The 144,179-nt window shown below is 33.9% G+C and overlaps 9 protein-coding genes, 1 long non-coding RNA gene and 1 other non-coding gene across 12 annotated transcripts in view; 2 read left to right on the top strand and 9 right to left on the bottom strand.

Moving 5' to 3' along the window:
* The first annotated feature begins 1,310 nt into the window (after positions 1-1,310).
* Positions 1,311-3,856, top strand: LOC132752042 (caspase-1-like). The gene is made up of 3 exons (XM_060742314.1): positions 1,311-2,316; positions 2,811-2,891; positions 3,111-3,856. Exons 1-3 carry the CDS (start codon positions 1,485-1,487, stop codon positions 3,500-3,502), a joined length of 1,305 nt encoding a protein of 434 aa, XP_060598297.1. The 5' UTR covers positions 1,311-1,484; the 3' UTR covers positions 3,503-3,856.
* Positions 3,857-5,820: 1,964 nt separating this feature from the next.
* LOC132752043 (caspase-3-like) lies at positions 5,821-9,508 on the bottom strand. The gene is made up of 3 exons (XM_060742315.1): positions 8,852-9,508; positions 8,257-8,331; positions 5,821-6,684 (listed from the first exon to the last, which is right to left on the bottom strand). Exons 1-3 carry the CDS (start codon positions 9,387-9,389, stop codon positions 6,356-6,358), a joined length of 942 nt encoding a protein of 313 aa, XP_060598298.1. The 5' UTR covers positions 9,390-9,508; the 3' UTR covers positions 5,821-6,355.
* A 3,547-nt stretch (positions 9,509-13,055) lies between these two features.
* Positions 13,056-13,274, bottom strand: LOC132752054 (small nucleolar RNA U3). The gene has a single exon (XR_009628761.1). It is a non-coding gene; the product is annotated as a small nucleolar RNA U3 (small nucleolar RNA).
* Positions 13,275-19,435: 6,161 nt separating this feature from the next.
* LOC132752044 (protein sidekick-2-like) lies at positions 19,436-36,406 on the bottom strand. Its single transcript, XM_060742316.1, has 17 exons — positions 36,393-36,406; positions 35,879-36,029; positions 35,362-35,477; positions 33,664-33,853; positions 33,214-33,312; positions 32,331-32,528; positions 31,531-31,732; positions 26,096-26,199; positions 25,622-25,692; positions 25,063-25,288; positions 24,138-24,253; positions 23,789-23,969; positions 22,910-23,044; positions 21,986-22,147; positions 21,223-21,353; positions 20,407-20,586; positions 19,436-19,567 (listed from the first exon to the last, which is right to left on the bottom strand). The coding sequence occupies exons 2-15, from the start codon at positions 35,946-35,948 to the stop codon at positions 21,253-21,255; spliced, it is 1,971 nt and encodes a 656-aa protein (XP_060598299.1). The 5' UTR covers positions 35,949-36,029; positions 36,393-36,406; the 3' UTR covers positions 19,436-19,567; positions 20,407-20,586; positions 21,223-21,252.
* A 647-nt stretch (positions 36,407-37,053) lies between these two features.
* Positions 37,054-50,759, bottom strand: LOC132752053 (protein sidekick-like). The gene is made up of 15 exons (XM_060742324.1): positions 50,482-50,759; positions 48,998-49,234; positions 46,172-46,364; positions 45,569-45,773; positions 44,121-44,436; positions 43,070-43,363; positions 41,657-41,812; positions 41,096-41,263; positions 40,534-40,826; positions 39,900-40,135; positions 39,560-39,660; positions 38,880-38,978; positions 38,305-38,496; positions 37,688-37,854; positions 37,054-37,275 (listed from the first exon to the last, which is right to left on the bottom strand). Exons 1-15 carry the CDS (start codon positions 50,546-50,548, stop codon positions 37,054-37,056), a joined length of 2,946 nt encoding a protein of 981 aa, XP_060598307.1. The 5' UTR covers positions 50,549-50,759.
* A 2,369-nt stretch (positions 50,760-53,128) lies between these two features.
* LOC132752045 (alcohol dehydrogenase class-3 chain H-like) lies at positions 53,129-64,381 on the bottom strand. The gene is made up of 11 exons (XM_060742317.1): positions 64,163-64,381; positions 63,437-63,538; positions 63,053-63,200; positions 62,244-62,331; positions 59,196-59,328; positions 58,705-58,791; positions 57,688-57,817; positions 56,107-56,237; positions 55,535-55,670; positions 54,745-54,883; positions 53,129-53,548 (listed from the first exon to the last, which is right to left on the bottom strand). Exons 1-11 carry the CDS (start codon positions 64,178-64,180, stop codon positions 53,521-53,523), a joined length of 1,140 nt encoding a protein of 379 aa, XP_060598300.1. The 5' UTR covers positions 64,181-64,381; the 3' UTR covers positions 53,129-53,520.
* Positions 64,382-71,573: 7,192 nt separating this feature from the next.
* LOC132752046 (alcohol dehydrogenase class-3-like) lies at positions 71,574-78,809 on the bottom strand. The gene is made up of 11 exons (XM_060742318.1): positions 78,655-78,809; positions 77,928-78,029; positions 76,596-76,743; positions 76,192-76,279; positions 75,890-76,022; positions 75,012-75,098; positions 74,425-74,554; positions 73,802-73,932; positions 73,166-73,301; positions 72,653-72,791; positions 71,574-71,900 (listed from the first exon to the last, which is right to left on the bottom strand). The coding sequence occupies exons 1-11, from the start codon at positions 78,670-78,672 to the stop codon at positions 71,876-71,878; spliced, it is 1,137 nt and encodes a 378-aa protein (XP_060598301.1). The 5' UTR covers positions 78,673-78,809; the 3' UTR covers positions 71,574-71,875.
* A 2,906-nt stretch (positions 78,810-81,715) lies between these two features.
* LOC132752048 (alcohol dehydrogenase class-3-like) lies at positions 81,716-92,352 on the bottom strand. Its single transcript, XM_060742319.1, has 11 exons — positions 92,303-92,352; positions 87,136-87,237; positions 86,797-86,944; positions 86,501-86,588; positions 86,007-86,139; positions 85,447-85,533; positions 84,736-84,865; positions 84,167-84,297; positions 83,641-83,779; positions 82,688-82,826; positions 81,716-81,982 (listed from the first exon to the last, which is right to left on the bottom strand). Exons 1-11 carry the CDS (start codon positions 92,318-92,320, stop codon positions 81,955-81,957), a joined length of 1,143 nt encoding a protein of 380 aa, XP_060598302.1. The 5' UTR covers positions 92,321-92,352; the 3' UTR covers positions 81,716-81,954.
* A 13,092-nt stretch (positions 92,353-105,444) lies between these two features.
* Positions 105,445-111,325, bottom strand: LOC132752049 (uncharacterized). Of its 2 annotated transcripts, XR_009628759.1 has the most exons (4): positions 111,170-111,325; positions 110,644-110,815; positions 109,990-110,161; positions 105,445-108,240 (listed from the first exon to the last, which is right to left on the bottom strand). It is a non-coding gene; the product is annotated as an uncharacterized LOC132752049 (long non-coding RNA). The 2 variants fall into 2 exon arrangements; XR_009628760.1 differs by lacking the exons at positions 105,445-108,240; positions 111,170-111,325 and having other exon boundaries at positions 110,001-110,161; positions 110,644-111,132.
* Positions 111,326-124,250: 12,925 nt separating this feature from the next.
* LOC132752050 (alcohol dehydrogenase class-3-like) lies at positions 124,251-142,038 on the bottom strand. The gene is made up of 11 exons (XM_060742320.1): positions 141,930-142,038; positions 138,674-138,775; positions 133,153-133,294; positions 132,257-132,344; positions 131,403-131,535; positions 130,416-130,502; positions 129,866-129,995; positions 129,318-129,448; positions 128,218-128,353; positions 127,451-127,589; positions 124,251-125,904 (listed from the first exon to the last, which is right to left on the bottom strand). Exons 1-11 carry the CDS (start codon positions 141,945-141,947, stop codon positions 125,877-125,879), a joined length of 1,134 nt encoding a protein of 377 aa, XP_060598303.1. The 5' UTR covers positions 141,948-142,038; the 3' UTR covers positions 124,251-125,876.
* A 1,810-nt stretch (positions 142,039-143,848) lies between these two features.
* The window catches only part of LOC132752051 (elongator complex protein 6-like), a 2,373-nt gene continuing 2,042 nt past the window's right edge, over positions 143,849-144,179 (top strand). Inside the window, exon 1 of the mRNA XM_060742322.1 lies at positions 143,849-144,179. This exon is cut by the window's right edge and continues 462 nt beyond it. Within this exon, the coding sequence (XP_060598305.1) occupies positions 143,970-144,179 (210 nt within the window). The 5' untranslated portion in view covers positions 143,849-143,969.

Raw genomic sequence — 144,179 nt, forward strand, 5'->3', positions numbered from 1 at the left:
TATACATGTATATATATTTGATATTTGATGCCATTCATTTAGATAAAGCTATATAAACAAAACCTGAAGAAAAATACGAAAAAGAAAAATTCATGTTAATCCGTTTTGTAGACTACTTAACGAAGATATAAAAAAGAAAATTTGGAAATTGGAAATCAATTTATCATAATTAAAACCATCTCTTATCTTTAACATACTTCCTAAAATGATCTAAACTTTGGCATATCTTTATCTAAAACTCAATACTTTTTTTAAAAAAAATGGGTCAAACAAGATAAAAATCCTTCATGATGATAGCAACGTCTTTAAGGGGTCTCTCGTGCAAATATTTGGCATATTCTCTAAGCATACAGGGGTTTAAAGCCTCACTGTGAACTGTTTGGGGTATGTTATATTAAGACAATTGGTAGCTTAGAAGCGCCGATTTGATACATGCTATACATGTTTGTGAACTTGGTACACAATTATACATGTATAATAAAGAAGAGCTTTATATGTGTACTGACAGTACATACTTTTAATATTGATAGTAAAACGATTGTCAGTTTGAATACAGTAGAAATACAGTTATTGATGCACGCAATTCAAATATTTCCCTAAACCAATAATAAATGCAAGAGTTTTGGACCATTTAGTATCTATTATGACTTTAATGGAAAAATAAGGCTAAATTTGATTAAAGTATATGTCATAAATGTAAACTAGTTGTATATTTGTATCAAGTTATGACTGTTTAACAACGAAATAAAAAATTGTTATTAAAATAGTTTCACCCTTTATACCAATCTCAAATGCTTTCTTTAGGTTTTGGCAGCAACACAAACCACTGTTTTAAAAAGTAGATATTCATGCATGTAGGCACAAATTGAGTAAAGGTTTATTATAGAAAGGTGGACAAGTCTTCATGATTCTATAATTTTGTTTTTATTTCATCTATTATCTAAGTTATCTTTGATGATAACAAAATCAGATATGATTGTTTATGTACACGCTACTTTAAAGTCACGCCGCAACGTACTTTGGCAAAATAATTTAAACGTACTGTGTTTGTATATTGATATGGTTTTCTGGGATACCTAACTGCTTATTTATCTGAAACTTAAAACCAAGTGCAAAAAAACCCCCAAAAGAAACCGATGAATTATTTTATATTATTTCAATATAACTTGAGATCACCAAGTCCTTCAGATTGACAATACGAAGACAAAACGGTTGGTCTTGGTGTGTCTTTAATGATACATTGTTCAATACAAAATTGCGAGATATTGCATGTTGGTATATGCGTTAATAGTATATAACGACTCGAATACTAGTAATTGAAACATGATTTAAAGTTTGGTTAGCTAACAATCCATTCTAAAAATACATCTGATTGATATGTTTATTTAATTATGATATTGATACTTGTTTTTTCCTTAAAATAATACTTTGGAATAGTTTGTACTAGACAGTTTTGTAACGTGGTTGACGGGTATTACACTGAAATGTCGCAAGTTAAAGATGGTTGTGAAAATTCGAATGTTGAAGATGACGGATCGGATAAAGAAAGTCACGAAAATATATCAAGTTTAGAAAAAGCAGAGAAAACTTTCGACGAATTAACTTTGACGGAAAACACTGAATTAGGCAGGAAAGAAAACCAGGAAGTTGAAAAAGAAGAGTTATGTGATGAAGGCGACGGTTTACTAAAGCCATTGAGGAAACTAGGTTCTGCAATTATAAAGAAAATAGGCTCAAAAACAATAGAAATAGAACCGTACACTACGACTCAAGAGAATTGGACATACAGTGCTATTTCTGATGAAAGAAGAAAAGATGACGGTGAGACGGCAAAATCAGAAGAAGATATCCCAAAAAATGATGAAAAGACTGTTGATATAACAGAGAGCGATCATTACAATTTCACACACCAAAAACGAGGATATTTGCTGCTTATCATCAATGAAAAGTTCTATAATCAGGCTACCAGAACAGGAGCTCATTTAGATTTAATTAAAATGAAAGAAATTGCCAAAAAGTTTGGCTTTGAAATTCTAAATAATGGTGCCGAAACAAATATGACGCAGTCTGAGACTTTGAACTGGCTAAACAAGGCTCAAACCATGGACCATTCTGAATGTGATTGCTTCATGTTTATGATAAGTACGCATGGATTGGAGCAACGAAACCCGAGAATGGGCGGAGGTTTTGACCACGCCCTTGTTTGCGCAGACGATAAACTCATATTTACCAGCTCAATAGTTGAAATGTTTAATGAAACCAACTGCCCAAGTTTGAAAGGAAAACCAAAGATATTCATAGTTCAAGCATGCAGAGGTAAGAATATGACTAATGATACAATCAATATGTATGTTATCTTTCTCAGGGATTATCAATTCCAATGATTTTACTACTGAATGGAGATTGAATACTAATTAAGCCGGTGCTAGGAGGCGTGAGTGACGGAGCACCTTACATTTACTTTCAAACAGGCTCAACCAGTCTAGAATTTGGCCTTTTTTTCCATAGATATTTTATCACTTGAATGACATTTGTCTATATATTTGACATTGAAACAACTTTTCCGATACTATGAATAAATAACAGTATGACTGAATCAAAAGCCCCTTGGCCTTTAAGTTTGTCAAAAGGTCATTTTGATGTTTCACTTATACTGAACTAATTATTAAGCACATCTCTTTTGAAATCAATATGGTTATATATGTAAGTATAAGAAAATACTCAAATTATTGATAAGACTTCAGTGATGATAATATCAGACAAACACCGAACTTAAGATTTGTTAATATGATAAAATAAATATAATGCAGGAAATATGGTGGACCATGGAAGTGACTTGAAAATATCCATTGACGGTGGGAAATTTAGCAGCAATGTGAAAGATAGGAAAGGTAAAATACAGAATATTTAATCTTAAGTTATCATGTTGAATTAAGTTATCATATTGAATCTTAAATATCAATTTATTATTTTTCAGACTATTTATCGATAAACTTGATTTTTTTTGGTAATGTGACGTAATGATATTCCCATACTGATAAGGGAATGCCAGAAATCCACTTCCTTTTCCAAAATATAACATGCTTATAATTCGTACATTCTATTTATAGCCAAGTCTGACCAAGTAAGTCACGAGCCATCTGACGTAACTGACACAAAAGGTGCGCCGGATTCATGGCACAAAGAAAACTTACGCGGCATAGAAACGCCATATTTGAAATGTCACATTGACATGCTGATTATGTACGCCATTCCCCCGGGGATGCTGGCATGGAGAAACACGTCTGCTGGGTCGTGGATGATTAATTATATGCATGAAATTCTCATGGATTATGATATGGAAGCCCCTAAATGTTTTCTTAAAGATTTGACAAAAATTTCAAGAAAAATGGCTCGTCGGTCAACAGATACGCCATCAATGCCGGAATTTCACGAAAAGAAAGCTGTTCCGGTAATTGAGCACATGCTTACACGTGATATTCTATTCTCTTTAAAACATTAGTTACTATTAGATAATCAAAAATCATTTAGATGGTAAACTAACGCTTTGAGCCACAAAAAAAATCAATGTTGCCAAGATCTTCAGGGAGGTAACTAGAGTAAAATTTAGAAATCTCTAAAGAATGCTGGCAAGTATTATTTCCCTTGGTAATTTTTCAAACTTTTTAAAGTTATAGTTTTAATATTTTTAGTCAGCATTAATGAAATATTTTATGAAATGCTAAGTATGTTCTGGAGAACTTAAGAGTCAACGCCTTTGCCAAATATTTTATTACTATGTATGGTAGGTGTCACTTCATGTAAACATGCATACATGTATTTGTATATATTTTGGTAATAAATATGATAAATTGTTCCCATTAGTAACATGTTTATTAAAGCAACACATATTAGCACAGAGTAAGAAGAATTTGAACAATAACAAAAACTTTCTTTTTCAGGTTTAAGCAAGTCAAATATCATTCAAACTTGAAAAATAACGAAAACTTTCTTAATGTATAAACATGAAATGTACAGTGATGCAATTTAATTGTTAAGAAATCAAAAATGTATCCAGTTTTTTCCTGTTTTATACACCCATTAGAACTTCGGCGATAAATATTACGCACCTATCCGTTCATCTGTCTGTCCGGCCAATACAAATGCCTCTTTTGAACCAGTGGAAGGAATTTGAAACTATTTGGCAGAAATGTACGGACACATAATGAGACCTTTGGGCTAGCTCTGCATGTACCTCATTGGATAATGGTTTCATTAAGAGAAATAGTTAGAAAAAGCCGACACACTTTCTGCACCCTGGCTGTTCTATATTTAAGCAATCATTCTCAAAATTATCATAAGTTAAAACACATTTAACTTGATTTAAAGGTATACAATGTATATTCTTTAAAACACTTCTTAACATCCATAATTGTTTAATTGTTTTTACTTAAAATTGTGGAAACTTATGTCTAAACAACAACAACAGCAGCAGCAGTAGCAGAAGCATTGAGTCGAGTAACGGTACTGTGCTATAAATAACAACCTTTGGATATGTTTCATGACAAAATATCAATTAAATAGTGGCGAGATAGAAGAATATATATCCGTTAAGTATACAATAAACGCACGGACGCACACGCGCGCACACTTGTCACATGTTTTGAATTAAGTCATTACGTATTAAGAAGTCGGTATGCATATGATAAGAAAGATTATTTACTATTTCTATATACAAAATGTAGAATTGTGATAAAAAATGTTATAAATATGTAAATATGTTTAAAAACGGAAGATTGATTCCTACTGTATCACCTAAACGCCTTTAGCAAGCAGTTTGAAAAATAAAAAATGAAAAGGATATTGTACATATTATATTACGGTTTAAAACTATCGTGTAACAAATGTAGTTTTTCCCCATTTATATTGTATAAATATAAATACAATAAAAAGAGCATTCATATCTTCCTGATGTATATACTTTTTGGTCCTTTTGTCATAATTATGACGACAAATTACGACCTTGACCGCATTACGATCACTGGGTTAAAGGGCAGACAACTTAACCAAGAAGCGACCGCCGTTCCCCCATGGTAAATGTTGTTGATACCATATGCAAGATACAATGTATAAGGGATTTCAAGTCCGGCTGATACAAATAACAAATGAGCCACGTCATGACAAAACCAACATAATGGGTTTGCGACCAGCATGGATTCAGACCAGCCTGTGCATCCGCGCAGTCAGATCAGGGTCCATGCTGTTCGCTTACAAACTCTATAACAAGTAGAGAAACTGATAGCGAACAACATGGATCCTGATCAGACTGCGCGGATGCTGGTCGCAAACCCATTATGTTGGTTTGTCGTGACGCGGCTCATATAATAATAGCTCTGAGAATAAACAACAACCATGTAGTAATTTCATATAGCATAATAAGCGTAGATTAGACGGTTACAATTCAGTTGAATTTATGAAAAGAAACAAAGAAAGAAAATAAGCAAATTACAAAGCGTTCCAAACAAAATACGGTCAGTAATGAAAAGAATATCCATGCACAAATGAGACTGCCCCGCAATTAAGATCAGTTTGGTCCAGTTTTGATAAAAGGTTTTTACTGTATTGTGCTGTCATATTGACGATATAGACAATGATTTTTTTTCTAAATATCGAATCATATGTTATTGAGGTATTTTAACGTCTGCTTCAAAGCAGAAATGCCAAACGAGTTTTTGTTCAGTTATATGATTAAAAACACCTCCTAATGAACGCAACGCAAGAAATAGCAGAATTTTATATATTATATCATATTATATTATATTATATTATATTATAGTTAAAGTAAAATAAAATCTTTAAAAAATCGCCAAACACTAAACTGACGATAATATCCAAACATATCCCGTATATGGTATAAAAACATAAACATGTGTATTTTATCATAAAATATTTTGTTAAAGTGACATTATACCTATATTTTAAGTGCAAATTTTGAGTATACAAACAAATGTATAAATAAAACCTTCCACTTTGCCATAGCTGTTGTTTTAATTATATCTTAACTTTTATTTATTTAACAGAAACAATAAGCCACGTGACTCGTAAAATTTTATCAAGAATGTATTTTTAGTATTCAATTGACAAAAAGAGTGCAGCAGTATTTATACTTAAGACGTTTTTTTTTTATTCAAACTATTTTTTACGGTTAACACTTTTGGTCAATGGCTATTTTAATAGTCTATATTTTGAAATATATAACTCATTACTTAGCTCAACTTGACAAGATTAGTAAAATGTCACTTTAATGATATCCCTTATAGTTCTAATGGGCTGTTCCAAATTCAGAGCTAGTCAAGTCCATTAAACAGGTTACGGGTTAAATCGGAATCGGGCTTCTCAGCATGTGACAAATCACCGGAACGCATTTCAACTGATTATCGGTCAATTCCCTTTCAGACATTCTACCAGCAACTTCAGTCAGAACCTGCAAAAAATTTGATGGTGTGCGATTGGTCATAAGCGCCCCGTGCAGGTAATGTATCAACCAAGAACCTTTTAACTTGTTTCTCCAAGCATAAAAGCCGGGGGATGTAGCAAATACCACCAGCATATCGTTGTAACTTTTGAAATAAGGAATTTCTTCATTCCATGAATCCAAACCAGGCTTTGTATCAGGGATATCATCTCGCGCATGCGTAGTGGTATCTAGTTTGAGTGACAAAATAAAATGTGATAAATTTACAGAATGAATTTCTGAACAAAATTAAATACAAACAAGAGCTGTCACGCGAGTGACGAATGTCCCCGAAAAGGTTTCCTAAGCATGCAGGTATTATGAAAATAAAAGAGAATGAAAGTAACTAATTGCTTAACATTGTTTTTTTTTGTGTGAAATGAAGTGCTATTTCTAGCAAACTTTACACCTTGTGACAAGGGTTTTGGATGCGACACATCATCTTGATGTGGTAGACAATGCATGTCAATGTTACAGTTTGGAAACTAATGTGTACCTTCAAACTCTTCTTATGAGCATAAGTACCTTCAAACTATTGGAGTGGCCTTGACCTTGGAAGTAGGAACATGGGTCTTACACACAACACATCATCTTGGTGTGGTAGACATTTGTGCCAAACTATTTTAACTCTTAAATGCATGACAAAGTTATAATCCAGACTTGAATGTGAGTACCTATCATCTCTAATTGTGATAGCGTGACCCTTCAAAACATAAGTGTGACCTTGACCTTTGAAGAAAGGGCAGGGTTCTTGGATGCGATACAACGCTGTCATGTGATAGACATTTGTGCCAAGTAATTTCAAAATCCCTAAATGCATGACAAAGTTACAGTCTGGACATGATTGTTTTGTAAGTTGGGAGCCACGGACGGACGGACATGAGCCTTAGCCGCGCCAAATTGTCTAGATGTGGTAGACATTTATGCCAAGTTATTTTAAAATCCTTTGATGCATGACAAAGTTACAGTCCGGACATCAATGTGTATCTTCAAACTCTTCTCAAAAGAATAAGTACCTTCAAACTATAAGTGTGACCTTGAAGGTAGAGACATGGATATTGGTTGCGACACATCGTCTTGATGTGGTTGACATTTGTGCCAAGTTATTCTAAAATCCTTCCATGCATGACAAAGTTACAGCCTTGTCACGACTGTGAAACTTCAAAATGTTTGTATGACCTTGACCTTTGAGGTACGGACGTAATTCTTGGACGCGACACATCGTCTTGATGTGGTAGACATTTATGCCTAGTTATTTTAAAATCCTTTGATGCATGACAAAGTTACAGTCCGGACATCAATGTTTATCTTCAAACTCTTCTCGAAAGAATTATAACCTTCAAACTATAAGTGTGACCTTGAAGGTAGAGACATGGATATTAGTTGTGATACATCGTCTTGATGTGGTTGACTTACATTTAAAGACCAAGGCAAAAATCACTACATAGCATATCGATATAACATGATAGTGGAGGCGCGAGTAGTACAAATGACATGGTTACGATTTTATCGCTGGCGCCTGGCATAAGTGTAGAAAATTAGAAGGTAATTGTATGCAAACAAAAGGTGTCTCATATCAAATGGCTGGACCTCAGTAGGGTGACAACTAAATAAAAAGACTTTACGTTTACTTGTAGTAAGGACATGAACTTTATGCTTACTGTCAATTAGAACAATTTAGAATGCATACAATAACACTTACCGATGGGGCTAAAACAACACCAACAACAAAACAACAACAACAACAACAACAAAACAATTACCACTCTCATCTTTCTTTGTGCCGCTTGACATGACGCTTGTAGTTGGAACCTCGACTCCCGCATCGGGGTTTTGTCCTATAAAGCAGAATGTATTTTTTTCAATTTAATTATGATTATTATTAACCTGAAAGGAACTCCACTGAGGTCCAAAAGCTAAAAAAATCGGGAATGTGCGCCATATAAGCTTTAAAAATAAACACATTGCAAAGAGCAAAGAAATATAATACGAGTATATGATACACAGTTATCTAATAAATACGTATAAACTTATCTAACCATTAATACATATCTTAAACCAGAAGATGCCCCTGAATTCATTTGAATGTCATTTTTCACGAATATTAAAAAATGTTTTGCTTTCATTAATAATTTTTCAAACCGGTAGGGGACTAATAATAATAATAATTTAAATAATAATAACAAAAACAACAACAATAACAACAATAATAATATTAATAACAACAACAACAACCACAATAATAATAAACAACAATAATTATAATAATAATAATAATAATAATAATAATAATAATAATAATAATAAATAATAATAATAATAATAAAAAACAATAATTATAGTAATGATAGCACTTGCCTCTGCAAGCTTGCATTATGAAAATTTTTGGTTTCCCTTCCAATGTGTCACATTTGTTGAACATTTCGATCATTGTATTTGTGAAATATGGTTTGCTGTCTGCACAGTAGAAAGCATGCTCTTTGACTTTTCCTCTTTCCTCGTTCGTTTCCTCGTTTCCATGAGAACTTACTACAATCATAAATCGCTCGCATGCGGTATGGTCAGCTTCACTTGCTATCTTTAGCCATTCACTAGTCTCGTCTTTAGTGAGATTCATGTAGCTATCTTTGTTTAAAATTTGAAATCCTAAATGTTCGCCGATTTCTTTGATATTTTGGAAATCTTTTTGAGCACCTTCTCGTTCTCCGTGTATTCCACAAGTTTCGTTGACGATTACAAGCATATATCCTTTTTCCTTTCCTTGTAGAGAAGGGATTGATCTGGACTGGATTGTTCTGGTATTTGTCAAAACTTTTCCAGGCCTTTTATCCTGGACTTCGTCAGGGAAAGCGTCTGTCACATCATTTTTGCACACTACACTTTCATGACTTTCCATCCTTACGCTTTAACGTATGTCCGACTTGTGATAAAGGTTTCAAAAACCGTGTACAGATACATACAGTCACTTCATACATGCATATATATATTTTGTAAAAATGATAGAGCAACACCTAGATCTAATTTCATGACGTTTTCATGGAAGCCTGTCTGGGAAGCAGTACGACGAAAACAATGTACAATAAATAATAATATACTTCCTTGCATTTGTATTGTAGTTTCACGATGTTGTATCAACTTTGTTATCTTGTGTCATTTTACTAACTTTTGCATACCTTTACTTCACACATAAGCCTGTCTATGTGCATATTATTAACTGAAAAATCGACAATGAATAATGTAGAAAAAATAGCCTTTTTTTCAGAAATATTTCAATCAATTAATGTGATTTAGTAATAACAGTTACCCGTGAAATTTATAGAAACACATTTAAATCGATTAGTACTATAGATAAACTAAATATAGCACAAGTAAATCAATCAATTAATTAGTTTTGCATCTTTGTCTATGTTAAAAATCTTCCGAAATGTATTAGCAAAATCTAAAACACTCTCGAATCTGTTCCTGGCACCACCCAGTTCTAAACAATGAGTGTAAAGATTCTTGCTCACGGAAACAACGGCTTGCCCCTGGCGAGGTTTGAACCCACGCGGGTAACTACTCCGACGCGTTAACCATGCACTCGGCCACGACACCAAAGTGTTCTTTTTATTATTACTTATTTAATTAAAAATACAATCTTCAACCGAATAAGCAAGATAATGTTTATGTCGAGACGTTTTGTCGTTGTGACGTATTGGCAAGGTGCTGCGGGGTGGTGGGTTGCTATTTTAAAACGACACTACAGAGCTCAGCCATTATAACTTTCGACTTATATAAAAGTATTTATTTCATTTACAAATATCATATTACAGACAAGATTTTTAATAAATTGTTTATATATCTGCATTTCAATACATTCACTGTTCCAGAACCTCAATCAATAACTACATTGGTATGTTGGTGGTGTTTTTTTCCAGTAGTATTTTCGCGATCGGTGTCTTTTTAATTGCAGACATTAATTTTTATAGATATATAACAGTCATATAAACAATGGCGCTTTAAATAAGTTATTCTTAATTAACAAAACACATAACTGGATATGGATTATGGTACTTTTTGTTGTTGTTGGTTTGCAAAATCAAACGTATGTATCTGAAATATTAACGACGCATAACTCTGTTTGAGAAATGTTAACAGGTAATGAACTCCATCAAACGCCACACAGCTGAACTAAGAAAGGAAAGATTGTCGAAAAAGCGTGCGGGAATTCCTGAAAGAAATCATTTCCATCTAAACGCCCGCTTGAATACAACAGCGTCAAATCTGACGTCGGTATTTTCAGATATGGATAGTGTTATAAATATGGCAAAAATGCGAGGTGCGGGCAGCAGTATGGGCCTTCAAAAAGGTGGGTGGAGAGTGACATCAAAAGCTCCACAAAAACCGTATCAACCAATTTTGAGGGATGTGTACCCCAGAAATGAATACACAATGATGCCGGAATATAATGCTCCGAAGTATTACACGGGTCATTTCATGAAATATGATTACAAAGATGCTCCGAAACAGCCTAGTGGAGAGTATAACGACGGCAGGCCAGTAGTTTTTAAAAAGCAAGATATCGAAAATGTTCAGACTAAGAAAAAATATGGCGGTAATCCTAAAGGACAGAGTTCCGTCCCTTTACATTTATGTAATGACACTAGCTCACTATTATATAGGCGGAGTTTACAACCATCAACACTTGACAAGATTTATCTACCGTCGACAGGTTCCCCAACCCGTGCATCATCTACACTGACTTACCCATACGCTCTTCATAAGCACGTGAAAAACGAGCAAAGCGCTTTACATCCGCTTGTACAAAGAGATCCAATACAAACATGGCTTGATACGAAATACCCATCAGGGGAGAGAAATAATCGATATCTGAGTACAGCCGGAAGTTCGAGCACCGAGCATGGACACAAGAATCGTCTTGATGTTGGCCTTAGGTCAGGGAGGGCGCGAAGTGAACCTGAATGGTTTTCAGAATTCTTTCCACGTCAAAAGGTAGCTGATACTATGAAATTTATGGGATCAGCTAAACAGTCCACCCAGTCTAAAAACAGTAAGGAGTATGACGTTAATTTTAAAGGATAAAATTATTCTTGTGATTTAATGTGTTTTGAATTATAAAAAAAAAGAAAAAAAAAAGAAAAAGACATCAAACTCATGTATCGTAAACGCATATTTATTATTGTCATTGAATCTTATAACTGCTAATGTTTTAATGTTTGTGGTAAAGAGAACATACTAGTACTATATATTTTAAAGGATTATTTCTTCGCGATTGTACTGAATAATTGCAATTTCTTTTCCAATAATTATTTTGAGTTTTAGATATGAAAAAAATGACAAAAAGGTAAGTTTTGTCTATTTTTCTGTTGAAAAAAAAAATGTTGAAAATAATGAAATTTATTACATCACTTCTCAAACCGTTATTCAAAATACCAAAAGTGTTTAGAGGTAATCCGTTTAAATTTGAATATAGTTTCCGAAAATCTATTCCACATTATTTGAACATAATGACATTCCTATTTGTTATGAAACTGAAGAAAATGTTGCAAAACTTATAATTAAGTTTATCCTATATCGAAGACCCTGAAAATTTGACTCTTAAGGCTTTTCTGTATTAAAAAAATGTAACGTAAGGGAAGTAACAATGACCGAAAATTGTCAATATGTATAACCGAGTTATCCTGATGTTACGGTTAATCAATAAAGAAAATACGACCGCTACGTATTAATTAAAATACTTACACATATCTTAAAAATGTTCTGCACATTAGAATTCATTCATATGTACTTTTTTTGCGAAACACTTCAAAAGGCATAATTATGCTATAGTTCTTGTAGGATTTGTGGTGAATATAGACACGACATGAATCGGCTGGATATATTAACATAAGATATCTGTAAACAATGGTCTAGTCTTAATTGTTCTACTGTTAAGTCTATTTTACCCAGTCAAATACAATTAAGAAAAAAATAAATTGATTAACATAAATAACATATCGTAAGTAAACACGCGAGAAACAAAGGCTTAATATATGAAAATGTAATGATAGAATGTTAATTACTCCTTGTAAGCAGGTAATAATTTTAAAAGTATATAATAATGGCTCAGAAATCCATATTTTTTATTCTGTAGAAATGTCAAACTTGTGTTTATAGATGATGTTTTACAACGGAAAAAGTAGCGCTGAACATGCATTTATTTGTCGTAAAAGCTGCAAAGGTTACTCTTTGACGTCCATACAAAATACTTATTCACTATAATTATACAAATTGTCAACAGAACTAAAGATGCAAACGATAATTCATGTTTATAGCAAATTTTGTGTTTTTTTTTTTTGTAAACTGTAACAAGATTCCAAAAATAAACAGTTCAGACACAAAAAATGATAAGGCATAATGGGCCTTTAAATGAAAGACAATAATCTATAAATTTACATTAGATTTTTGTTAAATTACATGTAAAGTCTTTTTAATTGTTTATAAACTACATCACTTAAGAAAACGAGACTTCGCTCTTAAATGGTTGGAATATTATTGATTAGAAAGTGTAAAAATCCCCAAAGCCACTCAGAATGCACTCTCTTCCTCCAACTCCCCACTTAGGGAGGAGAGGAACGTTCATCAATGACACTCGCCAAGTTACCATGAAGGTAACAGCTCGTGCCCGCTTCGCGCTCAGAAGAGAGTGCTATTTCTCGTCCTCGTGGTTTTGGGTCTCGTCAGTTTAACCTGACGTCCTGGCGACACTTACTATAGAAATGATCCCTAAGAGTAAGGTCTTAATCTTAATTACTAACCTATACGATTATATAGCAAAGGGATTACTGATTAACACTGGTTCAATAATTTGTAAATTGAGAAATGAAGATTTGAACGTGTTTTTTAATTGTACAATTCCTATAAAATTATTTTAAATGATATTTTCTTTTTAACGCATTAGACTTCAACTATTTTCTGTAATAGAAAAAGGTTTAAAAATCGTTAAACGCTTTTTATCTTCGATTTTTTGTCAAATAGTAAACTTTTAAATTTATGTGGTAAACTGAGAAAGGAAAGTAACTACCAAAATTCAAGTTTTACAGTGTTTGCAAGTTTTATCTCCCATCTTTGTATTAGTGTACTATGTGACTAGCGTGTTCGTGAATGTTAGATGTAATATTTAATGTTTATATACAGAAACACACCTACTGTTAGATATTTTAAGTCTGTATTTAGTATTATATTAAAATCAAATAACACACAAGTTCTTTAAAAAAAATGTAACATATATTATATATTATATTATATTTTAACGCACTTATATTATACATGTATATAACTTTCTAAACAAAACCAAACTATACCATCAAAGCTGTACTTTTACATTACTAAGAAACATATATGATTACTCAAAGTTTGACGGTCAAATATCAAATTTATAAAAATCCGAAATAATAATACAATTGTTTCATTGAGTCAAGTTCTTACTGGATACCGGAGATGGACAATAGCGGAGATTGATGGAAACAAGAAATGGTCACACGTTTTTATAAGCAACGCGGGAACATAGCTTTCAAAGGGTCGGCACATTTAAATTTCAAGAATGTTTTTAATGTATGTAAAGAATTTTAAATGGTTTTTTACAAATCTACACGGATTGATACAGCTAAATCTCCTATTAATAGGTGTTAAATTACAGAAAACCGCTGTGTGTGTACAGGTAAACTACGTATAATCCTTCGGAACTGCCTCGGCTATTATCTATAATAACCTCGGAAACAATACGGATTGAAAGTAGTTCTACCACGTGGTTTCAGATGTAAACAGAAACAGAGATAATGTAAAACGAATGTATATATTTGACATCTAATGTCTGTTCCGGTACTCTTATGCTTGAAAATATGTCTGACAACAATTTGTAATTTAAATATGCCCACTGATGTTCAATTTTAAACAAATCCGACTAAATGTCAACAGGTTGGTTTTTTGTACTTTCGGTTTCTACAACCATAATAATAAATATATAAATAATGTATTGTTTGCTTTTGTACCTATGAATTCACTTATTTTAGGTGGACTTTTACTACATATATTGGAAATAAACTTGTCAACAACTCCCAGCATTAAATTACTATTTGTTTACATGTTTAGTTTCTTAGCGTAGGTTAGACCGAAATACCGCATCCGTTCTGTGTATTCATACTATTGTGTTCGAGGTCCTTATCCGAAGACTGACGGAAAGGGCCGAGTAGTTGCGACTGTACGTTTAATTTCCGTTGCAGTCTCGTCAATTGTACATCATGATAAAAAAATCCGAATAATCATATAGATTCATTTGCAAACATATTCTCCAGTTTCTATCTATTTCTCTCTTCCATTTTTGTTGTCAGTGTTATTTCAAGCTTAAAATGTTTAAACTGTCACATTTACTCAGATTTTCAAAGTTGCGGTCAGTGGACTGTCAAATAATTTATCTGATCTATTGAGGCAGCACCAGATTCAGTTGAATTTATTTCTTGTTATTATGTCTAAAATTAAGTTTGACGGACAACTTTTTAAATTATAATATAATGGACATATACCTTATTTTTTCACCACAGATTTAATAATTATATCTGCTACATTAATGTCAAGATTACAATTTTGTTGACAGTAGAACTGCATTTGTACTTTCAATCCCTCTCGTTTCCCAGATGATCACTGGTTACTGGCAAGGTGTTTCGAATGCTGGTAGGTTTGAACACAAAATCGGTTAAGTCAGTAACGAATTGAAATGGCAGTTGTTTTGGATGGTGTTTTAAGATACATAGATCAATAAGAAGGTTTGAATGTTTATTCCCAGAAAAGCACATAGAAAAAGAGGGCTCGGGTATTTAAAAACTGTAAAAAAAACTTACATTGTTAATTGTGGAAATACATTGTACCAAAAATTAACATGATATAAAAAGTATGGTTAAAACAGTTTGTCCAAAATATATACCAATACAAAATTTCTGTAATTTCCAACGATATTTAACACACATTACTGTACTGTAGAGTATTTGTAAATATTGTTGTCGTATTGTTGCTTTCCGTAATATTTACCGATTTGTCTGAAAGGTATCAATATTTACAGTCATCCTATTAGAGGTTGTATTCTGAAATTATAAATACAATAATGGATAAGGTAGACACATACAGAAAATGAATATATAAGTCATTTAAAACTGAATGAAGTAGCTCTAAAGAAAAACTTTACAATAAATAGGAATATTGTAAACATCTTTATTATGTTTCTCGGTTTGGGCGTTGCAAAGATCATTCTTATCATTTAATTGGGATTCTGGTAAACTTTTTCTAATAGGATTGTTGGGTCAATCCTTTTGCCAAATATGTTATACCATTGTATTGTAACTATTGTTTCTTTCTTTTTTTTTTGGCAATAAAGTATTTTTAAATCAATTGGATTGTTACATATTAGCAGTCACTGGTCAACCCTTGTGTCATTTAGTTTTAGTTTGTTGTCCTTTAAGATGCTTAGCCGGTGGTCATTAATCACCTATTATAAGACCTACACGAAACCAATTTCACATGTATCCTTTACTATATCTGATACTTTACTTTTGTTTTCTTTTCTTATGTTGAAAAAAGCCTTGGCAATATAAAATGTAAAATTTCACAAAGAAAATGAACAAAGAATGTGAAACCTTACTTGTCTTTTTTCTTTACGGCTAATTATAATTTCGATTACGCGGTAATGTTTGGATCAGTGAACTTTGTCTTTTCTTTCATATGTTAAACAAGGGCAAAACATTATATCGTTTAATTAATTCAGTAAAATTCTAACGTCGCACGGACTCGCAGTGGAAGAGAAACTGAATGATCAATATAAAAATACTTACTTGAACATGTCTTCGCATCATTATTTAACATTCCATTTGAACATTTACAAAACGGTTCTCCATTTATGTCTGTGTAACAGATATCCTGGCAACCATTATTATGCCCAAAGCATTTGTTCATCCTGCAATTCTCACTGTCGTCTGCAACCGCAATGATCCCCATTGGCGAATATCTAACATTGTGACGAATGACTGTTATATCGCTGCCGTCATACTTATTTGCTCGCATGACCGCTCTTTTCTGCCAGTCTGTCCAGAACAGATATGTGTCGTACACAGCCAAGCTAAAGGGATGTGACGATTCTAACCGCAAGATTACCTGGAATATTTTATTCTGACCGGCATGACTTTGTTAATGTATCATAAAAGAATAATATAATGAATATTACAGTCGTATTTTACATTCGACAATGTCCAAAGAATCGCTTGCAATTTATATACGTTGTTCAAAGATAAAAGGCAAAAGGCAGAATTGAACATACAACATACCCCGTTTCTTCAATACAGGCATATAACGTTTCAGAAATATTTGATTTTGTTTTTAAACACGATACCATTGTAATGATGGCCATAAGTTTTTTGTTTGGTTTTACGTTGCACCAACACAATAGCGGTCATATGACAAGTCTTCGAGCATTATTTGAAGAGGAATACCTCAGGTACCCCTTCTTGTATTACTAGTATTTTAGACACATAATTATGGACAACTGAGTTGAACCACCGATGTTCCGAATAGCTCCCTCACATGCAAGAATCAAAAGTCACTGTCGGGATTCGAACCTTCAACGGTACGGGGCAAATGGTTTGAGGTATCTAAATATAAACTAAAGAGTACACTATAATAACGATTCCACTACCAGAGATATGTTTATATACGAATGAAAACTATTTAAGGTATTAGCTCTATTCCAAAGGTATTTTCAAAGTGCAAATTCGTGCTTGAAAAATTGCACGGAGCAGCGCATGAAGTCTGTAAAGTCGCCATATGAATCGCACAAGTGACTAGAAATACAGAATAAGAACACTGTTTCATTCACATATAAATGTACAAATGTTTGTTAAGTAAATTAAAAAACGCACAACTCTGTTTAAACCATCCATGTCACATCTCTCAATAGTGTCCGTCCCTGCGTCCGTCCAGTATAGATTCTTCGATAAATGATCAATAACAATGCCATTCGGGTACTTAATGTCCGTGGTGACAATATCTTGAACATCTCTTCCCGTGATATCTGAACGCTGAATGCTGGCGTTGTCCTCTCTCCAGTTTGTCCAGTAAATCATCCTCGAATCAAAAGTCAAGACAGTATGTTTAATATGTCTTGGATAATTAAATCAAATAAAGAAATTATACTCCTCATTCATCAGGATATTCATCTGATTATACGGTGTTGAAGCTTTGGAGATTCACCAAAATGTCTGAATGTAAGTAGGGTGAACCAATGGACGGAAAATACCGGAGAACCACGAAATATTCCCTATTTTGCACCAGAAGCTTTTAGAAAATTATAATGAAATATGTATTTTTAAATCTTTGAAATTATAATTAATATTTATGTATTTAGAACGAAAAGGATGAAAAGATTGCTTAAATTTCTTGGTACATGTGTGTATATACAACTCCATTTTTAAATTCTTTATGGAATGTGACCTTAATACAAAATTATGACTACATCTACAAAATTTTAATTTCGCACTGAATTTTCTTTATTCAGCTTTATATCATATTTGACTATTTAAAGAATAGCTCTTACTTCAAGCAAGTATCCACTACTATTCCTCTGGGTCTATCTTCTTTTTCAAGTTGCACGATAATCTCGGGCTCATATGATTTCTTTCTCAACGCGTCATTAACGTTGACCTTGCCGATACACGTGTTTGTATAGCTCGTGAAGTAGATGTCACCATTTGTTCTCTCAAATGATAAGTCTTCAATTAACGCTAAACCTATAAAAATCATAACTGTTTATCAGAAATTTGACAAAAAGCAATATAAAATAAGTACTGAAATAAACTTGATAATCATTAAAGCAGCACGCTAACTTTCAGGAAAATTTTGAAATTTGAATGTATAATATTGTAAAATAACCAAAAGGAAGCAATTTACACATTATCAATGGCACTTAAAACACACGTAAATTACCAAAAATATGGTCATAATATGCATAAGTGCCCTTATTGCGTTAGTAACGCTGTAAATACTGAGAATCCAGTCATTACCCGCACATAACATGTAAAATATAATTTGAATCTTGAATCATTACACTTTTCTTAAAATCGTAGTACATATTTCTCAAGACTGCTTTTATTGAAATATTTTGACTTTTCTGGAGGCATGCAGCTTTAGATAACTAACGACAGCTAACGAAACTTTAGAAAATGCTGATATATAATATATGTAAAAATATAGATAAATAGAACCCTAAAGAACGACAAAACGGCAAAATTGAAAATGCCGCAGGCTCTGTTTGATTTAGCTTGTTCATGGACAGTACTGAAAAGTGCAAGCTACTGTCCATGTCCCCTAGTACCGCCTTGAACAGTATTCAACATTTAAACATGTAATGATGAAATTTTAAATTTAGAAACATCGGCAGATGTATACATACGGCGGTGATCATGGAAGATTACTATTTTTATTATTTATCTAAATGGTACCAAAGTTATTCAAAATAACACATAAGGCGAATGTATTTCTGCTGTTTCAGGACTTCGGTCACAGTCATTGCAAAGCAAACAAAGCCATAATTAGACTTAAACATAGGTTATTACACTACTAATACATCAAGTAATAATAAATCAAGTACCACAGTATAAGTTCGTTCTAAATGTAGCTTGCAGCTAATTTATGCCGTGCACTTATTATTTCGTATGGTGGAACGACAGGCAAAAGGTTGGGAAAAGAAAACATTGGCCATTGTCCATCAGTCATTGACCTCAGATCGCGAAAAGATTTCCAGATATTAGTTATTCTAAGCTTTTTACGAAAAAAAAAATACCTTCGGCAATTTTGAAGATTTTTGTACCATCAAAAGACACTGCCATAACTGTGTTCGAGTCTGGTTCTATATTCGAATAGAATATGCGTTGATTCCTGTAGTCGAACGTAAGTCCAACGATCCTTCGCATGTAGGTGTCATTTTTTATTGTAAACAGAACAGGGTCTTCATCACTCGCAGCAAACATATCTATACCTTCCAGATGAGAGGAGGTGCTGAACAAGAGGAATTCTGTAATATATCTTGACTGTGTGATTTATCAGACATTTTATAAAAATCCTTATACATTTTAAAGCTATGCTGGACGATTTGCGTAAATTTTGAAAGTGCTTTCCTGGAGGATCTGTTTAATTAGGTTCCAATTAGAATTATTTAGTAAGAGAAAGAGCATCGAAACACGAACGAGGCTATCTGATTTGTACAAGGGGGGCGTAGCCCCCGATTATTAATCAGATTGCCAAGTGTTTTGACGTTCTTTCTCTTTTGTATCATAGTAACATAAAACACTTCCTTTTCAGAATTAACCGGAGAATACAATAACGAGATTAAATATATATTTCTGTCGCTTTCCTTCTGCCGTCACATAGTACCAAAGAGCATATGGCATGCTCTGTGGTAATAACTGCATCGTTAAGCACGTGCATGTTATTACTAACCGCTATTTTCACAAGCCAAATCTGAACAAGAAAGAACAAACTGCATCGATAAACGGTTCGCCTTCTAACAATCAGATTAGCTTCATGTTTCAGATCTCTTTCTATTACTTATTCATAAATCATATGATATAATATCTAGTCTGTATCCTGGCCCAAAGCATGTTAAAGCATTTAGCATTTCGCCAAATCTGGAATTAATTATTGCAAAGGATCAAACCCCAACCTTTTAAGATTTATATATAACATAACTAATTGATGACCTGGCATTACTTGTTCTTCAATCGTTCGAACTAGATTTTTTTTTTGCAAAATGCACAATAAGCAGTGATTTGGCAAAGGAAACTTCTTTTGGTATTTGTAATTTTCTGTTAAGTGGCAGTAATAATAGTAATTCGTACTAGGTGCTGATTGTGCCGGTGTCTTGAACTCATCTGACGGGACGCTTTGAGGGCTCGCTCCGTATGTATTAAACGCAATAACGCGCAGCCTATATTTGGTTTCCGGTTTCAAATTCCTCAAGTTCAGATCTACCCAGGTGTCTGTACCAATTTTCTTGACAGTTGTCCATTGACAGGAATCTGTTGAATACAAAAATATACATGCTATAAGTACGAATATGAATATGAATAGTGCTACAAATGTATTAATTTCAGTAATAAATTACTTTACTATAGATACTAACAAAATTGTCAAATTATGCTTCAAGCGTAGAGTCAGGCCTTCATGCATATCTTTGCAAGGTGATCAGATATTTAAAGCTGTATCTAAGCCAAAACATTTCAAGAAAACCAAACTGGAGACAAATATGCTAATACTTAAAGATTCGAATAATAAGTAACATGTTATTTGCGAATAATGACTGATTTTGCTGTATTTATCACCATATTTCTACTGCACCACTAACCCATTTTGGGCTATCTTTTCATTTTTTTTCGTAATTTACATGGATTGTAAGTGCCGATGGCAATGTGTAAATTACTTTCTTTGTTCACTTCTCAATATTTTAGTTTTAAATGACTTTTCAAAATGTTCATGAAAGTTAGTATGAACCTGGAGGCATGTTGCTTTGACTGTTTTGAAATATTTAGTTTATTTTTTTATTGCTCATTATAGACTTATCCAACTTCCAAGTACACCATGTCCCTTTTGGACGCGAATTCCTATTTAAGATATTCGGTCAGATACAAGTACATGTATTAAAACATCGCACTAACACGCTTCCTGTGCTTGAATTTCATGTCTAGTTATTGACAGTTGACCTTTAGAACCAGATCTCCATTCCAGAATAGTCTACGTCTTTTTTCATCCATGTTGAACGTCAAATGATGCGGGGCTTCAGGCGACCCTTGAACAAATGATAATTAAATGATTCCAAAAAAATGGTCAGTTAGTCAGAACAAGACAATCAACTTAAAGGAACTCCAAAGAGGTTTAAAAGTCTAAAATATAAAATATGAATTTCTTACATAGATCAGCTGGGACACTTAAAACAGAACGATATGCTAAAATTAATTTAAAAACATACTCAGAAATAAACTGATAATCGTATTTTTGCGCTATTCTAAGCCCAGATTAAGTAAAAAGCGTTGCAACGCTTTTCATTTTTTTTTTATCTATTTCACACTTAGAATGATTATTTTGAAAGAACGGAGAGAGAGAATGATCTGAAATTTTGCACACAAGTTATTGCTCGAAACCTTTATCAAATGGAACATAAATCTCAAAACATTATTTTCATTCCCGTCATGTAAAAACCTCAGTTGAGTCCCTTTAACGATAAAAAGTCAACAATAGCCTTTTTATATTTAAATTTTGAGAACTTTATATTAGAACATATATGTAATATATAAACCAAATAACTACATATGAATAGCAGTTTTTATAGTCACAAAAAGTATGGCATCAAGTAAGGTCAATAAAAAAGAGTAACTGGAAATGCGCAAGGAAAATATTGCTCCGGCATTGTATAAAATTTACCTGGTTGTGGCCCTAGGATTAAAGTCTTCACTATCCCCTGTCCCTGGCCAATGGAATTTGTTGCTGATACACTAAATACGAAGGTGGCATTCTCACGTAAATTTTTGATATTTTTCATATATGAGTCACCTGGTACTTCTAGGTTTGTCACGTGACTTTCACCTTTCAAGTACGAATATTCGTTATTATAATATAATCATATCATTTTATACCATTTATTTTATTGTTATAATAAGAAATACAATTCATTGTGTTTCGCGAATCTAACCAAAACATTGTACTTTTTATTCGCTTATTTAGAAATGCTGAACAGGAAAACATTTTATTTGTCTACATTTTGTTTGTTTGCCCGCATGAACAACTGGTTCAAAATACTTCAGCAAAGGTCAAGAAGATTGGTAGTTTTGTGAAACATTAAAAACTATTTGGAAATAATCATCATCATCATTTTAATCATTCATCATCATCATCATCATCATCATCATCATCATCATCATCATCATCATCATCATCATCATCATCATCATCATCATCATCATCATCATCATCATCATCACAATCATCATCATCATCATCATCATCATCATCATCATCATCATCATCATCATCATCATCATCACAATCATCATCATCATCATCATCATCATCATCATCATCATCATCATCATCATCATCATCATCATCATCATCATCATCATCATCATCATCATCATCATCATCATCATCATCATCATCATCATCATCATCATCATCACAATCATCATCATCATCATCATCATCATCATCATCATCACAATCATCATCCTCATCATCATCATCATTATCATCATCATCACCACCACAATCATCACACTCCTCCTCATCATCATTATCATCAGCAGCAGCAGCAGCAGCACTACTCCTGACTTTATCATCAGTACGTACGTGCAGAATTTTGTTCTTGATAGGTCAGTTTGTATTTGATGATTATGCCGTTAGGTTGTAAAGTAGGCTCCCACTGCATGTCCAGTGATGTATATGTCACATTCCGAAATGTTAGTGAAACAGGTTTTCCTGGTACTGAAATTTTAATCATAAAGGTTATATGTCCATGATATTGTTTTAAATGACTTGGGTTGAATAAGTTTAGAGAGAGCTGTAGAGGAATATTAAGCCTATGAAGGCTCTGTAGTATAAAGATATTTGATAGGTTATATGGCCTGATCGATAATCTGTATATAGTAAATGACCGTGCTTATTTCAGCACACAACGCGTATAAGTTATGAATAAATGTAGAGGAATGGGCAATAACTTAAGCAATTATAAGATAACACTACAAAATTGTATCATCCCTTACGTGCCTTGCATTGTTTAGTATATACAATTTTATTTTAGTTCGATTGTGTCTGAAGGTATAAGCTTATTGAAACTCTCTCGAATCCGTTCCTGAAATTAACCAGTACTAAGCACTAAGCAATGAGTATAAAGATTCTTGATCATGGAAAACAACGGTTAGCAATCTGACGATTTTGACGTCAGCCGACGCGCCCATTAGAACGAATCCAATGGGGGACGAATTCTGACCTTAAGTCGTCATGATAACGACTCGATCGGTATATCTTTTTAATTATATCTAATGGAACTGAAAAACGTCTCTGTTAGCTTACGGAATTAATAAAGCAAAATCAATGCTACAGTGGAGTGCGTGTATATAGAGCAATAATGGTATAAATCTGTAGTCAAACCATGTGTTTAAATGTAACGTATATACCTTCTTCTTCAAGAGACAATTCTTGTTCTAATAACAAAACTATTTCACTTACCGTCCTCTAAAGTTGTCTCAAATATGACATCGCTATTTGGTCCCTCGCCTGCACGGTTTATTGCTTGAATCCTTATAGAATACTCAGTGTAAATGTCAAGGTTAACAATGTCTACAGTAAGGTCCTCTGTGGTAACCTGATTGGCCGAACTTTCAGGGTCATATCTTCTCCAATACGAAATCTGCAATGAAGAATAGATATAAAAATGAATTCATGATATTTTCTCTGCCCTTTTGTTGTCAAAATGATAATTTAATATGATAGCCACAGAGATAAAAAAAACTGTAATAAAAACGTGCAGAAATTCATACAGACATATGATGTTTTGAAAAAAATTACAGATTTATACCCGATACTCCGAGAGATCTCCGTTCTGTGATTCCTGTGATGGCGGCAGCCATGTCACATGTATGTCTGTTGGCGACACAGCTGTGGTTTCAATATTCACCGGAGCAGCCGATGGTGCTATAATTGTATGGGAATAAATGTGTTAAGTAATCTAAATTACTATTGAAAGTTTAAGATAAATACTTACGTTAAATAAAAACTTGATTATATGTCATTGCATTGTGTCAAAGGCAGTTTCCGATAGCACTTTTATAACATTATGAGAGTTTTAAATTGTAATATTTTCATAATTAATTATCTTTGGTTTCCTTTCGTTAAAGCAATTTTCCATTGCATAAGCATGGAGATTATTTGAAACTCTTTTGAAGAAAATTGTGTTAATACAATATGATGAAAAAAGGTCTGATGTTATAAAGAAATTCTTCAAGCTCAACTAAGAACTCAGGTATTTGATTAGTCAAAACTGCAACTGAATGTTCATTTACAAATAAAAATCCTGAAATCTTAGGATTTGAAATAGAAGTCAGAAAAAAATCTTATAATCTGAGGGCAAGCTTGTGATGCGAGTGGGTAATTGAAAACACAACCTATATGAGCCGCGTCACGACAAAACCAACATAGTGCGTTTGCGACCAGCATGGATCCAGACCAGCCTGCGCATCTGCGCAGTCTGATCAGGATCCATGCTGTTCGCTTACCAACTCTATAACAAGTAGAGAAACCGATAGCGAACAGTATGGATACTGATCAGACTGCGCGGATGCGCAGGCTGGTCTGGATCCATGCTGGTCGCAAACGCACTATGTTGGTTTTGTCGTGACATAGCCCATATGCTTTTAAAGAATAATAAACATTTAAAGATTTTACAGTCAAATATAATCTTTATATATATAATCTGACATAAAATCAACACAAGTTACACATACCTGCTTCTCCAACAAAAACAGTAATTATTTCACTAGCAGGTCCAGATTCGATTGCGTTAAATGCCTTTACTTTGAACACATAGTAAACAAATTTTGTAAGATTGTGTATATTTTCCTCATGGTTGTCTTTAGAAACTCTTAGTTCGACATAATCGTTGTCTTCTAGTGCTTTATACATCAACACATACCCAAGCAATTCTCCATTCAAGGTTCTAGACCTGGGTTGCTAAATTAAAGTACTAGTTTTAGATTACAAAAATTGATATACTTTTCTTAATCTTGAAATTGAAAACTTGTGTGAAGAAAAAAGTGCTAAAATGACACTTGTTCGTTTTGAAAGAGAAAAGCTATCGAATACTGAAGAGAAAATGTTTTCAGTGGCTTAATCTTAAAATGAGTTTTACGAAAAGAAGAAAAAGATAAATACAAGTTATAATTTTAAAATAATTAAATACTTTAAGGGAAATATCACAAAGCATTTATTAAATGTGTCAGTCGGCTAGTTTTATAATAAAAAGGACAACTTGCTAGAAGTTCACTTGTAGAAAACAGAATTTACCTCCCAACTGACTTTCACCGATGTGCTCGTGAGCCGTTCCACAGAAACATATTGTGGAGCTCCCTCTGGATCTATAAATAGTAACAACAAATTTTCATAAAGATAAGTTCTTTCTTTTATTTTTCGTTTCTGTTTTTTTTGCCTGTTTGGTGAGAATTTAAGATTTACTGTTAAAATAACTTTTGTCTTTATATAAAATCAGAAATTTAACCAAATTTATTGTGAATACATATTCAATAAAAATAATAATAATAATAAAGAAATAACAATAAATGAAATGTATTACGACGACGACGACAACAATAACAACAACAACAACAAATGAGGAGAAGAGAAGAAAAAAAAAAATAACATCAAATTTATAATACATCTTCGTTAAAAATAACAAAGAAGCCAACCAACGACACATGACAGATAATGGTGATAAAAGCTGAACTTTTCTAATTAAAAAACATGAAAACCAACACAACTTACAATCTTCTTGTGTAAACACAAACATAGATTCTTCACTAAATGGACTGGTTCCAATGTCATTAGATGCAGCAATTCTGAACGCATACATTGTATCGGGACGCAGTCTGAAAGTCATAATAAATCATTCACATTTTTGACACAAAATCGCTATAAATAATTCCATAAAATAGTAAATTAAAGATTTTTAAAAAAAAAACGGAGTGATGATATATAGAGAATATTACGCTTGTGTCTGATATTACAAAATTTATCAAACAAGGCTAAGAAAAAAAGAACGGTGAGGCTAAACCGAACCCTTCATTTTTTTCGTGCCGAGCCTGAAAATTTTTATAATATCAGACACTTGCTTGGTTATTTTATTTATCAGGTGTAGCGCCGGTATATGTCCAAACGTCGAAAAATGTCCAAACGACGATAAATGTCCAAAAATTGACGATAAATGTCTCAATCGCCGATAAATGTCCAAAACTCCTTTAACGATAAATATCCAAAAATTAACGAAAAATGTCGCAACAAATTAGGTGCTCATAAATGTCCAAATCGGTTAACGATAAATGTCTCAACTTTTCATGTAAATTGCACTTATTTCTATGATCAACAGTAATGCATCAGCCAATTATAAAGGTTTCCATAGATATTAAAAGTACCGATTTAAGTAGCGTTCTCACCAGCATCCCGGCAAAGCCCAGGACCACCCCAGACGATCCGGGATGAAAATATTGTTGCAGTCTTAATAACCCCGGTAGCACTACGGCGATACCCAATTTCCATACTTATAACAACCAGGATAAACTCCGGGCCATCCATGTAGAGTCCAGTTGAAACTACGGATAATGCAGATAGTAAGTGGACGACGGATGACCTAACACGATATTCAAACGCTGTAAAGTCTTCGATCAAAGAGATCATAAAAGCTTAGATCCATGCTAGCACAGCCCCGGATGATGTCGGCAGAGTCCCGTATGATCCCGGCAGAGCCCGGTACGGTCAGATAGAGTGCCGACAATCACCGGTAGAGCCCCGGCAGAGCCCTTGATCATCCCGGACGTTGCCGACAGAGTTACGGACGTACCCCGGTCGTTCCTGGATCACCCGACCGACCACCGGGACTCTAGCGGGATGCTTGTGAGATTGTTAAAAAAGTTTAAAAAATGTATTTGAAAATAAGTTGATTGTTGGATACAGTCTATCTCCCTTACTATTAAAAGGGGGAAAAATAAGTTAAACCGAGGTGCATTGTACTGGTACTTTACACCGGGCACTTAAAAGAACCAGGGTCGCCTCTGGAACGGGGCGTCTTCTGTACCATGCACTATCCCCCGAAAAATAATATACTAACAATCTTCAGGACGTTGGTCATATGGGCAACCGGTACCAACGATAAAAAAAGTCAAATAAAATAAGTTATTATGCCCCCCTTCGAAGAAGTGGGGGTATATTGCTTTGCCCATGTCGGTCGGTCGGTCGGTCGGTCCGTAGACCATGCCATTTCCGCTCAATAACTAGACAATGCTTTGGCTGATTGTCCTCATATTTGGTATGACTAGTATAGATGACTCTATTGATTTTGGGGTCAGTAGGTCAAAGGTAAAGGTCACAGTGACCTCACCATGAAAAGCTTGTTTTTAGAAGATATTTTGTGTGTAACATTGTCTCATTGACAACTACAGGGTTTACTCATTTCATGGACCCATGGGTCATATTGGTTCTGCCCCATGGCAATGATATACATGTATTCCATAACAAATTTACTATGCATTTTTATACACATTTAAAAATCTAATGTTATAATATTAAATTGGCTGTGTTTAGAGGGGCATACATGTTTTACAAACATATCTTGTTAACATCTGCATTGCGCTACTCTACACTTATAGCTATATTCAGTGTCGTCACTCGAACTCAACCTCCACTCAAACTCGAGGAAGGCTTCTTTAAGGACGAATTGAGGACGCCTTGGTCAAGGTGAACTCAAGTGTAGAATTGGTATTCATATTTGAAAGTCTTCCTCGACTTACCCGAGGAAGGTTTGAGTAGCAAATCACCCGTAAAATCACTGTTATAGGTGGTCTGTTCAATAAAATATACAATAATTACATAATTCATTATGTATATCAATTGAATTTCAAGATAAGTATTGATTTGAAAGTATCATAAATATGAATTTGGTACAGACATCATTTGTACATGTACTTTTGAAAATGATTTGCAGAATAAAACGTTTGAGCAAGTGGTCTGTGTACAATAATAATTCATCTATATTTAAATTATATTCTTGCTTCTACCATCAAATTGCTGAAGTCTATCGACAGAATTAATTTATTTTACGTTTTTTTGAAAATGTATTAATGTATTGAGTTATTTTCACGACTAAAGCGCAGTGAACACTAATATAACTTGAAAATGTGAAACATTTTGGACAGAAAAAGAGGTATGCTTATTTCTACCATATTCATTTATTCAGTTGATGCACATAAACTAATAATTTTCTAAACAGTTGATGAATTTGTCTTTACGTACAAAAATGGTTGTTACTATAAGATTGGTACTTTTGAATATTCATAGAATTGTGTCTTGAAATCTCTTCTGATGATGCTTCAACGTCAACGACACTGGGATGCACAGGGATACATTTCACCTGATATAATGCAGGATGTGCCGAATGTTGTAAGCGTGAGACGACTTTTGCTGAATTTTGGTCGGTTCAGTGGCCTAATATTAGAAATCCGCAAAATTATAAGAGAATCTAGATGGGCCAATGCTTGATTGCACCTTCGGTTATGTACTGATGCCCTTTGTTGGTACGAGATTGCAGATATATGGTACAAAAGACCGTAAGAAATAGCATCAGTACATTACCGAAGTTGCAACCAAGACATAACCAAGTGTAAACCAGTTAATATATGTGTAAAAACAGTTTGAAGATGAAAATATTCATTGACAAATTGTGATAATTTCAAAATAACGTTTGTCGAATGGAGAAGAAATGTTAAAAGTTTTTGTCAACAGATTAAAATAAATATTACACAGTATTCGAATAGTAACATTATAATTGCTATATGATGGTGTCATTTAAACATTTATATTATTATACCTATATATAATATATCCTTCAATGTAAAACTCCCATGTGGGCTACAATGTGTTCTGATCGAATATCACCCTCCTAGAATATATTCCCCGGGGAATATGTCTTATATCACCTTTGAGCACAAAACTCTTACATAACTCATTCATAAAGCGATAATGCCTTAGTACCCAGTTAGCATAATATTATTTATTTCCTAGTCTGTCTGTCTGTCTGTCTGTCTGTTTCTTGTTTTTATCTATATACAATGTACATTATACTATTTTTGTGTATATCGAACATTTACAGATCAAAATCGCTATAACTGTGAAGTGATGATCTGTATTTTCTTTCAGGCAAAGACTGCTGACCTAAGAGTTTTTTTCCGGTATAATAAAATAAATTACACATGGCTGTCGGGGTGATAGAGGATATTGCCAACCCTTGAACTGGCATATTACCCTCGGCTGCGCCTCGATGTAATATACCAGTTCTCGTGTTGACAATATCCTCTATCACCCCGACAGTCATGTGTTATTTATATATTATTATACCTCAATATATCCTTCAATGTAAAACTCCCATAGGCCTACAATGTGTTCTGATCGAATATCACCCTCCTAGAATATATTCCCCGGGGAATATTTCTTATATCACCCTGGGGTACATAACTCTTACATAACTCTGTATTGATAAAAACGATAATGCTTTAGTAACCAGTTAGCATAATGCAAAATGACAGCCATGTGTTATTTATATAATATTGTTAAGTTAATATTTGACATATAAGTAATTTATAAATGCACATGTTTGTATCCAACCAGCACAGCAAGAAAACATACTATTACGTCAAGTGTCTATTACGGTGGCACAGATGTGACACATGGGTGTCTTTATTTATCTTGTTCACACGAGATATTATCTTGTTCCCACGAGATATTATCTTGTTCCCACGAAATAATTATTTTGTTCCCACAAGATAATATCTTGTTCCCACGAAATAATTATCATGTTCCCACGACATAATTATAGCCAATCAGAAGCTGTAAAATGGTAATATAGCAGTTACTTCCCCTTATTTAGTTGAACATTTACTTGATTATATATACATTATATTCATGTATAACCATGTAGGTTGATCTTGAAAGTGCCACACTGTAGGGACATACAAAACATTAACTACCAATTACTGGTGTTTAATAGTGCATACCCTCATCTGGTGACGCATTTGCGTGCAAACTGATCTGGGTCGACACTGGAGGGATACGTGTAAGTAGCCTTTCAAAACTCTGTATTTATAAGGCCATGGCCCGGCAGTGGCGTTCAGTCCACCACGCGCGAATGAGTAATAATCAAATACAAATGTCTTAAATCAATGTAGCATGAGAAGGACCGTCTTCGCAGCACTTTTAAAAGAGAAAAGTCACAAAACCCATTTAACACGTGTTGCGTATATGCTTATAACGACCATTGTCGAACCATATCCCCCGACAAGCAAATGCGTCATCCTGTCAAGGTCTGCACTGTTCGCTGTTGAATCAGTAGGTCAGATTTTAACTGTCAAAGCAGTTAACCCCTTGATTAGCTCTCATGGTTTAACAGGTTTTTACTGCTTTGTTTGCCAGATAGAGTTGCATATTTTTCTTAACTTTTGACCACTTGACAGTAAAGGAATATGCAACTCTGTCCACGCCCCTATACCGTTCACAAACTTTCGGGACGGACACTTAGACACTCGGACGGACAATGGCAACGTTATATGGGGCACAAAAATATTGAAGAACACAAACAATGCTAAAACGTATTGCTTCGGTGAGTTAAGAAGGCACATGTCCCCCGCGCCCCATCCGGATCTGCAACTGGCCATGCACAATAATGTATGATACATTTTACGTCGGGGGTAAACCAGAGGGTAAAATCACGGGTTAGTTGGATAGACTGTTACAGTATCCAATACAATAAATTTCAAATAACATATGAAAAGTTGAGACATTTATCGTTAACCGATTTGGACATTTATGAGCACCTAATTTGTTGCGACATTTTTCGTTAATTTTTGGACATTTATCGTTAAAGGAGTTTTGGACATTTATCGGCGATTGAGACATTTATCGTCAATTTTTGGACATTTATCGTCGTTTGGACATTTTTCGACGTTTGGACATATATCGGCGCTACATCATGTTTGCAATTTTAATATGTTTAAATTTCAAATGAAACAAAATTCTTCTAAATGTTATTTTTATTATTGCAAAATATTTACTGGTATGTAATAAACCTTAAAATACAATATTGTGAAATCCATTTTGTTATGTAATCTGGAATCACCTACCCTTTCTTTCCTGTTATCAAATAATGAAACACAAACCCTTTTACTTCATATGTTTCTTGAGGGGATAAGATTGGTTCCAAAACATTGTTCCAAATATCGTCATTCAGGCTTTTGTATTGTACCGTGAAGTTCCGGATAGGAGTATAACGGTCAATAGTCGGATACCAGTATATAGTCACTGATCTGGCTTTCGTCGGCGGATTCTGAACATATGGTCGACCTTGCCGCGGAGGCACATCTACAAAACAATGGTTATATATATGGAATTTACAACAGTGAATCATTTTAAAGAATTTGAATAGACCAAGCCTGAAAAAACATTATCTTTTCATTTGGAAATAAAACTTACTATCAACATTATTAGTGGCTGAAATTATAATTGTCCGATGAAATTGGTCCATTTTTGAAATAAATTCTTTGGTACATTTAGTTTATTCAATCTGCAACAACTTGTCTTTTAATACTATCTTTATATAAATAGTCAAAACATATTTTCAACCGCTAAGTAGGTTAGTGTGATTTAAGTCAGCATTAATTCCATTAGATATGTCGTCAGGCTGCACCGGGCCAGACATATTTAGTGTTGCTGACTAACAAACACTAAACCTATACTTTATTACAGCATTTCTATCGCTGTATTCCAGATTGTTCATATTGCTGAACAATATACGTCGTATTTTTTCATCCATCAATTTTTCTTTTGAAATCTTGGAATCTTACAATTCACTTAGCTTATAAAACCACCTGGAAAGTTATAAAAAGTACAAGTCATATTCTCTGCTTAATATTCTTAAGAATGTAACAAACGATGTTGAGAAAGTTCAGATAATACTCACCTCTATAGATAACATCAGTGAAGATTTGAAGGGACACAGCCTCTCCCCAGCCAACATGACTTTCAGCTGTCAACCGGAAGTCATACAAAGCGCCTCTATAAAGATCACGAGCAGTGAAATTTGTATCTAAGGAACTAATATATGAATTGGTTATATACTCATCATCGCTGTCACTTATTTTATACTCTAGTCTGTATCCTAGAATAAAAGATATGTGTCTTTGTTTTTGACAATTTCTTATCATCAGTTTCTGATGAAATTCAAGAATTGTAGCAATATTTATTTATTTATTAAATTTGCATGACGAATAGATATACATCATTTTAAATTTCAAAAACAAAAACCTTCTGTATCGAGATATTCAAATGGAACATGAAAACTTGAATCATTAAAATATTTTGAGAGGCGGCCAATAGACAGTTTTTCAGTACTGGAAGTGGTATATCAGGTTATCACCAAATTGTGTCTGATTATTTCAAAAAAAAAATACAGTGCGTGTTATTAAAGATTCAAACGCCCGGCGTCATTTCATATATACTCCAACAGCGATTTGTAAATAAAACTTAGAAATGCACAAAGGTATATTTTTTGTTAATTTCATCGGCCATGTAAGCGTTTACTTCATTACCAAAACAGTTTATTTATCTTTTTATATAAACTAAACAACCACTTACCACTCACCACTGTGGGTTCGAATCCCGACAGGGACTAGCTTAGGGAACGTCGGTGGTTCTACTAAAGGTGCCAGTTCGAGCCTAAGGGCATCTTTGGTCTCCCACCACTAGTAAAGCTGGAAAGTCGCCATATGACCCATATTGTGTCGGTGCGACGTAAGACCCAATCAAAATCAAAATATAAACTGAACAGACTACCTTAGACATACCTGTTGGTATTCCTCGAATATCTAGTGGTGGCTGCCACTCAATTGTGACCTCGTAGTATGACACTGCCGGGAACCAAACACTGCTTGGTGGCCCTGGTACTGCGTAATTAAAACATGCAGCCACCATATTAATAATGAAACACTACTTCATTTATTTTCGTATAGAAATATACATTGAACATTTTATGTTGTAAGTTTAAAGGTGGATAACGATTAAGCAAGTGTTAAGAATCTGGAATGGACGGACGGATACCTTGAGGAAGATGAAAACAAAATCAAATGATTGAAAGTAACAGACTTGGGTTTTATAGGTTTTGTTCATGGGAGCTAGTGGAAAGTGCTACATCTTGCACACCCCATAGCACCGGCAAAAAGAATGTTTGAACACTAGCTTTATAATGTGTCAGCAATGTGTTTTAATGTAAATAAGTCTGTTGTAGTGAAATTTACCGTCAGCCATTGTTTTCACAACAATTTCTGGGGTACTCAGCTCTCCATCTCCCATCTTTGTGTAAGCCAACACTCGAACTTCGTATAGTACAAACTTTTGAAGGTTTTCTACAATAACATGGCGGGTGGTTCGACCAGGTGCATCTTTGAACTCGGAACTGATATTTCTTAGTGGTGATTTATACTCAACCTGTAGTTTATTGTAATACATAAGATATTAAACACTTGAACTAAATACTTGAACACATCTTATCTAACACATGTGTAATTAAATACTTATGTTTTTATTCAATAATCAAACTATTTTTATTTCTTTAAACATACACTTATCTTATTAAACCACTATATACTATGACGTTTGTTTTATAATGCAATCGAGGTTGGACTGTATTTATCTATCTTTTCATCATTTAGACATGTATGATTGACTTACATTATGTTTATATTGGAATCACTATACCCAAGGTTAGAATAAAATAAATGTTCTGTTCTATATACGTCAACTTTCTGTGCAATACAGTTTGTAAACGTGGTAGAGCTTTGTGTAAATAAAACTCGTTTTTCACATAAAAATTATTAAGAAATTAACCATCCCAAAATGTGGACGATGTAATTTGACTCGATGAAGAGAAATAGATACTTACACGAAATAACGTAAAAGGAATAATTTCTTAATGAAAATCCGCCCTTATATGTAAAATATAACATTGTCTTGCAGGAGATTATAACAAAATTTACCATACTTTATCTTACACCTTAATATGGAATAAATTTAGAATGATTGGTAATGACATAGAGGGTATTTGTTTAGTTCAGTGTAAGATCGGAATATATTTCACAGAGTGAGCACCAAAAGGTATATAGTATGAACTTTTGATGTTCACAAGGTGAAATATATTTCTATCTTACACTAAACTAAACAAATTTTCTTTTTATTATATGCAAAGAAACGTTTTAAAAAGACATTAAAACCTAATACTGAATGAAAAGCGCGCCAAATAATAATACAACGTGACGTCATTTACGACGTCACGTCATTAAGTTGGTACCCAGTTCTGTGCACGCTGGTATTTCACTGAAACAACGTAAGGGGCTTAAATTCAAAAACAGTGAAATTATCAAAGTGGTAATTTCACTGTTTCAAACAGTGAAATTACCAGTTTTTATATCACTGATATATTTCAATAAACCACCGAAAAGCATGTAATAAATAGAGGATATTTGTTTAGTTCAGTGTAAGATCGGAATATATTTCACCGAGTGAGCACCAAAAGGTATATTTCACGAGTGGCGCAGCCACGAGTGAAATATGAACTTTTGGTGTTCACAAGGTGAAATATATTTCGATCTTACACTAAACTAAGCAAATTTTCTTTTTATTATATGCAAAGAAACGTTTTAAAAAGACATTAAACCTAATACTGAATGAAAAGCGCGCCAAATAATAATACAACGTGACGTCATTTACGACGTCACGTCATTAAGTTGGTACCCAGTTCTGTGCACGCTGGTATTTCACTGAAACAATGTAAGGGGCTTAAATTCAAAAACAGTGAAATTATCAAAGTTTTTATATCACTGATATATTTCAATAAACCACCGAAAAGCATGTAATAAAAGTTTTTAATGCAAACTGATTTTTCTAATATTTTTTTCCCCTTTGATTAAGATATTTTCAATTTGAATAAAACAATTTACCTTAAAGCCTAAAATAATGCCATGTTGATGTAATATTGGCACATCGTCCCAAGATACATTCACGCTAGTTGACGATAATGCTATGGCGTCTACGTTCTCTGGTCCCTTACTCGGTACTGTATGAATAATAACAAGAAACAATATTTATTTTCAAATGATTTTTCCGTGCAAAGTATCAAGCCATTCTTGGGATTGAGCTAAGCCTTAGTTAGAATAGAATGGTAATAGTTTTATTATTACGACCGAAGGTTTTACAAAAAGGAAGACAAAGTTTTTGTTCATCAGCTTGAATATAATTAGACATTTTCTGACAAAATTATACAAATGATTTTCAATACAGTCCATCAAAAACACTTCACTTAGAAATAGATGCAAGTTTTTTCGAAAACCGCCTTTGTGAAAATTATCCTCTTTATAACTTAGTTACATAATAATAAACATCCATAAAATAACATTTGTTTTATTTCATTTAATCATTGCACGAATGTTCTACAAAACGCTATTTTAAAAGTCTAACCTGACTCCATTGTCCAAGCTAATATTTCTGTACTTTTCCTACTATAGCCAACATCATTATACGCTATCATTGTTATTTCATATTGCGTCCATTCTCGTAGACCTGCTATTATAACACCGTCCTCTCTTATATCATAATCTATATCTATGGTCTGCAATAGATAGCTATAATATAATATATGATAAACAAGGCGGCGTTTAACGAACGCAACCCCCATACGACCCAGCAACAAGAACCAGCGGCAAGGAGCCCTGGAGGACCTCAAAAAAATAGGACAGGCCGCAACAAATAATAAGGCTGGCACAATATTTTTTACATTTTATACTATAATTTACAATAGTCCTTTCTGATTCATAATGTCGACTCTTTCTTTTAAGATAGTAGATCTACCATTTGTTTTATATATGTATCAAATATCATACCAAATCACAAAAAAAGTTTTAAGCATATCATGAAAATATAGATGTAGAAACTGTTTACAAATTCTAGAACAATATCGTAATTTTCCAGCAACCTGAACATTTTCAGTGGTATTCTCTCAGCTTGGGAGGGAAAATAAAGTATCCTTTTGGGAAATCCATTTTCCCAAACACTCTCAGACAAAGGCCCGAAAAAAGAAAAGTTCAAAGAAAACAATTGAGTTGGTAAAAGTTTCGAGGAAAAAATATTTTTAAAAAATTTTTTGTTTTTAGGATTTTTAAACCCTAATAAGAATAGACCCCAGGTTTTACTTTCTAATAATTTACATAGCACTAATCTGGTAGCGAGATGGGTAAGGAAGTAAATCAATAGATAGACCTCTCTTCTGACCTTTTATTTGAATAACAAATGATTTCATCTCACACATTGACACGCATTCTTTTGTTGTGGTAAAATTCTTGTAATCGACTTGTCTGATAATTCAAATTGAACCGATTATGGTCATGCTGGGCACATTTCCTTTTTAATCATATTTAATGGCTAATATACATGTATAAATGTAAATATACACAGAAACAACAGCTTTTCGAAATAATAAACTGCTAAAGGGTTGGACCGTAGTGTTTTCAACATTAGCGATAAACCCTCCCCCAACTTTGCATTGTAAACTTAATAATAACGTTTAACTTATTGTCAATGAAAAAACAAAAACAAACCAAGTGCATTTATAAAACACATACTTGCTCTAGAAAGTCTTAATTTACCTTCCATGTTATTCGTAGGGCTGTGGCATTGAGTGCTCTAACAGTAATGTCTCCTGGCGGGTTTTCTGGTACATCTTGTAAGGTCTTGAACGGTCGTGTTGACCCACTAGGAAAACTCTGTCCTGCAGCATTCTCAGCTGTGATACGCAGTTTGTAGTCGGTAAAAGGCTTTAAGTTTTCTACTTTTAAAACTGGTGCTGCTAAACAATCAATCTATAAGGGATAAAAACACACACACTAAAATAAAGCATCTCGGCAAATTGCTTTAAAACTTAATTAAGGAGTTGAGCTTTCAAAATCTTTCACTAAAGAATCAATGCATGCCATAAAAATATATGTTAGGCTTTTATTTTTCATGACTCAATCAAACCGAGTCTGCAATTTTCATATAACTCTTTTGTTTTCATTGCTTCCGAGGGATCACCCCTTTTCAAGATTTGTCTTACTACACAAGAGCTGTTGTTCTGACGTTTAATATTTCGAGTTCATTGTGAAAATTGTATTCCAGCGTGGCCCGAATCAGCAAAAGCCATAGAATCCACAGCCAATGTTTTCATTCAGCAAATATTCGACTGTACAATGTGTTTTCATCAGGAAATTATATAAACATTGTGTAATACATTACCGTTTGAGTGTATATAGTTTTCCATTCTGCTGACACATTTCCTTCCAGGGCCTCGACATGAAAGGAAGACAAAGGATTACCACCGTCAGATCCTGGTATAAAAAGTAATTCAGCTGATCTTGTATCGACAAGTGATACTGCAAGGCTGGAAGGTGGCAATGGAAACCCTGTAATGAATGGGAATGTAGAACATTATAATCACAAGACCATTGGCCCATAGATGTAATCGCAAGAATGTTGTAAATAAAAGAATAATATTGACACTGTTTCACTGCTTTATTCAATGTTTTGCTTTATAACTTCTTTAGTTAAAACATTTTTTTTTTATTTACGGTCGATTACAACGAGTTGTAGCTTCTCTTTAGAATTACTCAAGAGCAGGCTTCCTGTAACTTACCAGAGTTGATGTTATAAGAGGAACCATGAACGGTAAATCTAGACGACCGATCCCTTTAAGAGCCTCTTTGATATGAAATTAAATAGTAAATAGTTCATTTTCATCTCCATACAGCCATATATTATGACGTACTTGTTGTTCAGTCGCCTTATCAAATCTCATTAAGAAATAGATCTCTACAATTATTATTTGGCAAACAAATGAAGGAAAACAATCGTACCTGGTGGAATCCAGGATTCAACATCAATTGATTGTGACGGACCATTTCCAACACTAGTGGAGGCAAACATTGATACTGTGTATATGGTCATTGATGAAAGGTTGGACAGTGTGTTGGTGTGAGCGCTGGAAGGCAGATAAATCCTTTCCCGTGTTCTATTGTCTTTCTTCCTCCAGTACAATAATGTGTAACCTAAATTTTAATGCCAAATAAAAAGAAGTATAAAAATAAGAAGCCTTTCATAGGTAATAAACGATAAGATATAACGACAATTCATTGAAACAGATGAAAGTAAGTTTACAATGGATGGATTGAAATATTTTCATACAAGGTTTTTCTATAGGCTAAGCACGTCGGTAACTTAACTAAAATATTCAGTATTACCTTATTGAACAGACAAACGAAGTTCTGGCAACCGAAAACGTCTTTGTAGCAATTTATAAAATGCAAATCAATACAATTATACAGTCCAGTGTCTTGTTTTATGACGGGTGTGAGCAGAAAAGGAGATTATTTAATTGTTGCTTCGTGACTTTTCATTCATTTTTAATAAACTGTTAAATCAATAACAATACCGATAATTATGCCATTTCTTTCAATTGGTGGCTTCCAGTTTATTGTCACTGATTCTTCTGTAACTTCACCAATGCCTAACCATTCTATCTGTGAAGGCACTGTAACAATTATGCCAAAACCTTTGTCAATTTTGACAAACATATCCAATTGATTTTTTAACTGTTTTAGAAGTATGTGTATATGAATGATTGAACGATAAATTCTAAACATGTATAGAAAAGAAGTATTTTGCAAAATACAAATATAACGCGGACAACGGACAAATAATTCCTTGTTTTAGGACCACTGACATCTGTTATTTGAATAACATTTCATCACTGATTCGGTTGGTTTAGGCTTTCTATAAGGTTAAGAAGTATACCCAGCTGCCTAAGGACAGTCACGGGTTACACTAATGTGCATTGACATTTTAAAATAAGGAAGCAAATATAGATATAGTATACACTGATATTCTGCAATAAATAGTCTGATATTCAAACAAAGCTGTAAATTAGTCACAAAATATTACATAACAATCAAACTATCTAAGAATATTGTACAACAAACAGAAGCCATCATTCTTGTCTCATCTGAGTACATGTATTTAAATCTTTTAGTTGTTACCGTACCAGCCCCTCAATAAAGCAAGAATTTATGAGGTTCTTTTAAAGTTTAAACAAAAACAAACTATTCGACATACAATCTTCTGCTGTTTTCACTGCTTTTGTGTTAGATTGTGGACCATCTCCTTGACCTGTGTAGCACAACACGGAAATTTCATACACCGTGAATGGCTTCAAACTAAATAAAAAAAAGTTGATAAAATAAACGTTTTGGCATCGCTATTATGAATTAATGACCAATATTTAAGTAACAGTACTTATCATGTCTATAGAATGAACTGAAATCAAAACAATTAAAAAGATAAACAACAAAATAAAAAAATATACATGTATATCATAAAATCTGAAATATCCACTACATACCACAAATCAGGTAGAAACTTAAATCAGGTAGAAACTAAAACATTTCATGCGTACTTGTGAAGAATAGCGTGTTGGGTGCCTATAGGGTTAGACGGATCATGCGGCACAATCATTTCACTTTGCGTAGGTTTTTTGTCTAGTTTCAATGCCAGTACTTTATATCCTAGATTTTTCCCATGGATATACTCCTGGTTAGGAGGGGTCCAGCTGACATTTACAGCTGTTGAATTCAAAACACGAACTCTGAGATCTTTAGGTGAGGCTGTTGGAAGACCTTCTGACGTCGCTACCTTAGTACGTAAAACATGTTTTAATAAGATATACAAGATGCACTAGTATTATACAAATTCAAACCCTTAGTACTTATGTAGCTAAAGTTAATACTTGACTTTAATTGTGTTGTCCTTTCTTAGACGGATCTTGCAATTTACATTACATCTTTTTGTGACTTATTAAAAATGTTCACAAGGAGAAACAATGAAGTTGTGGTTGGAAACTCGGAAAAACTTATACTGGTGCTGAACATTGTTATTTTCTTACAATAAATTTGTACATATATTTATTTATACAACTTATCATAAAATATCACTTATTAATTGAGTAACATAAGCAAAAAGAGAGTAAGACTCATCATAATACTGAGACATATACTGGCATTAAAATTATATGGCTGACCATACATACTAACTTTGATAATAGAGTATACACCGGCACCCTTTCCATTAAATGCAGCTATCTGAATATCATAAGTTTTATAGATCGCTAATCCTTGAAGTTCGTACTGTTGATAAGGATAACTGTTTGATACTGGGACCAACTTCTGCTGAAAAGTACTATCTGGAGAACCAGCAAGTTTGTATTTTATAAAATATCCGAACAGTGGTCCATTCCAACTGTCCTCGTCCGGAGGAATCCATGCTAGTCTGATTGTAGTCTTTGAACTTGCAATACCATAGAAATCCTTCGGCGAACAACTTGGCGCTTTAACAAAAAAAATAGTAATAAAATTATTATACTAATAGTCAAAATGAGACAATGTTTGTGCTTATCAAAATCTATCTAGTATTTTATCATTTTATGTGGGATTACTGGGGTAAAAACAAATAGTTATATGTGTTCAGTATCACTTATTTATCCCTTTGCCATAATAAAATTGACATATACATCTACTCAAAGAAATAATTTATCAAAAAGATAAAGACAAAGACATTTTTTTTTTGAAAACTAGAAAGTAAAATGTTGTTTCTTACGTAATTGTGGTATAGCAAGAGGCGGTATGGGTTGGGGCATACTTGGTGATCCATTTCCTACCTCATTGGAAGCCGTTACTCTGAACTGATAATTTCTGGCTGGTCTAAGATCTGTGATAATAGCTTCCCTGATATCCGGCTGTATGTTGGATTTAAATGTTACCCATCCTTCGACAGTTATAAAAATAAGAGTAAAACAAGTTTGAGTAAACGAAAGGAAAGAAAACAATATAGGAAATAAACAATGTAGATTGTACTTTTATTTTGTATATCATTTGATTTTACACTGTGTCGACAAAATGTGTTTTTTAGTGATTCTTATGTTCTCCATTTTCAGCTGCATTGTAGTTGTTAAAATGAGATATAAATTCAAAAATTATTGTTTAGGTTTACTTACGATTTTAGTAAACATCACTTGTATGTCTTAAGTTATTATTTTGACATGCACTCAAATATATTGTAAACTATATATTTATGAACAACTGCAAAATAACAATATTGTAGAATATTTTACAAAGAATATATATATCTCATTGATACGAGCAAACTATCTAAACCAACCTTTATGTTCGTTGTCATTGGATACCTCCCTGTATTCTATGATAAACCTTGTAATCGGAGAATTGCCGTCAAATCCTTGGACCCATTTAACAAATGCTGCACGCTCATCAAATGGATACAGGGTGGCGATCGAGATAATCGGAGACAATGGAAACTCTGTTTAAAAAGGATTTCCATAAATTACATCATTTAGATTAGTTTAATAATATTTATTTAAGCTCGATTGCAAAACAATTTCTTGCAACCTAAATTATAGTTGTCTGTAAGTCCGCTTCCTTGAACTATCCAGAACTGGCGTCATATGACGAAACAAGGTTGTAGTCGGAGTTAAAGAAACAATGTTTGAAAGGGTTTGCACAGAATAATAATATCTGTCATATTTTGCGGTTCGGATCGGAATATCCGTCCCGAGTTGACCCGCCCATTGGGCGGTAACGAGGCTTGCCGAGTTACCGCCCATGGGCGGGTGACCGAGGGACGGATATTCCGATCCGAACCGCGAACATATGTCAGATATTTTTTCTTGCATATTCTACCATATTCCATTATATTTTAAATTCTTTATCTTTATTTTCGATGAAAATTTATATCATTACAACCGTAACTACTTTCTTACAACAGCGTATGAATTACAACTTCATTCATAACGGTAAAATGACGTCATCCTAACCGTGCCATTGTGCAGCACGCGACTCATCTGGAACCCCCTTGCCAGATGAAATTTCCGGCATGGGTAAAACTCACGGAAACGCCGGTGTGATAAAAATGAAATTGTTCACGTTCTTATACTTTATGGCGTGTTTCTTTACAAGTTTCATTGACCAGTTTTATACAAAGGCCACGAATACATAACCTTATTGAAGATGAGCAAAATATCAATTCATTTCAGAATACTTAATAACTTAGCTGACACAATATACGAATGATACCACTAAAGTGATTTTATTTTCAAAATGAAAATGGATGTAGTAGTTTTTTTATATAAAACGCTTTCGTTTTGTAACTCATTTGATGTGCATGATCCATCTTTAAATTCATTGGAAGCTCGACATTCGTTCGTTTAATGAATTTTGAATGTTTGTCTCACATCTGGCTCTGAGATTGATGCTAAGACGAGCATCGCCCTTTTAATGAATATGAATATTGAAATAAATATCCGTCTTAAGAGTTGACTCGAAATTCAAAGTAAGCTGGATATTGCTAACTTTTAATTACAGAACTGATCTCAAAGTTCAAACCTAATTGGAAACTGAATTTTGATGAACGTTTTCAGTTCAGAGATACATTCTCGGAGTTCGAGAAAACTATATGAAGTATTTTTTGATGATTTAAGATCAGTCATTTACAAAAAACCAAAGAATTTCATTGGCTTAAAAAATAGGCTATATTCTAAATGTTAATTTAACATCATACCAATAACTGTTAGGGACGCGGACCTTTTGTCATTTCCTCCAATTGACGTCACAGTGCACGTGTATTCTCCAATGTCAAAAAATTTAACTCCTTTAATAGTCAATGTTCCATCAACCGATATTGACCGTCTGTAGTCGTTGAAAATTTGATCATCTCGGTTCCATTGTAACTTACGATAGGTCCATTTCCACGTGACTTTGACTTTGGCATATTGAGACACGCCACAGTAAAAGATCGCTGTTGAACCCTTTACAATTCTTTGATCTTCAGGCGGTTTGATTATTTGTGTAACAACTGTAAATATATTTAATTATTACTTAATGCCTTCTATAATTACTAGTTCATTATTATTAATTGATTATATCAGTTATAAATCCCCTCGGCCTCTGGAATCAGTTCCATATGTTATCCCAGATAGCGAGGGGCAACAGTTTCGACTGTTCCACAAATACCCATGAAATAACTATATTATGTTTATTCAAAATACGCAGTACCTTCTACTTAACACCTGAAGGAAATGGTCATTTATCAGCATGTAAAACTTGTAATCCAAGTACATTTACGGGCGATTCGGTATTTTAGTATATGCAATGCTATTAGTCTCAGTGACAACCATCTTCAAAGTATTTTAATTAATCAAAAAAGCCAGGAAGAAATACCCGACGCTTCAAAAGCGTTCAGTTTGCAAACAGATGCAAAAAATATCGACACATTCACTCATATAGAAAATTTAATAAAATTGTATTGAACACCCCCAAAATACGTTCAAGAAATAGTGGAGGCTCTTTGTATGTGAGAATATGATTCAAAAGAACGTTATGACACATTTACTCAACCTTCTAAAATTACTGAATAATAATGACTAAATAAGCGATTTCCCCAATTTTTGGGACTCTCTCTTGCATTCTAAAAAGTCAACGAAACTTTCGTAAACGTGAGATTACCGGAAGAAATAAATAAAGGAGATTAGCATGGACCATGTCTCAATTTTGATTTTCTTATTCTTCTGAAATTGTCTTTATAAAAATAAAATTTAACATTTACAACTTACTTTTACAAGTTTTTCCATCTGTATCCAATATTCCATATGTACACTGACAATATACGTTCCCGTTTGTATCTATGACACACACATCTTGACACTCATGGTTACCCTCTTTGCATTTATCAATGATGCAAGTGTTGCTATCTCTGTGTATCGCGATAATTCCCCTGGGGTTAACAAACAAATTATCCCGAATGCGCGTAAAGTCCGAACCGTCAAATTTGTTGATGCGAATAACAGCATTCATGAGCCAGTCAGTCCAGTAAAGGTACTTGCCCAACACAGCCAGGCCAAAAGATTGTTGACGAACGGATGAAATTATCTAAAGAAGAAATAATAATAACCTATTAAATGTATATATATATCAGACATTTGAAATATTTTTCTTCTGAATATATTTATTACAGAAATATATCTAATAAGAAATACAAGTGCGAATTAGCCAAAGGCAAGTTTTTGTCGATATTTGCTAATAAAAGTTGTTGTTGTATTAATAATGAACCATACACTTTTTTCGAGTCTGTGCCCAACCTATACCAATGAGTATGTTACTAGATATAACAAAAAATATGTTTCCAAATACATTGCATAACAAATAGTATGTTTCAAAATATGATAAAGAGTTTGTTCAAAGAAATAATAAACAAGAACAAGAAGTATATTTAAGGTATATCACAGAATAATCCAAAGTGATGCAAAAGTATGCTGCAAGCAGTGGTTTTTAACAAACAGAATGTTCCAAAATGTAAAAATAAGTGCTCAATATATGTTTAAACCGTGTGATACAAAATATAAAAAGAGAATGTTCCAAGTAAAAGGTAAAATTATGTTCCAAGATAAATGTATGACAAAGGATATGGTACGAGATATAAAAAAGAGTTCATAGAGATAGAAAAGAAAGAGTAAATTTAAATAAAGGGAGTGATCCAAAATACTAAAAAGAGTATGCTACAAGATGTAAAAAGAGTATTTTCAAGATAAAACAAAGATTATGTTGCAAAAATGAACACAATGTATGTACATGTGCCTAGCTATAACCAAAAGTTTGTTCCAAATGTAGCCAGGAGTATGGTGCAAGATATAATCTACTGTTTCAAGATATAGCAAAGAGAATGTTGCAAATTATAAATGTTCCAAAAGTATGACCAAACATAAATCAAAAATATAGCAAAGACTTTCAAAGAAAATGCATAAAGTATGTTGCAAGAAATTGAAAAGTGTACGTTTTTAGACATAACAAAGAGTATGTTCCAAAACATAGCAAAGACTATACTCCAATATATAAGAAAGGGTATCTTTCAAAATTTAGCAAAGGATATTTTTCCACATATTACAAAAAGTATGTCCCAAGATGTAACAAAGAGTAGATTCAAAGAAATATGTCAAAGAAATAAATCATTAAACTTATAACTAAGAAAGAAAATAGAAGAGGTTTACATTTATGTTTAACTTACTTTTCTGTTGGATCCGTCCAGATCACATTTTTCGATCTTGTCTAGAGTTGCATCGGACCAGTACAATATGTTAGTTGTATGGTCAATAGTGAGACCTTGTGGTGATAAAATATCAGTATTGATAACTATTTGTATGTTTTTACCCGTAAGTCTTGCTCGCTGTATACTTGGTCTATATATACTCCAAGTGACCCAGTACATGTACCTGTTATAAACAGATAAAGAATAAAAAAAATTAAAATATATGTGTAAGTGTTTGACATCAGCTCATTTTGGATAAGTAATGCTATGTAAAGCGTTATTTCCGGACGAAAAAATAAACTGCTGAAAACACCTTGTTGGGAGGATGAAAACAACATGACTAAACGTTCACTATAATAAGACCCTTACTGATTCTATGAAGAAGATATTGTTTCCTTATTAGTTTTATTGTTTCAACGACATGATTATGGTACAATCTTTGATAAGTTACCATATGATCACATACTTTACGAAAGCATCATTTTAATTAACAACGTTAACTTAGATTTTAAAAGAACTATTTCATCACCTCTCTTTATAGTTTTACAGTTTTCCATTGTCAGATAAAATTCTCTGACTTACTTTTCGCAATGTTCTATAACTATTGCCCTCGGGCGTTCCTCTTCTGGTTGTTGTATTAGAACTTCCGGTTTAGTGGTGACGTCATTCAATGCGATATTGACATTAATCTTGCTGATACGAGATTCGGTACTACTCGTAAAATAGATGTCTCCGCCAGATCTTTCGTATGCTAAACCATGCACTTGTCCGATATCTAGAGTACAGTATTCATGGTTAAATGTATTAAATAATGGAAATATATGTTGGCTGATTTGTGCCATGTCTTCTTTTGCTCCGCGGGGCGCCAGACGAAATTAGAAAATACGACAAAGTCCCTAATCCTTGGAAAATCGGGCAGTCACTAGTGAGAAAATTAACTATTTGAAAAGCAGAAAAATAAGCCCATGAATACCTTGATTGTTAATTATCTGCCCTTGAAATAAGCAAAATATTCAAATTCAAGGGTAGAAAACTCAAAAAACAAGCTCGATGACTACTGATTGTTTCCCTTATCTTAAATCACGCCCGTTTAACTCACAACGAGTGAAAAATGTCCATCGGTAAAAATGTTGTGAGCAACTTCCGTTCCTCGTTGTGAGCACCCACCTATGACGAGTGACACGATAAACAAGGTGAGTTTTTCATAATTTTTGAAGATTACAGACATTTATGTAAATATATCGGAATGCAGTTAGCTAGCGATGTGTTTTCCGAGTATGCACATGTAAAGATATTGCCTGTTGGTGGACAATTTGATGGAAATACCGTGCGACGCAGTCACTCGGCGTAGCTGGAAAACTGGAGACAACTTCTCTTTGGACCTAATTTAACATTGAAAACGTCGATTCTGGTGACGTTTTGTGCATTCTAACCTCAAACAGATGCCAACAAGTCTTCAGCATAAATTATTATCTGAAAGTCTTCGTAGAAACGAAGATATACTCTTTTTTGCTTTAATCCTCGATGTGAGCACCATAACCTCGTTGTGAGCAAGACAAGCGCAGTGCTTGTCTGGTTTTAATATGTAATTCAAATGGCAAGAATACAATTTTCAATCTACCAAAAGCAATCAAAACGTTTTTGAACAATAGTTTTTCTTTGCAATAGTTCTTCTTTTTCTTTTCTTTTTTTTTTTTTTGAAAATTATTCTTCATATTCACAAGTCATCAGATTAACAGAAGAACTAATCAGTGGAGGTAAATCAGGTATTTTATTTCGTATACTCTAGTGTGGCACGAGTGAACATCACGGGGTGTTTATGAATATTTCAACAATTTCACGATCTGTGTGATACACACATACATGTGTTTATCCTGAGCTGAAGACTGACCAAGTTATGTAAAACAAGAACTATCACGGTAAGTTGACAATGCCCCTGAAGTGGTGCTTTGTCCTTTGATTTATGGACCAGATAGATTATTTGTTTTTGAACAATTAGATCTTCAATGTGAAGGTAATTCAAGGTCAAGGTGAAATAAATATAGGTCAGTTGGAAGGTCTTGTCCAAAGGGGCATTGTGTCCAAATATGAATTAATTCCACTTACTTATAAAGAAGTTATGACCAATGTTAAAGTTTTTGGATGTTCTAGAAAGTCATTCACGGTACAAGGTAAAAAAATTAGATCAGTTTGAAGGTCTTGCCTAAAGGGGTGTTGTTTCAAAATATGAGTAGAATCCGTATACTAATAAGGAAGTTATGACCAATTTTTATGTTTTTGGACAATTTGACCTTCAAGGTGAAGGTCATTCAGGGGTCAAGGTCAAAAGAATATAGGATAGTTGAAAGGCCTTGTCCAAAGATGTGTTGTGCCTAAACATTATGCCAGGACATTATGGCCAATCTTAAATGTTTTTGGACAATTTGACCTTCAAGGTAAAGGCCATTCAGGGGTCAAGGTAAAAAATACAGGTCCGTAGGAAGGTGCTAAGGGATGTTGTGTTCAAATATGAATCAAATCCGTTTACTAATAAGGAAGTTATGGCCAATGTTAAAGTTTTCGGACAGATTGACGGACTGACAGACGGACAGTTTAAAACTAATATGCCTCCCTTTGGAGTATGCACAACGTCTTGCAAAGAAATGCTGTTGTGCAAAAACGTTTTAATTGCTGTGGTAAATTGAAAATTATATTTTCACCATCTGAATTACATATTAAAACCATACACGCACTGCGCTTGTCTTGCTCACAACGAGGTTATGGTGCTCACAACGAGGATTAAAGCAAAAAAGGGTATATCTTCGTTTCTATGAAGACTTTCAGATAATAATTCACGCTGAAGACTTGTGGGCATCTGTTTTAGGTTAGAAAGCACAAAACGTCACCAGAATCGACGTTTTCCATGTTAAATTAGGTCCAAAGAGAAGTTGTCTCCAGTTTTCCAGCTACCCCGAGTGACTGCGTCGCACGGTATTTCCATCACATTGTCCACCAACAGGCAATATCTTTACATGTGCATACTCGGAAAACACATCGCTAGCTAACTGCATTTCGATATTTTTACATAAATGTCTGTAATCTTCAAAAATTATGAAAAACTCACCTTGTTTATCGTGTCACTCGTCAAAGATGGGTGCTCACAACGAGGAACGGAAGTTGCTCACAACATTTTTACCGATGGACATTTTTCACTCGTTGTGAGTTAAACGGGCGTGTTAAATGCAAAGTGTAAAGAAAATCTGTTTCAGACTATAAGTCTTTTAGTATATGAAACTGTATGGTTAAGCTCAACACTTACGCTCAAACAATTGTGGTTATTATACGTATTTGCTTTATTAGTATGTGCTGTAAATTTAATAATTTTGGCACCAGACCCTCTTTCAAATACTACATACTTTAAAAGAATACCTTTGACAACCACTTTGATATTAGTTCCATTCAGAAACGTTGACAGGATATTTTGTTTTCGCTCATCGCTGAAGAAAAGCCTCTCGCCCACGTAGTCGAACGCGAGGGCAGCAACAGCTCGTATATATTTGTTATTTGTAATGGTGTATACCGGGGAAACAGGATCTTCTTCGTCAATAACATTTATACTCTCGATTGTTCGGACCTTTGAAAACATGAGAAAGCCATCACTGGGATCTACAATGTAAAAAAAAATATGATGAGCGTTTTTTATAGTACAGCTTATTGTGGTGTATATGCTTATTATACAGTTATTCAATTTTTATTGGATTGGAAAAATATATTTAGTCAAATAAGTTTAGTCAAATATTGTACATGTACTTATTCATGTATATAGTTATTTGCTAATTATGTTACCATATTACACGCAAATGTATATGCATGTGTGCCTACATGTAACAAGCATGCGGTGCGTTTGTGTGAGCATATATGTTACAACCAGATGTGCACATGTGGTTGCATACACGCAAATGTGTCATAAACGTGACAAGTAAATGTATATACGTGCGTGCAAATATTTAGTAGAGTAAGTAAATATGTATGTGTGTTATTTTTCATACACGTGTTAAAGAAGCATGCCTCCATGGCAGATTCATGCTAATTTTCATGAACAGTTTTAAAATGTATTTTTAAAAAGTTAAATATTGTGAAGAGAAAAAGAGAACGAAGAAATTAATTTTCTTATTGCAAACAGCACTTAAAACCCATGTTAATTACCAAAAGGTGGTCAAAATATGCAAAAATAACCCTTACTGTGTTAGTTACGCACAAGAAATAATGTGAAAAAATACTGCAAAATCAGTCATAATCGCACATAACATGGAAATTACTATTGCTATTTTGAAATTTTTTACTTTTCTTACAATCTTAGTATACATCTACTTTTTTCTCAAGTTTGATTTTCTTGAAATAATTGTCTCATCTAGAGGTATGCAGCTTTAAATACATGTAATAATGATGCATGTATGTGACTGAATTAAGTAGCGTGTTCGATCAACATTATGTAGTTTGTTTGTTTGTTTGTTTTTTTGTTTGTTGTTTTTTTTCGGATATTTTCTTCTTCATGTCTTCATGAGAGTACCCAGAAATTTCTGGCATATATAAATAAGATAAGTAAAAGTACACTATTTACTGTAATTGCTTGAGACAAATCTTATCAGCTCCAGACGACCTCTTAGGTCGAGGTCGAGAGTTTACTTGCTGTATTCCATCATTAAAACACATACTTCTATAACTTATTTTTTATATCAGATTAAAACATTTCTAGAACTACTTTTTATCTTGTAAGTAAAAATATTATCTCAGGGAAAAACATCTTATTGATATTTTAACTCAGATTTTGTCAGTTCAGCACAGAAAAATATACCAACGTTTGTTATAAAAAGGTAGATGGTATAATGAAGTAAAGTAAAAGTACATTTTACCTTCTGAGTTGCAGCAGATGTCATAACTTAATATCAGCAGCAATAAAAACCAAACCGAATGACCCATTTCTTAGAAAAAAAAACTCTATCCGATTTAAATCCGTTTAGAATTATCGGTACATATGTAAACACATTTTGCTGGTATATATAAACAATCTGAGAAATAGCTGAATTGTTCGAAATAAACCAGTTCTTTCAATTATCCCAATTGTTAACATTATCTCATTTTCTTGTCAAGATTTCTGGTTTCTATAAATTGCTGTGTAGTTTATTTACTGACGTCTGTAGGAAAGAAAATACAGTAAACACGCTCGAATTAGTCGTTAGCCTTTGTCCATGGGGTCTAGATGTCTACCTCTCAACCTAGGGACCATGGATTCGAACCCTCAACGCGTCGAAGAAGGGGATTCTAAAGGGGTTTAATAAGCTTTCATCAAGCGTTCATCAAAATCGAGCTCAAATAAACACATGTATGTTTAAACTGAACGATCTGCTGAATTAATGAAAAGGGTTTTACGTATTTTTCCTACAAAGATATGAGTTGTTCATTGGGAATGTTAATGATGGCAGTTTACTTTTTTTCTGAATATCATGAAAAACGCCTGCTTATTTTTATGAATTTGAATACAAATTTTCATTTAAGAAAAAAAATGTTGACCTATTAGATATACAAAGTAAATGATTTTACCTAGTCTAAAACACTATGGATCCACAGAAACTACCTATAACATGTCAAGGTATAAAAAAAAACATTTTATTGAATTAAAACGGGGTAATAAAAATCGAAGACTTACTAAGATAAAAACACAGCGGGTGATCTGGGCTGGTTGCTCAAAAATGACGTCTTTTGTATATAATATCAGAACAGAGCACGATATTCATATAGTAAAATAAAAAGGAAAGTGGAATAAATTCAAGTGTAAATTTCTTTTTAGTGCAGATATTATTTACATATCCAAAGGATTTCCGACTCAGTAACATAAATAATTTTATTTATAGAAAAACTATTGTATTTAGTTCAGACTTTCATTGTCATTGTCGGTTACTTTTCTTAGATGATTTGACTGAAATAAACTTTATTGCTCTTTTTGTATGTCAACATGCATAATAATACATCATTTAATTTATAAGTTAACCTGGATATAAAATTAGAAAAGCATTGTCTGATGACCAATTTCTAAAGAATACAAGTAAAAATCAAACGTTTATACGAATAATATCGGTACTGCTTTTGTACGGCAACTACTCGCATGCCAGTAAATATTTGTATAGTTTGGGACTAAGTTACAGCAGGATCAGTTTCTAGACTAACTGGCACTGATGTCATACTTGGTCGTTATCCAAATAGGGCTCCAATATATGTTCGCTCTGGGATGTGATAAGAGGCAACCTTTTCGTTATTCAGAAATATACTTATGACACACAGGGCTAAACCATTACGTACATTCAGAAGATTAAGACTTGTTTATCAGATTCGGGTGGAAAATACGACTTAAAATAAATGATCAAAGATTAGATTTTATATAAAAACAAAAGCAATTCGTTGATTATGAGTTACTCCATTTGATTAGCACTGCTTGCATGATGTACAAGCCACAGGGAAATCTGTCATTATTTTATTAAATCTATATATATAATATAAACAAGGGATACAAGTCGTGGCCTCGCACTACCAGCACGGGTTCGTAAAATGCATTCTCACGTGTAAACTGATTAAAATATCCTCTATTCCATCAAAGTTATTGTAGAAGTTAATATATGAACGAGTCATTACCCAAGTTCAAACACTTCATTAAAACCTGTAACATTGCAGGAAATAGCTAACATTTCAATATTTACATTGGCTGTCAAGTTGTCGTCCATTTTGCAGGTGTGTTTATGTTCCGAGTATTTTCATTGGCTGATGAAAAAAACGCTATTTGTCGCGGCTATATGCCGTTATTATCCGGATTATTATTATTCATTAGCCAATGAAATTGACAGTTACTAACAGAAGTTGGATTTACGCATGGAACATACGGGCAACATCAAAATGGAAGCCGAGGATAGAAATTATCAAAACAAACAATAATTGTTACAATAATTTGTACCAGAAGATAATGATTGCATCATTGATGGTGGTAGATGATTGATTTTTAACCGATTACATGATTAAACTTTCTTATATGAGCATACGTTTGCATTAGATGTCGTTTTACACGTGTAATTTTACAAACCGAAATTTTACGAACGTGTGTAAAAATGAAACATGAAAGGTTATTTTTAATAATATCTTGTCCATGTAACAAAGTGAGTCATTTTTTTTGAAATTATCGATTCTTTCATCAATGTCCAACAATCAAAAGAATAAAAACTGTTGTATACTGCGTTCTATTTACTTTTTCATGAATTGAGCAATTTTGAGTTGTATCCCTTGTTATATTATATACATAGTGGGAAAGGAAAAAAAATGACAGAATCCCCTGTGGTACAAGCAGTCAAGACTTGGATGTAAATACACTTGCAGATTATACATTTTATCCAATATCCCCGAATTCTTCTTAGTTATAAGTACAACTTTATTTTCCCAAATGGTACATTCGCCATTTAAATGGGGTTTTTTCCGGTATATACATGTAGTAAAATATAATTATCAACAAACACGATAAAATTGCTAATGCTTTATTTCTATATAATTATGTCCACAGTAAAGTTTTATTACACGGACAATGCATGCTAATCGGCGTCAACTAATAGAGCAAAAGTCCTCGCAAATTGTTGTCTGACATTTATTTAAGAGATAATATGCGTGTATATGATGATGCTGCATTTGCAGTCTATTGAAACAATAAGCAAGTTAGTGATACAAATGCAAAATATAGGTCCTCTAGATAAAGCGAACTATGTCATATATATGTATACACTTTAACGTGTATGCACTATAGCTTAAAAGCCATGATCTTATATCAGATCTACATCAATCATATGATGTATTACTCCATTTCAATGATGTCATTTCCGGGTGCCATGTTGAATTGATATACATGTACAATGTCCATCTTATTGAAGCTTCACCACAGATCGGATACTGAAAAAAAAAATAAAGTAATAAAGAAAAATATATATGACAGAATGTTATTTTTCTAGTACCATATTTTCTGTAAGATGGGATATAGAAAGCAACTATCAATTTTAAGAAGTAACAACAATTTTAATTTTCAATTAAATGTAAAGCACTAATTAATATATGTTATGCTCTTCAACTATTGGAAGAAATAAAAGAATACACATTTCCAGAATGTAACAACAGTTTTAGTTAAGACATGGTCTCAGTTGAAAATTTCACTTAGAGGCTAAAACTTTTAGTCGGCTTACGTCAACATATTCTAACCATGCGACCAGTGCAGACGAAGTTTACCCGGCACATCAGTGATATCTGACCATGGTTCGATATTCAGTCAATACATACAATATTTTGAAAGTTCCCTAAAAAGTGATTAATGGTTTTGTTTAGAATAGAAGATGGACGAGTACATTTAAACTATGTAGGTTCGAAGGGTTAAGAAATTTCAGTATGAGTAGAGGGGATTCTAACTCGATGTCAATGGTTTTGCAATAAAACATTTGTGTTCATCGGTCATGTATGAATGCGATTTGGGTGTTCCAGGACTATCAAGGAATAAAGTAAGTGTTCATAAAGGAGCTTTCCGAATTTTAACGGAAATTGCAAATTTAACTGTAGATCTATAAATCTAATTTATCCAACATTTTATACATAATAAAATTGTAATTGATATTATGCAAAGCAACGTAATCATGCCGTTACTTTCAAGGATATGTTTTTTTTTTCTGTTTTATGTAAATTAATTGACATTTAATTTTGATGAATTATACAATCTTGTTTTATTTGAATAAAGCAAAAAAAAAATCATGATGGCTTTGACAATTTGATTTTATCTATGACGTTCTTACGCATAAATTTGATAGTAACCCGTTTTATGTTACTTACTGGCATCAATGTCATTTGCGATTTACAATAAAATAGTTTGAAGTATTATATACTTTATGTATTTGCCATGAGGTCTGATCGAGTCTTGCTGCAGTGTGTATAATTTCCCGCTCATCTCGAAATGATGTTTAATTAACTATTTTACCCTCATTAATATGTTTATATTATATATATCATCATTTTTATTAAAAAATAGACCCGAAATGATTATTTTACTGCAATGTTGTAGCATGGGGTTTACATATTCATCTGAAAGATATGAAACTAGTCCCTACCTTTTCCCAGCTCGCATGAGGTCAAATGCCTCATTGACCCCATCAAGTGTAAATGTATGCGAGATAAATTCATCCACCATCAGTTGCTTGTTCATGTACATTGTTACCATCTTTGGTACACTTTCCTTCCCTTTACATCCTGTAAAGATTTGGAACTATTACTGCACTAGCAAAGGTATATAAAGGTAATATAGTGCCAATAACTGTTTTAGAAATGTTTAATATATTCAAGGCAGTAGACCGACCTGGACAATCCTGCCCTACTTCACAACTATATGTTTGTTTGTTTGAGTGGGTGGGTTTAACGGCACAATAACACATGCTGGCCTTAAAAAGGGTTTTTAAATCTTATGTTAGCAATTGAAGTCTTATTCTTTATGAACCACCCTGAAAGTCATTGTCGGATAAACGTAGCGTTCACGGACATCATATTTGCGAGTACAAGATTAAAGATTGACCTATTGAAAGATAAACTGATCGAGTCAGAGACAGTACTTCTTCTATCCAATGGTCAAAAATGGAAACATTGAATAACCTCAAATTATTTGCTGCCCTATGCACCGTTTATATGGACATATAGTTAGAAAACTTCTGCAAAGTCACTGAACATTCAAATGTTTCAATTTTGCAAACTGGCACCGACTCACATTCTGTATTCCTTTAAAACAATCTCAATGTATTCTTATTTATCTTCTCAGTTTTTATAGCTTAATTACAGAACTTGATTAAAAAAAGGGATCACAAAGGGGAACAGCAAAGAGCAAATGAAAGATTGCAGTACATAAGATACCTCCAAAGAAAGTGCCCTTCCAAACTCTGCCGAAGAGGAAAGGAAGTGGCGACACGGCGACCTTCTCACCAACGGCGACCAGTCCTACCACAGTAGCGACGCTAGGTCCGACACGACAGCTGTTGAACGCCGAATTCTAGAATAACAACATTTTATGATAAGCAATAAAGAAGATCACGAATAATGTCATCGTTTGATTGTTTGAAAGGGTTTCAATATAAAAGAATAGATATTGAAAAGAAGGAAAGATCTACAACTATTTGGAACACTTTTCTTTTGAGACTAGTAATAATATTCAACAAAATGTCAAAGTAAAGATTTCACCATTAAATGTATCCTTAACTGATGTTTGAGAAAGATTTATTTATAATTTATTTTATATTTTTATAGCACTGGCATGAAGCAACGTTCACATGGACTGATTTATCTACCGCAGAGCAAAAGTAAAACAAAATGTGAAATTTATTTCAACATTATTCTAAATTAGAAAGCTTAAGATAAACATAAATCACGGAATGAGATAACACCTGATGATTTAAATAAAACATATGTCTTTAATTATATAGCGTTACCATGGTTGCCGTGCTCCCAACACATTCAAATGTATATTCGCATCCTCCATTGGTTAACTCTTTGATAACTTCTTCAATAGGTTTGTTGTAATCTTTTGGATTCACACACTCAGTAGCGCCAAATTTCTTCGCTTAAATAAATAACATTTAAACACTAAATTGGAAGGGATACGAACATTTTACCTTCAAGTTTGAGATTATACAAGAATAATTGAGATATGTTGTCGGGCAAGAAATTCTAAGAATTCGAAAATATCCACGATGTAGGGAGTAAATGATATCGTGTTGAAATGACTGAATGATTGTATCGTGTTAAAATGACTGACTGATGATTGTATCCTGTTAAAATGACTGAATTTGAAATGAATGAATGAATGATTTTATCCTGTTGAAATAGTCGCATGATTATGTCATGTTGAAATGACTAAATCATTATATCCTGTTGAAACGACTGAAAGATTTATCCTGTTGAAATGACTGAATGATTATATCGTGCTGAAATGACTGAATGATTATATCCTGTTGGAATAACTGAAGGATTGTATCGTGTTGAATTGACTGAATGATTGTATCGTGTTGAATTGACTGAATGATTGTATCGTGTTGAAATGACTGAATGATTGTATCCTGTAAAAATGACTGAATGATTGTATCCTGTAAAATTGACTGAATGATTGTATCGTGTTGAAATGACTGAATGATTGTATCCTGTTGAAATGACTGAATGATTGTATCGTGTTGAAATGACTGAATGATTATATCGTGTTGAAATGACTAAATGATTGTATCCTGTTGAAATGACTGAATGATTGTATCCTGTTGAAATGACTGAATGATTATATCCTGTTGAAATGACTGAATGATTATATCGTGCTGAAATGACTGAATGATTATATCCTGTTGGAATAACTGAAGGATTGTATCGTGTTGAATTGACTGAATGGTTGTATCGTGTTGAATTGACTGAATTATTGTATCCTATTGAAATGACTGAATGATTATATCCTGTTGAAATGACTGAAGGATTGTATCGTGTTAGAATGACTGATAGATTGTGTCCTGTTGAAACAATTGAATAATTATATCCTGTTGAAATGAATGAATGAGTGTATCCTGTTGAATGGCTGAATGATTGTATCCTGTTGGAATAACTGAAGGATTGTATCCTGTTGAAATGACTGAATGATTATATTCTGTTGAAATGAATGAATGAGTGTATCCTATTGCAATGACTCAATGTCCTGTCCTGTTGAAATGGTTGCATGATTTTATCCTGTTGAAGCGACTGAATGGGTGTCTCCTGTTGAAATGACTGAATGATTGTATCGTGTTGAAATGGTTGCATGGTTATATCCTGTTGAAAGGACTGAATGATTGTTTCCTGTTGAAATGACTGAATGATTGTATCGTGTTGAAATGGTTGCATGATAATATCCTGTTGAAACGACTGAATGATTATATCCTGTTGAAATGACTGAATGATTATATCCTGTTGAAATGACTGAATGATTATGCACTGCTGACGTGACTGAATGATTATATATGTAGCACTGAAATGACTATATGATTATAGATAATTACCAACTTCGAACTTCATAGGGTTGATATCAACTGCAATAATACGTTTTGCCTTTGCCGCCCTGCAGCCCATCAATGTTGCAAGACCAATGGCTCCTAGACCCCAAACAGCGCAGACTGACCCCTCCTCTACCTTAAAGATTAATCGTACGTGTGTACATGTTAGGTAAACAAAATGCTTGAAAAATACGGATTTTAATGGTATCACTGGGGAACGGGACACCATATAATATCTATCAACAAAATGATGCTGACGTTGAAATTACAACGTCGTTTCTATAACATACATATCTGCCATACATTCTGACTCAATTAGAGCCAAAATAGCTAGTGGCTGTTTAAATTACTTTGTTATGCAGATGTTTTTCATGTTTTTACAAAAATGAATTTTTAACTGCAAACATATCTTTATAACTACAATAGCTTGCCAGTCGGTTTTAAGATTTATCATTATAACAAAAAAAATGCTGTTTAAAACTAACACATCTGTCTTTATCATTTAAACGAGAAAATCTATCACGTACGTAGAATTAATGTAAGCATATTTAAAACATATCTCATTATAAAAAAAACCCACTCACAACCAAAATTCCCCTCACTGGCGGATGCATGACTTGTTATAGAACGGTTCAATTTATTTTGATGCGAAAAAGTAAATCCTATGTTTGGCTTAACTTTTTTTCCAGACACTATAAGGTTTCAAATGTTTTATTTTAGCATGACATAGTCTCTTACTGAAGATCTCCCATAGGAAGATTTTTAAAACTCTTTTGTTTATTTGCCAAATGATCGATACGCAAACTCTTTTTTTTTTCGAAAAAAGAAAACAGAAGAAGAAAAAATAATCAAAAATATGCAATTTCATGAAAGGGTTGTCAGCGATTCTTATTCATCACATTTCTAATCGAAGCATTCCGAATAACCGTATGTCAGTACGAAATTTTTCGATTCCTATCCGAATGACCCATTTATTCATTTTCCCCCTATTCAGCTTATTATGGTATTTTTATAATACTTTACCCTGGCTGTGTTGACAGCCGCTCCAAACCCGGTTGAAATTCCACACCCAATCAGACAAACTTTATCTAGAGGGGCTGCGGGGTCAATCTGCAAAGAGGGAAAATTTAATCATGTTGTCGTGAGTTAACAAAAAATGTCTATGCATGTCTGTGCACCAAATAAAATAGTTCAAATTAGAATGGCAAGGCGTTTTAATAAATTGACGAAATTATCTTGATAGGAAGTGTTTTTTTTTATTAATTTATTTTTATTTTGTGTTTAGTGATTAAATGCAAATTTTTCAAATACAATTTAGAAACCGACTCTGCATAAGACACCAATTTGTTTTCATTGGATAATTTATGAATTGCATTAGTGCCTTAATAAGCAAAACAAGTTTGAATGATGAACTTCTGCAAAATAATGAAAAAATGGTTAAAAGTATCAATTTTCTATTTCAAAAATCATGAAACCTTGGTGGCGTAACAGGAAGAATTAAAGAAATCACATACCTTGGACAATGAGGCGACAGGCACTACTGTATATTCACTAAATGTGCTACAGCCGAGGAAATGATACACCGGTTTACCCCTGCACGTGAATCTCGTGGTTCCGTCCGGCATTTCTCCTCGTGCCTGGGAGTCTCTGAAAATTATATACATGTATGAGAGCACGCTTTCTAAAAGTTTATTTGAATATGGACAAAAGGCGATGCTACTTTAAAACGTCCCTTCATGAAAGATTAATGAATTAGCGTATTCAGAGTTAGGTTCTTGTAAAATTTAAAACGTGTTTCATAACACATTGCAAGCAGAATAAAAGAATAAAAATCTTGCACTAAAAACTTTGGTAAATAATGTCTGCAGGAAGTCATTAGAATTCTAGCAGCGATAAAACAAGATGACATTGACCACCGTCATGGTCCATGACCATGGATTTTTCATGGTCAGTAGACTGAGAAACATTTTAAACATTCTTACATTTGATCATAGACAATTTCAAATAAAAAATGTAATTATAAAGATCAAAAAGCGGGAAAATAATCATATCTTATGCCTCAAAATAACAAATAGATAGTGTATTCGACCTTGGTAATAATGATGTTTTGTACTTAAGTTAGCGCTGTAGGAGCCCATTTGTCTCGGAGCACATTTGTCTTACGTAAGACCGATGCGGTCGCATTTGTCCCACATGAGACAAATGGAACCTCAAATGTCTACCAAGGAAAACAATTTTGTGTGACAAATTGTGCTCCGATCAAGTTTTTAGGGGCAAGAAAGCACATTTGTCTCATGCTTTTTAAGGGACAAGAAAGCACATTTGTATCATGTCATTTTTTATGACTTATTTGTAATATATTTTCCCACGGCAGAATTTTTAACGGTTCGCCGTTTTACCTCATGTCAAGTGTAATCATCAATAGGTTTGCTAATGCCTTTTTTTTATAAAACCTAAAAACTAAAGTCAGCTATTTATTCTAATATCTCTTATTCAAGAAATTTGATTGGTTGAACCTGAAGGCGTACACTGAAACATACGGAGTCCCGTTCACGTACCCGATTGTACAATGGTGAAAGCGCGATATCGCGATGGTACGATGGTAAAAACACGATGGTACGAATGTGAAACAACGATGGTACGATGGTGAAATAACGAAGTCACAATGATGAAAACGTTATGTTACGATGGGGAAAACACGATGTAACAATGGTGGAAATACGATGGTACGATAATGAAACTGCGATGGCATGATGATGAAAACGCGATATTATTTTCACCATTGTGTCATCACATCATCGTGGTAAATCCGGTAAAACATGAAATGGAGGCACGATATTATACCGTGAAATATCGTGGTACGGGATACTTCGACATTGCGAGATCTCGTGTTACAATATCGGTCCTCGCTTCGTATCTCGTCGGAATGTCGCGTCTGATTATTATGGCATTACCCGGATTCATTTAGGAACTCATGGACGTTGTAAGTTCTTTTTTAATGGTTGATCTGAAAGCAGCAATTCTCGGAAAATGTTGATTTTTTTCTAAATATACATTCTGATGAACACAAAATACGTGTAGGATGGTCTTCTTATTTTCTTCCTTAGATCATTTAGTGGCCCTCAATGGTCGAGTTATTTAAAAAAAAATACTTGTCCATAACCGCTGTGGGTTCGACACTCACTCAGGGCGCCTAACTATACATGCGAGGAAGCCCGTCCAGGGTCCAAATGCGGAATACATATCCGCGTGCGCAAGTAAAAGCTATCGCGTGCGCAAGCAATTACCATCCCTTTAGAACGTATAAGCTATCGCCTGCGTACGTTATAGTATCGCGTGGCCACGTAATAGCTATCGCGTGCGCACGTAATAAATAAGTAAGAAAATCCTATGTCCCCTTTATGCCACCGTAGATACTACCTTGTTGTTGCTTAGAATATATCTTAAATCATTTATAAAACTTTAAGCATCGGAAAAAAACGTGTCACAATTAATAACGATAAGAATGGACTTGCTGCATATGTGTTGGGGTTCTGAATCGTGTACTGGTAGAAACTTTCACTTGACATGCAGAACAGGGATATTCCTTAAGTTAATATATGACTCAGGAAGTTTTCGATTGACCGGAAGTGACATAAAGACGGTATTACAGAAAATACAGAAAACCCAGAACAATTTTTATATCTACCTTTTCGGACAATTACAATGTACTAAGCAGAAACAGTTTTCTTTTTAAGTAGAATTTTATGGAAGAGTGTGAGACAAATGTGCTTCGAGTGTCCTTTCTATTGTGTGTCGAACACATTCGTCTAATTTCCAATTCGTCGCAAATATGAATGTTTACGAGCACATCGGTCACACCTCGTGAGACAAATGTGTTCCGAGACAAATGTGCTCCTACATAGCGCTAAAGTTCAAAACCTACATTTGCATTTAATTGATACAAAACATGTTGTTTTTGCAAGCGTTTTAAAATGTTCAAATAAACGATATATCTTCATTGTGCACTGTGCCAAATCGGTTATTTTGAACATCGTCTTTTTGATCTATCTTGTAATAAAATAAACGTGATATATATATATAGAAAATGTCTATAGTGTAAATTGTATACAGTGATAACGCAAGAAAAGACGACGCTTGAATTTTATGCACGAATTCATTTTCATAAATCATGATTAACAGGTTTTACTTTTTTGTGATATGAATTTGACAGATACAATATTTGAATTTCAGAAATGATCTTACTTAAGCTGACTTATTTTACATAATTTCATATTAGTCGGCAAATGATAACTTTGTCATATTTTCGAGTATTTAAGCTTTTGCAACCGCAATATCGCAAACGAGAAAATATGTCAAATTAATAACGAAAATTCGCAAAAAGGTGGTTTGATCGTGTTTTTGTGACGAAAACCAATCATCATTATTACCATATAGATCTACCAAGGTAATAACAAAAGATAAAAAAACACACTTTAGAATATACAAATAAGCAATAAAAACAAAACACACGCACGTAAGTAATGAATAAGTTTTAATATCTTAAAACTTAATCGCATTACCTGTTAGTGTCGCAGAGATTCGTATCCTCTCTTTTACAAAATTGACAGGTCTGACAATTTGGTTGGAAGAGCGGAATAACGTGATCTCCTGGAAAGTAAAATGATTACTAAGTAGGGACGCTGTTTTTTTCTTCTTTTTTTTTCTTTTTTTTTTTTCGTTTTTTTATGTAACATAATAGCATGAATTGAAATATTGTATATTTCAGAAGATGGCGATAGACCAATATTTGATTCTAATATATATATGTCTAAAATTTAAAAAGACTGCCCCAGTCTTTCAATAAAGTGAACATAACAGGTATTTTCCAATAGATATTTACAGAAATTTCCTTGGGGAACGAGAGTTGTTTATTGTTCATGCTAGTAAATTATAAAATCATAAAATTGTAAGGAATTATGGCAAAATATAAACTTATGTTGTCTTTCACCTGTTGACTTACTATATTAGTCCAGTCAATTTGTAATAAAATATGCTAAAATACTTCAGAAAATGGGAAAAGCATGAAACTTGACACAGATGTTAATAAAGGCAAAAGAAGCCTTTTGGGCATATATCTATATTCTTTGGATGAGCATAATGTCAGTTTATTAGGAAAAATAAGTTTGTGTTTACGCCGATAGGCAGATGACACAGGTTTTAACTGATTGATGAATATATGAACTTTTACCAGACACTGTTACATGATTAATTATAAAAAAAAGAATACCGTCAGTTTTACATCTAATTGTCTTGTCAAACAATTGAACATAACATTTTATCTTGCTTTGAATAAAAGTTTAATCCTTTTAAGAAAATATTTTTTTATAACCTGGCTTAAAGTCGGTAACTCCTTCACCGACACTTTCAACTATCCCGGCCCCCTCATGCCCAAGAATCATCGGCCATTGCATCCGATCGTCCCAGCATTTTCCCTCCATAATCCACAAGTCCGAATGACAGGCTCCATTGGCAACCACCTATAAATCAATCAATCAATCAATTAATCAATCAACCAATCAATCAATCAATCAATCAATCAATCAATTAATAAAAAAATGCACATTCATGAATATTCGTTGGCGGGATTGTCGACTACATGAACTTATACCACGCACATGAACAATGTACAATAAATCATTTGCAGCAAAGTGTTCTAAATTGAAATCTTCAGAAAAATAGAATAAAAATAATAAAACAATAAAACTCCACTTACTTTAAACCTGACTTCTCCGGCTTTAGGTGGAGCGACCTCTACCGTCTCTATGCCAAGAGGTTTCTTTGGTTCCCAGGCAACAGCGGCCCGACACGTGATAGTCTGATTACAAGAAAAAAAGGTTGTTTTTTTTGTCGATAATCAAAAGTTAAACGTCTCCGCTCACTTTGCGTCACATGTTAACGCTGTTCGACGTCAGCGTCATCATGTTGGACGTGTCACTACTAGCTTGTCTTTGACTTGCCGTATACTTTGGTCATATCAAGAAGAGAATATCAGATTGTTTATTTCTAAATTTTAGTCCATATATTAATCTATCAGATCCAGTATGATGTTTCCCCCAACTTTTAAACTTTAATGCGTATTATTTTTCTGATTATTTAAAAAGAAAAAACTAATATTTTCAAATCTTAGTAACTGACTTAAAACAAAATATCTTAACAGTAACACATGTAGTTTAAAACAATTAAAATACATTTGATTCTATTATTGAGAATACTTCAATTTAACAAAAAATACTAAAAATAAAAAGTAAAAAAGGTAAATAATAGAGTAATTAAGAAACACTTGAAATAAAATCGTTTGAAATAAAATAGAAAAATAAATTATCACCTAATTAATTATTCTCGCATATTCTATAAAAACACTTAATTTATAATCCAACCAGAGAAAAATAATTATAAAATTGTAAAAAAAAGTTAAAAGTTTAATATTCTAAAGACCTACCTTCCCTGCGGTAGCCATATTCTAAACTAGATGTTACACCTGAATCTTGTGTGTATTTTTAAAGATAAACCCAAGAGGGCAAGACAAAATAAACAATTTTGCTTTTTTTCCCAACTGAAACTAGGTTGAAACCTTGAACTGTCTCGCGCTCATAAGACTCATTCTATCATGAAACATTCAAAAGTTACTGCATAATTAAAGCAGTTTATCTCGTCGGTAATAACTCGTATATCTACCCAAACTAACCTCTTCCCGAGGCTAAAATGCGAAAGGATGACAAAAAAGAGCGACAATACGACGCATAAAGTGCATCGTGTTTTTGCATTACATGTCTAATCTTTGCTTTTTAGGAAGAAATTGACACGAAGTCAATCTATGTCGAGTAAACGCTTTTTCGCCTTTTTGCATTTTCGCCTTTTTGTATTGTTGCATCTTTTGCATAGTTGCAATTTCGCTTTTTCAGATTGTCGCATTTTCGCTTATTCGCATTGTTGCATTGTCGCATTTTCGTTATGTTGCACTTTCACTGTGTTGTATTGTCTCATTTTTTGCGTTACGGTTGTACAAGCGCAAGCACTATGGTGGCTGATTTGGAACACTTTTGTGCGTCGTGTTGTCGCGAGCTAGCGACAGCACGAAAAGCGCCATACGGCGCAGCGCGGTACTATCGTCTTGTCATCATGTCGAAAATGAAGCACTACAAACGGAGCATTGTCGTGCGGCGTGTTGACGCGATGCTACATTGTCGCTTGACTCAAATCGAACGATTGGCTATTTGTATTTATAAAAACCAAGCGACAGGGCGACATTGCGACAACGCTCCGCATAACAACGCGCCGTTTGGCATGTTTCGCTCGTGACAACACGACAAGTAGAAAAGGCCATAACAATATAGGTTGTGTTGTCGCTATCGACAACGCAACGGGCAAAGTGTAAAAAATCAACCGCCATAAATCACAGATCAAGTCTGTTATTCAAACTACATGTATTGCATTTCAGTAATGAACCAACGTTCTTTGTTATCTTTAACCACATTTTTTCCATGAACTTAAATAAACGGCATGGCAGCTACTATACCCTCACCCTTACCAAAATTCCTAAAAACCAGCGACTATCTAAGACGTGCAGATTTGTGGCCCCGCACAGATTGCAAATAAAATAATGTATGCTTTTCGTTCGCGCAATGCAACCAGGAGAATCCTAGTTACCTTATCAAAACTTGAGCATAAGGTTCAATTTATCAAGATCGAGGGATCAAAAACATATTAATACAGAAAAAAGTACACGAGTAGTACATTATTGCACTAGAAATTGACATAAAGGACTTAAATACCGTGCATTTATACGTAAAGATACATATTATAGTTTAGATGCATATTGTTAGGAACGGTTTTTAGTACTGCAAAGTTTACTCTGTTAAAGTCATAGCTTACCAAGTTGTTGTTCTCTCACCAATTTGCGCTATGCATGCATTTTAGGCTGAATTTTTATTTTGTGAGACAAACCATAAATGACACCTGTAAGTATGGGAATGACACCCTACCATTTTGGTTTCAGTTACCAAACTTATTGTAAAGTATTGCTTCATCTTTTATTAGCGTACTTTATATGGGATAGTAAACAACTTTTTTAGTAACAGTACCTTATACATAGCCTGTCATCGACACTTCTGATTTTTTGTTTAATATCTGGGACAAATAAAGACAGTTTTGTTTGTTTATTTTGTTGCGTTTAGAGCATGCTCTAACCCTTACCCTGTTGAAACAAAAGTTATTGTTGGTTAAATATATATATATATACTACTCAACTTTTGCTAAGCACCATTTGTTTGAATGTGAATGTTTTTTTTTTTTTCGGATAGTTTTATATCGATCTTCTATTTTATCAATTCAGCTGACCTATAAATGAGTTTTACACTGATTTCTGTGCTAGAGAAAATGTTGACTCCTCTCTTTGAATAGTTCAGAACATGCAGCGTGTTTTCCAAATTTTTTAAATTGTTGTTTTGTTGTTGTTATTTTTTTTTTAAGTTTTCAGTTTCAGACTTAATACAGTGTGTGTGACCCATGACTATCAATGACAGCTAGGCAGCGCCTTCTCATATTCCCTATTAGGTTTCTGATCGTTCTAACGGATATAGCTGCCCATTCTTAAACCAACATGGCTCCAAGTTCCTGTATGGTTCTGGGTTGCAGCTGACGATCTAAAATTCTAACCTGCTCATTCCACATTTGTTTTATTGGATTTAAGTCAGGTAAGCAAGCCTTCTAGGTAGTCCTGGAACACCCTGGTCCTATGGGGTGAGCATTATTGTTCGTTAGAATGAACTGATCGCCGACTGCTTCAGACTACAACCTAACCAGGATACCTCCCCACACCATAACAGACCCATTGACCCGTGGCGGTCATGCTCTGCAATAGTTGCAGTCTGAGACCGTTCACTTCGTCTTCTCCAGACTCTAGCACGCTTATCTGTGTGAAGTCTAGAGAGAACCTGGACTCATCATCGAACAGAACGTGTCTCCAGTGTTGCATGGTCCATCGTGTATGCTCCTTCAAAGGGTTACGTATGCAAGGTCTTCTCGACCGCAAATTACCTTCATGCAGCCTTCTATGTACCTTCTGCGTGGAAACACGGACCTCGCAGCATTAGCAAGGTCATTTCGACCAATAAACCGATCCTGTGCTGGTGTTGTGACCCTTTGCTGACCTTCAGCGTGCCTCCTGGCGGGTATACCATGTAGCCGGTATCTAGTAATGATGGTGTAGTGTACACCAAGCGCCGCACCAACCTGGCGGAAGGTGACCCCCTGCTGCACCATCCCTACAGCCCTTCATTAGTCTGCTTCTCTCAAATGCCGCCTTATTAGCATAATTCGCCATATCGAAGTAACAGATGTAAGAAATGTAAGCCACTGAATAACAATAAGACGGTATTGTCGCCGTATAACAGAAGACATGTGATTGTACACCCCATCAAACACATGAAAATATTGAGGTGCATGCTTTCCATGATACCTATAGACGAGTTGTAACGGATAAGTCAACACGGATCATGTCAGAGGACTATGACAAAACATTGCTGAATCAGAAATTTAAAAAATGGAAAGAAATCTGTTTTATACTTGTTTGTTTGTTTTGTTTCATTTTAAGCCTTTTCTCAATAACATTTCAGTAATATAGGCGGGTAGTTTCCAAACCATCAATCCTGGAGAGTTACACCAGTACTAGACTACCTTCCTCCGTGCTAAACTACCAAAGCATCTCTCGGGGATCGAACCCACGCCATACTTGTGATAATATATAAATTATAACATTATATCTTAAGAATATCCATTAAACGTTTGATACTTCCTTGAATGAAATTGTACATTATACACTGTTCAGTAGCATATGAAACTAAGCCGCTCTCGAGAATTTGTTTTCTAAAACATTTATATCTCCTAAAATCCTTGTAAACATATCTAAACCTTCTATCAACTAAAAAACCCACTTTTCGACATACTAAGATTGAGTCTACAATTTGTAACAGTTTACTTATTTGTATTAAAACATGTTGAAACATGTAAACCAGGTGCTATAAAGACAATATATAGATAGTTTACACTGGAAAGACCCCTGATTTTCTTGGCAATCTTATTCTTTTTGAAAACAGGAAAATATTCACGAATGTACGCTCATAATCCTATCGAAATGCTGCACCCAATTGAACAAACTTCATGTAGATGGTCTGCGGGGTCAATCCAAAAAGAAGATGATTATATACATTATCATATTTTTGGGAGGAACCTTAACATTTCCTTACATCAAATACATATGAGCCGCGCCATGACAAAACCAACAAAATACGTTTGGGACCAGCATGGATCCAGACCAGTCTGTACATCCGCGCAGTCTGCTTACAAACCCTATTACAAGTAGAGAAACTGATAGCGAACAGCATGGATCCTGATCAGACTGCGCGAACGCACAGGCTGGTCTGGATCTATGCTGGTCGCAAACTCATTACCTTGGTTTTGTCATGGCGCAGCTCATATGTTTCTACGTTATGTGACACACTGACTACTCTCGTGCAATTGGAGCACATTTCACACTGACCTATTTTTCTTTTAGCTTGATCCAATTGAATCTTCATTTATTATTATCAATAACACCTAAATTCCAAATAAATTAAGTAATAAAGAAAGAGCATTATTTCGTTAGAAATATAGAAATATACACGTAACAAAGCATCACCGTCGGCACGAGTTTGTGACGAGTATCAATCTGGACAAATTATTCTGGAAGAAATGTTTACGTTACATTTACATTTCAAGGATATCTAATGTTTTTTGGGTGTATTTTTTTCGTTTTTTTTTTATTTGTTTATATTATATCTTTAACCGTATCTAATCCGTTGACATATAAATGGTTTATGATAATTTATGTGTTTAAAATACGTGTTATCGCTTGATAAGCCGTACAGATGATGTAGGAAGAAAACAGATAACCTATACTTCAGTTTGTTCAAGGTTAATAATTGGATAACGTGCTTGTGTTCAAGTATATATTTATAGAACATAACCATAGGAAAATGTCTTGAAACAAACCTTATTAAAAGAAATCTTTTTAAAATCATCATCATCGTTGTCGTCATCATCATCATCATCATCGTCATTATCGCCACCTACCCACCAGCAACAACAGCACAATCAAATATAATAACAAGTAGAGATTTTGATGCTAAAGCATCAAGTCGCCGGATAGAAATATGATTGTATTATCATAAATTAAAGAAAATATCAGTTTAATGGTTCGAGTATAAAGAAAAGAGGAACAATAAGTTGAGTAATGTTTATTCATAAACACGTTTTCATTTACTTGCCACAATTATATATTTCTTGCTGAGAGTTTTATGCAATAGATTTATGCTATGTTATAATAAAACATCATTTTTGAAGCAAACTTGCTTAGCAATTTTGTCAAGAAACTGTTATCATTATTTAATAAGCTAGTATTGTTTGACAATATTTACACGAGACTCAATAATTTTCGGGAGCTGTTTCGTTTGCTTACATAACTTTTTATGATTAATGTTAACGATTTTATTGTAAGTATAATTACGTGTATAATTATATCAATTGATACTGCTCGATGGCCTTGTGGTAAGTATGACGGAGTTGTAACCTACATGTACATGTAGTAGGCGCAAGTTCGAATCTCGGACAAATCCTGTAGTTTTCATAAATTGAATTTTATAATATCTTTTGACTTTATGAAACATAAGTTGATAAATCGTGTGTTTCATTTCTAGCACTTTTTTATTTCATAATTTTGATAAACGGTCAAGTTTTGCAAAATACAAAAAGTATTATAAAAGAAAACATAAAAAATCAATTTAATCAGGTATGTATATTAACGTACCTGATTTAATGAACCTATACAGTCTTCAATTTGAAACTAACTTAAAATCTAACACCTTGTCATCAAGGCTTGTAAAGCAAATAATATGATTATAATTCTACTTGTAATTCTACTTTATACATATACCGTTGTACCATACATTTGAATTCCGTATGGTTTTCTGAGCATCCGATAATTGCCGACAAATTATTACCGATCATCGAATATTTGCAAAGTGACTATGAAAATATATATGCTTAATTATTGCATAAAACAATGCAATTCTACTGTAAAAGTGGTGTCTGCATAAAAAAATATTATTATGCACTATCGAAAAAAATATATTATTTGGCTGAAATCAATATTCCTGTCGTTACATACGATATAGTTAACGTTTAATTGCCTTTCAGTGGGATAAACTATCACTGGTTTATTAGTTTTCTCTTTGTATCCAATACGAATCCGGCCCCTACTGTTATACCGAGATTTTTCATACAAAATTACTTTGATTTGCACTTTATCAGCTAGTTACCTGTATGTCTATCTTATCAGCCATTTGTTACTATTAATAGATTTTATAACAATAACATACAACGTGTAGTCACGTGATTCTGGGAGAAACTGTTTATAATAAATAAGATAAAAAAAATAGAATAGGCCTCAAAAGATACAAACAACCAGATAATTTAAAAGTGTCATTTTAAATATCATGCATGATTTATTCATCATAAAATAGCAACGCTTGACACTTTAAAAAAGTAAAAGCATCCCTAAATTCAATGACTGGTCCATAGGGATACGTCGTTAATTCATTTTATAAAAATTGTAATGTTGCTTTTTACGATGTCAATATTTGAATATTTCATTTCATTGAGCAACGTTATTGTATGTTTGAATTTTTGAGATTACTGAAAACAATTGTAGTCTTTAATTGTTCAGTAATTATAATGCTTTTATTTACAGAAAGTAATGCCTTCTCTTACCATAGGTATAATATTAAACTGTTACAAATATAGTCGCCAGTTTCTACCGGCGACTAATAATAGTGCTTCAAAACAACTTCATAATAAATAATAATCTTGGCATCAAATCTGACATGTCAAATCATTGTCATTTTGTCTTTTGATGTTATAAAGCGATGTCGTCATATGCCATGTTAAGGTAAAGTGTATCAGGTACTTGGTGTACGATAACGTTATGTAGTTTAACCTAAATACGGTGTAGTGTTGGAGACATTTAACTTAAAAATGGGAGAGGGGCGGGGCGTCAAACAGTGGGACTATCCTACGAGACTTGGTAGATCCAGGTCCCTTGTAATGGTGCATAACACCTTGCAGTCGTTTCTCAAAAATAAAGTAATTTCCATATCCCATTGCACTAGACTTAAAAAGGATAATAAATCAATAATATAAAATAAAAATTACTAACAGTCGTTTGGAGTTAGTCGACAATATAGTGGTTCCGACTGAGACTGTAATTCGCCATTTACCGTCAAGAATGAACAATAAATACGTCTCTGTCAATTTTGCTGGTCATGCTTACCAAACAGTGAATGATTTCAGCAGTTCTGAGGTGATGGGACTTTTGAGGAAGAAGAACTCGATGTTGTGATACACGATGACGCGGATGTCACAGAACCCGTGGACGTTACAATACATTTTTTGAGAACATGTACCATGTTTATTAAAATCTGGTCAGAAGCCATTTATATATACATGTACATATTGTTTCAAACAACAGTTATAATAGCAAAATAATTAAGATATTTGACATTTCAATGAAACTATGTGTTACTATATCAAGAGAGGCTTGACTTTCGCGATCTTTAATGATGACAAGTTTACGATATTCTATAAATAAGGTATGAGGTTATAATGTATGCTTCCAGATAACTTCCAACATTACTTAAACATGCACTTAAGTTCAGTTATCTCCCTTGCATAGTCATATAGATTCGTTGTGATGGTTGTTTTCATATCATACGGGAGAGGTAACTCAGGACTTTGTGTGTAGATAAAGACACTTGAAATAGAAACAATAACATTTATTTCATTTATGGACATTTGCATGTGTATATCCCTTATTTCAATACCGAGAACATATTGAAAATATTCAGCATATGGGTGGAAGCAATATATTTGGTAAAATCCCAAGAATTATTCTCATATTTTATACAAATAAACATGTTTAATAGATATGAAAACACTCATTGTGAATAAAAATCTGTTTATACATAAAACTGATAAAACAAACAAATTGCATTAAACAAAATAACGTTCAAGAAAAAGGTTCAAGTCCTTAGTATGCTTCATGGTGGCTGCAACAGTTCCGTCAAAATTTGATCACTGATCTAATCCTAGAAAGAGAAAAAGAAAGAAAAAACATGTAGTTATCAAATATATAAAGAAAGCATGTGCTAATTCATTTCTATTCAATTTGATTTTCTATAAAATATATTGGTTGATTTACCACCTTGGGGCTCGTGATGGCCATAGAATACAATTCTGCCTTGCTTGTGAACAATTCTTTTTTAGTTTTACATTATAAACATATACACGGTGATCTGTGGTCCTCGTGACCGCACAGAATATATACCTGCCTTACTTTTGCAAAATTCCTGCGTTGTTTCAAACTCCTGCGTTACTGAATATACAAATACACGGTGACCTGCTATTCATTTAAAAAGCAGTAGTCTAAAGCGTTCTATAGTTATTATTTGGACTACTTTTAGTAAATACCACAGTTACTTTGGCCTTTGACTGACCTCAAAGTTAATACGGTTGATCTAATAGTTAATAAAAATCTTAGGGATGTAGGCCAAATCGTTCTCTATTGTTTTTGGTCGGAAACGGAGAGTTTTACAGACCGATGGGCATATAGGCCGGCAGACGCTTTGCAAAGCAATATACCCAAATACTCAAACTTCTTCGAAAAAGTTATAAATTTGTATAAACTTATAAATATATAATATGCATTGTAACAAAAATTCGGACGTACAGACGGACAAACGCTGATCTACACTACGGTATATGTTACGATGACTAAAGCTAACTCTACAGAAACCTTTACCGTGCCTTTATGTTTCAGGATAGAAATAATTGACCTTACCCTTTTCCGCCACGCAAAAGGTCAAATGCATCATTGACACCATCTAGGTCAATCATCTTTGATATAAACTCGTCTACCATTAATTCATTCTTCATGTACAAATCTACCAATTTCGGCACGCCTTCTTTGCTTTTCCAGCCTGTTAGACAATGAAAATCATATAACTCCTATTACAATATACATGTAGATCATATCTCAATGACATGAGTATTTTGGTTTTATTGGATTCAAACAACAATGGCCTTTTTAATGCCATATGACAATTTTTGGAGAAAGACTTCATCCGATACGAGCAGAGACCGGGTCAGAACCACCCTGTTTTCACAACATATAGCTATAGATAGGTTCATCACATGAAAAGAGTCCTAATTATCTGACAAGATTCGAGCCAAAGCGACAAGGCGCGTTAGATTCCAGTTTAGCGGCATTAACTTAGGAGACACTAGAGGGTTTGTTCGAATTTCTAGCAGGGAAAATATAAGGAATTAAAATGCACGTATGAATATATTATACCTCCAAAAACCGTTCCAGTCATTGTTCTGCCGACATTGAATGCTAGAGGAGATATTGAAACCTCCTGACCAGCCGGTACAACTCCTACAACAATTGTCTTACCCCACCCCTCTCTGCAACTATAGAATGCCGATCGCTGTAACATACAATAATAGAAAAACGTGTTATAAAGATCTTAGCAAAGGTGATGGTGTTATAACTAGTTACATGCTTGATATTTTCTTGTATATCTTTAATGCCAACAATTTCTTATGATCACTCTGAAAAGATATACTTTCCCTTATAGACTGTGGCAAATTATTTAAATCAAGTTATACAACTTTCGATTTTCATTTCTGATAAATTACGTGGCCGTTATCTTCTGCTCCGTTAGATGATTAAATCGACATACCTTAGAGTCTGTCAGAATTGAAGATGATATCATTAGGAAATAATGTGTGTACACTTTGTGGCAAAGCCTAACATGTAAAAATAAAGTGTCAAATATTTGACCCTTTGTGTCCTTTTGACGAAACTGAATAATTCCAATATTGGAATTAGTTCAGTGCCAACACAGCATATAAGATCCTAAAGTAAAACCATACCTCTATAAAAAGTAAGTAAGAAAATATCAAAATGTAATCAGCATTAACTTACGATTGTTGAAACTAGCCCGATACATTCAAATGTAAAATCACAACCTCCCATTGTTTTCATACCAATCACAGCTTCTATTGGCTTATCGTGATCCGATGGGTTAATAAATTCTGTAGCACCAAATTGTTTAGCTGAAACAACAAAAAACGTTTTATATCATATTAAAATTTAGTTAAAAACAAATATGAAGCAAATCACAGCTTATGAATATGCTATAGTTGATTATAATAATTAACGTAAGTGTATCTTGTCGTCAAAAAAAAAAAAAAAAAAAAAAAAAAAGATTCCAATATAATTTTCTTTAATTTTGTATGTGGTTGCCTTTAAATTTTTTTTTTTTTCAATACGTGTATCACAATGCTAAATAAAGTCGCCAACATTTATATACTATATTAGTTATTAGTTATAATTTATTAAGTTTATACAGAATTAATATAGTTTGATTGTATAAAAAGCTCTAAGCTTATAGACACACCATCTTATCTATTCGTGCAACCAATCAGTACTAATCAAGTTTTTTACTCAAGGATACAACGTTTGCCCCTGGCGGGGTTTGAACCCACGCGGCTAGAGATCGTATGATTATTAGTCAAATATATTTGGTATAGTAATGAGAAGTATACCAAGTTCTTCTTTTTCAGGGTTTAAATCTACAGCAATAATACGTTTAGCGCCAGCCGCTTTACAACCCATCACAGTGGCCAGACCAACTGCGCCCAAACCCCACACTGCACATGTTGAACCTTCGTCCACCTGTTTTAAATCCAAACAGATACATTGCGATAATACTAATCATATAGATTTGAGGTGAGAATAAAGGAAATACAACAAAAATTGGAATGATAATATAGTTCATAAATTAATGAATGAGGAGATCTTTTCAGTTATCAACTTCGTTAGTCGCAAAAATCTTTTACAAAGTACATGTGCTTCGTAATAAAAATGGCATTTAGTTACCGTACTACCGTAAACTTGTTTCGTGTAAGTGCCCTAGAATTTATTGACATTTTTACAGACATCATCTTTATTTTATTTTAATTTCGAAGCACATAATATGCTCCAATAACTAACCTTGGTTGTCGTAGCATTATTTAATTTCAAATTATTCATTTGAAGTCTCTTATTTTTTCGTTTCAATAACTGACTTGATTGAGTTAATATATCATTCCAAGTCCGTAATATGTTTCAATAACTTAAGTCCTGTACAAACCTTAGCAGTGTTAAGAGCGGCGCCATAACCCGTTGATATACCACAACCAATGAGACATACTTTCTCTAAAGGTGCAGCAGGGTCAATCTGGAAATAAAATGTTAAACTTACTGGTTTATGTATGTGTTCTTTCAGATATGTAGAAAACGACCACATCTTATTATAATGTAAATTAAAGATTATATTTAAAAAACAATTTCAAGCAAATAAAAATTTCTCTCGATAAAGATCTACTGACAAAGTTACTGAAGCCGATCAAGATAAACAAAGTTTCCAATGTTACTGTTCGCCAGTCTTAAATTATATTAAATATTTTATTTGTTTATATTTTATTTTTATGTTTTCTGCATGGATATAGGTAAACCAACAAAAGTTGTTTCCACTTTGAGTTGTAAACATTCAGTGATCTTATATGATATACAATGAGCGACATCTGATAATATGAGGTTATTAAACATTTTTATACAAAATACTGAATTCTATTGGACGACTAAACAGCTGTCAAACTATATTGGACGAGGCACAAGCCGAGTCTGATATAGGTTTTACAGCTGTGTACGAGTCCAATAGAATCGGTATTGTTCTTAACAATATAAATATATTAGAGTGACAGATATACAAAGATTAATATATGATATACAGGGAGTGACATTATATACAAGTATTGATATATGGTATAAAGGGGGGACATGATATACCCAGAGTGATATATGATATACAAGGAGTGACATGATATAAACAGAGTGCTATGTGATATACAATGATAAACACAGCGCGAAATATGATATACAGTGAGTGACATTATATATCTATATAGCAGTATATTATGATAAATATAGTCATTGGCTTATACATGTATCATAGAAGTGACGATTTACCTTGCAAAGTGAAATATCTGCAACCACAGTATATTCACTGAATGTACTCGTGCCCATAAAATGATGTACAGGCTGGCCTTTGCACGTAAATCTTGTGGTGTTATCCGGCATTACACCAATCGCTATAGTTTGTCTGAAAATAAGAGTATTTGATTGGTCAAATTGGATTAAATTTCTGCCTCTCTTCATCATTAATACAGTTTCTATGACATAATAACAAAAAAGTTTTTTTTTTTTGGTTTTGAATATCCTAAATATACATGAATAAAAACAATAAAAAGTTAAATTGTTAAAATACGTACCTTATCTTGTTACATATATTTGTCTTTGTACTTTTACAGTTATCACATTCATTACACTGTGGCTGGTACAAGGGAATCACGTGGTCACCTACGTCAAAATAAAAGCAGAAGTTATTTACTATTACAACTTTAAGGTAGTCACGTGCATGGTAACCTTTTGGGTAACCACAGATGTGTTTTCTTTCTAGTATATCCAAGAGAATCACTTCATCTCCTTTATAAAAAAAACAAACAATATAACAAACACTTTTCTACTGGATACCACGTGATCAAATCTTGAATTATTATGTGGACCAATAGATCTTTTTAGAAAAATTTGATTGATTGATGTGGTAAATATGATATGGTGCTTAGTTAATATGTCGACCATTCGGTTTTACTTGAAACTGAAACAGTCAATAAACCTTCTTTGTATTCTGTTACGCCTTCACCAACGCTCTCAACGATTCCAGCCCCTTCATGCCCGAGTATCATAGGCCATTTTATTCTGGGGTCCCACGACTTCCCATCTAGCACGCTCAAATCTGAGTGACAAACGCCATTTGCAATTACCTAAAATGAATCAAAATCAGCATTAAATCGTAACATTTGACATACTTTTTCAGTTTCCATGTGTTATACAATTCAGATAAGCGTTCACACGCACTAGGATTCAAAGGTCACAATCTTTTAAAATCCGTGAATAAAAAAATCATTATTTTGTATATATAAAATACTACAAGGTTTCGCAGCTGCCATGTTTTAACGCAACGGAAATGCGTTGACCGGTTTACAATTTCCAATTAAGATTAGATACGATGTGGAATTTGTAGATCATGATCAAGATCAAGCAGTTCAACGACGAGAAGTAACAAAAAGAATCTTCTTCAACTCAAAGGCAGTCGCATATGTGAGATAACGTTATTAATTTCTCAAACACATATTGGTCATAGTTCAACAGTAGCGGGATTTATTAGCAAACTGTTATCTTGGTGCAGGAAGATGTGTCAAATAAAGAAATTAAACTGAGGCCTCTACAGTTGTACTTTTGTGAAGGTTTCTTTTAATACTATATATGGTCTTGTTTTGCCTTCCATTCTTTTCATATATTCGTGGGCATGACTTGTTCTATATATGTGCAGTAATAAGATACTTTATGTCCGCTTAACACATTTATGAACAAGTCATAAAACAGTACTATTCAAACAACTCAATATGAAAGTAGTTTACTATGTTAAGTTCAAAAATCAGAACGCTGAAAATTTTCAAGGTTCGTTTACATTGTCCAAATATCATGATACTAGATTAGAGTTCAAATGATGTAAACTGTTTATAATCTTGTAAAGGATGATGACATAGCATAAGTAAATTATGTCAAGGTAAGATATTGATAAAATTTAAATATCCTGATATGCTATCGGTGATCCTCGGTTATTGTCCTAAGGGACTTGATAGTAAAACCGGCCCAGTTAATTTGATTATCCTTTAGAAGATATACCCACCAATTAAGTTGTACATCGACCAACATATTTTCGTCCCAATTAATAAATTATAAAATACACACATTTTTTTCAACAACGGAAGAGATGGCTCCTAAAATGACCTTAAAAGATCTTTTATAGTCAATCATGCATGAAGAATAAAGGGGTCTGTAAATAATGAAAAAAGTGGAATTAAACGTTCCAGTTCGGATGATTCAAAATTCAACTTTGAATACCTAATATAACATCATATGCAGAAATGCGTAACATTGTTACCTTAATTCTGACTTCCCTGGCTTTAGGTGGCGCTACTTCAATGGTTTCAATGGTAACGGGTTTCTTTGGTTCCCAGGCAACGGCTGCTCGACACACAATGGGCTGTCACAATAAGGGTTAAGAGAATATTAGAGGTTTTATGCTTTTATATAGGTAAAAAAAATTAAAACTATTTTAAGATTTCAGTTGATAACTATATACTTGCAGCAATGAAAGTTATTCCGTAGACTTGTTAGAAAAAATACGATATGTGCAGTGTAAGCCTTTCAACAATGCATCACGGAACATTTCATCGACACGGACGCATTTTAGTGAACATTTATATATATATATAACTTTACTAAATGTAATTATTAATAGATATTGCACTACTTTAAAGATAAGGGTCAGCATCTATAATGTAAAACATAAGCATATTCATGTCCTTTATTTTAAAGAACAGTTTACAAATTTGTTAGCTTTTAAATTGCATGAAATGAGGAGTAAATATTCTTTTAATAAAACCTATGCATCTTTATATTGATCACATGTAGATTCTTCAAGCAAAATCAGTGATAGGTATAATTTGTTTAGGGTCAAAATTTAGATCGTTTATGTTTTTAAGTAGAATCCACAAGTGTCGTCTTATTTTATGCAAAATTGATGCAATTCAAGAAAAACTATCTCGTTAACTGTCTGATATTAAAAATTACTTAAAATAAATAGAAGTATAACAGAGTTAACATACCTTTCCAGCAGTGGCCATGTTTTATCCTAAACTTTGATCGTTTGTTGTTGTATCTACTTATAGTGGCCGACTTTTTATCAACTTTGTGCTGTAAATTACGTGTGCTTTGTTTGCATTTAAAATAAAGTGTCGATAAATTTCGAGAACGAATGCATTACCCTTCGTGGATTATATGATCGAATACGTATTTAAAGTCAATAATTAACTTAATTAATTAATTGCCTATATTCATCAATATCTGAAAATTATAATTATGTTATTTTTTCAAACGGTAAATCTTGTAGGTTTTTAGATGAAACATGTATATATCAATAGAGCTGAAACATGTTTACATCATCACTTTTATTATACAATAAAATTGAATACAAGGAAATAAAGAATTTTGCTGTAGTAATACTAATTCTTTGAATTAGTGCCTTACTTTAAAAACCTTAAAATGCTGAATGCAGATACTCTTGCTTTTCATCCGAAGATGAAACTTCCTTCATTATATGAGCCGCGTCACGACAAAACCAACATAGTGGGTTTGCAACCAGCATGGATCCAGACCAGCCTGCGCATCCGCGCAGTCTGATCAGGATCCATGCTGTTCGCTTATCAACCCTATTACAAGTAGAGAAACTGATAGCGAACAGCATGGATCTTGATCAGACTGCGCGGATGCGCAGGCTGGTCTGGATCCATGCTGGTCGCAAACCCACTATGTTGGTTTTGTCGTGACGCGGCTCATATATAAAAAGGATGTTGCAGACGCTGCGCGTGCAGACCAGAATATTTAGCTCAATGGTAACTGTTCTCTGCGCTAAGCAGTTACCCGAGAGCTAGATATTCCCGTATGTGACGACTGTTGGTGCATCATTCTTTTCCTAGCATATTACATATAAATCATATTTTGGAAAGAAATTACGAAAAGTATTTTCATTTAGCGCTCTTTCTTAAATGACGTCATCCTAATAGCGCTATTCATTCATAAAAAATGTGATTTGTCTTGATATTTAACGAAAAAATTCTTAATTGATAATCAAATGTTTGCCATTTGCAAGTGTCGTATAAATTTTCCTGAACAGAACTAGATATATTTTTTACAGGATTTATATTATAAGTAAACTTACCATTCACTTGAAACATAGGCGGTCGGCATTATTGTTTATGATTTCTCACTCGTGCATAATTTATACCGTGCATAAGGATACGATTTAGTGGTACTCAATCGTAAAGCAATCGTGTAAATTTAAAGTAAGTACCAAAATAAAAAAAATTATAGCATAACCAGTTTTTATTCATGTTGTAAATTATGTAGCATTTTCACTCTTTGGTTTGATTTGTTTTAAGATAGTGGTTACGGTTCAACGTAAACCAATGAATGTACATGAATTTATTAAACAGTTTTAAGATGAACTTCTGGTATACATGTACAGCGTGCTTTATTCGTTACTTGATGCATGTATATAGGCTTCAATGAAAAAGAATTTAAAGTCAAAATTTTGGATTGTCAGCTTCTGCTAAGCATAGACTCTGTCTCGCGACTACGCAGATGTTTACCGCAATCGGAACTGCCTCGGCTATTATCTATAATATCATCGGAAACAATACGGATTGAAAGTAGTTCTACCAAGTGGCAGAAACAGAGATAATGTAAAACGAATGTATATATTTGACATCTAATGTCTGTTCCGGTACTCTTATGCTTGAAAATATGTCTTACATCAATTTAAATATGCCCACTGATGTTCAATTTTAAACATATCCGACCAAATGTCAACATGTTGGTTTTTTGTACTTTCGGTTTCTACAACGATAATAATAAATATATAAATAATGTATTGTTTGCTTTTGTACATATGAATTCACTTATTTTAGGTGGACTTTTACTACATATATTGGAAATAAACTTGTCAACAACCCCCAGCATTAAATTACTATTTGTTTACATGTTTAGTTTCTTAGCGTAGGTTAGACCGAAATACCGCATCCGTTCAGTGTATTCATACTATTGTGTTCGAGGTCCTTATCCGAAGACTCACGGAAAGGCCGAGTAGTTGCGATTGGTTTTACCGGGTATTTTTGACTTGGTAACAGGGTAAAACCCTTTGAAACAATCTACATTCGGCTACTTTTAATAATTTCTTTGACATTCCTTTCTGGCTGGTACTTCCAGACCAACTCACTTCCAGACATGCGTCTGTTTTTTTGTTGTTTTTTTCCCAAACATAATGCGGATTTGTATCTTCAATTCTTGAAGATCGTTCAGCACGGCATAATTGTTGAATTTGTGCAACTTTAAGTTCTTTCTCTTTTTGGTGGTTCAAGTATTCCTTACTTTACTGTAGGACTATAATCACCTAAGGGTATGTTGCCTGCTTTTTAAATTTGTCTTTTCATAGCCTTTCTATGGTATGTATGCTATATAAACTTCTTATAATTTCAATTCTATTAAGTTTCGCCAATTGTTTTCTTGTTTAGGGGACACACATTCGTTCACTACGGGACCATACTCTGCTTTTCATGGAATAGTACGAGTGTCACATTGAAGGTTCTATTATATATAATCGCCACATGAGCACATCAAAATTCAAAAATTAACCATTTCATGAATTCTGCCGGTGCTTGCGGGGGGTGGACGACAGCTTGCAGTTACCACTACCGTCCATGAACAGGGTAAATCAAACCAAGCCTGCAACATTTTTAATTTTGCCGCTTTGGACGTTCAATTAAGGATTTTTTCTCTTTTAAATGCGAAAACGACAAATGGGTATTTCAAGCTAGGGTTAATCTAACTATGTCAAAATAGTCTTAAATATGGCATTGTTTTAACGTGCATTATACAAACTATATCTTTATTTGGCACATTTTCAGACTAAAATTTTCCAGTTTGCATTGATTACACTAATATATCAACAAAAAATGCAATTAGGTTTCCAAAGACAACGTATCAAATCAAATAACATTCCATGGAAAATGTATCAATTCGTAGTTAAAGTACATGGAATTGGTCGTTTGAACTGTAACCATTCACTAGCAAAATGATAAAAGTTGTAAAGAAAAAATAACTCTCTACATGCATCTTTTTATTAACAATTTATTGGCTAGATTTTAGTAATACATAAAACAGTTGATAATTTTCATATTCCATCCCAACAACCAATATAAAACATTAGTTGTTGAGAACTTTTCTTATATTTATTACACATGTATAAATGTATATACGCCTTGGTTATAAAGTTACTTTATATTTTAAATTCTGAAAATATGTGCCATCCAAAAATTCATTTCGGTCCTACAAGTCCGAACAAGTTGATCTCACCAAAGTTTAATTATGGTCCGGATGCTGAAATACAATACAAACATGTCCATAAAATTTTATAAATTAATCTACAGCAAAACGTGCGAACGACGATTCTATAAGTTAACTTTATTACCTAATAAAATCAGTCTTGTGAAATGATTTTTTTCTCCATTTTTTAAAAAAAAATCATATACATTCTACATATAAAATATTATAAGAAAAAGAATAGGATTAAGAAAAGAATATGTTAAATAATCGACATTTGTAATTATTGTATGATTGGCTATAAGTACACACCTTAAGCAAAAAATATTCAGATAAATCAGAGAGTTGCTACATCAAAGTCGCCAAGATGCCTTAATGTTAACTTGTCCACAAAAGCACTGCCCGGCTGGGTGAAATCATATTATGTTAATGTCGAAATTTGACAAGAAATGAGAGAAAATGAAACGGACAATGCCGAAAAATATGGTGGTTGATTTGTACATGTCGAAAACACGACTAAGTAACAATTTTTTATTTTCGTATTTTCGTGTTTTCGAGCGAAAGAACAACAAAGTGGTCGTCACATTGTCGTTATTTTGAGTTTTTGCCGCGAGAGTACGACAAAGTGGTCACATTGCCGTATTTTCGCCTGGTGCCCCGCGGAGCAAAAATACAACATAGCACAAATCAAGCACCATAGATAAATGATCAAATTGACATTGAACCAAATATGTAGAACATTGCCACGGCGAAGTACCCTACCTCTTGCCTTTTATCAACATATCATAGGCCTCGTTGACTTTATCAAGTTCCATTGTGTGTGTAACAAACTCGTCCAGCATCAGTTCTCCGTTCATATATTTCTCTACAAGTTTCGGTGTTTCATCTCTACTTTTATACCCTAAAAGTTATGAGAAGTAACATGAAAATAAATATCAAAATGAATAATAAAAATACTCATATTATAAGCGAAAGGGAATAAAATCATATATCATTTGTCATAAAGATTTTGATAGGTGATAAAGCCCAGTAGAGCCCCAGTAGGTCCCCGATTGATTGAAAACGCGCGAAAATGATGGCGTTGATACATAATTTTCATTTGATATAATGTTAAATGATATTTTCTCCTATTTAATAAGTAATTCATGATGATTTTCTGATTGATCCTTATGCAAGACTGGACAGAATGGAAATGGGAGAGGGTTTAAACACAAACAAATGCAAACATCGCAAATTGCCGTGATTCTTTTAAAATGATCCGGACTTTGCCTGGGCTCTACCGGGATCAACCATAGCTCCATCGTCATCCTCCAGGCTTTTGTCGGCATTCACCAGCGCTCTGACGGCATTCAACGGCACTCTACCGGCGCTCTACCGGCTATATCATACCCGGATCATCCCGGTTTGTGCCAGCAGAACTACGGTGCTTGCCAAGTGTAACCCCGGTCGTTCCCGGCAGAGCTAAGGATGAAGCCGACAAAGCTATAACTTCCCGGAACATCCCGGACCATCCCGGTGATATTAAATATTTCATTCCATCCGGGGTCGAATGCCGAATGTTCCCGGATCAACCCGGACAATTCCGGCAGAGTTAGGGATGTACACCGGTTGTTCCCTGTCGTATCACGGCGACATCTACCGGGAGACTACAGGGGCTCTACCGGATATCAGTGAGACTTCAGCTTAAAGGAAACATTGTTAATCAGAGATTGTACCTCCGAAAGATGTTCCTTTCCAGATTCTTCCACCTGCTGATATGAAATAAGGCTGGACTGACACCTTCTGTGTAGCAGCGACCACGCCTACAAGTGTAGCCACGCCCCATCCCTCGTGACAACTGTACAAGGCTGATTCCTATATTAAAATTGTCAAACATTTCTTCACATAAATAAAACATATTTGACACTTCAGCATGTATTAAGCACACATCGATTCTAGTCGGAAATCTAATTATCTTATCTATCTACTTTAAAGGTAGATCCTAAGCTTAATGATGTACATGTACATTGTAAGTTTGAAAGCTGTTTTCTCATTACTCTCGGTGATTCTCTCGTACTGTTTGGAACTACTATTATTCACCATTTAAGCTGTGTAATTGAAGAAAAGCTGTACCAACATTGTCGTTTTATGCATATACACATCAATGTACAACATTTTATTTAATATATTGATTAATACACGTACTCCGATTTCTACTTGAAAAGTTATGATGATTTTAGGATTCTAAGAAATGACAGTTACCATGATGGCCGTGTTGCCGATACATTCAAATGTAAAATCACAACCGCCATCAGTCATCTCTCGGATCACTTCCTCGATTGGTCTATCATAGTCCATAGGGTTGATAAATTCCGTAGCTCCAAAAGTTCTCGCTGGAAATATTATAAGACATTCCTTTCTAAACCAATCTGCCCACTTTTAATTGTTAAAAAAAAGAAATGTGTCAGAATTAGGGATGATTAGGGACTAAAACTTCTTTCATGTGAGGAATCTAGATAGCTTACGGGACGTTGGTGGTTCTACTCATGTGCCTGCTCGTGCCTCAAATAATGCACGGATGGACACCTGAGGTTTTACTGAACTAGTAAAGATTAAGATTGAAAGTTGCTATGTAACCTTTAAGGTGTCGCGGTTTGACTAAAAACCCATCAAAATTAACATACTTAGTTTAAGGACAATTGTCCTATGCATGTGTGGAAATTTTTTCATCTGCTTGAAGAGGCTTATCTATTCTTAAACATGCACGGCCTTGATCTGTACTGATGACCTAGACGAAAGTACTACATATATTACGTTAAGGAATACTGTACCTATTGCTTCCTTGCTAGGGTTAATATCTAGAGCAATAATTCTCTTAGCGCCGGCAGCTTTACATCCCATAACGGCTGATAGACCGACACAACCTAAACCCCATACTGCACACGTTGATCCTTTCTCCACCTAAAACACATCGAGATATCTAATATATGCTTGTTTGGTTGGTTTTTTGTTTAGCTGGATGGTTTTACGGCTCACCAAAACAGTATAGGTCAAATATATTTTGCAATGTTGAAGATTGTGTCATTTGTATAAAGCATATTTTCATACTTTCTAGGGTAACTTGACATTTATCTATAAAATAATGCATCGAAATGTAGCGCGTAGTAAACATTATGTCAAAGTTACTAATACATGTTTATTTTATGTTCTTATACATGTAATCATGTTAAAGCATCTATTGAAATGATTAATGTCATATAGCATTGTTGCCTTTGAAACGTCTTTACATAAAATTGAGCCGCGTCACGACAAAACCAACATAGTGCGTTTGCGACCAGCATGGATCCAGACCAGCCTGCGCATTTTATCATTTTCCTACTTGTAATAGGGTTGGTAAGCGAACAGCATGGGTCCTGATCAGACTGCGCGGATGCGCAGGCTGGTTTGGATCCATGCTGGTCGCAAACGCACTTTGTTGGTTTTGTCGTGACGCGGCTCAATTACAATTTTATAATCTTGGGATATGTAAACCGTTACATTACCTTTGCAGTATTGAGAGCCGCCCCGTAACCAGTTGACACACCACAGCCGAGAAGACAAATTTTGTCCATAGGAGCTGCTGAATTTACCTAGAATAACATTATTGACTTTAAGAAAACGTTTTAGTAAATTAACTCCCCTTAAAATATAAAAAGAGACCTTTGTACTATAAGATCCTTTTCCTTGCACATAAATGTATTTTTGTTATATACTACTAAATCTTAGATCTCAAGTTTAACCAGAAGGAATAGTTCATTGATAGGGTATTATTACCGGATGGTAATACATGTACATTTTTTTATTCAACCTTATTATATTAAGATCGGACCAGCACTGTTAAGGCCATATAACAACTGCTAAAAGAAACACATCAGGTACCACGCCATACATTATTGACACAAAAATAATTCCATGTGCGAGCGGATAATTCAGTGACTGTTTCTAATATAGCTTAAACACTTCCTTACAATAGGTTTACCCAATATTCTTTTAAAAAATGTGAAGGAATTAGCTGCAATTGTATTTTCATAACGTACAATAACGGGCAACAAACCAATCTTACCTTGCATATGGAGATATCTGCAACTACTGTATACTGGCTAAAGGTACTTGTGCCCATAAAATGATATACTGTTTTCCCTTTGCACGTGAAACGCGTTGTTCCGTCAGGCATGAGTCCCTTGGCCTGCGTTGCACTTAAATTCAAGTAAAAGTCTTTTACATTAATAAAACACTACTGTGACGTGTCCCTACTTCCTGCAGTGAAGGATAAGATATAAAATGACAACAGTGTTTCTGAACAGGCTGTAGGTTTGTGTATTGCATATTAAAGTAAAAGCTTCAGGCACTAAGCATATGCCCGGTTCTAATTGTAGATTGAAGGATAACTAAAATTTCAGTTACTGGATAGTTCTTAATGAGAATGGACACTCTTCTCTGATATAGCGGGAATGAAAATTCACAAAAGTCTGCACGTCAATACTCTTAAAATTTACTTTAATTGAATTGTTTTAGTCTTAATATTTGAAACATCAGTAACAAATTGTCCATTCATACCTGATTTTATTGCAGCCGTTGGTTTTCGGGCTCTTACAGAGTTTACACTGCTTACATTGCGCCTTATATAGAGGAATCACGTGGTCACCTAAAATAAAAGAACCAAAAATAAAATGACATACAAACCTTGTACTTTCATAGGCACAAACACTTTTGAGATTTTTAAAATAATATTAATTTTCGTCTACAAATTGGTGCTTGACTGGTTTATTTACTTTTATACTATGGTGTCATTATAATTCATTCTTATATATGTAAGTCTAGATAATAATTTTCATTTAGTCAAAGTACAATACCTGGTTGGACATTAGTTACACCCTCTCCGACACTTTCAACAATTCCTGCCCCTTCATGTCCAAGAATCACTGGCCATTGGACTTTACTGTTGAAGGTCCGCCCCTCCATCACGTGATAATCAGAGTGGCACACCCCATTTACAAAAACCTTCATTTTTAAATAGAAAAAAAAACATGGTTGTTTCTCGAAAACGAAAATGTGTTCGATACGCGTTAAGATTTTCTTAACATTCAATGGAAATAAAAAGACATACTTTTGATAAAAGGCACACATAATTGGTACACACACAATATCTGTTCATTTTTTCAAAAAGATAGAAGATTGCAAACACAATTTACCTTCATTCTAACCTCACCGGCTTTGGGTGGTGCCACCTCTATCGTTTCGATGCATAGGGGCTGTTTAGCCTCCCATTGTATCGCAGCCTTGCACGTGATTGTCTTAAAATAGAAAAGTTGTGCAAAATAATGAAGAAAAACATAAAATTTTATTTACTTTTAGAAAATATTGCTTTACCTTGGCCACAAGAGTGAGCAGTAGTCAGTGAGTAATGTTTATTGAGTGAGTAGTGCTTAGTGACAAATATAAATGAAGTGAGCAGTACTAAATAAGTAATGTTCTGTGTTTGAGTAATGCATTGCGAATGAGTAGTTCTCAGTGAGTAAAGCTTATGAAGTGAAGTTGTGATTAGTGAAAAATTTTCATGAAGTGAAGTAGTGCGCAGCAAGTAATGTACATAAAGTGGGAAGTGCTTAGTAAGTTATGATCATGAAATGAGTAGTGATTAGTGAGTAATCTTCATGAAGTAAAGAAGTGATTAGAAGATAATGTAAATGAGATAGAGTAGTGCTTAAAGAGTAATGTTCATGAAATGAGGTAATGTTCATGAAGTGAAGTAGTGCTTAGTGAGTAATGTTCATGAAATAAGTAGTATTTAGTAGGTAAAGTTCATGAAGTGAAGTAGTGCTTAGAGAGTAATGTTCATGAAGTGAAGTAGTACTAAGTGAGTAATGTTCATGAAGTGAAGTAGTGCTAAGTGAGTATACTCATGAAGGGAGTAGTGCTTAATGAAAAATGTTCATGGAGTGAGTACTGATAAGTGAGTAATGTTCATGTAGCGAATGAGTAGTTCTGTATGAGATGTTTATGTGTTGAACAGTCCTGCGTATGTAATATTCATAATGCGATTAGCAAGAAATGAATATTTTTCAAATGTGTGGCGTTAGATGAGTAACGGCGATTAATTTTGATCATTCGACCATCCACGCGCATGAATGACGGTGTGTTGCAAGTGACCGTGCGACCATAATAAACACGCATGAATGACGGTGTGTTGCAAGTGACCGTGCGACCATAATAAACACGCATGAATGACGGTGTGTTGCAAGTGACCGTGCGACCATAATAAACACGCATGAATGACGGTGTGTTGCAAGTGACCGTGCGACCATAATAAACACGCATGAAGACGGTGTGTTGCAAGTGACCGTGCGACCATAATAAACACGCATGAATGACGGTGTGTTGCAAGTGACCGTGCGACCATAATAAACACGCATGAATGACGGTGTGTTGCAAGTGACCGTGCGACCGTAATAAACACGCATGAATGACGGTATGTTGCAAGTGACCATGCGACCATAATAAACACGCATGAAGGACGGTGTGTTGCAAGTGACCGTGCGACCATAATAAACACGCATGAATGACGGTGTGTTGCAAGTGACCGTGCGACAATAATAAACACGCATGAAGGACGAATTACGCACGAATTATCCTACAGAATGACAAATTACCGATTGTTATTACAGATCATTATTTCAATGGATTGTTAGCCTTGCAAAAAAAATCCCTTGACACATTTTAACATATTTTATAAATGTTTACCGTAAGTATGTCATAAATGTAATAAAAATTAATAGGATGTTTTCCTAACGAGACAAAATTGCATCAATAATCTTCTGGGTATTGCGTTTTAACTCTTCACTTGCTGAATTTGTGACGGATATGTCCTGTTTTGAATTTGGAACAGTCCACTAATTTAAAGTTAAAGGTGTTTTTATAATATCATAATACTAAAAACTGAAAAAGTCAGTTCAGAAAGGCACGGACATGTAGACCGGTTTGGCTCAGTAATGGTGGGAGAGACTAATCAATTATGGTTTTAGTAAGTTTATGTTTACTCAAGCAGCCTTTATAAATGCAGTTATCTAAACAAATAGTTGATTTTCTGAGCAAAAAAGTCTTTTGTTTGTTTGTTTGTTTTTTCTTCATTTTGTCAAATAAACTGTAACAGTATAAGAAGATTTCCATCACGGGCAGTTCTACATAAATTTATTCGTGGTACTTGAACTGAAATGTCAAAATGGGTGTACCGTTGCTGTACTTATGAGTAGACTGGTCTCATGTCAGTTTATCACTAACAACAGACTGTCGACCCATTTCTAGACACGCAAACAAAACCCGTCTTCCGAGATCGGGCCAAAAAGTTCCCACTGTTCCAGATTTTCTGAAGAATGGCGCAACATACTTCGTATATGGGTTTTAATTAATGTTGTGCTAATAAAACTTGTTTTTTCTGAAACGTTTGAAGCGCATGTCAAATTTCTAATGAAAGAGCATCGAGAGGAACCTTATCACGTTAAGTGGTTTTGTGTGTGTGTTTTTGCTGTTGTTGTTGTTGTTGTTGTTTTCATATACAGTTCACTGGCGTATTTTAAAGTGTAATGCATTGTATTTGAGCGAGACTTTATAATGATCCCTTTTGTTTCATAAAAATAACAGCTTATTCATAGCGGGTGTAAAGTGTCAATTTACATATTGGTAAAAAACATACATTTTTCCATTCTAAATTCGCCAAACATCGTCACTGTCTTTACGTGGCTATTTTAGGTATGTTCAAAACACGCAAGATGACGATATATGCCAAACATTTGCGTATTTAAATGAATGGACCCTGCAGAAAATTAACAGATATATGCAAATCTGTGCCATTTTTCTATATAGAGTACATATAATTATATAAATCGGAACATTACCATATATATACTAAATTGTACATGTACCATTTTGTTTCTATAACGAGTACACATATATACTTATCGGACCATTTCCCTTGAAATAACACGTCCAAATTGAGTTTACAATCAAGGTCTACCTCATGAATATTTTAAGTCATATGAGTGAAAAAATGACCTGAATTAGTTAAGATAGGTCAATGTATACATTATTGTTGATTACCAAATTAGTTAAGACACGTGCATATTATAAAAATGTAGCTCTACATACACTTGGATGAATTAATGATTGCGTTCATTATACAGAAGTGTACGATTTGTCAAACTTGTTTTCCTTTGCATTTATATTTGTCTAACTTAAGATTTAGTGGAATATTTTCAAATCGAAGGACCAGAAGTAAAATGTTAGGAAATTATTCTTTTCTTGTATGTGTGTCAGCCTTATATTCAAATGCAAAAAAAAAACTACTAAAAAGACTAAAAAAAAGACTAAAGGAGAAAAAAGTATCAAAATATCTCTCCTTTTAATATTATTTACCACTAGCCAGCTGGCAGCAACTGAATCCACCTATGCGACCAGTGCAGACCAAAATTAACAAGCCACATCCGTTCCGTCTTACAATGGTCGGCACTGTATGCTATTCAGTCAGTATTTATTATGTAATGTTCCCTTAAAGTGATGAATGGTTTTGTCCAGATTAAAAGATGGACGTGCCCATTTAAGATATCAAGCACGGTAGTCAATCATACGTTGTTTTACCGGGAGGTCAGCAGTTTTAATGGAGACAAGCAATGCTTATGGAAAGCAATTTCATGTACTTATAGGTCAATGTACTCTCCGTAAAAAGAATTGTTTCGGTAATCTTTAAACTACACATCGGCCAATCTTCAAGCGTCTGGCAATATCAGACGTCATTGCTGATAGATGATTTGTCCACACTTTTCCGCTTTACAGGGATAAAGGATATGCACGCATCGCAAATCAACAATATTTGTCCACTATGTCCGGGTATTTCCAAATCCATAAAGGGGTTTGGTGAAAAGCAATTTGTTTTAGCGAAAATCACTAAAAAAATAAGTGAAAATCAGCAAAATTTGACACACTATATATGGCCAAAACCGATATATGTTCACCTTTCCGAATAATACCAATACATCCATCCGATTATAGCTTACTCGGCTTTAAATGGGAGGGGGAATATTACTATGATAAATACCTCCCATTGGGAGCGTCTTCCAGTTGTCAAATCTTTGAGACTTTCAGTACTGCCGTAAAATGGATAGCTCATAACAAATTTGGCATGTGATATAAAGTAAAAATCCTTGACGATTTTTTGTTCCTTGCACCCACTTATTCAGAGGCCTTAGCCTCACTTCTCAATACGGAAATAACTTAAGCCCGCCTCCCGCAAGAAAAGCTTGAAAAAGCGTCTCTGCTTCTACAAGAGCTATGCTCAAAGCAATCTTGCCAACTTCGAACCCTTCTCTCCCTAATAGGCCTTCTTAATTTTGCATGGTCTGTCATTTCACCGAAGAGAGCATTTCTTAGACGTTTGATTAACTTATCAATTGGAGTAAAAAAGTTGAATTATAAAGTCAAACTGAGAAACTCGGCTAAGGAGGACATGAAAATGTGGTTAAATTTCCTTGACAATTTCAATGGTAATTCTTTTTTCATCAACGAAAAAAGGCTATCCAGTAATAGTTTATGCTTACATACAGATGCTTCACACTACAACCCCACCCGCGCCCCCTCTGTAAAACTAGTAAAATGTCAACGTTTCTATGCATATATATTACCCCTTGTCGAAATTTTGCGAAACCTTCTTGTAAAGAATCTTGTGTAACCAACGATTAAAATGGATACAAGCATAATAACTGAGGTTTCAACCTCATCCCCGGTAAAGTCCGCACTCTGTGGGTACAGCCGAACTGTTAGAATCCCGCTATATGCACTCGCATTGAGAGCTGGAGGAATCTGCATTTGCCCTTCAAATCGAGGACACGCGCACTCTCTTTCACCGATATTCCCTGCACACCGTATGCATGACTTTGAAATTTATCATGACCAAAATAACGCGAATGTGAGGGATAAAAATGTTTTTCAAAAATGAAATCATGAATATAACACTATTAACTAATATTTTAATTGCTTTAAGTATACGAGTATTCATCAAAAACCATATTAATTATTTTCCCGTCAGGACAAACAAGCCGATAACACTTGTCTAACGTGTTGATCTTCGAGAATGGTTACTTCGGGATTTCTATTTTATTTTACTGTTAATAACGCAGATATATTTGACTTTAAACGCATATATAATTCCATGGTTTATTTAAGAAAATGAACCTAAAATAAGCAAAATACAATAGCATCATACGATTAGCATGCAATGTTTCTTTTTAAAAAAAGTAAAACACTTTTATCAAACTAAGCAAAAATTATGCTCAATATTAACTTATATAAGAAAATAAACGTTTTATGTACCTTTCCTGCAGTAGCCATGGTTCAAGTGAAGAAATATAGAACAAGAAAATCTCAAGGTTAACAAGTTATCCATCTAGTGACAGAACAATTTTACTATCATACAAAAGAAAAACGTAGGTCACGAATTTTACTTAGCTCCGGATTCCTAATGTGATAAAATGTTCACTCAGCAATATTTTGTAATGTGTGTCGTCCCCGATTTGAAGCGTTTAATAAGATTTATTGTAAATGTTAGACGGTAAAAACAAATATTAAATACTTAATGTCACAAAGCAAAAAAGGTGGGGGAGGTAAAAACCTATCAAATAGAATTAAAGCTAAGTTTCAGACGCCGAATGGCAGTTTCAAATACGAAAGCAAAAAGAAAATGTGCAACAACCACTGTCACGTGACATTAATTTATTTTATACGAATTTATTTTAGTTCGATTGTGTTGAAACACTATGTGGCGCCGTTATATGGCGCAACGCCGCTAAATGTCGCACTTACCGCTAAATGTCGCACCAATACCGCTAAATGTCGCAACTGCCGCTAAATGTCGCAAAAATCATTTGCCGTTAAATGTCGCAATGTTAACGTTAAATGTCACACGAATTTCCGCTACCGTTAAATGTCGCAACACTACCGTTAAATGTCGCAAGATATAAATTCATGTTAAAATCATGATTAAAAGTAGTAGTAGTTTAATTCAAAACGCCCTCATAGTTATTTTTACTGTAATTGCCATTTAACAAAAAGGATCTTTGTTTTAATTGTTTTCTTTTATGAACCTAAATATCGAGGATTTGAGCTGCTATATAATGTAATATTGACGCTAGAAGGCGTATTCTAGAAAGATACAATTGAAATTCAAGTCTCAATAGATAAGTATTTTTCTTTTGTCTCCCTTTTTCATTTATAACCCTGATTGACAACATCTTAAAAGTATTATGATATTGTCGCGATCAGAATTCGGTTTAAGTAATTTCATTGATTTGAAGACCTTTTTTTCTTGCTAGTACTAATAGTAATAGATCATTTATAGGGCGGTTTAAGCCCCAATTTACACAGCCCTGGTTTGGTGGTCCCGGATTGCACGGTTTTAGTCATACGTGGTAAACGGCGTGGGTCGTTGAAATCGCGTAAGGGCGGTTTGAGAGATCACCACGGTTGTCCATTTACACAGCAGGAACCCCGTACTCTATACTGTTTACCGTGAAAATCGTAGTCCCGGATTGCCACGGTTGCCAGGTAAAACAGGCAGAGCTACGGTAGAGTACATTGAGGTCACTGGCAACAACGCTCCGGTAATGTCCCGGATATTGCAGACAAGTACGGTTATACAACGATGATAGACGGTGGTGCAACGACCTCATGCCGATAGAACAGGAATATAAAAACTTGAAGTGCTACTTTGGATCATTTTGTTTAGAGAAGGAACACGAGCATGGACAATTTGTTAAATGAGAGAAGGAAAAATTCTTCAGCTGGTGCATTTTCAGCTTCAGGTACCTCAACCTCTGAAGGTGTTGTAGACACAGTTTTTTTTTTCTAACTTCCATCCCCTTTCCTTCGGATGGCATCTCTGCTGTCTTTTTACCAAATGACTGATGTCAACGTGGTCAGTCAGTTTTATTCTCATAAACTTGAACAGGAAGCATAGGTGCATTACCAGGGCGTCACCGGCACAGTACCGGCATCACCAATAGCATTACCGTGGCAAAAACGGCGATGGTCGGGATGGACCGTGATGAAACCGTGTCTAGTCGGGTTTCCACCGGAATCAAGCGGGAATACACCGATTTAGCATCGGCGCTTATCGTATATATCCGGTGCTATATCGGGTTCTGAACCGGGAATACACCTGGGCTCTGTCGGGGATGTGTAAACGCAATTTGATTTCTCAGAAAAACACCACTGAACACCTCGGTTCACCAGCTTAAGACACAGTAGCGATACCGTGGCCATTACCGGGACAGTGTTAATTTGGGCTTTTTCAAGCGGAACCTGCAAACATTTTCAATTTTGCCGTTTTGGACTTTCTTTAGGGGTTCTTTTTATCTCTATTTTATCAATGACTGATGTTCCTCAACACACATCTGAACAACTTAAGTATTCAAGGAAAATATAGCACTCAAACCCACTGATCCGGGGCCCAAAGACCAAAGACCAAACAATTTTCAGACAGTAAACCAGTGACATAACAATTAAGCTGATGCTTATGAAAGATTATACTTGAATGTCGAATATGATATCATTTAATTGTGGTTACTTTGTTTCGCTAATATGTGTTAATACAACCGCAGCCAATGCATTTAAATTCAATAGACTACAATGTACAGTTAATTTCAACATGATAAAATTCAAATCTTATGTTTACTTGTAGCGTATCGTTAGTTAGGAGCTGATTTTATTAATCAGGTTGCTCTAATAATTAGTGTACATGCGGTTGTTATCTATCTTCCGATAATGTCAAACCCCTCGCGGGGACGTAAAAAATGGTTAACTTGGGTTTTGACATTGCCTTGTTTTGAAATGTTCAACGGGTTTCCAAATGCAATTACTTATGACTTGCATACTTAAGGGAATTAGGCGTCGGAAACTGATATGTGTTTGATGTTTGATATGATTGTATATCATATGTCATTACTTTCAGCTATTGTTTAACACAATATTTGCATTTATATCAACAGGTATGAGGGGCCTCCGTGACCAAATGACAGCTAACTATTTACTCCCGAGAAATGATTTTTTTTTTCATTAATGAAAAGCTAAACGTGTCGGCGTTGGTTAACCTTTTTGGTTATGTTTTCGATTATGTTTTCGCCTTGATTAACCTTTAGGTTACGGCTTATAGCTAAAAAATTCAAACATATTCACTTAAAACATTTAGCACCTTGATCATTTAGTATTTCTCACAGGGTCGGGTGTAAGATATGAGCGAATTTCACGATTAGCAGATATTATCATATTATATGCCGGCAGTTGAGTAAGCAGATGTCAAAATTAGAAAACGTACAGAAAATTTAGTACATTTTACCATTTGTCAAACACTATTTACGCTTGGGCATTATGGCAAGTAATATTTTACTCGTCAAGTCGCTTTATACTATGATAGATTCTCGGAAAATTTCATTAAATAATAGTTTTTTTTAAAATCATACTGTCAGAGTGCTAATCAAGTTTAAAAAACCTTGATTTTAATAACTGTCAAATAAAAACTTTAATATAGACATAAAAAATCATAGCCCTATTTTAATTTTACAAACCATGAATCAGCAAATAAGAACTCTTGCTGAGATTTGAACTCAGAACTCCTCTTATGTATGTGATACAATAAAAAGAGGCATTTTAAAAATTAAACTACAAGAGTTTAAAACTTACTTACCATGGCTTGTTATTAAAAGATTAACATTCTTCCTACTTTTTTGCATCTATATATAGTTTTCAAATAGCAAAATTTAGGTCTATTATAAATGAAAAAAAAACTGGCCAAAATTCATAATTTTATCCTGAAAATTCTTTTTTAAATCTTATTTAAAGGATTTTTCAGAATCATTTCAACTATTTAGTACATAAGAATTTAAAAAGAAAACAACAAAAAACACACACACTTAAAATGTTTGTTTTTTTCATATGATTACACATTTCTAAAAGATTTTGTAAAATATTGTCAATTTTCTATTCCTTATGGTTCTTATTTTACCAATCTAAGGCATAAGCTGTTCTGATGAATAAGAAAAAATAAAATTGAATTATCAACAGGAATAAATTCTGTCATGTACGTAAATTTTGCTTCTATAGGAGAAGCAAGTAAATGACTGCATACATTGTGTGAAAATGTAACAAATTCGAAAAATTTTACGGAACTAAATTTCAACATTGGTACTGTGACGTCATATGATGACGTCTTGAAAAAGAACGCATGACGTTATGCGGCAAAACAAGTAAAAATGACTTAAAATCACTAAAAAGACTGGTTTGACAATTTTGCTTGTAAAATATATCAGAATGATAAGACAGAAAAAATCGATAACAGGATAAATAGAATGATTGGTCCTATGCACGGGGGAGGAAGTGTTACACGAAGGATGGAGTTCTTATGATAACTTGTTCAGGAGTTCTTGTGATAACTGTCACAGAGTTCGTCGGAAAACATCTGTATATACTACAAAAAACACTCGTTAAAATGGTTATTTTCATCTTTCAAAAATGAGTTTTAGATGCTAAATTAAACTTTAATGATTAAGCTTGTCTTACATCTTGTATTATGTGTCAAAGCCTAATTCACAGGCCATTTTTAATCGCCTCTTGCTTCAAATCTGGTAGTTTTCAGTAAAATTTCTAAATTATTTGCCAATTCAAAAGTTTTGACCTATTTATTTCTGGTCTTCATCCTTACCAAACATAATTACCTAATTATAATGCAAAATTGCAATCATAAAGCACCGGCTAACAGATTTATAGCCGATTTTTCAAATGTCCCGGAGTTCCTGTGATAACTCTGAAGATGTCACAGAGTTCTTATGATAACTTTTGTTAATGCCAGTGTGCTTCTTGCGCTAAAACACAGCACGTTTTAGCGTCTTTTATCATTCAATAAGATTGTAAATCATTATGAAATGCAGTGCGATCATCCTTTGCATATCTGTTAGCCGGTGCTTTATGTTTGCAATTTTGCATTATAATTAGGTAATTATGTATGACAAGGATGAGGACCAGAAATAAACAGGTCAAAACTTTTGAATTGGCAAATAATTTAGAAATTTTACTGAAAACTACCAGATTTGAAGCAAGAAGCGATTAAAAATGGCATGTGAATTAGTTCTTGATACATAATACAAGATGTAAGACAAGCTTAATCATTAAAGTTTAATTTAGCACCTAAAACTCATTTTTGAAAGATGAAAATAACCATTTTAAACGAGTGTTTTTGTAGTATCACGGATTTATATTACAAGGATCGGACACTTCCGTTTAGCTTAAAGTCTCGTCGCGCGCATGCGCGGAATCGCACATAGGATAAAGGTGGACAGAATGAGAGATGGCGGAACGCGCGGAGTGCGAAATATGACTGATTTTCACAAGAGTATGTGGTGTTATTGCAGCTTTGTGAAAAAATATATACATATGAATGTATCGATACAGTATTATTTTGTGTCGCTAAAGTATTATTATATGAAAATATGCTGATAGAACGATGCAACGCTTAGTTAAAAAGTACCTAATTTAAAAAATATTTGCCTATTGTTTAGGCATACTCTCTACACTATGCTGCCCTTTTACGTCAAACTCAAAATATTACCCAATTCAGATTAAGATAATTCTTTTTTACATGGTTTAATGGGTGCATTGCAAACAAAAATTTCTTGATTTTTTAAAATTTTTAAAAAAATTCATATTTGAAATTTGTCTTTATTTCTGTGAATTTTTTCAAATGATTTGTACATTTTTTATTTGATTACATGTATTTTAGTATATAATATAGTAAATATTCTACTAATTAGTGTATTAAATATATTTTCAGATCATTATAGACAAGCGTTCATATATAGATGAATTCATTAGATTGGCAAAGAAGAAACTTTTATTTGCATACGGAACAGCTGTTTTATGATATTTTTTTTTATTTTGAAAGACCGCGCACATACAAAATATACAAAGTCATTCAAATTCTACTTGTTTTTGAAGATTGAGTGTTGCAATTATCACATGTAACCTGGTAATAAAAGTTTGAAAATAAAGATTTTCAATTATCACTTGTAACCTGGTAATTAACCCCCTTCAAAAGTAATTAAACTTCAAAGAAATTTAAGCGCTGTGTAAAAAATAATCAAAAGTTACTTTTATTTCGCATAATACTGACTCAAACTGTTAAGATTTTTATTGTTTTTCTAGCGTAACATTAAAATTTATCAATAATATCTTTCTACAGGCAATCAAATAAAAAGAATATTTAAAATATACAAGGCCGGAATCGAGGCAGCCACACGAGAGTACTTTTAAAACTGTTTCGATGATTATCTACTTCACTGCACCGACTTTTGAAAGCAGATTTACAAAAAAATAATAATGATATAAATGATGAAGGAAATTTAAATATTCTATGAATATAGCAGTATTAAAATCTCGGCAATATTTTGTACTAAAAAAATGAATAAATTTTCTTCACGTGTTGAGCGAATTGTAAAGCCTGCAATACATTTCCCGTAAAACAATTGTGCGTTAATAAATTTGACTACATAACCCAATAAATCTTAAATATTGCATCTTTGATCATCTGTGAATTACTTACATCGGCTTATTTTTTTATTTTGAAATTGAATTTATAATGTTACCATAATAATAAATTTCAAATACCTGCTTTTTATATAAAAAATGTAAATTTACCGCGGATTTTTTTCAAGTTTATTTTTTAATCGTCGTTGCAGACAGATAAACTGTACCTTTGAAAAACAAATTAGATATTTGAATTAAACAAGTATTTTTCGTCAATATAAACTTTAAATTTCCAAAATCGGATAATAAATGGAAAAGCTATATGGTATTTTGTAAAGTAGGTATCCGTTGCGAACGGGCATTTACGCTTAGCGCCGGTAAATTATCGATCGATGTACCTTTATCGGATGCACGACAAGATATTTAAGCATTTATATAGGGTTAACTGGGAGTGTCCGATCCCTGTAATATAAATCCGTGGTAGTATATACAGATGTTTTCCGACGAACTCCGTGACAGTTATCACAAGAACTCCTGAACAAGTTATCATAAGAACTCCATCCTTCGTGTAACACTTCCTCCCCCGTGCTATGGATGGAGAACTATCTCACCCAATAAATTCCTCCGATTATGTGGCCCCAGCTTTGCCGTGTGCAAAATGCGCAGCGCTTTTAAGTTTGGGAACCACATAATCGGATAGCTTCGTTCATAGCCGTCTGGTCAATTAAATTTATCGAAAGATTTTGTAGTTGGAAAAAACGGCGATAATATTGATGTTTATTTCGGCTGTTGCGTTGTTTATATTACCGTTGAAGTTTAAAATTGACCATCATCGTGAAGAATTATATCTTCTGTGTCGATGGACCAAAGGATTATGTGAAAATATTGGAAATGGAATAAAATACATGGTGATTATGACGGTAGGGGTGCGGTTTTTTCCGGCGAACATTTTTATCTTGTGTATTTTTATAGTTGTTAAAATATGATTTTTTTTTCAAAACGGCTTATATTAAGTTTTTTTGATATATATGATCAGTACATGTCCTGGGATTGACAAATATGCATTTTATTTGGATTTTAAAGGCGTTTTGAGCTCCAAACCCCAAGTGTCTGTGTATCACTTCAGACATAAAGAAAATGGTGAACAATGCAATCAAAAATGTAAAAATGTTTAGTGATATGTAAAATAACATTGATAATACAAATACAAGATTCATTTCTCCCCCTCTGCTTTTACCATGGCTTGGGACATGCTAGAAGTTAAAACTGCACACATCCAGATATTTTACTTTCTTCAAAAATCAATCAAAATTTAGGGAAAGTAAAAAAAAAACAGATATGCATACTTCTTTGATTCAATTCAAAATTAGCTTATTACAAAATTTAAAAAACTTGTTATATTAATTCTAACCACTTATTAAAGGAATAATATTGAATCAATGTTACAAATATTTTAATACATGTACATAAAAGGAAATAAATATAACTTTTACTTATGGCTTAAATTAAATTAAGTAAATTTTTGTAGTTTTCTGAACTTCAAATCTAAATATTTAACTTAATGATGGAACATATAATTATTTTCATTTAAAACAATATGAAACTGGAAGTGTGCTGTTTTACAACTAGGCAGCATTGGGAGAAGTGTAGCGATTGACCTTTTTGACACATACTGTTTTCCGGTAATTACAGATATTAAGCTCTTGGGGATTACACCTAATGAAGTATATACACCTTATGAAGTATATAGAGGATATTCAATTTTTTTTATAAATACACAATTTATTTCATTGAGTGGTATGAAAACAAATATTTCATGAGTGGCTACCGCCACGAGTGAAATATGATAATTTTCATACCACAAGATGAAAATAAATCCTGTATTATAGAAAAAGACTTGAATTTTCTGTTTATTATATACATTTTTTTTATATTAAAATTTGAAAGATTACTTCTTAAATTTTGTTCATTGGCTGAATTTAGAAGAAAGTAATCCGGCAAGACACAAGTAAAAATATGTAAAATATGTTTAACTGCAGTGAAAAATATATCTTTTACAGTGAAAAATACGGAAAATGAAAATACAAATTTTATTTCATATTTCATTTATCAGTATATAATAAACACCATTATTATGAGATATATCGCCCATTCTCAATAAAATAAAGCATTTGAGGTTGAAAAATATTAAAAATTTGATGTTGTCATTGTGTCATTTTTTATCGATGAAGTAAAAGTTTAGGGTATTTTGCAAGTTTGCCAGAAATATTTTCAACAAGAAACTATGATATAACAGGATGGCATTTATTTTGGTAATGACACTGTATTTCTTCGGTAACGTAGATTTCAGATCTAATAATGTAACATATTGGCTGCATATTAACAACAAATGTCTTTAAAATATATCAAAATCTATAAATTCTCTATCTAGAGGGACTTTCTAACCCAGGAAAATTCAATGAAGTTGGGTACCTTGCTAATTTTCAGTTAATTTCTTCAAAGTTAAATATTCGTAGAAAGCAAAAATAGTCAATTTTGGAAATGATTATTTTATGTCTTCATTCAAAGGATATATATCATATATAATTTATGAGAGGTCGAATGCATACACAAATGTTGTATTAGCAATTTTTTTTCAAAACATTCAACTTTTCACTTTCTTAATATTTGGAAAATTTATTGCTAAGCAGTTGTATATTTATCCCCATATAGGATGTCACGTATGTTTCATTTTATTCAAATGCAAGTAAAGGTTGAGAAAACAATTTTATTTTTTGTAAAATAATGTATATTTATGGATATTATTTTAACATTATTATATATAGAATGAAATACGGTCAGTAAGCTCTTTGCAGAAACGAATTAGTTGTTGCTGAGAACATCAATATCTGGTAAAATATTTTTAACATTATTGCTGGTACATCAACATACATATGTATTATTAACATATCTTTCCTTTGTAAAAAATAATTTTGTATCTTCTTACATCTAATACAAGGTAACCGTTACTAACAGGCATGATAATCCCAACTTTATCTTTAATTTTCAAAAATTGTTGAATTGTAAGTTGGAGTAACGTATGTTTCACACTCGCTTATTTATGAACTTAATCACGGAATTGAAACTTACATGTAAAATCGACTTTTTTATTTATGAATCAAATGTACATCATTCTATTGTCATAAAAATGCGATTTTATGTTTTTATATAATGCATGTGTAAACAATATAAAGTCTGTTTGATAAAAGTAACGTTTGTTTCACTGTGGTTACTTAAACAAGTTAAAACTCGACCAAAGTTATCAAAATTTACTTACTAATGTCAAATAGAAGTTAATGTTGCTGTTATACGTGCTTTCTGACTTCAATTTCCCTTTTGATAAACTAACTTTAAAAAGTTGATAACGTATGTTTCTGTAACGTATGTTTCATTTTTACATTTAAAGTGGGTTAAAAAATGACGCAAGACCGTTTAACCCGCCATAATTTGTGGTTAATATATCAGAGTTACATACATGTTAATTTTCTTTCTTGTTTGGATTCTTCTTTGAATGGATTGGCTCTTAAATAATGGTAACGTATGTTTCTTTTTAAAATGCTGTTGAAAAGATTTGAATAAAAAATGAAAATTTCCGAAAATATAATGATTTTTGAGAGGCCTCAAGCTTATAATTATATATATGCTGTATTATTAAGCATGCACCGATTCAATTATGTAATTTCGGTTCCACTTATTATTGTTTTAGGTTTGTCACTATTTATTTATATGCATTTGGCGACATTTCATCATTCATTATATCAATGAGATTTTAAGAGTCAAATGTAATTTTTACCAATAATCAAAGTTCATATACACACAGCAATGACTAATTGCACATGTTTCGTTTATTCTGGAACTTATTTTTCTTAGACACAATTTCAAAGTTGAAAATTCTAGGTGGCGACAGTAACGTATGTTACATTTTAGGGCATTAATGGTACTTGTAAAAGAAAAATAACAGATAGAAAGGTAAAACTGAGAGTGTCCCTATTAGACAAAGTGGCAGCCACTTTTCTAACGACATTTTGACCTCAAGAAAAACCTTCGTATAAGAGCTACCCAGTGGAACATCAAATGCTGTGTCTTATTGAGAATGAGCGATATCTATTTTTTATAATTATTTTAGAGTTTCAGGTGGTTACTATCTATCGCATATTTTACACATTTGAGCCGCGTCATGACAAAAACAACATAGTGGGTTTGCGACCAGCATGGATCCAGACCAGCCTGCGCATCCGTGCAGTCTGATCAGGATCCATACTGTTCGCTTACAAACCCTATAACAAGTAGAGAAACTGATAGCGAACAGCATGGATCCTGATCAGACTGCGCGGATGCGCAGGCTGGTCTGGATCCATGCTGGTCGCAAACTCACTATGTTGGTTTTGTCGTGACGCGGCTCATTCATTTGTTGATGTTGTGTTAGAATTGAAATAAGATATCCAAATCAGTGATTTTATAGCTTGATTATTATTTATTATCACATTCAAACTCCAAACAGTGTTGTTTAGCTATAAAATCACCGTTTGAGATATATTATTTCTTTAAGTTTAAGCAGAAAATCTCATTTTATTTCATGGAATTATTAATACTATGATATTCTAATTATTTTCTAAAAATGAAATAATTGTTTTATTTCACTTTAATCCCAAAAAGGCCTAAAACATACAGATTGTTACATTATTACACAACATTTAGGTGAATTCCCGAGAGCTATGTACAGAAAGTACCGGAAATGGTGTTTAGCTATTTTTTCAAATTATTAACCTTTGATTGAAGCTCTGAAGAACGGTAAGTCTGTCACTGTACAGTCTATAGTTTATAAAGTCGTGCGTTTTGGTTTTGCTACACATCCCCCACCATTCCATAATCAGAGCTTCAATATCCAATATCAATGTCTGACCAATAACCGGAGAAAGTTTTGGTCAATGACTGGGCTTTTAAAGTTAATAATCATGCCAAGTAGTTAAAGAAGTTGATTGGTCAACTAGGGAAAGCCATGGCTTATGGTCATCAAATGAGGTGGTCAGGTTGGTAATGACTGGTAGATTTATCATTGATTAAGTTCAAGTCAAGGTAAATATCATCATAAAGGTGTTCAGATCAATAATTCAGGAACACTTTGACCCATTAAGATTAGATGTACAGGTTTGTCATGACTAGTTGATATCTGGTCAATAAGTGTAGAACACTGTAAAAATAAGTAAAATAGATGAGTAAAAAAGAGTTAAAGAAATAACATTAAAACCGCATGGTCTGCACTTCCCTTCACGGTAGAACTGGCCTAAAAGTGTAGAACAGTTGTTAATGATAAAATTGAGCTGAAATAGAAAAAAAATTAAAGTAGATAAACTGCATGGTCTGCACTTCCCCTTCATGATGGACCTGGGCAAAAAGTGTAGAACAGTTGTTAAAGATAAAAACACTATATAAAATTGAGCTGAAAAAGAAAAAAAAGAATTCAAGCAGATAAACTGCATGGTCTGCACTTCCCCTCATGGTAGAACGGGTCAAAAGTGTAGAACAGTTGTAAAGATAAGTTATACAATAGAAATGTGTGTGAAACAGTCCAGAATGAAAGTGGAAGCCGAGCTGATTGTCAGGCCTGCCCAGGGGATATGATGGTGTTGTATATTAACGAATGTGAGTGAATAAACAGTCCAGAATGAAAAAGTGGAAGTCAAGCTGATCGTCAGGGCTGTCCAGGAGATATGTTTGTGTTGTGTAATGATAAATGTGAGTGAAAAAAAAACAGTCCAGAATGAAAATGTGGAAGTCAAGCTGATTGTCAAGCCTGTCCAGGGGATATGTTTGTGTTGTGTTTTGATGAATATGAGTAAAAAAAAACAGTCCAGAATGAAAAAATTGAAGTCAAGCTGATTGTCAAGCCTGTCCAGGAGATATGTTTGTGTTGTATAATGATAAATGTGAGTGAAAAAAAAACAGTCCAGAATGAAAAAGTGGAAGTCAAGCTGATTGTCAGGGCTGTCCAGGGGATATGTTAATGTTGTGTTTTTTATAAATGTGAGTGAAAAAACAGTCCAGAATGAAATAGTGAAAGTCAGGCTGATTGTCAGGGCTGTCCAGGGGATATGTTAATGTTGTGTTTTTATAAATGTGAGTGAATAAAAAGTCGAGAATGAAAAAGTGGTAGTCAAGCTGATTGTCAGGGCTGTCCAGGGGATATGTTTGTGTTGTATATTAATGAATGTGAATGAATAAACAGTCCAGAATGAAAAAGTGGAAGTCAGGCTGATTGTGAGGGCTGTCCAGGGGATATGTTTGTGTTGTATATTTAGAATGTGAGTGAATAAACAGTACAGAATGAAAAAGTGGAAGTCAAGCTGTTGTCAGGGCTGTCCAGGGGATATGTTTGTGTTGTATATTTAGAATGTGAGTGAATAAACAGTACAGAATGAAAAAGTGGAAGTCAAGCTGTTGTCAGGGCTGTCCAGGGGATATGTTTGTGTTGTATATTAATAAATGTAAGTGAATTAACAGTCCAGAATGAAAAAGTGGAAGTCAAGCTGATTGTCAGGGCTGTCCAGGGGATATGTTTGTGTTGTATATTAATAAATGTGAGTGAATAAACAGTCCAGAATGAAAAAGTGGAAGTCAAGCTGATTGTCAGGGCTGTCCAGGGGATATGTTTGTGTTGTATATTAATAAATGTGAGTGAATAAACAGTCCAGAATGAAAAAGTGGAAGTCAAGCTGATTGTCAGGGCTGTCCAGGAGATATGTTTGTGTTGTATATTTAGAATGTGAGTGAATAAACAGTACAGAATGAAAAAGTGGAAGTCAAGTTGATTGGCAGGGCTGTCCAGGGGATATGTTTGTGTTGTATATTAATAAATGTGAGTGAATAAACAGTCCAGAATGAAAAAGTGGAAGTCAAGCTGATTGTCAGGGCTGTCCAGGGGATATGTTTGTGTTGTATATTAATGAATGTGAGTGAATAAACAGTCCAGAATGAAAAAGTGGAAGTCAGGCTGATTGTCAGGGCTGTCCAGGGGATATGTTTGTGTTGTATATTAATAAATGTGAGTGAATAAACAGTCCAGAATGAAAAAGTGGAAGTCAAGCTGATTGGCAGGGCTGTCCAGGGGATATGTTTGTGTTGTGTTTTGATGAATATGAGTGAATAAACAGTCCAGAATGAAAAAGTGGAAGTCAGGCTGATTGTCAGGGCTGTCCAGGAGATATGTTTGTGTTGTATATTAATGAATGTGAGTGAATAAACAGTCCAGAATGAAAAAGTGGAAGTCAAGCTGATTGTCAGGGCTGTCCAGGAGATATGTTTGTGTTGTATATTAATGAATGTGAGTGAATAAACAGTCCAGAATGAAAAAGTGGAAGTCAGGCTGATTGTCAGGGCTGTCCAGGGGATATGTTTGTGTTGTGTTTTGATGAATATGAGTGGAAAAAACAGTCCAGAATGAAAAAATGGAAGTCGAGCTGATTGTCAGGGCTGTCCAGGGGATATGTTTGTGTATATGAGTGAATAAACAGTCCAGAATGAAAAAGTGGAAGTCAGGCTGATTGTCAGGGCTGTCCAGGGGATATGTTTGTGTTGTATATTGATGAATATGTGTGGAAAAAAAACAGTCCAGAATGAAAAAGTGAAAGTCGAGAGCCGATTGTCAGACAAGGGCATTATTTCTGATTTATTATCATAAATTCATTATATTTATAGAGATTTACCTGGGGTTAACAAAACAACATTCCAATCTCATTTCTCAACATATACCATATGTTGAACAAAGTCTTTTTAACTAAACAAATCACATTTGCTTTGTTGGTTCTTAAGTCATTTGACGACTCTCCATCTTTATTGGCAGAAAAATATGCCCCAAAATGGACAGACAAGGGCAGGTTAAAGGGTAGAACCACAGATATTCTAGTCTATCTAGTAATAGACTAGCTAAAATAGATCATTCCTATCAAATTGCATACTGACTGTGTCCATCTCTCTCCATACTGATGTACAAATCTACCAGCACAGAGATGTACCAAGCTATATTTGTTTTGTTGGTTCTCAAGTCATATGGCGACTCTCCACCTTTATTGGCAGAGAAAATATGCCCCAAAATGGACAGACAAGGGCATACTAATTTCTAAATTATTATCATAAATTCATTATATTTATAGGGATTTACCAATGAAATCAAAGAGCAAGGTTTACCGTACAATACACCGTGTCCATCTCTCTCCACACTGAAACAACTTCCAAATGTACAAATCTACCAGCAAAGAGGTGTACCAAGCTATTCCATACCATATCCTTCTTGCGAGTATATAGGCACTGGGACTCTCGAAGAATTGATAGTCTCGATCAACTTTCACAATGCATGTCAAGTACTCCAATACTCTGTCACTGAGTGGCTTTGACCATCCACACATCCATCCATCATCACCATGTTTCATGTCATTCTTGCAAATTTGCCTCCTTGGTCTTAAGATTAACTGAAAGTTCACTGGTGTTAACAAAACAACATTCCAATCTCATTTCTCAACATATACCATATGTTGAACAAAGTCTTTTTAACTAAACAAATCACATTTGGTTTATTGGTTCTTAAGTCATTTGACGACTCTCCACCTTTATTGGCAGAAAAAATATGCCTCAAAACGGACAGACAAGGGCAGGTAAAAAGGTAAAAGGGTAGAACCACAGATATTCTAGTCTACTAGCTAAAGTAGATCATTCCTATCAAATTGCATACTGACTGTGTCCATCTCTCTCCACACTGAAATAACTTTCAAATGTACAAATCTACCAGCACAGAGATGTACCAAGCTATATTTGTTTTGTTGGTTCTCAAGTCATATGGCGACTCTCCACCTTTATTGGCAGAGAAAATATGCCCCAAAATGGACAGACAAGGGCATACTAATTTCTGAATTATTATCATAAATTCATTATATTTATACAGATTTACCAATGAAATCAAAGAGCAAGGTTTACCGCACAATGCACCGTGTCCATCTCTATCCACACTGAAACAACTTCCAAACGTACAAATCTACCAGCAAAGAGGTGTACCAAGCTATTCCATACCATATCCTTCTTGCGAGTATATAAGCACTGGGACTCTCGAAGAATTGATAGTCTCGATCAACTTTCACAATGCACGTCAAGTACTTCAATACTCTGTCACTGAGTGGCTTTGACCATCCACACATCCATCCATCATCACCATGTTTCATGTCATTCTTACAAATTTGCCTCCTTGGTCTTAAGATTAACTGAAAGTTCACTGGGGTTAACAAAACAACATTCCAATCTCATTTCTAAACTATACCATATGTTGAACAAAGTCTTTTTAACTAAACAAATCACATTTGTTTTGTTGTTTCCTAAGTCATTTGACGACTCTCCACCTTTATTGGCAGAAAAAATATGCCCCACAATGGACAGACAAGGGCAGGTAAAACGGTAAAAGGGTAGAACCACAGATATTCTAGTCTATCTAGTTATAGACTAGGTAAAATAGATCATTCCTATCAAATTGCATACTGACCGTGTCCATCTCTCTCCACACTGAAACAACTTCCAAATGTACAAATATACCAGCACGGAAATGTACCAAGCTATTCCATACCATATCCTTCTCGTGAGTATATAGGCACTGGGACTCTCGAAGAATTGATAGTCTCGATCAACAAACACTTCACCACTGTTACACAACAATCCATTTTCTGAAAAAATATTTAATTCCATGTGAAAGTTATTTAGGGGTCGGCGGCGTACTATACAGATTTTTTCAAAAATATTTTTATAGTAACACAATTTTCTGAAAATGGAAAATACCTTGCCAATATTTTGTGTTTACAATATCATTCTTCCTGTGTCATTTATATGAATAATTAAATGGAAATTTGTGTTTAATTTGACGGCGTTGAAAGGCATGCTCAGGGAAATCAACAGAGTGCATATATGAAGCTACCCACAACGGCGAGAAAAGGTGTTTATATTGATCGCGAAACTGTACTGTATGGGTTAAAGAAAGTTTGTGGATAGAAAAGGAAATGGATTAATGCTATCATTTTGACAGTTTTGAATTTATATAAGTGCAAATAAATTAACCAATAAAATCCAGGAGAACGGTATATCACACTGTGCAATGGAATTTATGCAAATTAGCGAGGGGCCATTTGATTAGTTGACTTGGTGGTACATTGTTTATCTGGCATTACACAGCTGTCAAAACATAGCATTGATCAAGGTTGATCGTCAGCATTATTTTAAGATGGTTAATGTTTTTTTATGAGATTATTTTGTTTATAACTCTTGAAATAAAGATGCTATAGTAATGGAACTTGTCATGCATGATGTGAGTATTGACAAAGGAAAATTATCCTAAGTCTAGAGTAGACATCATTTATAATACAAAAAAATAATACAAGTACATGTACTTAAAAAATATAACAATTTTCAAATAAATTCCAAGTTCAACAAGAGCTGTCGGAGGACAGCAATGCTCGACTTTTCGATATAGTTGTCACAAGGATGTTTCAATGAGTATAAAAAGGGGCATAAATATGTAAATAAGTAAATCAGAGTTATGGGACCTGTGCCAATCATGTTAAAAAATCACAGTGATTGAAAATGTATGTTAAGTTTCATTCCATTCCCTTCAATAGTTAGGGAGATACCAGCTAACAAGCAAAAAAAAATAACCATGAGTTTCATCGAGTAAAAAATATTTTACTGCACCAAAACTTTAATCTGAAATCTGGAAGGGGACTCCGGGGCGAGTAGGACAGCTCTCTATATACTTCGTATAGTCGAGCTAAAAATTAAAATCATTGAAGGGCCATTTCTCTGACAAATATGATTGAACCCAAAAATGTTGACGAGATGCACAACTAGACTTGTAACTGATCTTTCTTGTAAAGTTTAGATGAAATTGCACCAGTAGTTTTTGAGTAGTCCGGACAGACAGACGGAAGTACTTACGTGACTTTCCTTTGATCTTTTTATCCATTTTCAGTCACACAAGGCTTAAAAGAAGACACACAAGTAAAACAGAATAAAAAGAATCGAAGAAAATGTACCAATACCTATTGTTTTCCTAGTCACCCATTTGTTTTGCACGGACAGACAAACCACGGAGAAGTGATCCCTATATGTCACCACTACTCTGTAGAGGCAACACAAAAAGTTACAGACCCACCAACCTACCAAAAGTTAGCCTGTTAGACAACTACAACTGACAATGCCTATCAAATGTATACTTTATTCATAAGTAATATAATAAAATTGTATTTTGTAAGTAAACATAGACAGGGAATGGAACCCTAGTCTCCAAAATGGCCGACAGGATACTCACCTCTATATTCATTTGGCTCAAATTGCACAGGATTTCAACCAAACTTGTATTTTGATTTTATTATGATTCATTATCTTTATTATGATTTACTATAGCATCAAAGAACAAGGTTTACCTTATGACACGCATCTTTCTTCACACTGGAACAACTTATTGTTGTACAAATCTGCCAGCACATAGATGTACTAAGCTATTCCATACCATATCCTTCTTGCGAGTATATAGGCACTGGGACTCTCGAAGAACTGATAGTCTTATCCACTTCCGCTTCATCACTCCTCCATGGTCTGAAATATCACCAGGGTTTACAAAATAACATTCTAATCTTATAATGTTAATATTTATCATGTCTTTACAAATTACTTTTCAAGTAAGCAGGTAATTATCAATGTTTCATTGGTTTTATATTATATGAATGCCCATTCTTTATTATATGGCAGATAAAGGCCGTCAAATGAGTTTCAGGGTAGGGCAAGTTCATGCCTAGTAGAACCACTTACCTTCCAGTCTAGCTAGCTAAAAGACTATCTCCAATAGACAATTCCTATCAACTGTATACTTTATTCATAAGTAATATAATAAAATTGTATTTTGTAAGTAAACATAGACAGGGAATGGAACCCTAGTCTCCAAAATGTCCGACAGGATACTCACCTCTATATTCATTTGGCTCAAATTGCACAGGATTTCAACCAAACTTGTATTTTGATTTTATTATGATTCATTATCTTTATTATGATTTACTATAGCATCAAAGAACAAGGTTTACCTTATGACACGCATCTTTCTTCACACTGGAACAACTTATTGTTGTACAAATCTGCCAGCACATAGATGTACTAAGCTATTCCATACCATATCCTTCTTGCGAGTATATAGGCACTGGGACTCTCGAAGAACTGATAGTCTTATCCACTTCCGCTTCATCACTCCTCCATGGTCTGAAAAATCACCAGGGTTTACAAAATAACATTCTAATCTTATAATGTTAATATTTATCATGTCTTTACAAATTACTTTTCAAGTAAGCAGGTAATTATCAATGTTTCATTGGTTTTATATTATATGAAGGCCCATTCTTTATTATATGGCAGATAAAGGCCGTCAAATGAGTTTCAGGGTAGGGCAAGTTCATGCCTAGTAGAACCACTTACCTTCCAGTCTAGCTAGCTAAAAGACTATCTCCAATAGACAATTCCTATCAACTGTTTGTTGAACTAGCTGAATTTTTTATTTCTTAAATAGATGATACTATGCATACAAAAAAAATCTTAAAGTATAATATTGTAAAATACCTAATTGCTCCATCATGCCAGTTTCCAACCAATAATACACATGCAGCTATCCACATAATCACGTCTCCGCCACAATGTAGAACTAGAACACCAACATCTTCTTTCCAGGGGGTTTCCAAAAACACAAAAAGACACAAAACATTAGAATAGGGAAAAAAAACAGTTAAAAACCCTGGCAAGTAGATCTGTAAAACAAAAATATAGGTATTAAAGCAAACAAATACAGGCATTTCAAAATCTAATTTATTATTTACATAATTAAACATATCAAAGTCATAGCATAAAAAGAGTAGGTTAAACATGAAGCCAGAGGTCAAAAGGAGATAGGAAGCATAAAACAAAAATAAAAAAAACATATGATTATTTTATTGGTGAAAAAGATACAAATACATATCAAATACAATACTCGAGTATGAGTATATCAAAAAACCGCGGGCGCATCACGTAGCCTGGCCAGAATCACATTTTATAACAACAACCATCAACAATAACTTCAACTCAACACATTACTTACTACAGGGGGTACAGGGATAACGTACATAAAGATTTTTTTATAAATCGCGAGTATATCAAAAAAAAAAAAAAAAAAACGCGGGCGCATCACGTAGCCTGGCCAGATTCACATTTTATAACAAGCATTAACAATAACTTCAACTCAACACATAACTAAGTACTTGAATAACATATATAAAGATTTTTTATAAATCGTGAGTATATCAAAAAACCGCGGGCGCATCACGTAGCCTGGCCAGAATCACATTTTACAACAAGAACTTCTACTCAACACATTTCTAACTAAAGGGATAACATACATAAAGATTTTTTTATAAATCGTGAGTATATAAAAAAAAAACGCGGGCGCATCACGTAGCCTGGCCAGAATCACATTTTATAACAACAACCATCAACAATAACTTCAACTCTACACATTACTAACTACAGGGATAACATACATAAAGATTTCTTATAAATCACGAGTATATAAAAAACCGCGGGCACATCACGTAGTCTGGCCAGAATCACATTTTATAACAACCACCATCAACAATAACTTCAACTCAACACATAACCAACTACAGGGGGTACAGGGATAACTTACATAAAGATTTTTTATAAATCGCGAGTATATCAACAAAACCGCGGGCGCATCACGTAGTCTGACCAAATCACATTTTATAACAACAACCATCAACAATAACTTCAACTCAACACATCACTTACTACAGGGGGTACAGGGATAACTTACATAAAGATTTTTTTATAAATCGCGAGTATATCAACAAAACCGCGGGCGCATCACGTAGTCTGGCCAAATCACATTTTATAACAACAACCATCAACAATAACTTCAACTCAACACATCACTTACTACAGGGGGTACAGGGATAACTTACATAAAGATTTTTTTATAAATCGCGAGTATATCAACAAAACCGCGGGCGCATCACGTAGTCTGGCCAAATCACATTTTATAACAACAACCATCAACAATAACTTCAACTCAACACATCACTTACTACAGGGGTACAGGGATACCTTACATTAAGATTTTTTTATAAATCGCAAGTATATCAACAAAACCGCGGGCGCATCACGTAGTCTGACCAAATCACATTTTATAACAACAACCATCAACAGTAACTTCAACTCAACATATCACTTACTACAGGGGGTACAGGGATAACTTACATAAAGATTTTTTATAAATCGCGAGTATATCAACAAAACCGCGGGCGCATCACGTAGTCTGGCCAAATCACATTTTATAACAACAACCATCAACAATAACTTCAACTCAACACATCACTTACTACAGGGGGTACAGGGATAACTTACATAAAGATTTTTTATAAATCGCGAGTATATCAACAAAACCGCGGGCGCATCACGTAGTCTGACCAAATCACATTTTATAACAACAACCATCAACAATAACTTCAACTCTACACATTACTAACTACAGGGATAACATACAAAAAGATTTCTTATAAATCACGAGTATATAAAAGACCGCGGTCACATCACGTAGTCTGGCCAGAATCACATTTTATAACAACCACCATCAGCAATAACTTCAACTCAACACATAACCAACTATAGGGGGTACAGGGATAACTTACATAAAGATTTTTTATAAATCGCGAGTATATCAACAAAACCGCGGGCGCATCACGTAGTCTGACCAAATCACATTTTATAACAACAACCATCAACAATAACTTCAACTCAACACATCACTTACTACAGGGGGTACAGGGATAACTTACATAAAGATTTTTTTTTATAAATCGCGAGTATATCAACAAAACCGCGGGCGCATCACGTAGTCTGGTCAAATCACATTTTATAACAACAACCATCAACAATAACTTCAACTCAACACATCACTTACTACAGGGGGTACAGGGATAAATTACATAAAGATTTTTTATAAATCGCGAGTATATCAACAAAACCGCGGGCGCATCACGTAGTCTGACCAAATCACATTTTATAACAACAACCATCAACAATAACTTCAACTCAACACATCACTTACTACAGGGGGTACAGGGATACCTTACATTAAGATTTTTTTATAAATCGCAAGTATATCAACAAAACCGCGGGCGCATCACGTAGTCTGACCAAATCACATTTTATAACAACAACCATCAACAATAACTTCAACTCAACACATCACTTACTACAGGGGGTACAGGGATAACTTACATAAAGATTTTTTATAAATCGCGAGTATATCAACAAAACCGCGGGCGCATCACGTAGTCTGACCAAATCACATTTTATAACAACAACCATCAACAATAACTTCAACTCAACACATCACTTACTACAGGGGGTACAGGGATAACTTACATAAAGATTTTTTTATAAATCGCGAGTATATCAACAAAACCGCGGGTGCATCACGTAGTCTGACCAAATCACATTTTATAACAACAACCATCAACAATAACTTCAACTCAACACATCACTTTCTACAGGGGGTACAGTGATAACTTACATTAAGATTTTTTTATAAATCGCGAGTATATCAACAAAACCGCGGGCGCATCACGTATTCTGACCAAATCACATTTTATAACAACAACCATCAACAATAACTTCAACTCAACACATCACTTACTACAGGGGGTACAGGGATAACTTACATAAAGATTTTTTTATAAATCGCGAGTATATCAACAAAACCGCGGGCGCATCACGTAGTCTGACCAAATCACATTTTATAACAACAACCATCAACAATAACTTCAACTCAACACATCACTTACTACAGGGGGTACAGGGATAACTTACATAAAGATTTTTTATAAATCGCGAGTATATCAACAAAACCGCGGGCGCATCACGTAGTCTGGTCAAATCAAATTTTATAACAACAACCATCAACAATAACTTCAACTCAACATATCACTTACTACAGGGAGACAGGGATAACTTACATAAAGATTTTTTATAAATCGCGAGTATATCAACAAAACCGCGGGCGCATCACGTAGTCTCACAAAATCACATTTTATAACAACAACCATCAACAATAACTTCAACTCAACACATCACTTACTACAGGGGGTACAGGGATAACTTACATAAAGATTTTTTTTTATAAATCGCGAGTATATCAACAAAACTGCGGACGCATCACGTAGTCTGGCCAAATCACATTCTATTACAACAACCATCGACAAAAACTTCAACTCAACACATCACTTACTACAGGGGGTACAGGGATAACTTACATAAAGATTTTTTTATAAATCGCGAGTATATCAACAAAACCGCGGGCGCATCACGTAGTCTGACCAAATTACATTTTAAAATAACAACCATCATAACTTCAACTCAACATATCACTTACTACTGGGGGTACAGGGATACATTACATAAAGATTTTTTATAAATCGCGAGTATATCAACAAAACCGCGGGCGCATCACGTAGTCTGACCAAATCACATTTTATAACAACAACCATCAACAGTAACTTCAACTCAACATATCACTTACTACAGGGGGTACAGGGATAACTTACATAAAGATTTTTTTTATAAATCGCGAGTATATCAACAAAACCGCGGGCGCATCACGTAGTCTGACCAAATCACATTTTATAACAACAACCATCAACAATAACTTCAACTCAACACATCACTTACTACAGGGGGTACAGGGATAACTTACATAAAGATTTTTTTATAAATCGCGAGTATATCAACAAAACCGCGGGCGCATCACGTAGTCTGACCAAATCATATTTTATAACAACAACCATCAACAATAACTTCAACTCAACACATCACTTACTACAGGGGGTACAGGGATAACTTACATAAAGAATTTTTTTTTATAAATCGCGAGTATATCAACAAAACCGCGGGCGCATCACGTAGTCTGGCCAAATCACATTTTATAACAACAACCATCAACAGTAACTTTAACTCAATACATCACTTACTACAGGGGGTACAGGGATAACTTACATAAAGATTTTTTTATAAATCGCGAGTAAATCAACAAAACCGCGGTCGCATCACGTAGTCTGGCCAAATCACATTCTATTACAACAACCATCAACAATAACTTTTACTCAACACATCACTTACTACAGGGGGTACAGGGATAACTTACATAAAGATTTTTTTATAAATCGCGAGTATATCAACAAAACCGCGGGCGCATCACGTAGTCTGGCCAGAATCACATTTTATTACAACAACCATCAACAATAACTTCAACTCTACACATTACTTACTATAGGGGGTACAGGGATAACTTACATAAAGATATTTTATAAATCGCGAGTATATCAACAAAACCGCGGGCGCATCACGTAGTCTGGCCAAATCACATTTTATAAGAACCATCAACAATAACTTCAACTCAACTCATAACTAACTACAGGGATAACATACATATTTAAAGATATTTTATAAAGCGCGAGTACATAAAAATAGCATACATCAAGAACAATATAAACGATCAAATACAAAAGTTGTAAAATATCATCACACTTACTCTATTCACAAAGAACGTCTTCTCGGCGCGAGTTTCCCACCAAAAATGACCTGTTAGCTCAAATGATCAGGTGGTCTTTAATCTGTGAAGCGGAAAAAATTCGACATATTCCGCCGTGCTTCTCAACTCTGACCTTTTCATTATTGAAATATTGTTGGGCAATATTGGCCCGAGACATTTGAATATTCAATGACCTTTTATCGGCAATCATCGGAATACGGCATAACGGTATCGATTCAAATATGATCGAGAATGGGAAATCTTAATTTATAAGTACACAGGGGTGGCAGGATAAAGCCATATACGAAAACGCACCAACAGGAAAACATTTGAAAGATAATATATGGCCTGTTAGAGTAGTGGTTAAGGTCCTTGGATCGCATGCGGAAAGTCGTAAGCTCAAATCCCACAACGGGTGAAACTTTTATTAGGCCTTTGAATTAAATTATTCTATTTTTGTTTTAATTTTTAATTAATTTATTTTTTTATATTTTTTAAATTTATTAATAATCATTATTTTATATATTTTTCCATGTATTTCATTTACGAGAATGATATAGCTTATAATGTATGGTGGCTGATTTGGAACATTTTGCGCGTTGCGTTGTCGATAGCGACAACACAACCTATATCGTAATCGCCTTTTCGTCGCACTGACGTCTTGTCGCTTGGCTTATAAGCCAATCCTTTGATTTGAGCGACATCGCGACAACACGCCACACGACAACGCGACGTTTGGCGTGCTTCGCTAGCTACAAGTAGTCGCACAAAAACGTTCCAAATCAGCCACCATAGAAATCAACTTTATTTCTCAACGGGAATGTGCGAGTAACTGATGCCTGCACTCCAGTTAACTTACTGTGCATGTATATGTATACGATTTAACTGTGACACTTTTTCAAATTGGCAGATGGCGCAAGTCTTTTGTAGAACATGGTCAAAGGAAATGCACTTTATGTAATCAAAATGATATTGCCGGTGAATTCCACTATATGTTAAAATGCCCTTTCTTCTGTTTTAGTAGGAAAAGCCTTATTCCAAGTGAATATTTCAATCGACCGAACACACTAAAAATCAAATTTGCTTCTCGTATGCGTGTTTTTATTTACATTTTAGCGCCAGAAAGTCAGTGGTAATTCATATTATTGTTGCATTAAATTAAAAAGATGTTTTCTTTACACATCTGTCTTATGTTTTTGTTTTGAAAAATAAAGTTCTTAAGATTATCTTAAAATAGATACTTTATTGTGCGTATGATGTATTTATGGTCATTTGAACTTCACTATGACGTACTCGACATGCGCATTCGGACATGATAAGAAAAAAAGTTCAAATCAAACTCGTGAATAAAAATACGAGCATAAAAGTGGTTACAGATATCTAACTAATATCTTCGTTGCATATGTATTATTCATGTCTTGTGTTTTTCGAAAGATGTCAGATTTAATTTCATTGAAATATTTAAAATGAAGCTTACAGATTAAGATTTTCATTACAGCAAAGCAATGATATAAAAAGCCTAACTTCTCTGGCCAATACGGCTAGCTGTTTTCAGCCAAATAGCAAAGCCAATATGAGCTTAACCCATTATTTGTATTCTTATTATATGGTATTTACTGAGAATCTTTCATAGGATAAAGCGACTTTGCGAGTAAAATATCACTTGACCTTTGACCTAGTGACCCCGAAATCAATAGGGGTCTTCTACCCAATATGGACAATCATCCTTTGAAGTTTGAACATTGTGGGCCAAATGGAACTTAAGTTATGCTCCGGAAACTGTTTTCAGTATCAAGGCAATAGTGACCTTGACCTTTGACCTTGTGACCCCAAAATCAATAGGGGTCTTCTGCCCAATATGGACAATCATCCTATGAAGTTTGAACATTGTGGGTCAAATGGAACTTAAGTTATGCTCCGGAAACTGTTTTCAGTATCAAGGTAATAGTGACCTTGACCTTTGAACTTTTGACCCCAAAATCAATTGGGGTCTTCTACCCAATGTGGACAATCATCCTATGAAGTTTGAACATTGTGGGCCAATTAGAACTTAAGTTATGCTCCGGAAACCAAATTGCTAACGGACGGACGGACGTACAGACAGACGGACGCCAGGGGGTATAACATAATATGCCCTTTCGGGCATATAAAAAGTAATATAATACTACTTTAATCGTGATTTTAACATAAATTTACATCTTGCGACATTTAACGGTAGTGTTGCGACATTTAACGGTAAGGGAAATTCGTGCGACATTTAGCGTTAACATTGCGACATTTAACGGCAAATGATTTTGCGACATTTAGCGGCGGTTGCGACATTTAGCGGCCATGGTGCGACATTTAGCGGCAAGTGCGACATTTAGCGGCGTTGCGACATTTAACGGTGCCACAAACACTGTCAAATCCGTTCCTGTAACCAACCGAAGCAATAAGTGTAAAGTGTCTTACTTTCGGTAACAACGGTTTGAACCCTCGCGACTAGCAATCCTAACATTACCAGTCCGACGCGTTTACCACTCGGCCACGTAAAATTCACATCTATATAGGGAACACATCTTTTTTGTTGTTGTTTTTTTTTTCTCGCATTCAGACACGGTAACATGTTGCATGTAAAATTTTACTTAAAAATATACGTTTTTCAGTCCTTCACTGCTTTAAAGCTTTGTTAAATTTAAATCTATTTCAATTGTTTTTTCTTGCCCTTGAACCATTTTTACAGATAACAACCCCTGTATTTAAACACGGATATTAATTGACAGATTTATGCTTAATTTCATGAAAATTTATATTGTGAAGTGAACGATGAAAGTAAACACTTACAATCTGCGTTAATTAGCAAAGAGGTCAAAATATGCAAAAATATCACTTACTGCGTAAGTCACGCGCTAGCAAAATGGAGATAAAAACAGTCATATATCGCACATAACACGTATATTATTACTTGAATCTTTTTACTAAAAACCTGAGTAAATTTCTCTAGTTTGATTTTCTTGAAACATTTTCGCTCATTTTAGGCATATATTATTTGGCTGATTTGGTACATTGCGCGTTGCGTTGTCGATAGCGACAACGCAACTTATCGTCTTTTCGACGTGTCGCTAGCGGGAACACGACAAAGTGCCAAACGGTGCGATGTTGCGCTGTCGTCTTGTCGTCCTGTCTCTAGCACAATCTCCACGCAGTGATCTCCCTTTAATTCTTCGGCGTACAATGCTGCCAAGGGAGGTAATCACTGTGAGGAGTTTGTCTCTAGCAAAGCACGCCAAACGTCGTGCAGCGCGTTGTCGCGATGTCGCCCTGTCGCTTGGCTTATAAGTCAATTCTTCGATTTGAATCGAGCGACAATGTATGGTTGCTGAGTTGGTACGCTTTTGTGCGTCTTGTTGGTGCTAGCAACAACATGACAAAGCGCCAAATGGCGCGTTGTCGCGCTGTCGTCTTGTCTCTAGCGCGGCACGACAAACGTCGCATTGTCGTGCTGCGTGTTGTCGCGATGTCACATTGTCGCTCGGTTCAAATTGAAGGATTGGCTAATAAGCCAAGCGACAGGGCGACATCGCGCCGCACGACAACGCGCCGGCCGTTTGGCATGCCGCGCTAGAGACACAGTGCGACAACGCGTCGTTTGACGCTTTGTCCTGATGTCTCTAGCACCAACACGACGCATAAAAGCGTTCCAAATCAGCCACCATAATATATTGCCGCATTGTAGTATAACACCTTGACTGGTGATATATGTCATCAATTACATGTAAAGACCGACTTTCAATCTACTTGACGCTACAATCCTAGCTGGTCTTACCTTATCAGGCACACGTACTGATCAAACATCAATTGTGTACTCAGTAACCGAAATATTTTTCGCTACTTTTCGGCCGTTTCAGTCAATCTTCGGATAAGGATAACCGAAAACGATATCCGAATGCACCCTGTATCAGTAAAAAGAATAAAAAAATGGTGACATTTTGAATGAATATTTCAAATATGCTGACAATATTGTATTTTTGTAAATTATTGTCATTTTTTAATGTTGTTTAAAATTCTGGCATTTATCAGAAATATGGAGTCAATGTATAATATAACCATTTAAAAAAACATACGGCAACGAAGATCCTAACAGTTTTATATCGAAGAATCATTATTATTAGTTGTTTACAAACATAATGATTACTGGATTAAATCATTTTGATTCTTACGAAGATTAGTACATTTTTAATATGAAAAAGCATCTATTTAAAATTCGAACATTTGAACTAATGTGTGGAAGGCTTTATTTATTTTACTGCTTTATGGAGATGATATTATTTTATTTCCAGAGAGCCAGTCCAACCTACATTAGCTCTAAAAAGCTATATTGATTGAGCACCGCTTAAGCCGGTGCTAGGGGGCGTGAAACATTTTACACATTTACATTATTTCTCATGAACAGACCCAATCAAACCGAGTCTGCAATTTACATATAATATTGTTGTTAAACTGCTTCAGATGGATCACTACTTTTCCAGATTTTTGACTACTGTAAAATGTGGGATTTGCAAGTCTGTGAAAATAAGACTTTAGTACGTATTTTCTTTATAAAAGGGAAAGTAATGAATCAAAATCCTTTCTTTTATAACGGCAGACAGCTACACATTGTCTATGAATATACTATGATATACTTTTTAATTATAATGGAAACTTTTCAAAATCTAAGGCTAAATAACCTGAGCAAGGAAGAAAAGCCATGTCACATACTAATGGCGTGTCGATTTCTGGCCAACTACATTTAATTGATAATGTATGGGTGTGAAGTTTGGGGATTGGAAAATATTGATTATGTTTAAATTTCAACTAAGTAATTCAAATTTCCGAGTTAACACTCTTGATAAATTAGGTATTTATGAGTAATTGTGTATTTTATCAATCAGAATGGTAACAATTTATTACATTTCAAATACATTATTAAAAAACAAATTGAAACCCCGTTTTGAAGGAATGGTATAATAAATTTATTTTAGGTTTAATGTACATTGTATTTCAAAACCAATACAAAATTTAGCTACCAACAGCATAGAATAGAGAGAGAAAAGGAATCTCGAAAGAACGTCCAAAACGGTAAAATTGAAAATGTTGCAGGCTTGGTTTGATTGAGCGTGCTCATGACGCTTGGTCAAAATACAGAAGTCTTGTTAAACTCCATACTCTTAACAACAGCTTCCATAAATGAACTTTGTCTTGAGGACACTGTTGGAAATACTTAAATAGAATAAGCCGCTAGTAAGCAACACCCAATACCTCATATTGAACAGAATATAAGTGCGGACAGCCTGATATTTAAAGTTTAACATCGCAAAGTTCGTGTCCTATACAGTAAAATTTGTTAACGTCATTCAAACTACAAACGCTGCTGATTTAACAAAAATACATTTGAGCCGCGACATGACAAAACCAACATAATGGTTGCGACCAGCATGGATCCAGACCAGCCTGCGCATCCGCGCAGTCTTATCAGGATCCATGCTGTTCGCTTACAAACCCTATAACAAGTGGAGAAACTGATAGCGAACAGCATGGATCCTGATCAGACTGCACGGATGCGCAGGCTGGTCTGGATCCATGCTGGTCGCAAACGCATTACGTTGGTTTTGTCGTGACGCGGCTCATTTATTTAATGACATAACAGTTACTTTTCGGAAAAGGTATGTACATCGTTGACAGGGAATTCTTGAGGAAACTACCTAGAAATTGACGACGGCTGTTTTTCAGCAACAAAAATACTAGTGACATTCGATGTATCGTCTCATATTATATAATTTTAGATATTTATGTCTTTGGTGGCATGATCAACATATGACGGTGACCCTTTATCTTCAACAAGCGATCACACTATCAAGTCAGAAAACAGGGACAATGTCAAATGAATTGATTAAGCTTTTATAAGTCTGCATTAATTAAGTAACTGCGTTGCACGTTTATATAAAAAAAAACGAAACCATGCCAATATGTTTTGCTTTTCTAAACTTTTAATGATTTCTGACGTAATATGGACGCTTTCTAACTTTACAAATATACGAAAACGAGAGATTGTTATGGTGATCTTCGCCAGAAAGTCCATTGGCAATTTCGTGTCCGCTCTGTATTCTTTAAACCAATAGAATGAAATTGAAACTACTCGCAGAAAAAATGACCAAAATATACCAATGTGCAGAGTTCGGGTTATCGGGTCAAAGTCATCAGTCAAGGTCACGCTTAGTTATTATGCAATTTCAAAATTGCGTGTCCGCTCTGTATCAAAATAGTCTTTTGAAGTCCGCCCGCTTAGCTCAAAGGGGAGATAATAGGATTTGTGACTAAAGACAAGCTTTTTTGCCTGACCGCTACATGTTACCCTAACTTTTGACCTAGAGACCTGATTCTTTAGTGCATCATTACATTAATGATGAACAATTATTTCAATTAATCTTAAATTACATCAATGCATAAAGGAGATACACAAATCTTGATTTAATAATCCCTAGTGACCTTGGTTTTTGCATATTTTGTCCTGGATTTTGCTGATCAGTCTCATGAATATAAATTATTTGTGAACATTTGTAAATTCCTCAGTTCAAGACAACTAAATGGTCCATAATCACATTTTCATATTTGATTTATATTTCTAAAAAATGTTATTTAATTTCTTAATTATATTCACTATATGGCTCATATACACATTTACATAATCATTGAACCTCAACATGCGCCGGACACTACCAAGTTATTAAAAATGCATTCCTGATAAGCTCTTTTTTATGACCTCTGTGACTCTTGACCTTGAGACTTGGTTGATGTGATCTCTATCAACTATTGTCCGTGCCCGAAAGGCTTTTTAGTTCTTTGATGTCAAACCACTGCCCTTCACCGCTGTGGATTCGAATCCCGCAAGGACAATGGATTCTTTCATGTGAGGAAACTATCTAGACGAACAAAATCAAACTTGAGAAAAATATACTAAATTTTAAAAGAAAAGTAAAAAAAGATTCAAAATTCAAGTAATAATTTACATGTTTTATGCAATTTATAAATGATTTTGCGGTATTAAAAACCATATTTTCTTTAATATGCTCATTCTGGCAATGTACATTGTACTTGCATTTTGCGATGTGTACATGTATATTACTTTCTTTGGTTTCTTATATATTATTTCATTAAAAAAAACATTTTGAAAATGTTCATGAAAATTGGCATGAATCTGGAAGCATGCTGCTTTAAGGAACGTCGGTGGTTCTACTCGAGTACCCGCTCGTGCTGAAATAATGCACGACGGAGGTTCTTCCTCCACCAGCAAAGCTGGAAAGTCGCCATTTGATATGACATTTTGCAACATAATCCCAATCTGAAAAAGATATATTCCTTACAAATTGTTGACAATTTAAATTTCTGGCGACACTGACCTTGCACGTATTAACGTTCACCTCAGCCTCATGAACGGGATACAATTCCTCTATCCATGACAGCTAAATGGTCCTTGTACACATTTTCAATTTTTATGTCTGACTTTGGCCACAGGGATTTGAATTTTGCGTCCGACGCAGTTATATTGTTTAAAATCAATTTATGTATGTTGAAGACAAGTGTTTACCTGTTTGATCTTGGCCTATGACATGTGTGCACAACTATGCCGCATATAGTGAACATTTTTTATCTTTCCTATATGAATGCAGACCATATATTCCGAACAAGGCTGGATGCTACAGCTGAGTATAATTAATACGTGATTCACAAGCCGGAGCCAATTTTGAACCCAATGTTTGTAAACGATCTACTATACAATGTTACATAAAAATATCTAAGCTCTATGCAGATGACCATTTTAAAGGTTTTACCCAGTAACGCACCGGGGACCGGCTAGTTTTGACCCCAGGGTCATGGTTTTAACAAAACTGAAAGAAGTCCAATAGACCATAGACAAGTGTATGTAAAAATCAAGTGACCAGGTTTGAACCAAAAAGTACGATCAGTGATCATCTGATGAAACTTAGCTTAGAAACACATTAAAATGGAAATATGGAAGTAGAATAATACAAAAACAAACAATACTATCTGTTAATATTTTTATTTTTTATTATGATTAAATTGTAAATATTTGGTCTAATTATCATCAATTACACATATAATAATGCTTTTAAGTATTCAGTATTGGGCTTCAAAATTATGCACAATTTGTGACCATCAATTTAGTGATATATAAAATGATTTTCATTAAATTGAAAATTTAAACTCTGTACTTTTGCACAAATTCCAGGTCATTATTTTTATAAAAAATACTGTATCTGTCTGAAATTCAGAAAACCAAGTAAATTGTGTATGTTAGCCAAAATAACATTGTCTATTTGTGATGCATTTGCTACATACATTATATTCGTTTGAATTAAAAAGCGAAATAAATGCAAAAGTATAAACAAACATTTATATGAACATTTTGTCACTCCGGTCTCTTTTTTTCTTCAATTTTTCAACACAAGAATAGAATAAATGCATTATTTTACACAATGAAAGTATATGAGTCCTGGCTCACACATGACTATATATACATTTATAAGCTGGTTCCCATGTCATTATCACATGCAGATAACCTGGCAGTATCATTAACTATAGTTTCTTCTTAAACATTGAAAATATAATTAGAAAAGTATAACCTTTACTTCTTTAAATGCAAATAATTTATAAATGTAAATAAAAATATGACACCCTTAACAAGTATAAAGACCCAGATTATTCTTAAGAAATATTACATACACAGTTATTACCCTTTTCCAATAATATCATAATTTATATTATCAAAATTTAATTACCATACTTTAGTACCACTGTTATTGGTAAATCCTGTTATTTGATTACTGCCTAAATGACCTCAAGCTTTCACATATCAATGCCCTAACAAACATCACATAATTCTATAAAAAATAGTATCAAATTTAAGCAACACATCATATGACTTATTTCAACAAACACACTTAAGTAAAACTAGTTGACATGAAAAGCTACTGACTTTTATATTAAATGAAACAAACAATAAAATAGTTGTTAACAAAGACTATAAATTAAGCAAACTTAAGTTAAAGTAAACTCCAAGCACCAAAGAAAAGGCCTTTACAGACTAGGTTAATTAACAAATCAAAAACAAATCATGTCACAATCAAAGTAAATCAGTATGAAACAAAAGTTAATATAATAGCTACCAATCATACGGCAGTCATGACAACATGTGATATAAATCATACGGCAGTCATGACAACATGTGATATAAATCAACCAATCATACGGCAGTCATGACAACATGTGATATAAATCAACCAATCATAAGGCAGTCATGACAACATGTGATATAAATCAACCAATCATACAGCAGTCATGACAACATGTGATATAAATCAACCAATCATACGGCAGTCATCGCAACATGTGACATAAATCAACCAATCATACGGCAGTCATCGCAACATGTGACATAAATCAACCAATCATACAGAAGTCATGACAACATGTGATATAAATCAACCAATCATACGGCAGTCATCGCAACATGTGACATAAATCAACCAATCATACAGCAGTCATGACAACATGTGATATAAATCAACCAATCATACGGAAGTCATCATTACAGCAGCCTCACAATGTGATAGGGCCCTTGTCACAGGTCACATGATCCATTCTGAATGCTTACTTCAATGCAACCACTGTCCTGATGCTGAAAGTAAAACAACGCCTTTTATTTTTCCCTAAGTTTATAGGATTAACATGCACAAATCTTATTGCAAGATTGAAGTTCAATTATTAAATGAATTGAATTACACAATAATAAGGTGGGATTTTACTGTCTCCCTCCAAAACCTTCCAGAATTTTTCTTTAGCTTCAAAAGTACGAAAATATAGAAGTATTTCTTGGAGAAATCTTTAAATACTATTGGGCCTGCACAACAGAAGTGCATGTACAATCTCAGTATACTACTATATATTTACTTATAAAGGAAATAAAATATGCATTTATATATAAAATATATGTATAAATACTTATTGAAAATTCTTCATGGTTATATAGTGTATATATATAACTAAAAATTTCAATGATGTTATAATATGTATATATACATGTAGTGTGACCTTAGCAGAGTAGCCCTCTTTAGATTGATAACCTCTACTTAACAACAATATCAATTCTTCCAAAAGTAACAAGAGCCATGTCAACATGGCCATCCCCCGCCGAATGTGTTTGCTCATTGGAAGAATGTATATGTAGTAGAGCAGAATAATTCCATTTTAAGAGGTCTTTTGGTAATGAAAACTGATGGCTATAGTGATTACAGATTTGAAACCTATGTGAATACTGATGGCTGAAAATAACAAAAAAATAATGCAGGGTAGGTTATCATTCTTGTGTGCTGCATCCCTCCTCAGTAAAATCTATCCACCTATGAAGTTTCAAGTTGATACCTCAAATACTTTTTGAGAAAAAAATTGAATTGAAAAATTAAGTATGAAAAATAACAAAGGGCAATAACTCAAAAATTATAAAAGATAGAGTTATCATTCTTGTGCACTGTACACCTCCTGAGTTAGATCTATGCACCTATGAAGTTTCATAATGATATCTCAAAGGCCTTTTGAGTATGGCCTGGACAAAAATTAATTTTGAAAAATAAAAAAAGGGCAATAACTAAACAATTATGCAGGGTAGAGTTATCATTCTTGTGCACTGCACTCTTCCTCAATGAGGTCCATCCACCTATGAAGTTTCAAGTTGATACCTCAAATACATTCTTGTGCACTGCACACCTCCTGAGTGAGATCTATGCACCTATGAAGTTTCATGTTGATATCTCATAGGCTTTTGGAGTTATGCTCTGGACAAAAATCAATTTTGAAAAATAACAAAGGGCAATAACTCAAAAATTATGCAGGGTAGAGTTATCATTCTTGTGCACTGCACTCCTCCTCAATGAGGTCCATCCACCTATGAAGTTTCAAGTTGATAACTCAAATATTTTTAGATATGCTCCAGACAAAAATGTCGGACGGAAGGATGGAAAGTCGGACGGACAGACGGAGACTATTTCTATATCCCCCGCCGCCTTTTCGGCGGGGGATAATAAACAATTCACAATAAACTTAACCTCTGTAGAGCAACTACCTCTCTGCAACAATCAACGTCTTTATCTTTCGCAAGGGTGTTGCTCAGCAGAGGTAGCACTGTAGAACTTTAGAGTTTTGATCAGAGAAAAAACGAAAACTCTTACCTCTTTCCAGAGTGCATCAAGTCAAAAGCTTCATTAATTTTCTCAAGGTCCATGTTGTGTGAGACAAACTCATCCACCATCATTTCTTTCTTCATGTACTTGTCAACTAACACTGGCACACTCTCGACACTTTTCCAGCCTGTAGATTAATAACACATAGAATTTATTTGGTTTTAAGTATATACACACTTGGGTGTTAGTAGGAACTCTCCAGTTGTTACAGGTGGAAATAGGACTATAAGTTCATCTCTTTTCATTAGGCTATATTCAGCCAACACATTGGTGCCTCCTAATCACGGATGCACTGTTCACTATCAGTAGATATTTTGACATTTCTCCTGAAAATGATGACTGATTTTGTCCATACTGAAAGATGGATATATTTAGCATGGTAGGGTTTAAAGAGGGTTAATTATGCCACCCATAGTCTTATACCCAAACTATATTTTTATACATAAAGTCAACTATGTATTTTTTTTTTCTCAGGACAGGTCTGTTGCCTAAATAAACTCTGTTCAAGGAATATATTGAACTTAAGATCAAGATGTCTGAAGTAATAGTGAACTTTCTTTGTTGTCTTCATAGCTCTTTATGGACATAGATACATCCAAAGGCACAGAAATATTAATCAAAATGTCATCTGAATCCAAAATATTTTCAAGATATAACAGTAATTAGTCACACATGACTGAAAACACTGAAGACACTGAAAAATGGCTAAGGTTTCAAAACTAACATAGCTTATAGAAATAACCAATCAAACATACCTCCAAAAGCCGTTCCTTTCCATGTACGACCTGTCACTAGTTGAAATGGTCGTGTAGAAATTTCCTGCCCTGCTGCGGCCACTCCTATAATTGTTGATACTCCCCAACCTTTATGGCAAGATTCTAACGCAGCCCTCTGTAACAATCATATCAAATAATATTGTGAAACCATTGCTTAAATGAGCCGCGTCACGACAAAACCAACATAATGGGTTTGCGACCAGCATGGATCCAGACCAGCCTGCGCATCTGCGCAGTCTGATCAGGATCCATGCTGATGGCTATCAGTTTCTCTACTTTTTATAGAGTTTGTAAGCGAACAGCATGGATCCTGATCAGACTGAGCGGATGCGCAGGCTGGTCTGGATTCATGCTGGTCGCAAAACCATATTGTTGGTTTTTTCATGACACAGCTCAAATTATATTACAAGTTTAAAGACAGAAGAGAGAATTTAGATCAGGGAAACACAAATTGAAGAGATTTGTTAAAGGAGGGAAGGCAAAATCAAGGTTAACAGTTTTTTATTTTCTACATTGCTGTTTAACGTCGCTATAAATGTTAAACATCACAGGGCAAAATTAAAAGGGCAAAATTAAGGCATACATAATTATTAACTTTTGACAATTAGCCTATCTTTACTTCTTACAGATAAGCTCACTGTATAGTTATTAACAATTTTCTTACTGGAACTTAAAGTGATAAATCTTTGCCATCAGTTTAGAACCAGCTTGCACATCCGTTAAAGTCTGACCAGGCTCTATACCGTTAGCTGACAGTTTTTACCTTCATATTTCTAAAATGAAAATTGGGCAGTTCCAAAAATGGAAGCTGGACAAGTCCATTTAACAAATTCAGCAGGTTAAAGATTAAGAACAGTAAGACCTTAACAGTTTTCAAACCTGGAGAACTGTAGTGAGATGTACGTGAAACTAACTTGTCAACTAGCAAATCATCTAGGGACTATTGCAAAACTTACATTAATCAATGAAGCATTTGACCGTGTAAGCACTCTATTCTTTTACACCTGTATAAGTATGTTTAAGAACAAATTAATGTACAACTGGGTTTGTACTTCAAGATTAAATGTTCAAATCAGTACCATGGTGCCAACATTTCCGATGCATTCAAAAGTGTAGTCGCACCCACCATCTGTTTTCTCTACCATGACTTCTTGTATAGGCTTGCTAAATTCCTTTGGGTTAATGAACTCAGTAGCACCAAAAGTCTTTGCTGAAATGATGAAAACATTTTGTTTTTATTTCTTACAATTTGTTTACATTTTACACTGATTTAAACATTTTTTTTGGTCATATCTCGGCTCCAACTAACAAGCTTTCCTGGATAACTAACAGGTAGTTATCAATTTATTCGCAAGTGACAAATTACTTATCTCACATGATTTTAAATCAGAGTGAGAGAAAAATAACCACTACACTCAAGGTCAAATCTGCCAGATATATTCAAGAATGGGATATTTTCTAAGTTAAAAAGCATAATTATGATACACAACCGATCACAGTTATCAAACTTGATGCAAACAATTGCATTGTGATGTTGCATTGATATTTCAAGTTAATATCTTTACTGCTACTTGATTTGGTAGGGGACACGACAAAGTGATTCTTTCATAGATATAACAGTTATTACCAATTTCAAACTTGTCTGGATTTAGATCAACACCAATGATACGACTAGCACCAGCAGCCTTGCAGCCCATCACCACAGCCAAACCAACTGCCCCTAGACCCCAAACAGCGCAGGTTGATCCTTTCTCTACCTGTAACATTACAAACATTATTGAAAAATATTGATGATACATCAATTATCTTTTCTATCAAAGACAGCTCTAGCTAAAATTTAATAAAGAAAATTACTTTCCTAAATCTATATTCAATTTCCAAGTGTGTATAGTTTCATTTATCTGGTGGGGTTTTTAGTCACACCAATGTAGAAGGTCACATGGCCACTTTCAGGAGTAACTGGTGAAGAAAGACTTTAGGCCCCCATTACTTCAGGCATAAGCTCACACATGAGTAAAACCATGAAAATCTGTAAGCTAGCTGGATAGCTTCCTCACATGACAGACCCCAAAGTCCCTCTTTGGTTTAGAATGTGGCCAGGGGCAAGTAATTTGAAATAAAATGAAAATTTATCTCAAGGTTCAAAATGGAAATAATTGATCATGTTTATCACTCACCTGAGCAGTATTAAGGGCAGCACCATATCCAGTAGATATACCACATCCTAACAGACACACTTTCTCTAATGGAGCTGCTGGGTCAACCTATAAATGCAAAAATTTAAATATAATGTATCAGGTATTGTATTATAATTCAAACTTTAAATCAAGATTTCAGTAATCTCATTCTTCTTTTGTACAAAACTGTATGGAGTATGAATAAATCTATGAGCTAGGTAACTTGCAGTTTCTTTGAAAACATGAAACAGAAAGTAAAATATAAGTGTATAAAGTTATACATGTATCTCGATCGCGTGTATATGTAGTTTACAAAATCATTGTTTGAATTTTGAAAAAGTATAATTCCAAAATAGTTGTATAAAAGAAATACAATTTACAAATGTAAATTTCCCTAAGTGTGAATGGCTCATGTACAAAATCAGTGCTATACAGTTAAAAACCCTGCTTAAAATTGGAGCACTATATTTCATTCTGGCACATTTTACTATATGTAAACAAACAATATTCATGTGTATTAAAGAACATGACATTCTATGTAACAACTCTATTGGAAGCAGGTACAACATAAGTTTACTGTTTATAGATTTTGTAAACATATATCAATAGATCCTGGAGATATACTGCTTTGCTGGTTTAAACACACATTTAAATTTTTACACCAATTTTTACCCATATTTTGGTGACATCAGGGGGACTAACCCACATAACCAGAATTCCTTGAAAACTAATTAGTAATTTCCAATTTCTCCCCAAGTGACCACCTACTTATCCCACATGACTTCTGAGTTAAAGGTAAAGAATAAATGACAATTAGAATAAATGTTTAAGATCAATTGTCAAAGAGAAATTACACCTCACTCGAGGATCCAACTAGTGACCCCTGGATTACTAATACATGTACCATGCTCTCTCCCTATAGAGCTAAGTAGGCAGATGGTTTGACAGGAATTAAAACACACAAATGAAGACAGTGGAAAGTATTACCTTGCACACAGAAATACTGGCTACAACAGTATATTCACTGAAGGTACTACAGCCCATAAAGTGAAATACTTCTTTTCCTTTACATGTAAATCTGGTTGTTCCATCTGGCATTACTCCATTTCCCTGGGTACTCCTGTTGGTCAGATAAAACTACACATTAGGCATTATTCTAGTTGTTTTCAAAATCAATTTCATTCATGTATCTTTTCTATAAATTGATCTTTCAGAATGATTTGGCCACAGTGGGAAGACTTTGGGTACCCATAAATGCACTTTGTCATTGTCAGGAACTACTCCAACCTTCTGTAAGCATTTCGTCACCTTAGTGCTAAAACTGATAACTCCTATTAAATTTAGAAGGACTTAACCCTTTACTGCACTAAAATGATGATTTTTGTCTTATTTCATACAAGTGGGCATTTGGAACTTCTTCTAATTGAAGAAGTTTCAAATTTCTAAAAATCTATATTAAACATCATTCGTCTATTTTCATTAACACACATTGCTTCATTGTGTGATTATCATGAACATTTTCAAATGATATAAACAATATCAGTTTAAAAACATATGAAATATTTCAGCGGTTGATTGATACAATTTCAAAATGTGTGTGTGTGTGTGTGTGTGTGTGTGTGTGTGTCTTTAAATTTTCTATACATTATCAAATTTACAGACTGGTAATTTTGGCATTGGACTGATTATTTTAACTTTCCCAAATTGGGGTCATTGTCAGTCCTGGGACACATTACAGAGAATATTTAGATTAATCACTACAAAGGTGAAGAAAGGAGACTGTACATCACCTTCAGAAAAATGATAAAAATGTATACAAACAATAGCAACAGAATACTTACCTAATTTTGCTGCATAAATTTGTTTTTGGACTCTTACAAAATTTGCATTCCTTACACTGTGGAATATACAATGGAATCACATGGTCTCCTGTAACATAATAAGGAACATGAATATAACTACAGCTGCATTCTAAAACACAAGTTTATTATCAAACCTATTTTCATATCATATTGAAGTCTCTCCATCTAGATAGTATTATTTTTTTTGGTTGAGCTGTTTGGCCACTTTTCAGGTTTACTTTGTGAGAACTTCAATGCATCATTTCCATTTCAGGTACAGGATTTTTCAAAGTAGATAGATCTACCATGCTTAAGAGTTATAATAAACTCTGATCGCAATTAACCTTTTAGCAATTTAAAGTGTATTTATTTAAAGAGAAGTTTGGTATCTTGAATGATCTATCATTTCTATTAATATGAAACACTTTGGCTTCTTTCAATACTGCTGGCACTGGCAATTTTCTATCACATTATCAAAAGAGGAAAATGTAGAAAGGTACAGTTAAAATCCATGTTACTCTTATGACTTGGTGGTTAAAGCTGTTCGACTTTGACTCACTTACACCTCATTCCTGTGAGATTGGATCACACTCTGAACTCTGAACCGTTGAAGGGTAGAATTTAATGGCAGGTTGGTTAATATTAAGGCTAGAAGAAATTTTAGCAACTTTGTCAATTCATGAAATTCGTTAATATTTTCGCGTCTGTAACTTAACTAGTTATACAGTAAGATTTTGTTATACATGCTAGCTTAAAAAATGTTGATGGTTCTACACAGTCACCAACTTGTGCCTGAAATAATGCAAGCAGGAACATGAAAATTCTACAGAAGCTAGATTGTTCCTGCATGACCATTACAGTGTCACTGAAAATGCTACAAAAAGTACCGTTCTCACCTGGAGCAACTGATGTAACGCCCTCTCCCACGCTTTCTACAATACCTCCACCCTCATGGCCTAAAATGACAGGAAACTTGCCCTCTGAGTCAAACCCATCTAATGTGTATGCATCTGTGTGACACACTCCAGTATGCGTTAACTGAAACACAATTTAAACAATATGTGTGTAAAGTATACAATGAAACCTTATATACAAGACTTGTTGTTATAAGTTGATGGAAGCCAGGGCTTTTTTCCTACTAAAGCAGAGGCCGTTATCATTCCCCAAAGAAATAGAAGATATTTGTTTAGTTCAGTGTAAGATCGGAATATATTTCACCAAGTGAGCACCAAAATGTATATTTCACAAGTGGCGCAGCCATGAGTGAAATATGAAATTTTGGTGTTCACAAGGTGAAATATATTTCAATCTTACACTAAACTAAACAAATTTTCTTTTATTATATGCAAAGAAACATTTTAAAAAGACATTAAACCTAATACTGAATGAAAAGCCCGCCGAATAATAATACAACGTGACGTCATTTACGACGTCCAACATTAAGTTGGTTCTCAGTGCTGTGCAAACTGGTATTTAACTTAAACAATGCAAGGGGCTAAAATTTAAAACAATGAAATTATCAAATTGATAATTTCACTGTTTAAAACAGTGAAATTATCAGTTTTATATCACTGATATATTTCTATAAACCACCGAAAAGCATGTAATAAAAATTATTTAATCATGCAGTTTTCCCAAGAAATTGAATTTACATAAAGTGTTTTTCCCATTTTGCAATTCACCAAAATTAAGGGCATGGCTGCTTCCCCAACCTGTGAAAAAAAGCCCTGGACGCTTCTTAAAACTGCATTTTTGTTCCTGTATGTTGATGCAAGTTTAAATATCTTTCTTTCTTTTTTTTAAGTACTGATGACCTTGAACCCAGTGACCTTATCTTCACTCAAAAGTTAAAGTAGCACCGCAGGGATGTACATGTTACTAAACTGGGTTGTTTTTGGTGTTGTTTTTTCTCCATCACTTCAAAATGGGGTATCTTTTATCTAGGAACAATGAAAAACACATGCTATTTCATTAAAATTATATCCAATACTACAGCAAAAGGAAACAAAATCTGTTTTTAGTAATATAATACATTCTTTATTTAGTTTATAACAATCATTCCCTACTATCAAATAACTGATATGTGAAAAATGTTTTTGTTCTTCTATATTTGTAACACATTTTGTATCTGATAAACTTTAAATCAGACAAGGATTAGACTTGGTATTATATAAAAATAAAGTAAATGATTGCCAAAAAAGATCAACCAAAGAAAACTAAAATGTCATTGTCAGAAATTTTTTTAATGAAATGTAGGTCACTGCTGTTAACTTTTTTGTTTGTTTTAATATCATTTTTTTTTGTAACTGGCCTTTATTCACTGATTGTTAATATTAAACAATCAAATAAACAAGAGCTGTCACAGGAGACAGCGAAGCTCGACTAATAAAATGCTGGACGCAGTAAGGAGGACAAAACTATGAAAGAAAAATCAATTTTTATATTAATATTAAATTATAGTAAAAAAAATTTGTTAAAATTCCCAAAAAGGGGAAGGGGGGAAAATCAGAAATAGCATGAAGGTTAGGGCCCCTTGCCACACAAAATTTTGTGAAGATAAAAAATATATAATTGAAGTTTGATGATATCTTAAAAAATAAAGAAGTTATTATATTCTTAAAGAAAAACCCAAGTTTAAAGGGGGGATAAAATCGTAATATTGTTCAAAGAGTTATGAAATTTTTCAATAAAAAAAGAATAAGGAAAAAGTATTTAAGTTTGAGGGAGATCCTTTAAAAAAAAAAATTAAAAAAAAAAAATAACATTTTTTTAGTAAATAAATTAATTTTTGGGGAGATAATTTGCGAATTTGGGGCTAAGGTTTTGAACCTTTTCACATAAGATTTATGATGATAACGTAATATTTTTGAAGTATGAAGTTATCCCTTTAGAAATAAATAAGTTACAGTAAAAGAGCTGTCAGAAGGACAGCGCGCTCGACTTTTTTAGTGCTTGCCTATAAAACAAAACGTTTGACAGTTTAAGGGCACCAAGACTTTAAACTAGGAATTTCCTAAGTAACAAATCAAGAAAAACATTTTCACCCAGAGTTATCTTCTCTGCTTACAGATAGGTCTCATGATGCACAGATAAGAACTCCAACTTCCAAAGTAATATCTCAGTCAACAAGTGGACGAAAGAATGAAAATCTTAACTGAGTTCTTCTAAGTCTATAAAAAGGGCACTAATCATCAAATTAAAATCTTACAAGAATTACGCCTCTCTCCTGCCCATGTTTTGGGACCATGATGGGTAAAACAAGTATTCCAACTTCAAATTAATATCTCAAACAGCTTCAGTCAAAAAAGTGGACTGGTACTAAAAACTTAACCAAGATTCTAAAGTCGATAAAAGGGCCTTAATTTTTAAACAAATCTTGACAGAGTTACCTTCTCTTGCGTACAGATGGGGGTAATGATGTGAAATAGCATTAAAAGTTTCAAAGCAATATCTCAAAGGGTTAAGGCAATAAGTGGATTTTACCCATATTCAATGTATTTTCTAAGTCAAAAAGGGGCATAATTCTGTCAAAAACCTTGACAGAGTTATGTCCTCTTGTCTGTTGATGAAGGTCGTGATGGTAAACAAGTATGGTCAGTTTCAAAGCAATACCTCCAATGGTTTTGAAATAAAGTGAGGTGGTACAAAAAACTTAACCAAGCTCAATACACTTTCTAAGTCAAAAAAGGGCCATAATTCTGTCAAAAACCTTGACAGAGTTATGTACTCTTGTCTGTAGATGGAGGTTATGATGGTGAACAAGTATGGTAAGTTTCAAAGCCATACTTGTAATACTTCTGATTAATAAAGTTGGGTGGTACGAAAAACTTAACCAAGGTGTGACGCCAACGCCGACGCCCGACGCCAACGCCGACGCGACGCGGGGCGAGTAGGATAGCTCCCCTTTTCATAGAAAAGTCGAGCTAAAAATAATATTTTTGTATGGAAAATCTAAGTTCAAAGGGAGAATAAATCTAAAAATATTGGTGCTACGAGTTATGAACATTGTCACATAAAGATGGGGATGATGTTAATGTAAATATATTTGAAAGTATGAGGTTGATCCCTTAAGAAATTAAAGAAAGACAACAGTAAGAAATAGTATTTTTTTAGGAAAAATTCTAAGTTCAAGGGAGATAAAATCTGAAAATATTGCATTGCTAGAGTGTATGACCCTTGGTCAGAACATAAGATAGGGGGATGATGGATAAGGTACATATATTTTGAAGTATGAAGGTTGATCCTCATTAGTAAAGAAATCAGTAAAAAATAGTATCTTTTTTAAGAAAAATTCTAACGGTTTCAAGGGGAGATAAAATCTGAAAAATATTGGTGCTAGAGTTATGAACCTTGTCACATAAGATGTGGTTGATGATAAGGAACATATATTTGAAGTTTGAAGTTGATACCTTAAGAAATGACAAAGTTATAGTGAAAAATATTTTACTGCACCAAAACTTTAATCTAAAATCTGGACGCGGACGCGGACGCCGACGCCGGGGCGAGTAGGACAGCTCTCCATATACTTCGTATAGTTGAGCTAAAAAGAAAACCTTTTTTCACCCTTATAGAAACAGGTTCAGGTTGTGGAATTACATAATTGGGGGGTGGGGGAGGGGAGTGGCCATTATATAGACCCTTTCATTTAAGCGATAACAGTCCGGGAAGAGTTACTTCCCTTACCGGATGTGACGTAAATGGGGGATAAAACTATGCAGGCCGCATAGAGTGTTAGCTTATTGAAAAGTTAAATGCGTAAATACTGATCGTTCAATTATGATTATAACATGTAAAAATTTACGCATGCATACATATATTCAATATCAAGACAATAGAAAAAAATACAAAAACAAAGATTGAGATTAATTCTCGCTACGGAGTGAAACAGTGAAATTTCATAGTGAATACAGTATATTTATTAATTAGATCTAGATTTTCTCTAATGCCGGGATAAAAAGCTAGTAACTAAAACAAATTTTAATATTTTATAAACACCCATACGCACTGAAATTGCCTATTATAAATTTAAATGGCCATTTTCTAGTTTTCTGTGATATTTTCTGCCATTTAGAAAATTCCAGCGTATTTGTGACAAACATGAAAATAAGATTGCCAATGTCCTGTTTTTCAAGCTTTAATAGAACAACAACAGAATTCATTCTGTCAATAGTTACTGATTCTTTTTCATTAGGCCTATGCCGTATAAAAATATTTCAAAGAACCAGTGAAGGATATAATTTTATAAATAGTCTGGAAAGAACGAAAACCATGTGGCATTGACTTTTATAATTTTAGATTCGCAACAGACGATAATAAGATAATTTTGATATTAAAAATTATTCTTATGGTTATTAAAATAAAGACCTTTTCCTAGTAACTTATTTCATAGATATATAGATGTGTATATATTAAGCGCCACTGGGCCGTAACATATTAATTAAAAGGGTGCATATGTTGTATATACAAGCGGCACTTGCCTGTGATATCATAAATCACCAGGGTGCATTTTTTAGAGTTATAACATTACATCAGATTACGTCACTTTTGTTAGTTGTCAAAATTTTTATAGTCCGCGTTTTGTTATGGATCATCCTAGGTCATGCCTTACCGATTTGACACTCGATCCAGAGTCCTACCAACTGGCACAGTCAAAAATACGTAAAATTATTATTATTTTTTTGAATATTTGATAATATAAGATATGAATAAGATATGAATAAAAAAGTATCAATTTGAAAATATCACTTTAGCAGCTTAAATATATTGGTTGGATGTACGAGTTGACAGTCATGTACATTCAAAAGAATTTTTACTTTTTATGCCTTTACATTTTTTTTTTAAATAACAAAAAATAATATTGTTGTTTTTCTTTGTCTAAGTAAAATCAAAATGATTTTTAATAAAGCCGTTTTTCGAAACTACAGAATCTTTACATTTTTGAAACTCAAAATATCTTTTGGGCATTGTATATTAGCAGAGACATAGATACATTATCTATATCTCTGGAAAAGTTAGTACGATTTAACTGCCTGGAAAAATTTTCATTATTAAGAATCTAACGAAAATGGTCAGTTACCCAGCAATATGGTCTACTATTAAAACAAATCGTTAACCTTATTAAAGTAAACATTTTTATTAATTTCACCATCCTTTTTATGTAATATCTTATTCAATTACATAAATTTTGGCAATTTCAATCTGCCAACCTTACAAGAGAAATGATCCCTCTATTATTGTACTTTATCGTATCGGCATTGTCCACCGTATTCCCCAATGACGTCATCCAAGGGCGACAACTTGAATACGGTCTTAAATGAAAGGGTCTATAGGTTGGGAAAAAAGTAAGTTTAATGGTTCATCTTATAAAACTTATGAAAGAAAAAAAAAATATGAAATTAAAACAAAATGCACAATTACCTTAATTCTTACTTCACCTGCTCTTGGAGGGGCAACTTCTACAGTTTCAATAGAAAGTGGCTTCTTTGGTTCCCAAGCAACAGCAGCTTTACAGGTAATAGGCTGTAAATATACAAGTTTTGTAATCAACTTCCTATGCAATAAATATATACAAATACATAGAGGATATTGAATGAGTGTAGGTTTAATACTAAATTTATTGAAAGAGTTGAATAAAATCATATTATGTGAGCCTCTGGCGAGCATAATATTGTTTTATTCAACGAGTTCAATAAATTTAGTATTGAATCTACACGAATATAATATTCTATTTATCACATATATAAAATAAAAACGGTAAACTGTAAACAAGAGTCACTTTTCTTTGACGCGCCTATAGTGTAACGCTAACATTAGCGCGCTTTAACGCTATGTTTATAGTGCAAATGACGTGACGTCAAAGTGTTATTACACTAGTGTAATATCGTCTAGTGTAATATCGTTTTTATTAAATGGCTTTATTACACTCCTGCGCCACGGTTTATGTGATAAACTATAAAATCAAATAATATCAAAACTATAATTTATATAGTTTTGATATTATTTGAACATACATAAAATCTAAATAAAATCTAAATAATCAGAGCTTGTGTTGACAGACCCTTGCCATCAAAGAATCACACACACACCTGTAGAATTGGGAAAAATGCCAATTAAAATAGTCAAGGGTTCATACAGACAGCGGGCCAGTGCCTAAATTCAAACACTTTTAAAGCACTTTTTCCCATTTTTCAAGCTCAAATTGTTGCACATATATCATTTGCAACCAATGATAAGGTAACTTTTCTTCAACCAAAAGATAGTTTATTAGCCATTTTTGTTGAGTACACATTTTTAGGTTGACATTTTAAAGGGATGCAATAGTATATTCGTACCCTAAACCCTTTGGAATCAACCGCAATCTGTCCCCTTCCTGTTATGGTTGGCCAAACATTTCATTGAATTTGATAATAAATTGGATTGTTCTTTTTTTTTTATTAACTGATTTTTACCCATTTTATGTTATTCAATTATTTTCAAGCAAATTTGCAGCACAAAATTAAGCACTTTTTAAGAACTTGAGAGTTATCAAATTTACGGACTTTTAAGAACTTTTTTCATTTTTAAACATTTTTTAAGAAAGGGACTGAAATTTAATCACTTGTAGATGTGTAGATATGCAGCCAGTGATTTTTTTCCCTGTATTTTACAGCCGAATAAAGGCTGTTTCCCCTAGCCCAAAATAGGTATATTTTCCCCTATAAATGCTAATATTTTCCCCTAAATTGCCCCCCACAATTTTTCACCAGATCTATGACTTACAGTATTTAACTTGCATCAGCTAGAAGACAGAAAGCTGTCCCTATAGATAGCCTTTGCTATGTAAAATGGATGTTAAATTTAATTAAAAATGAAAATTTTACAAAATGTGTGGGTAAATTCCATTCTCAGTTTTTGGAATTTGATTTCCGATGTTCCCCTTTTTCTCAATTATCACGCTATATTTCCCCCCTCAGAAAGCCACAGGTTCTTTTGAAAATTGGAAAAAAATCACTGGTAGCATGAGACACAAAAATTTACAGGGCATAACATGTTTTATATTCAAGGGCCATAACTCGGCAAGCAGAAAACCTGTGTATTATGTTGAAGTACTTGAGCTACAGATCAATGCTGTAAAGTTTCATTGAAAATGCACAAGTAGTTTATTATAAGAGAAGTAGTTCTAACAAATTTTAAAAATAAAATCATTAAAGGGCACTAACTCAAAACCAAAAACACTGATCAATGATATGCACAAGTAGCCTTGGAATTGATCATTCCTGTATAGTTTAGATGAAATTGCACCAGAAGTTTCTGAAAGGTAGTCCAGACAAGTGTCTGTGTAGCTGGCAACACAAGAAATAAACACCTTTTTCATTCAAGGGGCCATAACTCAACCAAATTATTCAAGTTTTGTCTGCAATCTTTATTGAGACTTGGTGGTATACAGATTTTTTGTTCATATATGTAAAAAATGTTTGAAAACCAGTGTCATCGTTGTAACAGATATCCAATTCGTGTTAAAATATTTAAGTATTTTTGATAGTGAGCTCGATGAGCTGGTCCGAAGGGCCTGCTCGCAAAGCGAGCTTTACGGTAACGCGAGTACCTGCTAAGTGATGGTTTTGAAAACTTTCGTCCAAAGTAACGAATTGGACACATCGCAACCTTTCGAATTTAAAGATAACGATAAAAACTGAGGAATTCTGACTGAAAACAGATGTGTAGACTGGTCACCCGCGCACGTCTATGGGAACCATAATTGGACAGGGAACCAGAATAACGGAAGCTGTGTATAAAAAATGAAAATCAAAGGCGCCATTTTGTTTGAAAAATCTGATAAATAAAAACAATTTTTTGTCAAATTTTGTTGTGAAAACTATCTAGAATGAAAGAAAATGGTCTAACTAAGATAACGAATCCGAACACCAATATCTTTTATTCAGTCGTTAACGCTGTACAGACGTTTAAAGTATTGTTTACGTGACGTCACAATGTAGCGCCAAACAGCACGTGCAAAACAAACAAATCAAGTACGCTATTTTAATGTCGCAAACGTTTTAAGTTTTACATTTATTTCACTTTAAATAATCTTTATTTCGCTTGAAAAATTATAGAGTGAAATAAAATAAACAAAGATTTATAAACGTTTTCAAAACTCTTTATTCATTTCACGACAGGCCATATTTAACACAGTACGTGTGACGTCACACGCACTCGTCACTGCATTTGAAATAAAAATGAGCGATTATTTCATACTATTTCACGTAAAAAGTACATCGAGCTCGCTTTGAGGCTTTGCCTTTTTCATATTAGAGTTAACACAAGGGGCAGGATCTTACTTGACCGGGGCCGACTTGACCAAATGATAAAACTGTCAAACAAATAAAGCGAGAGTTACTGAAATAAATGACAAATAAAGTAATTCAAACAAAATTGCAATATATTAAAAAAAAATAATTTAACTTCAAACACAAATGTAGCACATTATGACCATTTTTACATGGACCGGGGCGAGTATCCGCGATTATTATGGTCGGGGTCGAATATTAGGACGCAAGTTTTTCTCGATTAAGAAGAGAAGCACATGTGCCTGCAGTTGACCATATACAAATAAAATGTTTCTCAATCATGCAAGCACTGAACATGTGCATGACAATCAACACATCCAGTGTAAAGTAATGATTTCTGTCCTTACCTTTCCGGCGGTGGCCATTTTTGAGTAAACTAAGTGTCGTGTGCAAATTTCGAGCCCGAAGACGAAAAGGACCGAATCATCCGAATATTCTCCAAATTAATGGACATACCATCTAAAGGGGAGGTAACTTTGTAATTATTTTTGTATCGAAACACATCGTTTTCTCGCAGATTTCATTTTCTTATCAAATTTGGGAAGACGGACATACAAAAAGACCAAGGAACACTTTATCTTGAGATATCATCTCTATAATTCTGAAAGAGTTTAATAACTAACTCTCAGCAGTTTGTCTATATGATGTGTACTAAGTGAGAATTAATTATAGTATTCCATAAATACATGTTTACAAGGTCACATGAATAATCCAAAAACAAATATTCTCAAAGAAATATAGTGGTCGGGCTACAAGTTATTATGTTCAACAATAGCAAAGCCCTTCCCACAAACTATCATATTAAATAATTTATTCCGATAAATTTACTGCTTTAGCCAACTTTTTACACAAATAAATATAATATTCACAAGCGTTTCTAGATCAATAGGCCTAACTATATAAACTTATAAAGACTAAAGAATACTCGTGTAAATTGTTTATTTCTTTACAATTTATTTGTTACATATAGTTAGTCAAAATATTTTGATGTGTCAAAGCTAGATTCTGAAATATTTTGTTCTGGCTCAGAATCTTGCTAGCTTCCAGAGGGGAGATGTTGCCCGTACACAAAATAGCTCAATATCTGGACGCGCAGTACAATTAGTTGGACTAGTTACTTATACATACATGTATCTAATATTTTTGGTCAGCATTAAATAACTGAGATCCGAAAGCCTAAAACATGTAATTTGATATTCTTACATAGAACTTTCAATATTACTTAACTAATATCAAAGGTCACCGTTTATTTTAAAAATATACATTGATTTAAGATAAAAGATCTAATGATAAAAAAATACGACTCCTTTATTTATTAACGCCTACTTTTTGAGACCAATCACCCGAAATTGACCCAGAAGCTATCATTTAAAAGACTAGCATTTAACACTCTTGCATGTGGTGAACTCTGAAATTTCAAGGAAATTGTAAAAACGTGACTTTTAAAATGTGTGAAAATGCATCCGAAACCTTCATTTTATTTGTAGATTTTTATTCAGGGATCGATTATAACATTTTACTTAAAACCATAGTTTGCTGTAATTTATATTTAAATACCCTGCTTAGAGTTTTAAGGGAAGTAAGAATTAATACGTAAGGTGGTGCTGAATTCATAGAAAAAGAAGAACAAGAAGAAGAAGGAGAAGAAGAAGCAGAAGAAGTTGAAGAAGTTGAAGAAGAAGTAGAAGAAGAAAATAAGAAGAAGAAGAAGAAGCAGTGTTATTCGTTCATCAACATCACAATACACAATCGACAAAGCCATAGATAGCTCATAGTCATACAGGTCTGGGGGATTAGGAAATTCAGTTCAATAAGGTATATAATATTAAGGTGGTTGTTTTTAATTTAATGAATAGAATAGAATAGAATAAAATAGCTTTCATATCCAATCAAGGGTGTGTTACATGACATATAAATCACAATAATAATGAGATCAAAGATCAAATAAAGATGTTAAAGAAAATAAAATAAATATATATTCACGCGAGAGACAATTTTGGAGATGACATACTGTATAGTGCCACATTTTCCCACATTCTCAAATAAATAATTTTTTGAACTGTTGCTACTGTTTGTTTGACCTGCTATGTATTTTCACAGGAATTTTAGAAAAAGGAAATTTGACAATTTATTTGTTTGGAAAATCATTTAAGAGCAGTCTGGATTACCTGTCCTTTGTCTATTTGTTTACAATAGAAGCTGGGAACCAGACTATCGGTTTATAGAAAACGTTCAAAAGGATACTTTCCGGAAAAGAAAAATCTTTCCGCAATTTAATCCCTCTTGACTTCCGGTTCCGAAAATTTTGTAAATAAAAACATGCAAGAAAGTTAAATTATAAATCTTTGGTTAATTAAGGGCAAAATAGCAATCTGAAACTAATCAGAATGTTTACAGACATTAAGAACATCGTATACCGTCCGTCTGAGTGCATGACATCAAAATACTCAATCGGAATTATCGAAACGAATGCTGACAGTTCTTTCTTATTTCATCACTTTTTGTCATACTTCTTGAAAGAAAAATGCTCTGTAGTGTTTCTCAGCTTTTGTCAGTCTTTTAACCATTTTAACAGTGTCGGCAATAAGATTGGAAAT

This window comes from Ruditapes philippinarum, unplaced genomic scaffold, assembly GCF_026571515.1.
Source record: "Ruditapes philippinarum isolate M1 unplaced genomic scaffold, ASM2657151v2 ctg2080_1_1_1_1, whole genome shotgun sequence".
NCBI classification, from domain to species: Eukaryota; Metazoa; Mollusca; class Bivalvia; order Venerida; family Veneridae; genus Ruditapes; species Ruditapes philippinarum.

Bases quoted from the DNA above. Each gene is read 5' to 3' on its own strand.
- LOC132752042 (XM_060742314.1), top strand. From the start codon at position 1,485: ATGTCGCAAGTTAAAGATGGTTGTGAAAATTCGAATGTTGAAGATGAC. The intron at 2,317-2,810 runs GTAAGAATATGA...AATATAATGCAG, and splicing joins CATAGTTCAAGCATGCAGAG to GAAATATGGTGGACCATGGA. The intron at 2,892-3,110 runs GTAAAATACAGA...TTCTATTTATAG, and splicing joins CAATGTGAAAGATAGGAAAG to CCAAGTCTGACCAAGTAAGT.
- LOC132752043 (XM_060742315.1), bottom strand. From the start codon at position 9,389: ATGGAAAGTCATGAAAGTGTAGTGTGCAAAAATGATGTGACAGACGCT. The intron at 8,332-8,851 runs GCAAGTGCTATC...TCTGCTTTATAG, and splicing joins CATAATGCAAGCTTGCAGAG to GACAAAACCCCGATGCGGGA. The intron at 6,685-8,256 runs GTAATTGTTTTG...CACTCAAACTAG, and splicing joins CACAAAGAAAGATGAGAGTG to ATACCACTACGCATGCGCGA.
- LOC132752044 (XM_060742316.1), bottom strand. From the start codon at position 35,948: ATGATAGCGTATAATGATGTTGGCTATAGTAGGAAAAGTACAGAAATA. The intron at 23,970-24,137 runs GTATAAATCTGT...TCTTCATTGCAG, and splicing joins GAGATCTCTCGGAGTATCGG to ATTTCGTATTGGAGAAGATA. The intron at 23,045-23,788 runs GTAAGTGAAATA...TTAAAATTTCAG, and splicing joins TGAGACAACTTTAGAGGACG to TACCAGGAAAACCTGTTTCA.
- LOC132752053 (XM_060742324.1), bottom strand. From the start codon at position 50,548: ATGGGTCATTCGGTTTGGTTTTTATTGCTGCTGATATTAAGTTATGAC. The intron at 40,136-40,533 runs GTTAGTATGTAT...TTACGTACTAAG, and splicing joins GTGTATACTCTATTATCAAA to GTAGCGACGTCAGAAGGTCT. The intron at 38,497-38,879 runs GTATTGTTATTG...ATTAAAATTTAG, and splicing joins AAGAAATGGCATAATTATCG to GTTACACATTATTGTACTGG.
- LOC132752045 (XM_060742317.1), bottom strand. The intron at 57,818-58,704 runs GTAAAGTATTAT...TTAATCTTTAAG, and splicing joins CGGCTGTCAACACAGCCAGG to GTAGAGGAGGGGTCAGTCTG. The intron at 53,549-54,744 runs GTAGGGACTAGT...TTTTTTTTTCAG, and splicing joins CTCATGCGAGCTGGGAAAAG to TATCCGATCTGTGGTGAAGC.
- LOC132752046 (XM_060742318.1), bottom strand. The intron at 75,099-75,889 runs GTAAATCGTCAC...TTTTATTTCCAG, and splicing joins CAGATATTTCACTTTGCAAG to ATTGACCCTGCTGCACCTTT. The intron at 74,555-75,011 runs GTTTGTACAGGA...GATTTAAAACAG, and splicing joins CCGCTCTTAACACTGCTAAG to GTGGACGAAGGTTCAACATG.
- LOC132752048 (XM_060742319.1), bottom strand. The intron at 86,589-86,796 runs GTATTGTACTTT...CTTTTATTTTAG, and splicing joins TGTAACTAATGTCCAACCAG to GTGACCACGTGATTCCTCTA. The intron at 86,140-86,500 runs GTATGAATGGAC...CTTGAATTTAAG, and splicing joins AACGGCTGCAATAAAATCAG to TGCAACGCAGGCCAAGGGAC.
- LOC132752050 (XM_060742320.1), bottom strand. The intron at 133,295-138,673 runs GTAATTGTGCAT...ATTGTGTTTCAG, and splicing joins CAGGTGAAGTAAGAATTAAG to TTAACGCATACTGGAGTGTG. The intron at 128,354-129,317 runs GTACTGATTTGA...TGATTGTTACAG, and splicing joins TCGGAAATGTTGGCACCATG to AGGGCTGCGTTAGAATCTTG.